This window comes from Prionailurus bengalensis, chromosome A1, assembly GCF_016509475.1.
Source record: "Prionailurus bengalensis isolate Pbe53 chromosome A1, Fcat_Pben_1.1_paternal_pri, whole genome shotgun sequence".
Lineage (NCBI taxonomy): Eukaryota > Metazoa > Chordata > Mammalia > Carnivora > Felidae > Prionailurus > Prionailurus bengalensis.
This window is the reverse complement of record NC_057343.1, coordinates 32,478,163-32,622,341: the sequence shown is the minus strand read 5'-3', so window position 1 is coordinate 32,622,341 and position 144,179 is coordinate 32,478,163. Positions and strand designations below refer to the sequence as shown.

The 144,179-nt window shown below is 33.4% G+C and overlaps 2 pseudogenes; one reads left to right on the top strand and one right to left on the bottom strand.

Annotated features, from left to right (window-relative positions):
• Window positions 1–47,795: 47,795 nt before the first annotated feature.
• Window positions 47,796–107,727, top strand: LOC122477747 (annotated as a pseudogene).
• A 19,329-nt stretch (window positions 107,728–127,056) lies between these two features.
• Window positions 127,057–128,379, bottom strand: LOC122483267 (annotated as a pseudogene).
• Window positions 128,380–144,179: the final 15,800 nt, after the last annotated feature.

Sequence of the window (144,179 nt, the reverse complement as noted above, 5' to 3'; positions counted from 1 at the left end):
ACATATATAATATACAAGCAAAGTAATGCCTAATTATTTAGATTTATACTCTATCATGTCAAATTCTAAAGGAATTTGAATTACTGTTTCATATGTCTTATTACCTTATTAAATTTATTTGTTTTTTAGAAATAATGATCCTATAAAATTAAAACATAATTGAAGAAACTATTTCAGTTGAGACTCAAGGCATAAACTGAGAGAAAGAAGATTTCATAAATTTTGTAATGTTGAAACTTTTATACATGAAATAGAAACTAAAAATTTTATGGTCATTTTATAAAGACAGGGAATAGAGTCATGATAGTCACTAGACTAGAGATAATGAAAATTACAACAAAAGATAAAGAACACTGTGAGAACATTGCCAAACTAAAAATGAAAAAGCAGAAGGAATATGCAAGTAATGGTAAAGAAATACACAGTTTATAGGGTCCGAAAAGCACATAAAAGTGTGCCAATAATAGCTTCATTTTGAGGAATTAACTTTGGTAGATAAAATGAACTTGTACAATTTTTATTGAAATACAGTTTATGTTGTCATGATGTAAAATTCACAATAAACCAATTTGAAGTAGATGCTGACAGCAAAATAGTGAGCGTCAGGAATTAAAAATTATTTCAGAGTTGTCACTACACAAGAATGGTTAAAATACCTTGAACTCTTACAGCCCATATAATACAAGCACTTAAAGTTTTCCTCCTTGACAAGTCTGAAAATGTACACCACATTACCAATAAAAAGTTGCAGTGTAGGAGTGCCTGGGTGGCTCAGTCAGTTGAGCATCAGACTTCAGCTCAGGTCATGATCTCACAGTCTGTGAGTTTGAGCCCTGCATCAGGCTCTGTCCTGACAGCTCAGAGATTGGAGCCTGCTTCAGATTCTTTGTCAATCTCTCTCTGCCCCTCCCCTGCTCTCAATCTCTCTCTCTCTCTCTCTCTCTCTCTCTCTCAAATAAACATTAAGAAAATTTAAAAACAAAGTTGTAAAGTGGAGGTATATTTCTTTAAGCCATCAATGCTGATGAGCAAAATTAGCCAACGATGCTAAAGAAAAGGTTGAATTTTCTTTCTGTTCTCTCTTTAGAATATTATTTTAAAAGTTTATTGTCATCTGAAGAGAATTTAAAAAAAAAATAGGTAACCAAAATGTAAATAAAATGTAGTTATTTTGGAAAGTTAATCAATATCCTTTGTTTTCTTCTAGATTAAATGTTTGTGGTATACATAATAGTTTTATAATTTATAGTTCATTGTAATTTATCATTTCAAATATTCACTTTCATATGTGACATTCATAATTTTGTAGACTATTATATATAATTTTTTAGTCCAACAAAATTGGGATATGACCCAGGGTGGTGATAAATATTTAATAGATTATCACCTTTTATTCATTCATGTAACATGTATCAAGGTATGTGACGTAAACATATAATATGTATCAAAACATTTGACATCAATGTGTAACATGTATTTATAAAGTAATGATAGGGCATTTTCCCTGCATCTGTAAGCAATAGGATATTATAGAGCCCACAGATGAGTCCAAAGTGACTCAATTGTCAAAAGCCCACATCAAAGAGACTTGCATCCTGACTCTTGTTATAAAATTCCCATCAGTCTGCAACAGCCGTATTAAAAAACAAAAAAACAAACAAACAAACAAAACAGAAACAAAACAAAAAACTGAATCATGCTCAATACATCTATGAGATCCTGAAACCTGAGAAGTTTTGGGTATTTTAAATTGCTGGTAGAGGCAAGAAAGTCCACATGATTGCGTCTCAAGGAAGAGTTGGGTTGGTTTTGACAAATATGACTATAAGAAAACATCACTGATGACAAGCTTGCCAAATTAGCCAAGGATATTAATACCACTCTAACCAAGGGGACTTGGGGGTTTTCTTCTTTTGTCACTGAAAGCACGTGATTGTGCCTTTAACAGCATCACCAAATCTCACTGCCAGATCACAAATAGCTGCTACCCTCTCTGCTGGCCAAGGGTATTGTGTCTTCCTCACTGGAGTCAAGTTGGAGGCAACAGGAAGAAGGTATGAGAGAAAAAAAGGCATAGGGAGTGATAAAGAGCTTGTCCCGATTGAATTCCAAATCACTGAAGATTTAACTCCATCTTGTGTGGGATGAGGGGGTGAGCTAAAATCAAATATGAAATCTAATCTTTAAAATACAAAACACATGATTTTAATAACATACAGTTATCATTTTTAATCCAATTATTCTGTGGAAACAAGTAGGTGACTTCTCCAGAGTATAGTGTGTATTAGTTACTGACGAAAAAATATTCCGTGTTGAATTCAAAAAATTAACAGCAACAATAAATACCTAATACAAATGTGAAAATATTTTAAGAATCATATACTTAGTTGTAGATTCAGATCTAGTCTTTAGATATTACCTTATAAAAATAAGAGTAAGTATGCTTTAAAATGTTATTTCAAGAAATGATTCTATATTAAATAATCTGGTAGAAACACTGATAAAATATTATGGTATCTGAGGGGAGGGAGATACTTCTTTCAGTTATTGTTAATAGAAGAATGTTTGTGGATGTTGACCATGAAAGACTAATAGGTTTTTAAATTCTGGAGAGATGTGAAAGAATGTAATTTATGGCACAGAAATTTTAAATGAGAGATATAGTTTGTGTGGGAGATTAATGTCATGAAATATGCCTAAATGTACTCAACACAAACTCACGATAGTATTTTTTTCATTGGAGTGTAAGTGATAGAATTAAACATCTGTATGCTTAACTCAAAAACTGGATGCATTTCACATGCTTATGATTTTTATTGTACCATAGTAAAAGATTAAAGGTAAAGTTTTACATATTTTATTTGTGTGTCTTTTCTGTTGCTATCTAATTCATAAAGTGGCAATATGTTTTCTAGAAACATCTTTTTTTTTAATGAATTACTATAAACCACATAGCTTTGCTATTAAAAAGGAGGCATGGAATCAAATGACAACTATATAGATGATCCAAAGATGAAAATGGTATCAACAAGGTCATATCTGCAAGAAAAACTTGAATCATTCAATTGGTTAATATGTTGCCTTCATTTCTCCCTGTTAAGTAGAAACCAATCTGATTCCTAAGCAACACAAAAGATAAATTGTACCTTTTCTACTTATTTCCTTTATGGGATATTAGAAGTTTACTTAAAAGAATCCCTGGGAAGAAACAGCAAGAATTCTCAATTATTTTCTATACATATGCATAGGGAACTTCTCTAGGGTAGAAATAAACTGAGAAAAACTCATTCTCCTTGAAAACAATCCTTAGCTGAAAACAGGGAAATTTCCTATGACAAAAACACTTTGTAACAAACACAAAAAAGAAAGACAGTTATGATCTTAACATACTCAATTCTGTTGATTTAAAACTGTTTGGTAGGCATCTTGGATATACTAGAATTCAGTTCAGATATAAAATTATTTAAAAATGAAAAATAAATTTTGTCTCTTCACCCTTGAGATTTTAAAGAAACCTTATGAAAAGATAGACCAGTATCAAAATACATTTTATTCTCTCCTTGAGTCAACTGTAAGCTCTGTGTCTTCAAAGGTTGCTTTTTTACTTCAGAATTTATGTTTGAAAAATATTAAAGATCTTGTTTCTCTAATTTGATTTTATTAGTGGATAGTAAAGCAGGAGAAATTTAGATTAAAATGCTAAAATGTTTATGTAGGGTGTTTATGTGACACCAATGCATTTGTTTAGAAAACAGAATAAAATTACCAAACTAACATTTATGCTTATATGATAGATAAATGTGTCAATGGATATCTCCCATTTTGTGGAACTTGGTGTATGTGTATATATATATATATATATATATATATATATATATGTATATATATATATATGTTTTATAAATGTATGTCATGAATTTGTTTAAAGGATATAATTTGTTTTTGTTAAAAACTGTGAATGCATGTACTTATTGTAATTTCCCTGATAGAACTTTGAGTTGATAGACTGAATACAGCATAGGGTGAAATGGGATTACATTTGCAATTACGAGTTAATAGGTAAAGAGTTTGCATCAACCTCAACCAAAGATTATAAATTGCTGAACTGTGCAAGAATTTCATGCTTAACAGAAATCAGAGTACGTTTCAAAGTAAAACTTTTTCAAAAGCCACAATATTTTGAAGGTACACAGTAATGTGATCACTATGGATTCTTCTATATACATGTTTTATAAATACCTGTTTGCTTTTCAGCAATTGTTGCTGAATATTTTAGTGTTGTTTAAATTACATATTTTTTCAAGTTTTCCATGAGAAATTTCTAGAGCTTTAAAAATGTATTCATCACAAATTGCTGAGAGGATTAATCTATGTGTTTGAAATTTTAGGTAAGTGTTTTACTGAAGTTCATGATGTTACATTATACATAAATGTGCATAAATTGTAAACAGATTTTCCCAAAATTAATGGACCATTGTAACCAGCACTGAGATCAACAAAGGAGGAGGTCTTGTTTTTTAATCTATTTTTATATGTCTTTTGATTGGGGCATTTAGTCCATTTACATTCAGAGTGATTATTGAAAGATATGAATTTAGTGCCATTGTGTTACCTGTAGAATTGGTGTTTCTGATGATGTTCTCTGCTCTCTGGTCCTTTCTATTTTTGTTTTTGTTTTTCTCTCAAAGAGTCTTTCCCTAAAACTTCTTGTAGGGCTGGTTTAATGGTCATATTCTCTTTTAGTTTCTGTTTGTCTGGAGCACTTTTTATCTTTTCTATTGTGAATGACAGTCATGTTGTATAGAGTATTCTTGGCTGTGTATTTTTCACATTCAGCATGTTGAATAGACCACTCCTTTCTGGAGGCCAAGTATCTGGGGACAGAGCTATTGTGAACCTGATCTGTCTTCTCTTGTAGGTTAAGGACTGCTTTTCCCTTGATGCTTTCAGGATTATTTCCTTGTCTGCATTTTGTGAATTTGACTCTGATACCTTGGTGATGGTCATTTTTTGTTGAATGCAATGGTAGTTCTCTGTGCTTCTTGGATTTGATGTCTTTGTCCTTTCCCAGATTCGGGAAGTTTTCAGTTATAATTTGCTCACATAATACTTCTGCCCCCTTTTTTCCTCTTTTCATCTTCTGTTACTCCTATGTTACGAATGTTTACATTTTAATAAATTGGTGAGTTCCCTAAGTCTGCCGTGGTGATCCCTGACCTTTGTTTCCCTCTTCTTTTTAGCTTCAGTATTTTGCATAGTTTTATCTTCTGTATCACTAATTTGATCCTCTGCCTCATCTACCTTCCTTTTTATGGCCTCCATTTGGGTTTGCATCTGGGTTATAGCATGTTTAATTTCCACCTGACTTGATCTTAGTCTTTTATTTTTACAGAAAGGGATTCTCTGGTGTCTTCTATGTTTTTTTTCAAGCCCAACTAGTTATCGTTATAATGGCTGTTTAAATTCTAGTTCAGACATCTTACATACATCTACATTGATTAAATCCCTGGCTCTCATTTCTTCCTATTCTTTCTTTTGAGATGAATTCTTCCATCTTATATTTTAGACAAAGAAAAACCAATAATAAGAATGAAATAAAAATTTGAAAATTAAAAAAAATCAAATAAAGGAAGTAGATCCTAGGTGTGTTTTGGTCTGCTTGTTAAGAGAAACTTGATAGAAAAAAGAGAAAAGAGAAGAGAGAAAAAAATAATAAAATAAAATTAAAATTTTTTTTTCTTTCTGTATCCAAGAAACAAAAGAAAAGAAAAACAACAAAAACAAAACAGAAGTCACAGCAGCAACAAATAATGAACAAATAAACAAACTAAAAAAACCCAAATGAAGCTAGATCCAGTTTCCCTTAGAGCTGAAACTTTGCAGCATTCTAAGGTCAGTAGACTAAGCTCATGGAAGAGATTTTTGCTGGTCTTCTGGGTGAGGGGCCTGCTGCTGCTCTGATTATCAGGCCTACTACTTGCCCTACTGGGGATTGGCCTGAGGGCACATAGAAGGGCTTGATGTAACTGCTCTGTTCTCCAGTTGGTGGTGCTGTTTAGCTCATTGGAGTTGAAAAGTGTTGGTGGGCTAATGGTGAAAATGGTTTCACCCCATTCTCTAGTCTCCAGAGCAAAAGTTCATGCCCTCAGAGACAAGTGATCAGTCACCCCTTCCATGTCCCCTACTTCTGTCAGTTCCCTGCCTTCCCCATGTCTGTGTCCAAGCTATCTACCTACCAGGTGGTGCCTCCCTCCAGAGTTTTATCTCAGGTGTGGCTGTGTTTCAGAACCACACTTCAGAGACCCCTAGGGCTCAGACCAACACTGATCCTCTTAGGGAATGTTTCCCCACACTTTGCCTGGTACTGACTTGTCCCAGGAAATGGTCACATGACCACACAGAAGCTTCAGAGTTTGTGATAAATCACAACATAAAGCTGGCACCAGGATTTGCTGCCCTCAGCTGGTGACTTTGTTCCTATATGGGTGAACGTGGTGACTTGATGGCTCCCATTGTGTCTTTTGTCCATGGAGAGGTAGTATCACCTCCACCAAATACACTCCAAGCAGGGAAACTGCTACTCCCCGTGCCACCCAAGGGATCTTTAGACCATGCTGCCCACTCCCAGGCTCTGCCCCGCTTCCTCCCTGGAGCACTTCCAGGTGCTGACCTCTGACTTCAAACTCTGTGTTCCTCTGTTAATAAAAAAAAAAAAAAAAAAAAAAAAAACTGGCGGTTTTGCAATCCTCTACTTTTTCCCCCATCCATGGTTTTGGGGAACAGTTTTTTTTTTGTTTTTTGTTTTTTGTTTTTTTTGGTACAGTACTCTGTGCATGTTTTCTTTCTTTCTAGCTACCTTGTAGGAGAGTGCTTTCTTGTGCAAACGTGATGCACTGCTCTACCCCTCCTTCTGTCTTCTCTTCTACATGAAAATGGCTGCCTGCCCTCTGTGGTACTGTGGCTATTTTCTTCCCCAGTTTGCCTCTCTACACCATGTACCTGCTGCATTCTCTCCCTCAAATTATGCAGACTGTTCTCATAATTCTCAGATTGATTTCCTACGTGTTCAAAATGGTTTGATGTTGATCTAGCTGTGTTGGAAAGATGAGACTAGCACAGGGTTCCCTAACTATGCTGCCAACTTGTCCTTTGGTGATTTTGAACAGCCTTCACCTATTACCTAATTGCAAAACTCAGTTGTTTCCTTGAAGCTGAATTCTTGTAGTATTGGGTGTAGACTAGTCCTTGACTTACAATTAGATTAAAACATATGTTAAATTGAAAACCGATGCGTTGTTTGTTATCGGAATAAATAAGTACATTAATTGTCTTCTTATATCTATGATCGAATCTTTTTTTTTCTTTTTTTTAGTTGCATGTTGATGTGTGTACCATCCGTAAGTCCATCTCTGGCATTCTTACTTTGCACATACTATTTTAATGGTATTAGCTTATTATCTTAGGGCATGGCCCTGACTAATATGCATACATTAGTCCATGTTCCTCAAGTATGTACTTAGCTAGCCACATTTTAGTGTTTATTGGTCTCCCTTGAAATTTTCTAAATCCGCTTGATTCAACAAGTTCAAATTTACACACATTTTTTCCTTCAAAATATAGTATCCATGTCAAGCCAGAAAGCTAGAAATCTTTTAAATTTGCATTATTAATTTTATTTCTTACCACTATATGCAGTGGGTTACCACATCTTAAGAATAGTGAAGTAAATTTAACTTTTCTTTGACTGTGAGTATAATAGAAGTCTCTATTAAAATGTTTTAAAAATAAATTTAAAAGAAAAAAATATGAAATGATCTTATGACCTAGTGTTAAAATTTACAACTTTGAACAATCTCTTCTACCTTATGCACATTTTTCAGTAGGTTCGATATTATAGGCCATGTAATCTTGTTTTTGCTTTATACTATTCAACATCTACTTTTTAAAAACTGTACACTAAAAAATAATTACTGAATTGAAGATTTAGGCAATTTCCATTTATTTTACTATTATAAATAATGCTTTACTGAACTCCTTGTGTAAGACACTTTTATTTACAGTTATTTCCATATGATTGATTCCTAGAAGTAAAAATAACTGTCAATGATCATGAGTAATTTGAAGACTCTTCACACGTATTACCAACATATTTCCCAAAAGAGATATAATAATGTATACAGTCTTCAGGAGTGGCCATTTCCTTTTACCCTGGATAGTATTGACTATTTTCATTTTAAAGGGAGTAAAAGACATCAAAAATAAAATTTATGCTTGATATATATGTTACATTAATTCTACTTCTTAACAGTTTCTTAAATCAATACACTCCTCTTTGTTATTACTGCAACTGCCTTGGATTTGGCTCGTATAACTTGTCTGTTGTGTGGCATTTGCCTCTTAAATGGTATTTCAGCATTGGTTCTAATCTTCCTCCATTCTTTTGTCAACATTTTAAAAAATGATTTTCTAAAATTCTAATTTAGTTCTCCATCTCTCATGTGTATAACATAATCTGTAAATAATTCTGCATGCACAATAAATACACAATAGAATCACAACCCTATGATACAGAATTCAGAAGAGACCTCATTTCAACAGATAAATGTTTCTGGCCTTTGAGTTGCTGCAAAATCCTACCTTACATTTCTTTATCAGGGCTGTATGTCCTCACACCATGTTTTTATGATTATTTTTTAATACCTTTTCTGTACCTCCATTCCCAGTCCTTGCCCCTTTGATTGTAAGGTCTGTGAAGACAGGGATATGTCTATCTCATTTGTTCACATAATCTCTAATACCAAACCCAGTGCATGATACAGACATGACATAATTTTCCAAGTGGATTGTGAATAAATTATCTTTACTGTCTCTTTCTTGACATCTCATTTTCATTCCCACAGATTTCTAAAACAAATATTAATAATATATTATCAGTAATTCACTGATATGCAGATAGCTTCCAGGCTATACTATGCTTTGTTATTCTTCTTTTCTTTGACTATGCTTTTTGCTGTTCTATGTCTCACTAAGAAATCACTTCTTACGATGGAATCTTAACATGAATTAATCTTTCTTTCTCTGTAAATTTCTCACCCTGCCTTATCACTCATCTCAGGAAGATTTAAAGGGTCCCACACTATAGTCTCCATAAACCTATTTGAGAACCTCTATGTTAGCAACTAGCTACAATCCCTCTCTCCCCGTACTTGTCAGTTTCTTGCCCTGACTGTGATTTCCTTGAGGAAGTGTAGCTATGAATCAGTTGCTGCTTTAACATTATTTGTTCCATTAAGCAAAACAACAAGGAAGAATCAACTATTTTTCGTGTTTTGTAAGGAGAGTGACTAATAAGCTTTAAAAAAATAAGTGATGTGCCCTATAGACCAGAAGCTGGAATGAGCGTTTACTAGAAATATAGATAAGAGTATAATTTAGATGAACCGTGAAACCTAGTTCATATTGTTGTTTAACATAAGGCTCTTATGCAGACTGTGTTTGTTGACCTTACAAGGTTCAGGTGAGTGAGGGGAAGACTATGAGACAGACTATTTGTTCATGATAGTAATTTAAAATTGTATGCTGCATCACCAATCACTGGAAATTACTTGAATATTTTGTACAGGTACAAGCATCTGTCATTTAAGTCATGAAGGCTAAAATGAACCATATCACTAACCCTGTAAAATTGGGCCTTCAATTATTACTGAACTCGTGCTAACTTAAAACTGAAATGCTCTTAAGTTCTAATTACACTATGCACCACATCGTTACCTGACTCCACGAATCTAGCTTGTGATCTTGCTACCTAACATCATAGTCAATTAACTCTTCTTATTGTTAACAATTTGAATTATTCCTCTGGAATTGATGCCTAAGGCCATACTAGTTAATCAAGAAGTTCCATTCAATTTAACCAAGTTCAGTTCCATATATTCTTTATTTGGTTCCATGATGGGAGTAGAGAGGTTGAGTAGGGAGAAAAGCTCACTTTATCCAGTATGAGTTCAACTCTTTCTTAACGTCCCAATTCAAAGGCTATGTCTTGGACTTCCAGAAGAGAGAAGTTCTAACATGTTTTATAGGCAATTCAATATCACTTAAGGCTACCTTGAAGTTTCAGAGATGATAATATATACAACCCCAAATAATATCTATTAATACATTTAAAACAGCATTTTAATTTTAATGGTACTGAAACCTATAAATTGTTTTAAATTTTTAAAACATTTCCCTGAGAATATTTAAAAACTATAGAAGATGATAAAAAATAATGTTTCTGAAAATAATGTGGAATAGGCAAAGCTAGGATATGAGAAAATAGAAAATTAATGATGCTGCTTCCCAGCAGGGATATTGATATGCACATTACTGTGTTACTGGAATAAGACCAGAAGCAATGAAAGAATCAATGTGAGTCTGGTCCCATATTTCAAACATCCTTTTCTTTTACCAAGAGAATAATATATAAGCATACATAAAAAACTACCCTGAACTCTATTTTCTCTCAGATTCATTTTTCTAGATCTTTATCTAGAATATACTGGCTTTAACTAGTTTGATCTCAGAGTACTTGTTTTTCATGTTCTTGATTACTCTTGATAATAGAGAACCTTGCATTAAAACATGAAATTTCTGTTTTGTGGAAAAAGCATAGGTTGTAGGGGCACATGAGAATACTAATTCTCATTAAATCCTAAATCACTTTATCTGAAACACTTACAAGAAAATATTGCCTCAGGTTCAATTAGAAAATTCACCTATCAACGGAAAATTTCAGTGATTCTTATAGTGTACCTTATAATAGTATCATTACATGCTGTATAATACATTATTATACATTAGGTACCTTATAATAGCATCATTAATACCCATGTTTCCCTTCACATTTCAGGCATTTTTGGGCCTTTTATATATTAAGACGATTCCGCAAAAGAAGGTGAATTCTAAGTAGATAAAGGAATGTTTTCTAAGGGCCATGCCAACATATTACATGGATGTACCCTAATTAATGAATACATCCAACTTTTAATTTACAGGTATTACTTAATTAAATACCTACAGATGTTAAATATTTTGTTTTAAATATAGCTGTATATATTTATTTTCATATATGTTAATGTATGAAAATATTCTCACGCTAATTCCATAATATATGCCAACATTTTATAGATTTGGACACATAATAATATTACCCATATGAAATATTTGGCTAATTCATTTCATTATTCTACTATCAATGTAAGATGATGGTAATTTTTGACATAATTATGCTTAATATTTCTTTTCTAAATATCCTAAACGTTAAGATCTTTAAATGTTTTGTGTAACCATTTTCATAAATTTTATTTATGCATATACATTTTTAAAGCGATTCCTTAAAATATTTCCTTAAGAAATTTTAATTAGCTTTTTGCTTTAAATAGTCAGTATTTATTTATATATATCAGTGTATTTACCTTTATCATGGTCTTCATTTCATTTCGCATGGAAGTACGGCTTCTTGCTGGGATTGGTTTCCTTCTGTTGGAAATACATTTGCAATCATGTCTGCTGAAATCAACTCTGCTGTAGACAAACAAAACTTAACTTTTGTTTGTCAAAAAAATTTTTACTTTCCTTTCATTTTTTTAAGTCAGGTTTACTAGCGTATAATTTACATGCAGTAAGCTTCACTCTTTAAAAGGTAAAAATTCAATGAGTTTTGGCAAATCTTGACAATTATGTAACCGCCACCAGAATTGGGATTTGGAACATTTTTATCACTCCACAAAATTCTCTCCCTCAGGTGCCTTTGTAGTGAATCTCTTCTCCCCACCCACAACCCATGGCAGTCCTGGATATGATTTTGTCTCTATAAATGTTACTTTACCCAAATGTGACATTTTCATCCTTTACCAGCAATATGTGAAATTTTTACTGATTCTGTTTTTTTTTATTAACACATATATGTCAGATATTTCTTGTTGTTTTCGTCTTTGGTTTTATAAATTTTAGGCATTCTAGAAAATATGAAGTCATGTTTCATTATAGTTTAAAGTTTTATGTACCTAATAGCTAAGAATTTTGACCATCTTTGCATGTGTTTATTTGATATCTATTTTTCTTTCCTTTTAGGTGAATTGTCTGTTTTTGCCCAATATTGCCCAATTTTAATCAACTGGTTTTTTTTCTTATTTAATTGTAAGAGCTTTTTAAATTCTGCTTATCGATCTTTATCAGATGTATGTTTTGGAAAAATGTTCATCTTGTCAGTGATTTATCTTTTACTTTTCTCAACAGTGGTTTTAAAGAGCAGAAGTTTTAAATTTTCGCTCAGCATATTAATTTTTTAAACTTTTATTTTATTGATTTATTTTTTATTTGTTTTTTATATTTGAGAGAGAGAGAGAGAAACAGAACATGAGCAGGGGACAGGCAGAGAGTAGGAGGGAGCCACAGACTCCCAAGCAGGGTCCAGGCTCCAGCTGTCAGCACAGAGCCTAACACAGGGCTTGAACTCATGAACCACGAGATCATGACCTGAGGTGAAGCAGGATGCTTAACCAATTGAGCCACCCAGGTGCCCCAGTCTTGTACTTAATTGTACTATGTTTTGTTCTAAAAAAATCTTTGGATAACCCAGTGTCACAAAGATTTTTCTCTTCTTTTTACTTTAGAATTAAAAAGATAATATTTAAGTATGTAACTTATTTCATCTTATTTTTTTAACTATAATCTGGTGTAAAAGATGAAATATATTTCAATTATTTTTTCTTGTGAGATGTTCAGTTGTTCATGTAACATCTGTTGAAAACACTAGACTTTTTCCCAATTGCTTTTCCTTAATACCTTATTCAAAAAAATCAATTGATTCTATATGTGTGAAAGTATTTCTGAACTATTTCTTTTGTTCTGTTTTCCATATGTCTGTCTTTATGCTAATATTAAACTTCCTTAATCACTGTCTTAATTTATATGTATTAAATCATAATGTGAAGTTTTCAGGGCGCCTGGGTGGCTCACTCAGTTGAGCATCCGGCTTTGGCTCAGGTCATGATCTCGTGGTCCGTGAGTTCAAGCCCCGCGTCGGGCTCTGTGCTGACAGCTCAGAGCCTGGAGCCTGCTTTGGATTCTGTGTCTCCTTCTCTCTCTGCCCCTAACCCACTAGCATTCTGTCTCTGTCTCTCTCAAAAATATATAAACATTAAAAATATTTTTATTGTGTTAACTTTTCCAACTTTGTTTTTCTTTTCACAAAATTAATTTGACTGTGATAGCATTTAAGCTATACATCAATTTGAAAAAATTAACATCTTCAAAATATTGAGTATTAAATACATTGAGTCTTCTGTTCATGAAGATGGTTTATCTCTTAGTTTATTTACATCTTTCATTTCCTTATCAATCTCCTTTAGCTTTCAGAATATATATATTACACATGCCTTGTTGGATTTATTATAAGAACTGATACAAAGCTGGGTTGTCAAATTAATCTGTTGATTGACTCAAGTTATTATCACAAATATATAAAGTATTAATTATAAACTCTTGTGCTCAGAAATTTTATTGAATTAATCTCAGAATTTTTGACTGGTTTAACAATAATAATAACTAATATTTATTTAGTGCTTATTATGCACTGGATCACTTACAAAGTATTTTACACAAATTTTCTCAGTAATGCCAAAAATCCTAAAAAATGAATGCTATAATTTTCTTATTCTATAGACTCATAAATTGAGGTAGATTCTTATGTTGTTTTAAAGTGTATAGGTCAACACAAATAAGAACGTATGCATGCACATAAATACATATGCACATATACACATATATATATGCATATACATATATATAAACAATAAAATTCACTAATTAAAGCAGAAAAATTGATAAATGGACTTCATTAAAGTTAAAACCATTGTTTTTCAAAAACTTCCATTTTAAAAAAAGGAAAGTAAAGCCACACTGGAATACAGTGTTCACAGTAAATATATATGACCAAGATTTTGTATCTTGAACATCTAAAAAAAAAGTGTAAGTATAAGAAAAACACAAAAAACGTATTTAGAAAGTTAAAGGCACCGCACATATGAATGTACACACATAAACATGCATATAACTAATATCCCCAGAAAAATTGTTCAGGTTTTTAGTTATCAGAATAATGCAAATACATATTAAAATTACAATAAGATGCCGCTACACACTCACTAGAAGCCAAAATTTAAAAAGATGGACAACACTAAGTTTTGGAGAGGATGTGAGGTTGTGCAGAAACCAGACTGCTAATATATTATTGGTGGAAATTTAAAATTGTCCAACCAATTTGGAAAGCCATTTGACAATTTCTTATAAATGTAAATCTACACTTACCATATGCCACAGCAATTGCACACCTAGATATTGACCTAAAAGAAATGAAAATATATGTCAACAAAAATGTATAAGATTGTTCATTGTAGCTTTACTGTTAACAGCACCAAATTAAAAATAATTCAAATGTTCAAAACCAGAATAGATAAACATACGTAGACATAAACATAAAATGGAATACTATACAAGAATTAAATTTTTTTAAACTATAGATATCACATCAATATAATCTCTAAAGTATTATACAATTATAAGTAACTATGTGATTCAATTCATATCACTTTTTAAGATAGGCAACACTGTGTGTTGTGACCATTGTGATAGTCAAATCAGTGATTTTCTGGGATAAGAATGGGGAGTTGGCTCCAGGTAGATTTTAGGGTGGATGGGAGTTTTCAATGTATTAATTGTGGTAGGTATTGCACAGCTTTGTCAAAATTCATCAATCTGTACATTGATAATATGTGCATTTTATTGTAGGTGATTTGTATTTCAATGAACTGATCTTTTCAAATTTTCAAAATAAACCAGGAGTGAGATAGAATAAAATTTCATTATGGCAGTCTTTCAGTAAGCTTAGAAATCAATTGGTTTGTTCTAGAAATGACAGTCAGAGGTTTCTAGGAAAATTATCTTCACAAGATAAATGAGGAAAAAAACAACATATGTATATGATTGCATATAATACTGTAGATTATTAATGTGAAAGCATGCCTAGACCTTGTTATATATGAGAATAAGACATGATCTCTTTAGTAATGTAAAAATATATAAAATTTACAACAAAAATATGTTCAAATTTAAACAGATTTTAAACATATTTTGGAAATTTATGGTATTTTTTGAAATTACAAAGCAAGTTATTATCACATTATAGACAATGTCAAATTAATAGTCTAGGGTTTCATTAGATTCTACTTATAATAAATTACTTTCCTATTCATGTAGGTTTTATGTACTTGTATAGCAAAGTTTTTCTATTATATATTTTTATTCTTAAGTAATAATTCTTAAAGAATATGCAAGATTAATATATTATTTATTTTTATATATAAATGAAGAGTACTTAATGTTTATTTTTTAACAATTGAGGTAGTCTTCTGATTTTTGAAAGCAGTTTGACTAGCCCTCTGATATTTAGTCATAACATTTAGTTTTTAAACTAAAAACCCTCATAAATATCCTTGTCCTTTTTAAACATTAAAGAATCTTTTTTGAGAGTACTATATTCTTTTGAAGGAAATTATCTGAACTTCAAAAACTCCTCCCTTCACTGTATCCGTTTCTGTTTAAATATGCATTTTTCTTTCAAATTGTAAAGAAAATCATTTCACTTTAAAGTGTCAAGAAAAATGTTTTACACACACATGAATTTTTTTATTTGGAAGATAATAGAATGCTATTAAAATGTTATGAAGACCTACAGAAATACATGAGATTTTCAAGGAATCACTTATACCAAAGCTCTCAGTATTCAATATGTCATATTTCATATGAGAAAATGTGCAGAAGCGAACATTAGTAACAACAATAATAGAACATTTTTTGTCTATTCAGAGCTGGAAAATGTATGCTGATACTCTTGGTACACAATTTTTGTTTCTATGGAAGAATAGTAATTGAAGATTTGTTTTTGTTTTCAATTTATTTTCAACTAAATTAATTTAATTAATTTTCAGAGTTAAAGTTAAAAAATAAATGGAGATTCTTTTTTCCTAAAATGAAGGGTTTATGACAAAACTATTAGGTACTGTTAAAATGTCAAATGTGTTGGAAAATTTTATTGAATATTTGTGGGCAAGAGGGAATGTTTAAATTAAGGAGAATGTGGTAAGACCCCAAACAGCTTATATTCTATCAAGAAATACAGGGGAAAGGGCATGATAAGGTCCAAATAAAATGTCTTCTGGGGAAAAGAAAAAAAAAACTTCTAAGGAATTTGTGAGCATAAACTATGTTCTTACCCTTCTCCAAAAGGTTCACTTACACTTTGTATGTGGTTTTTTGGTTTGTTTGCTTGTTTATGTGGGGTGTGTGTGTGTGTGTGTGTGTGTGTGTTGTTTGTTTGTTTTACAATTAGAAGGAAGAAGCTCATTGTCAGCAGCACTGAAGGTATGTAGAACTATGGGGGCAGAAAACAAATGATGGACAAGAAAGAATGCAAAAAGTACAAGGGAAAGAAGCATCTCAAACAAGCGGAGATTATAAGAAATAAGTACAATAGCTTCCAATATATCAATGTTAAGGCACAAAGTTATGAGATCTCTGAGAAAGGATTATATAACAAAATGTTTCCAAAATGTCAAGCTGAAGTGTGGTGTAAAAATTAGAAATAACTTAGAATTGGACAGATACTTCTTAAAGCGTTTTATATCAAAATATCTAATTCACTTAACATGCTCCCAGAGAGAATATTCATGCTTAATTGTCAAATGTCTATCCCTAAGAATATAGTAAGTTGTTAGCTTCCAACAATATTCTAATGAGTGAATGAATAAATGAAGGAATGAATAAGAATTTACATCTGCACATATAGGCACCTATACTTCTAATCTTCTGTCTCTCCTCCTTGCTGTATAAATAATGCCAATATTTCCTTATTCAGACTCTTGCCTACTTTCTCTTCAGCTCTCAACTTAGAAATCATGTTCTTTATGTCAGTTTACCACAATCCATCCAAGACTGGGCTAGGTGATTTCCTGTGATCAATCATATATTACTCCCAACACTGTTTTATTGTCTTCTGTGCCCATCCCAGCCCTTGGTAGCAGGGAAAACCAGGCATTGTTATTCTTTGAATATAGTCTGTAAACCTTACCTGCACATAGTGGGTTCTCCAAAAATATTAGTTGAACGAACACATTCAAATCTTCGTCAATCAAATTGTAGATCTTGTTTCTTTGAGATCAGTTGCCAAGTATTAGTTCCCTTTGGTGTTATCATATTTGCCTGATTCTTCAATGTGTGGGTAGACTTGTATTGGTGCCTGTGCATTGAAAAGAACAAACACCTCTTCCAGTCTCCAAAGACTGTTTTCTGCAGATAAAGTCCTCTTTCTCTGTCTGTTCCCTGGACTGATGGGATGACCTCCAGAAACACAGTTGTGCAATGTTGGAGCCAGTTCTGTGGCTGTCACTGAGACACAGACAGGAGTGTCTTCTGCCTGGTCTCTATGCCAGCAAGCCTGAGAGGAGGCTGGTGCTTAGTATAGGTCTCTTTCAGGATTGCTAGGGGTGCAGACTAGTTTCTCCCACTGGGAATCTGGACCCTCAGGATCGCTGGTACAGTGGCAAAGTATGGCTGTCAGGAAGCTGAAGCTATGGATAGGGCTTTTTCAGAATCTCCAATGGTATAGACAGAGGTTTCTCCTTCCTAGTCCCTATGCCAGCAGGCTCCCTTGAAGACCTTGGCTGAGAGGGAGCCTACGCCCAGTGCAGAGTCCCTTCAGGATCTCTGGCAACACAGATGGGGGTGTCTGCTGCCTGGTTCCTATACTAGCAGGACTGTTCATGGACTGCATCTGAGAAGGTCAGGACCCTTTCAGAATCTGCAGTCTGACTGAGGTTAGCAGACTCACCTCCAGGGGCCCTCGACCATGGCTGAGAGGAACTAGAGGCAGTTCATGGGCCAATTCAGGGTCCACAGCCAAGACCAATATCTGTATGCCTAGTACCAGATATGCATGGGGCCACGACTACTCCAGGTCTTTTGATACATGGTGCTGGTGATAAACACAAAGCCAAACAGGGGTATAACTGTTCTCAGGAGTGCAGAGCTGTGTCTGGGTTTGTAACCAGGATCATGATCAGTGAGCCAGTTGTCTGGGTGAGAACCTGTCCTCTCAAAATGGCTTTCCAGGGTCTTGGGGTGTACAGGGGTTTCATAACCTTCTGTTTTGATCCCAAAGCTCCCACAAAGACACTTTTCTCCATGGATGGATGGCATATTATTGTTTAATAAGGGGTTGTGTGCAAAGGAAATCTTATTTGGTCAACTTGCTGATGTCACTCCTAATTTAGTTTTTTAAATGTCTTAATATTTAACTTTATCTTACATTTTCCCCAGCCTCCCATTTATTAAGGGCTCGTCAATAATCTTTAATCTCATAATGCCTCTTAATTTAGAACAAATTGTAGATATTTTTCAGTTTCTACTCCTACATGCCATTGCTCTACATGAGCCTGATACAAATGTCTATAGAACCTTCAAACATTCTCAGCTTCAATAATTCAGACTTTTTTATATCTTTCAGAAACATGTAACTCTATTATTAAAATGCATTAAATTGTTATGAGCCAGTTTGTGAAGTCTATTAATAAAAAGCTGATGCCAGTATAAATAAACCAACCAATTTAGTTTTTGAAAAAAATCCAACTTGACTTCACAAACTCTCTATAGAGTCAATCTATAGAGATAGTTAAAATACAAGAATTTGTGAATTTCATATGCATAAACATGTATATATGAACCCAGTAACCAAAGGATAATGCAAAATGAAGTAATTTCAGCAAAAATGTAAAATTTATATAGTTTGGTTTGATTTATTCTTTACAGGCTTATGCACATAGATTGATGTGGGACAATAAATTATCGATATTTTTTGTCAACATTGTAGTTACCTAGGAGGCTAATGGTATGCCATGGAAATAGGTAAAAGTGGATGAATGAAATAGTTGCACATTTTGAAGTTTCACATGGAAAAAACAGAGAGGAAGAGGGAGGAAGAGCTACTGACTATAAGAAAAATACAGCACTAGAAATTTGGAAAACGGAACACAGAGGAAGGATCAAAACTTTGAGTAACAGGGTTAGCCATAGGTTTCCTGCTGTTCATATGGATCATTAGCTACCTTTTGAAATGATAATTAGGAACAACGATAATTAGGCATAGATCTTCAACATCTTTATGCCTCAAATTTGGTACATTGTACCTTGAAAGAAAGAAAAGTGACATTTTATTTTAAAAAAAAATCTCTCAGAGCATCCGTAACCTGTGCAACATAATTTCTAGGAAGACAAGGATAGAATTATATACCATACCAATTTTTTCCTTCTCAACAGTCCAATAGCCAACTTAATTTTGGTTTTTCATGGTGATTTAAAGAATATGTGAGGAAATTGATGCTAAATTTGAGTCTTTATATATTACCATTTCTATGTATGGTGTGTGTGTGTGTGTGTGTGTGTGTGTGTGTGTGTGTATTGGTATATAAACTACCCAAAGATGAAATTTTTGTTTCTGTCTCATCTACATGAAGGGATACAATTATGCATTGTGTACATGATGCTACATAGCAAGGAAAGAGCACATTTGAAAAAAAAAATGAACTTAAATGAATAGCCACAGTTTTTAGTCAATTGTGTGCCAAACTCAGGCAACACATGGATTTTCTACTAAATTACTAGGAATGTGATGCTTCAGAAACATTGGCTTTCATCAAGCAGATTTGAATTTGAATCATAGTCTCTTTTTCTGTGTGTTTCCTTGAAAGAGTTACATATTTATCCCAGAGTTTCAACTTAGGAACCTGTAGTGCAGGAATTAGTAAACTAGATTTCATATTTTAATGTCCTTAACCAATAAGCATATGTAAAGTTACAGAGTGTGTATATATAAGACAGCCCAAAATGATAGCCATTATTTTTATTGTTGTTAATGTTATCATTATTGTTAATTGAAATTCACACTAAAAAACAATACTTGAGAAGTAAATTATAAATTATTTTATATTAGAAGGATTATTTAGGATTACTCTTAATCAAAACTGACTTTGATATAATTAAAATTAAATGTGAATATAAATGAGTAACTTATTTTACTGCAAAATATTGTCTGTTTTTCTTGGAAAGGACTGTTGTTGTAGTTTTTCTGTAATTTAGTGGCTTGCTGTGGTTTTCCTAATCTGATTAATTGTATTTCCAAGTTCCATGTCCTCATTCATAGTAGATGTCGAAGTCCACTGCACATAAAACTTTAAAAATGGTCTTGATATTTCTTTCCTTAAAAATTTTGCCTGGTCATTTTTCATCCAATAGTACTTTTCCCATACTTACACACATCTTGTCATATACAAATGAGGGGTGACCACTGGCACACAGAATCACAGTATCAAAGTTATTTCATTACAGCAGACACTAAATCATCCAAAGGAAAGGTTATGTACTCTTTCTTCTCCCTTGCTCAGGTGGTAGTGCCCCATATAGTTTTCATAAGAAGAATAGCTTATATATTATCAACATGAAAAATTATCTTTTTTCTTTCATTACTGCAGCAGATCCTATCCTATTGAAGAAAAACTGCTCACATACACCAAAGAGTTTCTCGTGTCTAGGACATCTGAACTGAAATTAGAAATTAACTGCATTACTCTTCACACCACTTAAGTACAGTGCTTGATAATGCTGTTATTTTGTTCCTAGTGTTGACACAGTTTTAGAAACAGTTATTTCAAGTTTATATTGACATATTATCATCAATTATGTTTCACCATCTGTGGATCTAATTAAGTTTACTCTTAAATTTGATTTTACCAGACATCATTCACAAGTCAGACATGTTTACTAAACATCCTTTATGCAAAGAGAAGAAATAGAAAATCAGTTAAAATAGCCCCAAAATAATTTTGATGTTAAAAAATTGAATGTCAAGTAACACTACTTAATTTAGACTATTCTAAGGACTCAGTAGTGGCTGGTCATCCTGGGATAGGGTGGTTGGTATAAGGATATCAATGGATAGCAAGAGCATTCTTGAATTTTATTATGTAGAAAGAACGTTAAGTTCATTTCTTTCTACTTCCCACTTTATTGTTCACTATAAACAGCTATAATAAATGTTATATTTTAGATTTTTCAAAACTGGCCCCTCCTTAGAAACAATGGTACTATTATACTTGATTTTATGTTTTTATATATATTAAACCAGTGCCCTGGACTAAGTAGGCTCTTCATAGCCACTTTAAAAATGAATAGTGCGGGCGCCTGGGTGGCGCAGTCGGTTAAGCGTCCGACTTCAGCCAGGTCACGATCTCGTGGTCCGTGAGTTCGAGCCCCGCATCAGGCTCTGGGCTGATGGCTCAGAGCCTGGAGCCTGTTTCCGATTCTGTGTCTCCCTCTCTCTCTGCCCCTCCCCTGTTCATGCTCTGTCTCTCTCTGTCCCCAAAATAAATAAATGTTGAAAAAAAAATTAAAAAAAAATAAAAAATAAAAATGAATAGTGCAATGAATAATGAAAGGATGAAATGATCTGGTCTTTTCCCCATAGTTTATTTAAGTAACATACTTTTTAAAGTTTATTTTAATTTATTTTCAGAAAGAGATAGAGAATAAGTGAGGGAGGGGCAGAGAGAGAAGGAGACAGAATCCCAAGCAGGCTTCACACTGTCAGTGCAGAACCCAATGTGGGGCTTGCACCCATGAAGTGTGAGATCATGACCTGAGCCAAAGTCAAAAGTTAGACGTTTAACTGACTCAACCACTCATGTGCCCAAAAGAATATACTTTTAAAATAAGTTTTTTTCACTTTCAGTTTCAGGTTTTTGAAGAAATGGCAAAGCACACAAGGAAACAGAATAAAATATGAAATAAGGGAAGTAGGTATATGATTAAGTATCACCTTTCAATTACTTTGGATTGTGAAAGCTATATTTCAGTCACTGTTTACCTATGGTAAAATATATCCCTCTTTTAAGGAGTATATTATGAAATATTTTTGTCCTAGATTAAAAAAAAACCCAAATAATCCAGAAAGGGAAAAATGTGCCAAGTGATGACAAATAGAGGATTTGTACTTATTTAATTGTAGAACTATTTTCCAAAACCTGAACATAAGGCAAAAAAGGAAACAGCAGTATTCTATTTAGTGACTTTGCACTGAACCATATTTATAGTCATCTTTACCAAGATTAATGTAAATAAAATCTCTGGAATTATTTTTCAAGTAAGAGATTTGTTGGAAGACAGTGAACATTCTGCAGAAGGATATTCTATTGCAGTCACTGGGCTGGGTTATAGTAAAAAAAGAATATTTAAACTCAAAATAAAGAAAGGTATTATCTAGCATACTCCCCAAGTATTCCTGTGAAAATTGACAGAAGAATTGCATCTCTAAACCAATGTCAAGAAAATCACTCACGTGTAATTTCATTTTCAACAGATATACTCTCGGCAGTCAGAAGGAAATATACAATTACAAGTAAGAAGATATCTGTGGGCAGATATTTGCAAATAATGTTAGTATTAAAACAAACCAATATATGGAAAATTGGATGTTTAAAAAAAACATCACACCACCAAAATGTCATTTAAAGATAACCAAGGTGTATAAACCTACCCAACAGTTAATAAAGTTAATCTGTTCTCAATTACATCCATGCCATCAGGGTATGGATCTCTAATCCTTTATATCACATCATCATTAGTATAATTAAGAAATGCTAAAAATGGACTTACTATTATGAATGTTTTAAAGGCATTAATTTTTATTATCAGCAAACTGGATCTTTTTTATATCAGTGGATAGAAATCAAGAATTATTTTCATGAAGAACATAGTTCACAGAACTGAAATAAGGCAAATGGTAAGTATATAAAGTGTTTAGTATTTGAATTACACAATAAAAGATTCTTATAAACCCATATTCCCTTTGGCTTCACTAATTGTGTAGTAAGTCAACTCTCATAAAATTGCCAAACAGAAAATCTATATGAAAACGGCAATGGAGTGCCAAAGATGTGAGCATTTAAAATGCCCCTGTCTAGAATCCCAGGCAAATTCATATTTCAACACATGGACAAATAAAGCAGTGTGATCAATATTATATTGAAGCCTCTAAATACAATCCCTAAAACCTATAATCAAGTGCTAATAGCTACACTGTAGTCAATGTACTCTGGAGCAGTATTTCTCAGAATGAAGGCCTGATGGTTTATCAAGGTTTGTAAAAAGAGATTGTATAGGTAAGATGCAGAAGAGATTTATCCTGTCTTTCAGAGATGAGAGATTACAGAATCAAGCCCTTAGAATTATAGTGACTGTGTGTGTGTGTGTGTGTGTGTGTGTGTGTGTGTGATTTTTCATAGAGGAATGTTGGTCTCCTCTATCTCCTGGGATACATATCAATGTAGTCTTATTATGTCATCTTTCACTGTGTTTTAATTGTATGGTGTTATATCATTATTTTAACATCTTCATTGAAATTGGAGTTGGAGAGCTTAGTGATGCTCCATGTACACTAAACTGTGAAAATGCAGTAGTGGTGTAGGTGAGAATCATGAAGTCATAGGGCATTGATGACCTAGGAGAAGTGTCTGAGGATTAGCTTCTTACATGGAAAAAAAAAAAGCAAAATAGCATATATGGTAGTTAATTTTAGACTAACCTCTTTGGTTATGTTTATTCAGATACCAGCTTGGTTTCCTTTTTGTCTTGTTACTCAGTTTCCAAATATCAGATGTTTTTCCCAAGCATTTTAATTGTCATGGTTGTAATTTACACCATAGACTTCTGGGATTGAAAGCAAACTACTCATTCACTGTAGCCATTTACCACAGGGTACAACATGTTTCCTTTCCAAACGTTTCGATTTTTTAAAGCCATGCCAGCATGGCATTTAGCAACTCTGCTTCCTGTATGCCTAGCACTGTTTCAGTTTTCTTTGATTTATTATATCTGAATTCCCCACTAACCTGATGAATCAGAAATAATTCTGTGCTAGAAAATCTGCTAAAACGAGATAAATTATCTTTATTTTATCCCCATATCTATACCCATATTACACATGAAAAAAATGGAAACACAGATATTTTCTTAAATACACACTAGTAAGTGGCAGAGCCAGAATTTAAGGCCCGGCTTCCTGACTCTAAAATGTACGTGTCAGTTAATATGCATGTTCATCCAGGCATTCATAAAGGACAATTAACTATTTGGAGCAGAGAAAGATGGGTGGACAGCAGAGTTAAAGCTTTTTGCTTCCTCCTCAAATAAAGGACATGTTGGATGTTGGTGTTCTTCCTTCTTCATTCTTAATTGGTTGAAGGTAATTTGTAGAAAAGTCAAAGGTTAAGATGCCAGAGGAGGAGAGTGACCAGAAGAACCATTACACCCAGATAATGGGAAAAGGATTTAGCAAAGAGTAAGTTTGGGGGATCTTAGCAGAAGTGGCAGAAATCGGATCTCTGTCAGTGATGGGTAAATGAGATGGCGAGAAAGAGAAAATATGGAATTCAGACTATTTAGGGAGGTTTGGATGAAAACGGGGACAGTCTGAATAGCAGCTGGAGCAGAAAGTGAGTCATGGCAATGAGAACTTAGGCTCGCTTTTTAAGTTTGAAAAGGACACAGGAAGAGTTTCATAATGAAGCATTGGGTAACTTGATGATCTCAGAATGAAGTAAGGATACTGCATGGTGTTTATAGATCTTAAATAGGGGTTGAAAAATTATAATCCTAGTATAAATAAATGCTTTCTTATTCATATGGATGCCTAATCAAAGTATCTATCACTTTGAAAGCTTAGACTCTTGTGGAATCATCAGAGATCCTTTGTATGGTATTGTCATTCTCAAATACTTGGTGTTATAGACATCAAACAAATATATTGTTATCACTGTTATTATTACTGTTAAAATAGCACATGTTATTAAAAATTTGTCCATTGTGATGAGGGAAACAAAGACAAGAGAAATGTAGCTTAAATTAAATCTCTGTACAGCTTGCAGCTCACTGATAGACACTTGGAACACGCAGAGCGTGATCTTCCCAAGGAACTCAAGGCTGCCTTAGTGCCTAAATGTTTTTGTTTTATTAAAGACTAAAAGTAAACTTATCTTAACAGTAGCTAGCCCCTCAGGATTCTGAAAGCCTTGCTTCCAAACTCCTTACAGACCTGTACTATCCCTAAACCTCACTAACTTAAAAATATATGATCAGTCACTCCTCCACAACCCCAATGCAGCTCTTTCTGCCCACAGGTCCTGTCCCCCGTGCTATAATAAAATCACCTCTTTGCACCAAAAACGTCTCAAGAATTCTTTCTTTGCTGTTTGCTCATGAGCCCCACTTCATAATTTCATCAATTGTACCATACAACGTAAATGTATGTAAATAATTTGGTTATTTTGAATGAGGCCTGAATGGCCCTACTTGTTTTGTTGAATGAAGATTATGAATTAAAATGACATTTCTTTGAGTGTCTGGGGGGGTTAAGAGTTGGTTAAGTGTCTGGCTCTTTTTTTTTAAGTGTATTTATTTATTTTGAGGGAGAGATAGAGTGTGAACAGGGGAAGGTCAGAGAGAGAGGGAGAGAGAGACAATCCCAAGCAGGCTCCGCACTGCCAGCACAGAACCCAGAGTGGGGCTCAAACTCACAAACCATGAAATCCTGACCTGGGCTGAAATCAAGAGTCAGATGCTTAACCAGTTGAGCCACCCAGGCACCCCAGGCATCTGACTCTTGATTTTGACTGAGATCATGATCTCACAGTTGTGGGATGGAGCCCCATGTTGGGCTTCCTGCTGAGCCTGGATCCTGCTCAGGATTCTCTCTCTTCCTCTCTCTGCCTCTCCCCTGCTCACATGTATGCTAAGTCTCTCTCTCTTTCTCTCTCTCTCTCTCTCTCTCTCTCAAAATAAATAAATAAAATTAAAGAAAAGAAATTTCCAAGATTCAAACAGCACTAGGGTAATATACAACAACAAACTGAATAGTGATATTGCTAAATAGAAGCTGTACATTCTTGAGCGACTGTCAAAATGAGGACAGTGACAGCAGCAAATATTTTATTATGCATAGGTATGCAGACTATGATATTCTTTTCTTGTTTTTTTTTTCCTCTAGTATTTTGGGTAAAGAGTGTTGGTGGGGCTTAACGTTCTGATTTTTAGCTCATGGCTAATCGCACCTTGAGTGGCTGCCTTTAGACCTGGGGAGAGGGATGAACATCCCGAGCTTTGAGAAGACTACAGTGATTGATGGGACAATGTGTCTCTCCTTATTTTGGGACTGTAAGGGCAAATATAAACTACAAATAAAAGGCTTAATTCTCATTGTTGAAAATGATGTTTTTAGAACATTTACCTTAGAAAACTTACAGTTGTAAATTAATTCTCTTGTTTCTTTGAAATGAATATAAATCTTGTTAAAATTTTAGTAAGGCTCTTGCCAGCTTTCAGACCTAAGGATTTCTTTCTCAAGGAATTGAGAACCATCTCCTTGAAATATAAACATCAGAGAAGATAATGTCCATATCTCCAGTTTCTCTGGGGGAGTAGGAGTCTAACATTGGTGGACCAAATTGCAAATTGCAAATTTCCAGATTGCATAATTACCTTCTGTCATAATGATATGAGAAGTTTACTTTCCTTTAGATAAAATCAATTAGCTAACACAGATGTCCACCCCAATTTTCAAGTGATTTTGGATTAACTACGTGACGAATGATGCTGTTGAGTCCTTTTATTTGAAGACCAGTTCTCAACTGTTTATCTTGAGAACATGCAAGTAACATGTTGTAAATGTTTGGCTATATACAATGATAAGATTTCTTCCTGCCTTTGCAATCGCTTCGTGGATTGCCTATGATGTGCATCATCATCTGGTTCAATGCATATTCAATGTATAATAAAACTTTGTTTTTCTTCTACCTTTGTCGGGAGGTTTTCTGGGTTCAGAGATTTTGTTTTTAATTATATTTTCCCAATAGGAGATAAGGTGAGATGATATCATTTTGTGTAAAAGATAATTACTTCATGTTAGGTGAAAGTGCAAACTTTTGCTTTGTGACACATTGGAAGAAAGGTTAAAACATTTACTGATTAACAAAATGGGTGGAACCTGAAGTGAAGACATTTGGCTTTCTGTTCTTATGTAGCTTCCCCATACCACAGATTTACCAACCACATTTTGTGGGATCCCCTGCCAACTCTTTTCCTATGAGTTTGGCCAATAAAAAGTATTGCCAGGAGATTGGAGAATAGGAGAGAGGAGAAGCTTAGGCTATTTCTTTCCCTGTTTCTGCAGCTGGCAGGTTCTCTTAAGGATGGCTGCCTCTTCACTTGACTCAGCTCCATTGACCTACCCCAGTGCTGGGTGCTGGTACAAAATCCCCTCCCTCGGTTCCTTCAGTTTTTAGGATATGTAGTAGGTTCCAGCTCTTTCTAACTTTGGAATTCCTCAAAAGTTCTTATTTGAATTGGTACTTACTCCATTTTTAAACCTGATTTTCTGAATTAATGTTCTATTGCACTACCTGGTTTGGACTCCCATTAGTTTTTTACATTTAAAATTCTTATGACATAAGAGACTGTTAAAAACTGAGAACAAACTGAGGGTTGATGGGGGGTGGGAGGGAGGAGAGGGTGGGTGATGGGTATTGAGGAGGGCACCTTTTGGGATGAGCACTGGGTGTTGTATGGAAACCAATTTGTCAATAAATTTCAGAAAAAAAAATAAAATAAAAAAAATAATAATAAAATAAAATAAAATAAAATAAAATAAAATTCTTATGAGGATTTTAAGTACACTAGTGTTTATGGTTTTCCACTTTAGGGGAGATATAAACATATTCTTCTCATGTTATGAATAAAGTGCCCACTACTGAGATGCCTGGGTGGCTCAGTTGGTTAAGTGGTCAACTCTTGATTTAGGCTCAGGTCATGATCTCACAGTCATGAGATCAAGCCCTGTGTCCAGCTCCCCTCTGAGTGTGGAGCCTGCTCAGGATTCTTTCTCTCCCTCTGCCTGTGCCCTCCTTGTGCCTGCACCTGTTTGCCCTCTGCCTGTGCCAGGCATGAGCCTGCACCTGTTTGCTCTCTCTCTCTCTCAAAAAGTGAAAATTAAAAAAAATTAAAAAGAGAATAAATCATCCACTATCATATATTCTAATACTAATTAGTCTCAAATATATACAATCATATGTTAAAAGGGAATTATAATATAATGGAAGTGGCATGCCTCTTGCTTTTTAGCAAGCACAATACCTGAACATTTGCAACCATTTTAAAACTCATATGACACATTTTTAATATAATATTTGCTTATAAAAACTAGGTTGTAATCAGTCTCTTGTTTGGGGCCACCATTTTATTTCGGTCATTTATATAGTTCACAAATAAACATCCTCTGACTATAATACTGTCACTTAAATAATTTCTGGACTAATTTTATCCCTCTGAACATAATGCAGTCACTTAAATCATTTTGGGAATAATTTTTAGATGTATTGTGCAAACAGCGTTTACAACATGAATTTCTCTTAATATGTAGTAGGGCTTCAATAGGAAAAACTCTCAGAGGGTATTGAAAAGAATTGATAATAATTGCAAATATACTATGGATTTAAATTATTGCATGTGGTTTAGCACAGAAGGCTTCATCTTAATTATATGTAGCAATTCATAAATGACAGGTAGGTGATAGGATTACTCTTTAAATTTCCAAGTGCTGCTCACTATGAAAATGTAGAAATTCTTATTAAAATAATTTTATATTGTGTGGATGCTTGATTTAGATTTCTCTTTGTGTTGTTTTGTTCGTGTTATGCTGATATATTTCCTATATCCCAAACTGTTTTCATGGTCTGCTACACAGTAGGTTTTTACAATAGGGCTTTAATTCACAATCACAGTTCAAGTAATAGCTCAAAAAGCAGCTGAAGTACCATGTTATCACAGAAAAAAAATGTGCCAAAATTAAAAAGCCTATGATTTGACAGAATCAGTTTGATCAGACAGAATCAGTTTTCAATACAAACTGTACATTTACCAGTAATCTGCGTGTTAATGTGCAAGTTAACTACTTTTTTCCTTTGGTTATCTCTTTTTGAGGAACTATAAATGATTTATTATACAGCAAAATACTGTAATAAATGGTATTACATAATATCTTATGCTCAGTTACTATGTCACATGTATATTCTCAAATTTCCAAGTACAGAAATTAAAGATGTAAAGGTTAATTGACAAGACAGGTAAATAAATATGGTGTTTATTGCCATGTCTATAGAAAGTGGAGAATTAGACCCTAAGTCAGAAAATGAATTCCCTATTATTGCCTGTTTTAGAAAGAAAAAAAGTGGCACAATTGATGTTCCTTGGATTTGCAGCACCCTGAGTTAAAAGGAATATACCATTTTATATTAGAATATCTTTCATGGATATTTATACTTTAAATGCTTTAAAGCTCATCCTCATGGATTGGAATGGTAGACACAATTATCCCAAGGGACAAATGGACCTATTCTGGTACTTTCATCATCCTAGATATCTGAGAAAAGTCGGAGTTTACTGGATACATGATACTGTATGACAAAGTGATATAATGCCTTTAGGCAGATAGGATGGGGAAAAAAATGACCTCACCGAATTCTCCTGGTGGTAGGTTTTTAACAAATAGCAGGGAAGACAACTTAAATTAATGTAATGAACAAACAGGTGAGCAGCACACTCTAAAAAAATCCTTTAATCTAGTTTCAGAAGAGATGACAATTAAGTAAAAACCTGCAGAGCATGATCGCAATTACACAAACCCCCTGCCTTGCAAACCGTCTGAACTTAATCAGGCATGATTTCTTGCATAATAACAGAAACAAGGAACATGTTAAGTAAGGACATGCAAATCCCAGAGAACAAACTGAAAAGGTGAAAGACATATTCTATATATGTAATGTTCCTATACATATTAATTGTGCAGACAATTCTTATGGGGGGGAACCTGAAAGACAGGAAATTATGACCATATGTACCCATACTATGATAGGTTTCTTTTGGAGAATAGCAAATAAATCCTCTATGATATTTTCTAGTAGAGTTTAAAGATAATGAGCTCTGTTCACAAGGACTAATAATCTCTATTCGTTATTTAAGAATTGTGAATAACAGGATTTTACACAATTATTTACAAGGGTACTTATGAAATAAACAGAAGTAATACTATGTTTCCTTTTGCCAACTCTCCTAACAAACGCTGAACACCAGGCCAAGAAATTTCCAATTAAGGAGAAGAACCCTCTTATTAATAAAGGACTGTTATCATCACAGATGCAGGCACATTAAGGATACAAAAAGGCCTCCTAATCTATCCCTCTGCCACATCTGGATGTCCCTTTTACAAAATGGTGCAGTTTATCCCATGTCATTTAAAATCTATAGAACATTTTATCTCCACAATATATTTGGCGTGAATATTAATCCTGTTACTTAAACGGTTTATGCAATGAATTCTACATAGGTAACCTAGGAAATATAAAACTTAAGTAGAAGAGCTATAGAAACATAACATTTAGTATATTATTATCTCATTTTTATAATGTTTATTTTTATTCATTTTAGAATGTAAGAACATAAAAGATGAACAGGAAAAGAATACCAAAAACTTACAACTGTAAAATTAATATTACTGACAATATCAAATATTGACAAGGTTGGAAAGCAATGGGAACTTTCACACTCTACTGGTAGGAAAATATATTGGTAGAACCACATTGGAAAACTGTTTGGGTGTAGGTAGTGAAGTTGAGTATAGACATGAGATGTGACACTGGCATCCTACTACTAAACGTATAGCCAAAAGAAATTCACACATACGTGCACCAAGAGATGTATGTAAATATATTCATAACAGTGTTATTTGTAAGAGCCAAAAATTAGAAAAAAATTTTTGATATACTTTTCCAAATCTTCTATCTTTTCACATTTGTGTTCTTAGGTTTTAAGGTATTAAAAATAGGCAACATGTGTTTTATTATTTTGTATACTGCTTTTTAAATTTTAATATTAACTACTAATCATTTTACGTATAACTGAATGTGTTTCAAAAATAATGTTCTTCTGTAAATATGCAATAATATATTTGAGTTCAACATTCTGTTACCTATAAATTGCTCCTATGTTTTCTTGTTAAATTAAAACAAAGGCAATGGCTCTTCTATTTAAATGTTATTTGCATTGCTGCTTTTTTCTCTCTAAAGATTAACAAATGTGGAAATATTGCTTATCAATACATGAATACTGATAAGAGTACTGATACACATTGCAAAACTTCTCATAAAGCTTATTTAGAAGTCACATTCCAAACAATAATGTACAAGTGTGTCTATATTAATAAAATGTTGCCATTGTTGATTTAATAGACAGTAATACCTTGGATTCTGAGTAACTTGTTCTGTGAGTGTTCCTCAAGTGAGCAAATATTTCTAATAAATTTCAACTTGATAAACTAGCGATGTTTTGCAATACGAGTAATATGTGATGCCCAATATCACATGATCACAACTGAACCAATGGCTCTTGAAACTCGCTTTGATATACAAGTGCTTTGGATTGCAAGTATGTTTCTGGAATAAATTATGCTCACAAACCAAGGTGTTACTATAATTTAATTAATGTTCATTTATTTTTATTCAATAATACAACTTACTAAAAGTGTAAAGCAGTACTAAAATGGAAGTAAAAGCACTAACTCCCATAATCTCTTTTCCTCCTGATAATGATGTAACTATTTAGTGTATCTACAACATATTTTACCTATTTACCAACAAATTGACAGTTTCAGGATTTTTGTGAATACATTGCTGAGTGTTTCATAAATGAATTAACATATTGAAATACATTTTTGAATCTAAAATAGTTATGTATCTATGAAACGTATGTCCTCTAGAATATATATAATACATGCACATATTTAAATTTTATTTATTTATTTTTAGAGAGAATGTGTGTGCACACAACTGTGTGCACACATGAGCAGGAGAGGGGCAGAGTGGGAGGGAGAGAGAATCCCAAGAGGCTCTGCACTGTCAGCACCGAGCCCAGTGTGGAGCCTGATCTCATGAACTGGGAGATCATGACCTAAGACAAGATCAAAAGTCAGATGCTTAACCAACTGAGCCACCCAGGTACCCTTCTTCTAGAATACATTGAATAACTACCAAGATGATTTACACAAGTTGCTTTAACACACCAAACCATTTTTTAAAAATGTTTTTATGTTTATTTATTTTTGAGAGAGAAAGAGAGACAGAGCATGAGTTGGGGAGGGGCAAAGAGAGAGGAAGACACAGAATCTGAATTAGGCTCCAGACTCCAAGCTGTCAGCACAGAGCCCGAAGTGGGGTTTGAATGCACAAACCATGGGATCATGACCTGAGCCAAAGTCAGACACTTAACTAAGCCACCCAGGCACCTGATAATAAATATTTCTAAAATAAATAGATGAACATTTAAACATTAACCACTAAGCAACTGCAAAATGAGAAAAAAAACCTTAAGATATACTAATTAACAAAAAGCAATGTACAGGGTATATAGCATGCATATAATTTGTTTAAAAAATAAAAAGAACTTCCAGCTTTAGCTACAATATATAACTGTTTTGGACATTGTCACTCCTATCCTAAAAACAAGGAAAAAACATTTAACAAATTGAAATTCAGGAACTTTTCTTAGATCCATTAGAGATTTGAAATCACATCCAATGGAAATTTGAGACACAGACAAGTACAGAGAATCAAAGCTGAGATTAACTTACCTGAAATAAACCACAGGAGCTAGTAACTGGTAAGAACATTAACAGGTAATTTGGCAAATTGATGGAGACTGAATATAGACTCTCTTGTGAGTTAAAATCTGCTAGGCCCTAGTTTTTGAAGTCTTTTGAACTTTATAAGATTTTGTCTCTATGAACCATACCAGATTTTCATGATGAAGATCTGAAAAATATCCTTTTATGTTTCATGCAGCAGCAGGGAAAAAATCTTGAAATATGCCCAGAATATTCTCCATTACAAAGATCTCTTGCAAGGAAATTACAAGCAGATACTTATCTGCTATAGAGAAAGAGCACGTATCCAATCCCAGCCCCCTTTAACCTGCTCCTCTGAAGTAGAGAGGAAAAGGCTAAGAAAGACACTCAAAAGTCAGAGCTTAGGAAGTCAGACTCACCAATAACTTAAATTTAATCATACAATTAACAAATACATTCTACTGTCAATCCCTTTCCACCACATTAATAGAAAGAAGTAAAAGGGAATGCTAGAAAAAAATTAAACTGTAACAGAAATAAAGAATGCCTTAATGGTCTCATCAGACAGTTAGGACCAGGCTGAGAAAAGAATCTGTGGGACTGAAGATAATGTCAATAAAAACTTCTCAAACTGAAATGCAAAACAAAACAAAATGAATGGATGAAAACAACTAACAGATCATCATGAACTGTGGGGTAATTACAAAAGGCATAGCATACTTTGCTAGAAAGATCAGAAGGAAAAGAAGGAAAGGAGGAAAAGAAGTATTTAATTAATAAGAGCAGGAAAATTTCAAAAATTAATGACACATCAAACCACAGAACTCAAAGCTCAGAGAATGCAAAGCAGGATAAATACCCTACATCCAGGTTCATCTTAAGAGACTGCAGGCAGCCAAAGACAAAGGGATAATCTTGCAAACAGCCAGAAAGAGAAAACCATCTTTCCTACTGATGAAGGATAAGAATTACACTGGACTCCTCATCAGAAACAATATAAACAAGGACAAAGTAGAATAAAATACATAAATTGTTAAAGAAAACAACCCCAGAAACATGGAAATCTGTATCCAGCAAAGTTAGCCTTCAATAAAATGAAGGGAGATAAACACTTTCTCAGATAAACAAAAACTGAGAGCATCTATTACAAATAGATGTAAGAGATGTTAAGTATTTCAGAGGGAAGGGAAATAAAATAGATCACAAATGCAGATTACAGAAAGAAAGGAAGAAATCAGAGAAGGAATTAATTAAAGTAAAATAAAATCTTTATTTTCTGTACTTTTAATTAATCAAATATATAACCTTAAATTAATAAGAACCACAATGTATAGAGTGGTCATAGAATATTCATAAATGAAATGAATGATAGCAATGATTGAGAGAATTGGCCTAATCTATTAAGTCTATCTGCAGTAACTGAAGAGATATAGTGTTATTTGCAAGTAGAGTTATATTGGGGTGCCTGGGTGGCTCAGTGGGTTAAGCACCCGACTTTGGCCCAGGTCACGATCTCACGATTTGTGAGTTCAAACCCCGTGTCCAGCTCTGTGCTGAAAGCTCAGATCCCAGAGCCTGCTTCGGATTCTGTGTCTCCCTCTCTCTCACTGTCCCTCCCTTGCTCATGTGCACTCTCTCTCTCTCTCAAAAATAAATAAACATTAAAAAAATGAAAGTAGAGTTATATTATTGATAAATGTATAGGGAAATATAGAAAATTAAAATAAGTAGTACAACTGATATACTAAGGTATAAAAGTTCATAACATCTTACAAAATGGTTTAAGTGGTTTATTAATTTAAACTGGATTAGTAAGAAAAAAAGGAAAGTAAAAATGAAACATCAAATGTAAAGAAGATAAACAGCTATAAACATACTAGATACTAATTCAACTGTATCAATAGCTACTGTAAATCTAAAAGGTCTAAATATACCAATTAATGGACAGAGTTTAACTGCATGGATTTTAAAACACCAAACAAAACAGAGACACAACTATGTTGCCTATAAGAAACCCACTTTAATTATAAATACATCGTTTAAAATTAAAGAGGTGGAGAAAGATATATACGATGCTAACACAGCTCAAAGAAAACTGGAGTAGCCATATTTATTTTTGAAAAACCAGTCTTTGGAACTACAATAACATTATCATGACAAAGAAGAACATTACTTAAAGTTAAAGGAGTCTATTCTCCAAGAAGACATAACAATCCTCAACATATGTGCAACTAACAGTAGAACATCAAAATATGAGAGAATAAAACTGATAAAAGTACAAGGAATAATCTGCCAAGCCACTATCATAGTTGGATATTTCAACAGCCCTATGTCAGTAATTGGCAGATTCAATTGGAAGAATGTCAGTAAGGATATAGTGGAACTGAATGGAACTGTCTATGAACTGCATCTAATTAACATTTCTAGAATATTTCATCAATCAATAGCAGAATACAAATTCCTCTCAGGTACAATGGAACATTTGCCAAGATAGACCACATTCTTGTCCAAAAACACAGGCTTAACAAATTTAAAATAATAGAAATCATACATATCATGCTCTTAAACCACAGTGGAATTAACTAGATACCAATAACAGAATGAGCTGAAAAATTTTGAAAATATTTTGAAATTAAACACTACACATCTAAGTACACATGGGTCAAAGTGGAAGCCTCAAGAAAGGTGAAAATGTATTTTAAACTCAATGAAAATAAAAATACAAGTTATCAAAATTTGTGGGAGGTAGTGAAAGTATGCTTAGTGGGAAATTTATAGCATTGAATCCACATGTTAGAAAAAAAAGATGTAAAATCATCAACAAGGTTTTTACATTAGGAAACTAGAGAAAGAACAGTACTATAAGCATAAAACAAGCATAAGAAAACAATAATTAAAAGTTAAAAGTGCAATTAAAAATAGGAAGCCAATAGCTAAAATTGCATGAAAAGCTTGTTCTTTAAAAATATTAATAACATGATAAATATCTAGACAGGCTAATCAAGAAAAAAAGGGAAAAGACACATATTACTGACCCCAAAATAAAAGAGAGGTTGTCACTACTGACTCTGTAGACATTTAAAGGATAATAAATAGATAATATTTACAAATTACAAATATGACCACAAATTTAACAAAGTAGATGAATTTAACCAAATCCTAAAAGACCAAAATAGCAAAACTCACAAAAGAAGTAGGTTTTCTGAACATACCTTTATCCAGTAAGAAATTGAATCAACAATTAAATTTGGAAAAATAAAACACCAGTCTTAGATGGTTTCACTAGTGGCTTCTATCAAAGCTTTCAACAAGAAATATCAATTCTCTCCAATCTGTTCCAGAAAACTGAATCCAGAAATTTCCAGAAAATTGCTACCCTTAATACATTCTATCAGGGTAGCATAACTCCAATACAAAAAAAAAAAAACAGATAAAGCCATTACAGAGAGAAAAACTACAAACCAAAACTAATGGATGCAGATTCAAAATGTATTAAGAATATTTTAGCAAATAAAACCCATCATTACATAAAAAGCATTATTTTGCATCATGGCCATTTGGGATTTATTCCTATGCAAAAGCTTCTCAACATTTAAAAACCAATTGGTGTATTCCATTACATTAACAGGCTAAAGAAGAAAATCAAATGATATTAACAACTGATAGAGAAAACATTTGACAAATCTAATACCCATTCATGACAAAAATTCTCAAAAAACTAAGAAGAGAGGTAAATTTTTCAAATTGCTATAAAACATCTACAAAAGCTCTACAGCTAACATATTTTTTAAAGTTTATTTATTTATTTTGAGGGAGAGAAAGACAGAGAGAGGAATAGAGAGAATCCTGGGCAAGTTCAGCGCTGTCAGCGTGAGATCTAACAAACCATGATCATGACCTGAGCCAAACCAAGAGTTGAAAACTTAACCAAATGAGTCACCCACGCAACCCTATTACTAACATGTTCAATGGTGAAAACCTAAATGTTTCCGTCTTAAGATTAGAAACAAGGCAAGGATTATTCTTTTCATTACTCCTATTCAACAGTGTGAGAAATCCAGCTAATGGAAGCTAATATAGGATGAAAAAAAGAGAGTTCTATAGTTTGGAAAAGCCAAAAATAAACTGCCATTATTAACAAATAATACGATTATCTATGAAGAAAATCTCATATAAAAAATTCCTGGAATGAATAAATTATTAAAGTAAGGTTAGAATAAAAGTCATTTCTTTCCTATATATTAGCAATGAACAATTGGAATTTGAAATTAAAAACACAAAATCACTTACTTTAGCACCAAAGAAAGAAAATAAAGAAAAAAAGAAATGCTTAGATGTAAATCTAACAAAATATGTACACAAATTATTTTCTTTAAGATTTTTTTTTAAGTAATTCTATGTCCACCATGGGGTTTGAATTTACAACTCTGAGATCAAGAGAGTCACATACTTTACTGACTGAGCCATCAGGCACCCCCATTAATTATTTTTGAAAAGTAATGAAACTCTGATGAAAGAACATAGATGTAAATAAATGGAGATAAATGTTGTGTTCATGAATGGGAAGACTTGATTTGTTATGATGTCAGTTGTTTCAAATAGACCTACTGATTTAACACATTCCTAAGCAGCATTCAGAAAAAATTGTTTTGCGGGTATTGACAAATTGTATCTAAAGTTTTTACTGAAGAGTAAAAGATCTAGAATAGGCAAAACAATGACAAAGAACAAAACTGGGGGACTGACATGACTTGATTATAATGCTACTATAATCACGACAGTTTGGTATAAGTAAAACAATAGACAAATATATCAATGGAACAGACTAGAAAGTTCAGTAATAAAAGAGCAGAGGGTGTTCAATGGAGCAATAGCCCTTTCAACAAGTGATACTAGAACAATTGGATCTCCATATACAGAGAAATTAATCTAGACACAGACCGTAAACCTCTCACAAACATTAATTCAAAATGGATCACATACCTGAATGAAAATACAAAACTATGAACATTCTTGAAAGTAACAGAGGGGAAAATAAATGAGCTTGGGTTTAAGGATCAGTTTTTAATACAATCCACCAAAGCATGATTGGTTAAAAAATTGAGGTTGGTCTTTATTAAAATTAAAACCTTCTCTTCTGTGAAAGGCACTGTGAAGGGAATGAAAAGCTAAGCCAAAAACTGATTTGAAATACTTGTAAAGCACATACCTGATAAAGAAATTGTACCCAAAATTTATAAAGAGGTCTTAAAACTCAACAATAACAAAACAGATAATCCAGTTAGAGAAAGGGAAAAGCATCTGAACAGATATTTCACCAAGATAAACATGCAGATGACAAATAAGCCCATGAGAAGATGGTCAACATCGAATGGTAAGACATTGTACAATGAAACAATGAGACACCACTTCACATCTATCAGAACGGCTAAAATCCGTAAATCTGAAAATACCAAATGCTAGTAAGTATGCAGAGCAAAATAAATTCTCATTCATATCTGGTTGCAATTCAAAATTGTATAACCATTTTAGACGACAGCTGGCAGGATTTTTTTAGAAAGCTAAACATAGTCTTACCATATGATCCAGCAACAGCGCTCATAGGTATTTATCCAATTGAGTTGAAAACTTATGTCCACACAAAAACCTGCACACTGATGTTTATTCCAGCTTTATTTGTAATTGCCCATCATTGAAAGCAACCAAAATCTCCTCCAGAGGTGAATGGAAAAACTGTGTTTAATTCATTCAGTGAAATATTTTTCAACGTCAAAAAAGAAATGGATTTATCAAAGCATGAAAAGATGAGGCACAAAACAATTTTAATTACATAGTGCTAGTGAAAGAAGCCAGTCTGAAAAGGCTACAAGCTGTATGATTCTACTATATAGAATTCTGCAAAAAGAAAGACTGCAGAGAGTGAAAATACCTGTGGTTGCTGGAGTATTAAGGGGGAGAATTGAATATGTGAAACACATGATTTTTAGAACAGTGAAACTATTCTGTATAATACTGTAATGGCAGATCCATGACATATATTTTTCAAAACTCATAGAAAGCAAAACACAAAGAATTAAACCAGATGTAAGCTATGGAATTTAATTAATAGCAATGTATAAATACATATATTTTTGTAACGAAGATACCATATTAATGTAAAATGTTAATAATGGGGCAGTTGTGCTGAAGGGTGGGTGTATGGTCTATGGAGACTCTTTACTTCCTGCTCAATTTTCCCTAAATCTAGAACTCTTCTAAAAACATAAAGCCTATTAATTAAAAATAACAAAAAGTATATATCTAAAATATCATAATTTGCATGTAAATGAACAAAATATTCTTGGAATAATTTAGAAGAAAATTATACCAGGTTGCTTTGGGTAATGAGTAGCTGTGGGACACTAATGGAAGGCAACTTTTTACTCATTTCCTTTTGTAGATTTTAAAAAGGTATGAAAGACTTGCAGTTCAAATATAATTAATTAAACTGCATTAAAAATAGGAATAGCAACAATTCCAAAATGACTTCAGCCTTATCCAAACCATTTATTGTGTATAGTTCAAACTTTGAGAAGACTTAAACAAGGAATATGCATTTTCAGAAGTACAGTTTTTTCAGTCCTTTTGAAATTTGTCAGTTTCAAAAATAAAAAAAGTCAAATAACTACACATTAGTACTGTAAAAAAGCAAAGTGCTAATATCAAGAATTTTATTTCTCAGTCTAATTAATTTTGCCCTCTCTTGTGCCCCCAAATCACTTATTTGATCTGAATGTAAAACAGTGTCTATAATTTATCTTTCTGAATAAATACCAAGTGACTTCTGTTAGTGCAAAAGTTAGAAAAAAAAAAAGAAAAAAAGCATTAAAGTTAACATGATTAAGTCTCTTCCTTGGATATTTGTTCCAGGGCATTTTATTGAGGAATCTGTTGGAATAAAATACACTTTCTTTGTATCTCTAAATAAGTAAGGTCTGAAAACCTGGAAATTTTCTTGAGATTGCTTACAATTTCCTACATTCCAAATTTTGTGTATTCTTCTTATTTTATTTTATTTTATTTTATTATTTTATTTTATTTACTTATTTTTAATGTTTCAAATTTTTATTTAACTTCTAGTTAGTTAACATATAGTGTAATATTAGTTTCAGGAGTAAAATTTAGTGATTCATCACTTACATATAACACCTAGTGCTCAACCCTCTTTAATATCCATCACCCATTTGGTCCATCCCTCCACACACCTCCCCTCCAGCAACACTGCTTTTTCTCTACACTTAAGAGTCTGTTGATATGCCTGGGTGGCTCACAGTTGGTGAGATCAAGCCCCGTGTCAGGCTCCTTGCTGACAGCACAGAGCCAGCTTGGAATTCTCTCTTTCCCTCTCTCTCTCTCCCTCTCCTGCTCAAGCATATGTGTGCACACATTCTCTCTCTCTCTCTGTCTTTCTCTCCCTCTCTCAAAATAAGTATATAAACTTTATTTTTTTAAAAAAAGAGTCTCTTTTATGAATTGCCTCCCTCTCTTTTTTCCCCCTATATTCATCTATTTCTTAAAATCCACGTATGAGTGAAATCATATGGTATTTGTCTTTCTCTGACTGACTTATTTTGCTTAGAATAATACACTCTATTTTAAAAATGAACATGATAGATAATTTTCAGAGAAATTCTAGAAAATGAGATCCTCGCCACAAGCAAAATGTCTGGTAGTGGGATTGGATTTTTGTTAAACATATTTACATTATTTTGCTTTCTTCATAGTATCCTGGTGTCCAGTAGCATTTTAGTGAAAATATTTATGTGATTGATTATTCTATTTATTATCTTTTTCTATTTATTACTCTCTCAGATATATTTGTACAAAGAGAGGACAAAAATGTTTTGTTTCATATAGACTTACTATTTTTGCTCTCATTTCTTATAATGTATCAAAATGGCATGAATGGCATAATGTTAAGCGGTAAAAAGCCTATCTGCAATTTCACTAACACATTAACTTTTCCAAGTAGTTTTATTTGTTCAGCTAGTTTACCCCAGATGCAATGAGAGATCCAAATATACAATTTATCTGTTACATTTTTTTGTTACAAAATAATAATTAGATAGTTTCTTTCCTGGTGAACATATTTTAATGATCATGAGTAATTCTATTACATAAATTTTAAATTAAAAATTTATTTTTATTTCAGTGTGGCACTATTTTGAAGTTATTGTAATTTATTGATTTTATACATTTTAGCATATGTAACAGAAATTACAGTTTTGCCAAAAATATTTCCAGTTTCATGCAATAATAATGATAAAATTTGGTGATAAATATATGAGTTTATTAACCTGGTTACTTTTCTATTTCTAAGGAAATTTCTTTAATGTACACATCTTTTTTTTTCCTGGGTTGATTTTATTATTGAGTAACAATTGACATACAATGATTTGTGAATAAAGTACAATTTAACAAACATTTCCAATATTGTTACATCAATATTTACACCCATGAAACCATCAACACTACAAGCAAGATGACGATCATATCTAGACCCTTCAAATGTTTCCCCATGTCCTATTGTACTTTTCTTCCTCCTTACCCTGTGCCCAGGCAACTCTAATATGCTTTCTCATTATAGATTCATTTGCATTTTCTAGAGTTTTATATTAATGGAATCATGCAGTATGTATTCTTTCTTTATTTTTACTCAGCTAGTTATTTTGTGATTCACCTGTGTTGTAGTGTATGTTACTAGTTCACTCCTTTTATGGCTAAATAGTATTCTACCATAGGTATATACAACAATTTGTTATTCATTCACCTGTTAATAGTTATTGGGCTGTTTTCAGTTTTGCCTATCGCAATTAATACGGCTATAAGCATTATCTCTAAAAAGTCTTTGTGTGGGTCTATGCTTTCATTTCTCTTGCAAAAATGCCTATAAATGAATGATTAGATAATATGGTAAATGTGGGTTTAATTTTTTTGACTACCTAACTGACTTCCAGTAGCATTCTTTCATTTTACATTCCTCCTAGCAATTTATGACAGTTTCGGTTTTTTCATATTCTCACTCTTTTAATATAGTCAGTCTTTTGAAATTATAACTATTCTAATAATTATGCAGTACCATTTCATTTTGTCTGTAATTTTCATTTCCTTAATGAACAATGATGGAAAGCATCTTTATAAGTGTTTAATTGCCATCCAAGTATCTTCTCTGGTCAAGTCCTGTTCTAATCTTTTGGCCACTTTCTATTGAGTTATTACTGAATTTGAGGACAACACATGTAATTGCATTTTATGTTGTTTATTGAATAAATGACTTTCAAGTGTTTCTTCCCAGTTTAAGGCTGATCTCTTCATTCTCTTAAAATTGTCTTTCAAATAGAAACTATTTTTAATTTTGATGAAGTCCAATTTATCAATTTCTCTGTTTTTGTATAAACAAAAACATAAACATTTTGTATAAACATAGAAACATATTTGGTATCTTTGACTAACAGCATTTTTTAATGTATTCCTCTAAACATTTTATAGATTAAGTCTTTACACTTTAACCTATGATTTATTTCAAATTATTAATATTTTGTTTGGTGTAATATTCTTGTCGCTGTTCATTTTTTTATATACAGATACTCATCTAATCGAGCACAACTGTTGAAATTTTTTTCTTTCTCCATTTACATGTCTTTCAACTTTTGTCAAAAATAAGTTGTCTATATGCAAATAGATCTACTTCTGAACTCTTTTTTGTTCCATTCATCTATGATTATACCAATACCAAAATGCTTTGGTTGCTTTAACTTTTAAGAGTCTTGAAATTAGGTAGTGTTAGTCCTTCATCTTTGTTTTTCACTTTTCAAAGTTTACTTGGCTGTTCCAAGACATATGCATTTCCATATGAATTTGGGATTTTGTTGGACCTCCAGATCAGTTTACAGAGAACTGCTACCTGAGAAATACTGAATCTTCCAATCAATGAACACGGTGTGTCTCTATTTTTCTCAAAATCTAATATTTAGTTTCTCTCAGCAGCCTTATATTTCTTCAATGTACAGGTTTTTGCATTCTTGTCATATATATCCCTTAGCACTTCACTAAATTAATTGTATTATAAATAGGATTTTCTTTTAATTTCTGATTTTCATATCTGCTGGTATATAGAAACACAATTGCTGTTTTATGTTGATCATGTATTCTACAACCTTGCTAATATAACTTATTAGTTCTGGTAAGATTTACAGATTCCATCAGGATTCTACCTATGTGATCATGTAACCTGTGAATAAATCTAGTTTACTTTTTCCGTTTAAATGTTCATTGTTTTTATTTCTTTTCTTTTTTCTTTTTTTGGATTATTTTGCTAGGTTGAACTTTTAGGACAATTTGAGCTGAAGTTTTGAGGTCAGATACCTTTATCTTGTTCTTTTTTAGGGTTCCTCCTAAAAACCCAGCTTTCAAAATATTCAACTATTTTATTTAAAACAATTCAACTATTCAAACTTTCACAATTAAATATAGTGCTAGCTTTCAGTTTTTCATGGATGCCCTTTATTGGGTTAAAAGGTTTGTTTCTATTTCAAGTTTACTGAAAGTTTTTATTTAGAATGGATCCACTTAAACACATTATTTTTTCTGTATGTGTTGAGATGATCATGTGGTTTTATGCTTTTGTCTATTAATGTTAACATGCTGACTGATTTAAAAATATTACACCACCCTTGAATATGTGGGGTAATTCCATTTTGCCATGTGCTAAAATATGTGTAAAATAGGTAAATGATATCCTATTTTTTACATATTGTTGAGTTTGATTTGATTTTCATAATTTTCATGTCACACACACACACATATATATATGTATATGCATATTTTATTATTATTATTTGTATTTTGGGTAATAGTTCTCTGGATATTTGTTCAAATTCTTCCTTTCAGTTTTGACCATGAGGATGTTTCAGCTGACTCCTGTGCTCACTGATGTGCCCCCCCATCAATGCGCGCGCGTGTGCGTATATATTTTCTTAACACTTTCTTTTTTCTGACGCTGTAGGGTGACCCATGCTTGCCATGTATTTCCTATCCTAGTACTAGAATAAGCTATTTCAGTAAGGAAGACTGATTCCTTTCACTGAAGAAAGGTATTGGAAGCTAAGATATTGATGTGAGAGCAATGCTTGCTGCTCCTAGAGTCTCATTTCTTCTAGGTTTTTCAGCAGACAGGGCACAGAAAAACGTGTGTATACTAAAGCATGCATAAACACATATCTGTAAGTATTCTTATATATAACAATATGTTATAGGTTAATATGTAGATTAAGCTAAACATCAATATTTCCTGATGTCTCAAACTCTAACCTATTACCGCATAGAGCTTTCTAGCCTCCTCTTCTGGCTTATCTGTAAATTCCCATTCTAAGAGTGGGAAACTTAACTTCCACCATCTACCATTTTTTCAAATTCAGTTCCAGTATTCCAGTGTGTATACCAGTATTACTTTGTAAGCTGTACACCATGGGAAACATTTTATCAACTAAAATACAGTTCATTTGTGCTTTTAATTTTACAGATTCTACTCATTTCCAAAGTTAATTTGGCCCCCACCTTATCTCCGGCTCCTCTTCTGATTTTTTCAACATATTGTAATAAAATTGAATTCTCTGATCTTTATTCCTTTTTGGTTCTCCCACCTCCTAAGTGATTTTTTTTTTTTAGCTGCACACATTAAGGTCCACTCTTTATGCTTTTATGTTCTATGGGTTTTTACAAATGCATAACGACATGCATCCAGCATTAGGGTACCAAAAAAAAAATTTGCCAACATAAGGTTTCCATAAGGATAAATAAGTTCTTTATCACCTTACTCCTGTAAGCCACTGACACCAAGCAATGATCCAGTTAGTGCACCTATATTTTTTTCCCTTTTCTGGATGTCATATCATTGGAATTACATGCTATGTAGATTTTTCAGACTCTGTTCTTTCAGTTGGTGGTATTTGATTACGTTTCTTTCAAATCTTTTTGAGGTTTGAGAGCTCATTTTTTTTTCTTATTGCTGATATTCCTTTGTAAGGATATACTACAGTTTGTTTATCCATTCATCGATTAAAGGATTATCTTAGTTGTTTCTAGTTTTTGGTCATTATGAATTAAGCAGCAATAGATACTTGTCTGGAGATATTTATGTGATCATAAGCTTTGAAAACAATTGCATAAATACCTACTGACAACTTTGCTGGATTTCATGATAAGACTGTTTAACTTTGTAACAAACTGCAGAAGTATCTTCCAAAGTGGCTGTAGAATTTTGCATTTCAATGTATAATGAGTGAGACTCTTGCTGTTCTACATCCTTGTTAGCATTTGGCATAGTCAGTTGTTTTTTTTTTTTAATTTTAGCCATTCTAAAAGATATAAAGTGGTATAAAATTGTACTTTTAATTACACAGATGAAAAATAATGTTGAATATGTTTTCATAGACATTTAAAATCAGTATATCTTCTTTGGTGAGGTATCTGTTTAGATCTCTTGCCTTATTCTTATTTTGTTTTCTTTTCTTACTTTGAGTTTTAAGACAGATCTTAACTATTTTGGTTACAAGTACTTTTCAGATATGTGCTTACAAGTATTTTCTCCCAAATTTCTAGTTGTCTTCACTTTTTTTAACTGCTTTTTTTTAAATGTTTATTTATTTTTGAGACAGAGAGAGACAGAGCATGAATGGGGGAGGAGCAGAGAGAGAGAGGGAAACACAGAATCTGAAGCAGGCTCCAGGCTCTGAGCTGTCAGCACAGAGCCCGACACGGGGCTCGAACTCACGGACCATGAGATCGTGACCTGAGCCGAAGTCGGACGCTTAAACGACTGAGCCACCCAGGCGCCCCGTCTTCACTTTTTTTAAAATAGTGTCTTAAATCAGTTTAAATCAGTTTTTAATTTTAATGAAAAGATCAACTTATCAATATTTCATACCATGGATTATGACATTGGTTCTGCATCTAAAAACTTATTGCCAATCTCTAGATAACTAGATACTGTCCTATGTTTTTTTATAAGTTTTATAATACTAAATTTGAAAATTAGTTCTGTTATCCAATGATCCATTTTGAGTTGTTTTTTGTGAAAGCTGTAAGGCATTTGATTAGATCTATTTATCCATCTATTTCTTGCTTACACACTTACAAACTAAAAAATTTTTAGCACTTTTGCTGAAAAGAATATCCATTTTCTACTGAGATCCCTTTGTACCTTTTTGAAAGATCAGTTAGTGTGAGTCTATTGCTGGACTCTCTCTTCTGTTCTATTGATCTATTTGTCAGTTCTTTTGCCAATACTAAACTGTGTTGACTATGGTTGTTTATAGTAAGTCTTGAAGTCGGTAGTGTCACTCCCCCAAATTAGTTCTCCTTCCTCAATATTATGTTGGTTATTCATATAAACTTTCTATGTCCAAAGAAGAGTTTGCTGGGATTTGACTGAGGATGGCTTAGTGTAAATGTTTATTTTAATCTGGCTAGGAGTTAGGCTGTTTAATGTTTCTTGTAGTAGTATATGTGAGAGGTTTAAACTTCTCTTGTGTTCTGATTTTTTCCCCTTTTGTCTTTGGATATCCATAACTCCTCTTCCTCCTTGTCTTGCAGGTTTTTTAGCTATAATCCAGTTATACTGAAGCCCTGTTGATGTGGTAGTAAGTGTTGAGGGGGGAGGTAAAATATTGTATAATCTTACAATTAAATCTGTCTTCTCCCATATCCCAGGCTCCTCACAAATGTTTCTCAACATTTGTTTATTACCTTAGTTAAAACTGGAGGGCTAGTGTGTGCTGGAATAGGGTATTTTTATTTTATCCAGGAATGAGTTTCAGGTTAAGTGTTTACTTCGCTTGATTAGACCTTTGTGATGGAGAGCGCGCCTAGGCTATTTCAGAATGGCTACTTTTTCCCTTCCTTCTGCCAGAAGCAACAGGGTTTTTCTTGGCTCTTCAGGATGAGAACCTGATGATGCGTGAGCAGGTTAGCTCCTTAGCTAAGAACTTAACTCTTAAATTTAAATTCCATGAATACATTAAATAAAGTTTCCGCTAACAGAATGCTAGAGTCTATTGTGATTTGTCCTTTGTCTTATAAATTAAAATCCTGTTATTTTCTCACCTACAACTATTATCAAAATTCGATTAGAAAATCATGTATTTTCATCTGCCTTACCCAGAATTTTCAAAACGCTCATAGTACTTTATGTTTACTTAATAGTTTAATGATTCTCTCAACCTACTTGAAATATTCCTTTGCAATATAATAATTTAGCAAAACGCACTGGAGTGGTATATTGGAACACCAATTAAACTATCTATTAAAATAAAATCTTATAAAGTTATCCAAATGATGATCAGCCTAAAGCACTAAGTTGGTTTTTTATTTTTATTAATGATCATTAATTTTTTCATCATCACAAAATTGAAAAACACAATTTTAATAAATAAAGCATTTTTATTCCTCTTTATAATCTCTAGTATACCAAAGCAGTTCACAGAAGAAAGTAATTCCATAAGTAGAAATAGGCATAAAAGGGGCGCCTGGGTGGCTTGGTTGGTTAAGCGTCCGACTTCAGCCAGGTCACGATCTTGCCGTCCGTGAGTTCGAGCCCCGCGTCGGGCTCTGGGCTGATGGCTCAGAGCCTGGAGCCTGTTTGCGATTCTGTGTCTCCCTCTCTCTCTGCCCCTCCCCCGTTCATGCTCTGTCTCTCTCTGTCCCAAAAATAAATAAACGTTGAAAAAAAAATTAAAAAAAAAAAAAGAAATAGGCATAAAAGTATAAAAGTTATCAAGGATTCAGGTGCCTGCCCAAGGGTTTTGCATGTACTCACATTGTTGCTTGACAACAAATCCATGAATAGATGCAATGTAAAGACAAGAAAATTGTGAAATATGGAACAATGGCTCTCCGACACGATTTTCGCAAACTGGACACTTGGCTGGCTAGGTAAAACACCAATTCTTCTTTGAAGATAGTTACGTACATTTAATTATGTTCTAACCAATGGAATACAACTGTTAGTGATATGCTAAAGTTGGTCAAAAGGAAATTATTCACCCTCACAATTATTCTTTGTAACTCTTTCTGCAGGTTGAAAAAGCAGACTTCATCATGGTCTTATTTTGACCATGAAGAATAGGGCAATATCTAAGTGAATAAATGAACAAAATGATTCTTAGTGCTGTGAAACACATTACTGGGCAGATGTGCCATCATGTGGACTGCTCAGTTCTAGAATATTATGTAACTTAGAAGTAATCATCTCTCTTAGCTAAGTCACCGCAATTTTTTGTATGTTTGTTACCATGTCTTAACTTGTACCCTAACATATTGCCCTAGTTTACCCAGCTAGCAAGTGAGAAAAGTGGAAATGGAAAATCAAAACATGGAAGTCTGACTGAAACACTGAAGTTCTTAATCAATACATCGTATTTTCTAAAGTGATGATAAATGATAATTCTTCCCATCCTTCTACAACATTCTGGCTCTTTCCAGTGACACTTTGCATATACTGCCTTCTAAACAGACCTTAAAATTAGTTTCTAAGCAAAACTTGATGTCTAAATCATAGGAAATTGGGGGAAAAAACCATAATCCTTATAATTTTAGAAATTCCTAAAATACTTCATTTGTGGGTATAAGTCAATTTCACTTGTAATCAACTCTTCTGATTATACAGCATTTCTGATTATTCAGAATACAGAAGAGATTTGTGGTTTTCTTACAATGACAAAAGTATACATCCAAGGCAATTTACATTCTACAGATATGCAGTTAGCAGGTGCAAGAAGTGATTCTCTTTAAACTGGCATTATTGCTAAAGATTGGCAATATGAAAAATGATTTCTTATACATGTGATCAAAGGCAATCCTTCTGGAAGAAATAAAAACTCTACAAATTACATGACAAATGTGTTTGTGAAATATGCCAAAGTCAAACAAAATCTAAGGTAGTATCTTTTACTTTTAAATCAAAGTTCATCTTTTTTAATTTTTATATGTCTGAATATGAACAAAGGTGTAATTTTTATGCAGAATATTATGAAGACTGAGGAATAAAAATATATATTATGATTCAAAATATATATTACGTTCTTCAAATGTTTTGTTTAAAGAATAAACAAGGAGCGCCTGGGTGGCTCAATCAGTCAAGTGTCTGACTCTTGATATGCGCACAGGTAATGACCTCACAGTTCATGAGTTCAACTCCCACACCAGGGTCTGCACTGACAGTAGGGAGTCTGCTTGGGATTCTCTCTCTCTCCTGTCTCTCCTCTCCTCTGCTCATGCATGCTTCCTCCTTCTCTTTCAAAATAAATAAATAAACTTTAAAGAATAAAGAAAAAAAGTGTTTAAAAAGCATTTTGTGTCACCCTTGAAGAAAATATTTACATGTAACTATTATATCAATATATGTTTATGACAGTTAGACTATTGTTTAGACCATGGCCCAGCAATTCAGCAATTTTTTTTAAAGATTCCAATTATCAGTATTTAGACTTTGCTGGCCATATGGTCTATGCTGCAAGTACTTGATTCTGCCAATGTTGTATAAAGGCTTCCACAGACAATAAATAAATGGATGGGCATAGCTGTGTTCAGCAAATTTTATTTACAAAAATAAGTGATGGTCTGTGAATCATAGCTTGCTGACTCTTGATTTAGACCAGTGCTGTCCAATTGAACTTTCTGCAATGATGGAAAAGTTTTATGTGTCTGTTGTGCAGTGTGGGAGTCACTAGCCACATTTGACTACTGAGCACTTGAAATAGATGTAATGTTACTGAGAAACTAAATTTTTAATTTTAATTTAAACCAATTACTTTAAATATGAATGTAAATAATTACATAGGGCTAGTGTCTGTCTGGTGGACCGTACACATTTAGACATGCATATTAAACATTAATGAACACCCACATTATTTTTCTTTAGTATAATTATTTCTATTTTTATGTAGCTAGTTTATAATATTCTATTTGATCTTATGACAATCCCTTTTGAATTCATAGGCCTTTTAATTCTATGAACATTTAACAGACACTGTATATTAACTGTAGATCACATTAGTTTTGTGATTTTGTCTTTTTCTGGAAGCCAAGACATTTTTATGCCATAGAACAAAGCTCTTGTGGACAAAGGATGATTACAATAAAATTATGTTCCACTGTGATATAGGTAATAATGTGCATAGCCTTACTAACAAAAATCTAAATGAAATTAACCAATATCAAAATTATAGAAACCAGAAAGTTCCATTATGATTTATACAGGGCTCAACGTTGTTTTCCAAGTTCCAAGTTCTTTCTGTTTTTTCAAATTGTCCCTCTCAGAATATTCTTTCTAGAATAACTTTTCTCATGGTTTATAAAGGGAACTACTGCAATACTAGGAATCACATGTAAAACTGAAAATATCTACTCAAAAGAGGAGTGTATCTCATAATGAACAAGTAAAACCACTCTCAAGATTATTCTCAATATATTTTCATTAATTATATTGCCCAGATTGTTGCAAATACCATTACGTATTTTTTTCACTGCCATATGCAATTGGACTTCACGATGGGATGAAACAAAATTGTAGTCCCACCCTTTGGTTGAGAACTGTGTTACACGTATCCTGAATCCAACGAAGTTGAGATAACCTGAACAAACTTTGGATTTTGTTAATAAGGCAGAGAGGCAAAAATTTGTTGATGATCAATAAAAGTTATTTTCAACAACTGCATATTTAGGAAACAAAGAATTGGAAAAGTACTATGTAATAAAATTCAGTGTAGGAAAAAAGTTTGGAGAATACGTAATGTCAAAAAAATAGATTGCCTAATTTGAAATAATTAGTGACTATTGTTAATTCATTTGTTGTAAAAATGGTTTTAATAAATCAGTTGACACTGTGTTTCAAAAATCTTACTAAGAAATTAATTGAAATTGGCTTAGATATGAGTACTGTCACATGGACTGAAACTGACTAACAGACCATAAACAAAAACTAATGATAAATGGCAACACATTGACAGGAAAGCATGTAGAAAGTCTTTTCAGTTTAAAAAAATTAACATCTCTATAAATACCATAAAATGTAAAGATTTTTATTAATGGGAATTAAATTAATTTTTTCAAAGAAATTATAAATCCAAGTAAATTAATCCAAAGAGTTTTTACATTGTTTTTTATTGCTCATCGCTTTTTTGGATGCTTGTAATTGGGACAGAAAAGAGTTAATGAAAGATTGCACACAAGAATTTTTTATTCTAGAAAAGGCTTGCAGCTGTGAACATCCGTGTAAGGCTTAGGTTTGTGGTTTATGGCTTAAAAGACATTTCCCTTAAAAGGCTTTTCTGGTGTGAGTCAAACTGTCAGCATTTTTTAATAAAGAGGTTATTTAAAAGTATCAATTTTCCTTTCTTGAGGTTGTTTTGGTATACCTACTTTTTCCTCTTGAATTGCATTTTAGTTGCTAATATTATGTCTGCACAGACTATATGTCTGTCTGACCTTTATTATACATTTAAGTAGCCATGCCAAAATCACTGAGATAGCCTAAATGAAAGATAGTCTCTGAATTCGTGGCAATTATAGATAACTAAAAAACAGTTTTTTGAATAAATTTCTAACTTTATTTAAATAATTTCTTTCATGTTACTATTTTTCTTGCACTGTTCCAAGGCTTTACAGTATCTTCTTTATGGATAAAAGTAATTATATTGATATTCAATAATAAAATGTATTTTCTCATTTAGAACAAATCAAAATGTTCACACTTCCCCCCATTATCTCCCCAAGCCCTATAACCTAGATTCCAATAATTAGTCACAAAACTGCTGGAGCAAAGTACTGAAGCCATGGTGGCAAAAGACACCATGGAACCATCATATTGGCTTGACAACTTCGGGGATTTTACATTAGAGAGGGACACTTCTATTTTCTTCAACCCATTACTATTTTAATTTTTTGGCTATATGTAAGAAAAGTAATACCAAAAAAAAATATATATATATATATATATATTTAGAAAGCAGTATATGTTTCAAAAACATGCATACAAATACACACGCATACATCCCACATGCATCTACCCATACCCACAAAGTCTATTTAATATCAAATTAAAATATTAAAAATAAATCAAAATATGTGATGAGTGGCTTCCATCCTCAAAGTCACTTTATGGTCCAAACCTAGGTAGGTACCGATCTATCACATCTGAGTTACATGTCTGAAGAAGGGGAGAGAGAAGGATAAAGGGGAGACCCCTTCTGACTGAGTTAGCTCCCCTAAGTAGCCCTTTCAATGTCTTAAAATGTTTTGCTTGAAGTTAATAAATTATAACTTTATCACATAGTCATGCAGAAAGGAGGTTGGCAATGCAGTCTTTACTCCAGGAGGTATTTCCTAGCTGAACATCAGAGCTCTCTTTCTAGTAGGAGATGGATGTTTTTTAGGCAACTAATGATCTGTGAAACCATACATAGCATAGGCTGAAATGAGAAGTAGAGCTCACAAGCCTAATAATCATCTTAAGAGTATATTTTCCTAAAATGTAGATCTGATCATGTATATGTTAGAAAATCACAGTTTTTCCCCAGTATTTATTTTTCCCTAAAGGATCGTATTCTAAATAAATTTTGACAAAATTTTTATGATCAATTATATAACAGTCTGGAAGCACAATGATCTTAACTTGAACATTAGTGTCTCTGTGTATCCTTGGAATTCCTCTTGATCTTAGACTTTTAAAAGGCTACATAAATGGTAGCACAAATACCACTTTCATTACACAAAGATGATCACTTTATTATACTCTCAAAACATTTGTGTCTCTACTCATGGCCAATTTAATATTATAACACATCTTATAAAATACCAAGCTTCCTCCTCCTCTGGTCATATCCTTTTTTGAGTATCCTAAGTGATAAATGAGGAAGCAGCCCACTAAATTGAGGGATTTTCTTTACACATGAATTCCTCAAAGCCATGAAATCAGGTGTTGTCAACTCTAAACTTCACTTCCCAGGGAGATTTCTGCACAGATTTTGTAAGCTTAAATTCCTCAATCTTCTTCCCATATCTTAGTCCCTTCTCTGATATTACATTATCATCCCCCTACTTTTGGCAAACAATAAGAAGTATAAGAAATATTATTTTGATATTTGAAGGTGTTTCAACTGTACCATTTTTCCAAGTATATTAATTCATCTTTTGATATTACAAATTTGTCATGACTAAAACTTTTGTCACTCACAGCTCAATCTTAAATTCTGGAGTTTACTTTCTATCTCTAACACACACACACACACACACACACACACACACACTCCACACAGAAACACAAAATTTAATCAATAAAAAAGAAAATATTCTTAATCATAATTTTATTTGCTTCTCCCTTACTAACTTGCTTGCAAATCATACATTGAACACCTGCTATGTACATACCCATGGGGTAAGTACCGAAGAATAATTTTAAAAATCAAAAATACTATGTGGTTGTTTTTGTTTTGATTTTTGTGCTTTATGTTTGCTTTGCTTTGATTTTCTTTGCTTTATTCTAAAATGACTTCCTCTGTATTTGGATAATTAACATGGACATAAAACACCATATGAACAAAGCAAATGCTAATATTAAAATACCACAAAACTAAAGCTAATGGTACTATTAGCTGAATGTAAGAAAATTATTGATAAAAGAATACAAATAAATACATTAAATGGATAATAAAGAATTAGATCTAATTCTGTTGTGCTTATGGTTATTCTTTATGGAAAACTGTGAATTTTATATTTTTTTGATATCTTTTCAGTCTAATTTAACCTTTAATGAAACATGGTATTTGATATGTCCCCTGGAGGTATGTGTATGTTGTTCAAGACATTAATTGATTTGGAGTTTATGTAACATAAGAGAGAACATCATGTAAATCTGTACAAATGTGCCCTGCTTTCTTGTTTATAATTCCAATATTTTCTCTTTTTTTGTAATTACCAATCTTTTCTACAAAATCGAAGGTCCAGGATGCCAAGGCAAATCACTTATAGGTAAGAACGAGCAAATGCCATTTCCATTCTTAAATCACTTTCATCCAAGACCACAATTGAAGGGATTCACATCAAAACAAAAATATATTATTAGAAACAGATTTTCAAGATTTTCCTGAATAAAACTAAACAAGATTATTCAGATAAAGACACTATACTAACTTCATTATTCCTACAATTGCAAAATTGTGTTAGTTCATTACAATGAGATTTAGTTTTGATATTAATTTGCCATATGTAAATACACAGATGGTAAAATTGAAGGAGCCTGAAAGAGTGGTGTTTCATACTATACATATTAGGGCACTGAAAATTTTTAGTTGTTTTACAATTTTTATTAAATAGGGCTTAAGAATGTTAAAATCTTATTCTTTTCCATTTGTATGAATAATGAAAATTGAAGAGAATACTTCTATTAGTAATGGAAAAAATCCACCAGATTCTAGGGTATTATTATTCTAATAAACAGACGTTTATGAATACATTCTCAATGTTTCATTATTTTCTTTGATATAGTATAGAAATAATATATTTTTTAGGCTAAATAATGACCATCTACTTTTAATGCAGAATATTAGAAAGAATTACTAAAGGAACAAAGTGTCATAGCTATAACAGATTTTAGTAATTACAACCTAAGTATGACAGCACCTGATAGGTTAAACGCAAATATAGAAAATGATAACTAGTGATATGAGCTTTGAACTAGAAATTTTCAGTTATTGACTATGTCTATGTATTCTAAAAGCAACTTGTTTCATAAACTAATAAAGGTTTACTTCATATCCTATGGGTGAGTCCTGGTATTGTAGTTTTTGATAATATTTGCATTGAAATTCAATCTTTTATTACATGGAATGAATATATACCAAGGTTGACATATCTTTGGCTGAAATTATAATCTAGATTGCCTGAAATCATTTCCCCAGTCTTCCAAAACATAAATCCATAAAACCACTTACTAATATCTTTAAACTAATGTTGTTTTTCCTTCCTGTGTACCTAGAGTATTTTTTTTTCAGTTTATTTATTTATTTTGAGAGAGAGGGCAGGGAGGGGCAGAGAGACGTGGAAAGAGAGAATCCCAAGCAGGCCCCATGCTGTTAGTGTGGAGCCTGACACAGGGCTCAATCCCAGGGACCATGTGATCATGACCTGAACTGAAACCAAGAGTCAAAAGCTTAACCAACTGAGCCACCCAGGTGCCCCTTTTTAGCCTATTTTTATAGTACATATATTAGTACTTGAAAATTTATTTTTTTTTCGTGTTCATTTTTATTTTTGAGAGAGAGAGAGAGAGAGAGAGTGTGAGCAGGAGAGGGGCAGAGAGGAGACACAGAATCTGAAGTGGGCTCCAGGCTCTGAGCTGTCAGCATGGAGCCCCACGAGGGTCTCAAACTCATGAGCTGTGAAATCATGACCTGAGCCGAAGTTGGTCACTAAAAGTACTTGAGAATTTTAAACATGGCACATTGTACATGCATTTTGGTTTGTAATTATTGAATTAATTATTTTTCAAAAAATTCCATGACAGTTTGACATTTCTTTATCAAAGACTTTTTAGAATTCATTTATAAATAAGCTGATATTTATTCTCTACAGAGCAGTCTCCATATATAATACTTGAATTAAATGTCTTCTTTAACTAAAGGCATATATAAATTATTTAACTTACACTTAGGACAAAACACTAATGAACTACTTACTTTCCAAGTAGAAAAGATAAACATTAAAGAAATTATATAAGAAAACTTGGCAAATTTTACCCAGATGTTCTTATATCTGCTAAATTAATTATTATTCATATTTACTAATCAAGCCCTAATCAATCTATATCAAACACACTTCATGTTTTTGGCTTCAAAAAATAAGTCCTCCCTTAATTAAAGGAATATGTCATATATGTAAGCTAAGTGAAGGAATTTTCAGGAATACTATATCATCCCTAAATTATTTTTATAATCCCTATATAAGCACATCCATTTAAACAGTGTGTAATAGTTATAAAAGTTGTGGATAAGTGTCAACTGTACCAATTATCCCAGCTGAAATTGCAGTAAAGATGTCTGATACTTTAAAAAAAATAAAATAAGATAAAGTAAAATAAAATGAGAATGACTTAGATTAGAGTCAATGGAATATGACAAACTAGGGCACAAATTTTGGAATAAGACCCCAACACTGAAAACACAACATTAATTTAGATTAGGAAATATGAGCAAATTTCTTGAAAAACAAATATTTGAAATCTCACTCAAGAATACGTGTTTAGCTATTACGAATAATTTAATTTGTAATTAAAACTTCTCCACAAAGAAAACTCTAGATTCAGATATCTTCATTGGAAAAATATACCAAATATTTAAAAAGGAATAATACTAACTCTACTCAAACATGCCCAGAAAATTCAGAAGGGGTATATATTAGTAGAGGTTCTCCAGAAAAACAGAACCAATAGGCTCTATATTAAAAATAGACAGATACAAGAGATTTATGATAGGAATAGTCTCATATAGTTATAGAGGCCAAGAACTCTCCCACAATCTGCCATCTGCATGCTGGAGAGTCAGGAAAACCAGGGTTATAATTCAGTGCTAGGCTGAAGGCCTGAGAACCAGGGGAGCCAATGGTTAATTCCCAGAGTCCAAAAGCAGGACAGCCAACAGCTCTAATGTCTGAAGGCAGGACAAGATCAAAGTTCCAGCTCCAGAAGAAAGAAATGATTTACCCTCTTTTCCTTTTTTTTTTTTTGCTCCAGTTGAACCCTCAAGGGATTGAATGATGCCTGCCCATGTTGGTGAGGGTGAACCTCTTTATTCAATCTATTGAATCAAATACTAATCTTTTCCAGAAAACTCCTACAGATACTGCCAGAAAAAATGTTTCACCAGATTATCTGGTCATCCTATAAGCCAATCAAATTGACGCATAAAATTCATCATCACAGGGATATTTAACAGTTCATTGAATGATGTCAACGTTATGCTGATACCAAAACTAAATTAAGACATTATAAGAAGATAAAACTAGGGGCACTTGGGTGGCTCAGTTGGTTGAGTGTCCAACTTCAGCTCAGGTCATGATCTCACAGTTAGTGAGTTCAAGTCCCACATCCGGCCTGCTGCTGTCAGCACAGAGCCTGCTTCAGAAACTCTGTCCTTCTCTCTTTCTGCCCCTCCCCACTGGCTCGCTCTCAAAACAAATTAAAAAAAAAAAAAAGAAAAGAAAACTAAAATTCATATCCCTTTTAAATATATATGCTAAAATTCTTAACAAAACCTTAGCAAGTCGTATTAAAAATACCTCTCTCCCCCCGGAAAAAAATAGAAAATACATCTTGGCATCTTGACTAATTGCAATATATTTCATAAATACAAGTTTGTTGTTACACATATAAATCAATCATTTTAACTTATGTTCATAGACTTTAGAAATCATCTGAAAGCATCAGAAAAAGCATTTGGCAAAATTTAACATCCAGACATGATACTAATGCTCAGCAAGTTAGAAATAGAAGGGAATTTCTTTAACTTAATAAGGGGCAATATAGAAAATTTAGTTAACATCATACTTAATGATGAAAGATTAAGTATGGGTCAGTGTGGTGACATGACAAAAATTGGAAGGAAACAGAAATCAGAAGAACTGACAAAAAGACGTACATATATAAAATAGGAAAATGTGAAAAAGTATATTTTGAACCAATGGTATACAGTAAATATATAATTGCAAACATAAATCTTAATGACTTGACATTGGTTTTGCCATAGTGTTAACATGTCTCTAACAGTGATATGTATCTACTATACATTGGGGCCAAGGTTGCCAGTTTTCCTCCAATATGTTTTCTTTTTTACATAGTAATAATATTTTAGCCTTTTCTGGCAGTCAACCTAAAGATCCCAGTCATCTTAGAAGCAAGATATGCCCTTGTAGTTAATTTCTGGCAAACAAGTACGTTAGGTCTTTAATATCCACATTAATTAATGTCCTGAATTCACATGCAAGGTTTGTAAAATACAGGATATTTTTATTATTTACTTATAAGTAAACAGTATCCCTCCGGTTGCCAATACCCAGTTCTTACCCCTAAGCATACTGATAAGAACTAAATGAAACACTCATATACAGAGGAAGTCTACATTTTAGGCTAGAAACACACACGTAAAAATGAATTTGGTGCATTTGTACTGCGAAAAGGAGCAACCATTACACTTCCCCTTCTGAAAGAACTCCCTTGGAATGGTGATTGTTAGGAAGAATCTTTAACATTTTGGTTTATAAATAAGTATCTTCAGATAGATGATACGGGTACATGCTCAGTAGTGTTGAATGAGTCCGGTCACTGTTCTGATTTTCATTTTTTCTACATAACAAACTACCCCAAAACTTATCAGGTAAAATCAGCAACTATCTTACTACATCTCATGATTTTGTGGGTCAGTGATATGAACAGCTCGCTGGCCAAGTCTTCTGCTCTACATGATTTTGAATGACTTTGGCATGTGATATTCTGTAGGTGGCTTGACTTGAACGGAGAACCCCAAATGCCTTTACTCACATTATAGGCATCGTGGTAGAGAGGCCTGCAAAGCTAGGCCCATCGCCCTTTCCACTGTAGTCTCCGTATTTTTCCATGTGTTCTTTCTACCAGGTGAATGAATGTCTCACACAGGAACTGTAAATTCCAGGAGCAAATCTTTCAAGATTTATAAAATGAAACCTCTCAGCTCTTAAGGCCAGTGAAAGGAAACTGGCACAGTGTCCATTCTGCCATAGTCTATTGGTTAAAGCAATTATAGAGCCCATTCAAATTGAAAGGGAGGAGAAAGCACACACATTACTTGATGGGAAAAATGTCAAATGTTTCCATCTTTAATCTGCTAGAGTCTCTGTCATTGAGAAAATTCCGTACTCACTTGGATGAATATGATTTTATGTTAGAAATATTATTTTACACATTAAGCAGCTACAGTGAAATAGAGTATCTTTTTTATAATGGTTCATTATGCAGAATCTTTTTAAAGTAATTTTAATGTTTACTTATTTTTGAGAGAGAGAGACAGAGTATAAGTGGGGGAGGAACAGAAAGAGAGAGACACACAGAATCCGAAGCAGGCTCCAGGCTCTGAGCTGTAAGCAGCCTGACACGAGGCTCAAACCCAGGGACCGCGAGATCATAACCTGAGCTGAAGTTCGACACTTAACTGAGTGATGCACCCAGACACCCCAGTTATGAAGAATCTTTTTGATGTTATTATTCTTTAAAAAAATTAATGCTTATTTTTGAGAGACAGAGAGAAAGAATCTGAAGCAGGCTCCAGGCTCTGAGCTGTCACCACAGAGCCCAATGTAGAGCTTGAACCCACAAACTGTGAGATCATGACCTGAGCTAAAGTCTGATGCTCAACCGACTGAGCCACCCAGGTGCCCCTTGATGTTATTATTCTTAATATGACCTAACTAGATATCAAACTCACATCTAGAATATCTTGATTAACTGATTATATTTACTTTTCTATTTCCAATCTAGACCACCTTTCTCAGTCATCTTGTACACCATTTTTTCTCAAAAAATTATATCACTACATTTTCCTTAAAATTAAATAAATAATATAAATTTAAAAATTACTCTTCACAAGTTGGGCATTTTACTCTCTTTGAATATAACAGCGATTGCTAAGCCTATTACTTCAATTTCCTCATAATAATAATGATAAAATCTCACTATTGGGTAATTTTCTCAGTGTTATGAACAATATTAACAATATGTTGAAATAAAGTACTAAATAACTTGACAAAAATTTAATATATGTGTCAGTGCCCAAGATGCTTTGTCATATTGAGTTTTAACCATACTTAAAAAAAATCTCAGTGATTAAATATATATATTTAGTGTGGGTTAATGCTCACATCTCTTTTTATGCCATATTAGAGTCGCAAGATTTTATGCACAGAAACTGTTAAGACTTATGGGACTACCTTTAATACCGTGGAGCAAATGTTTTACATTGACAGAAAAGCTAGAGACAAAGTTTACAGGTTTTCTTCAGTTCTATTTCTATTGCAAAAATGAAGAATTGAGGTATTATGGTGATGTGGAAAACGTTTATTTGATGTCATTTGAGGAAAAACTAATAACAGATAAAAGAATAAACTGTAGTTCATGTGAAAGGTACAAAAAGAAAGGGGTTACAGGCTCTTTGCAGCACTTGAGAGAAGTAATCATTTCTTTTGATTGCTTGACATTCCTGAAGAGAATATCTTGCATACAATTTTATGCTAGTATCTGAGCATCTATTTTTATGATAAAGACATTTTCCAAGCAATCAGAACTTCAACACCTAAAAAAGAAAAAAAAAAAAAAAGACTAGCGTGTTTTAATAAAAGGCATTTCCCAACATGAAAGTTTAACTTAGCCTTTACAAACTTCTCTAAAGCTAGTCGCCGAAATTTGGCATACTTTTAGACCTAGCTAAATGTGGGAAATGATATTGATAAGGCAGTAATAACATTGGCCCTTAAAGAACACGTGTAACTTCAGAATATTTCTGTCAGGAACAAATGTATAAATGAAAACTGAGGCACAGAATTGAAGTGAGAAGATAGGCTGGCATTTAGAAGAGATGTTCTAATCAAATAATATTGAGATTCTGTGCCTGATATAGAAGCCGTTATAAAACAAAGCATGATAATGCTAGATATGGAGAATAAGCTTTTAAAATCAGTGAACTAAGACTGGATCTCTGTTTAAAATGTTTTGTCTCTTCCAATGGGCATTGTTTATAATGTGTTTTATTAGTGAGCAAGATTAAGATCAAGGTTATTTATTGTACTTTGTTTTTACTTTTTTTAATGATCATTGTTCATATATGTGATAGAAACATAATATCGAGAATTAAAACAGCAAACATATTGTCAATAATGGAAATTTTTATGTGATAAAATCCAAGACTTTAGCATTCTTTTACTTTCTAAAATTTGATAAAGTTTGTTATTTAAATTTTTTTTTTCTTCAACATTTTTATTTATTTTTGGGACAGAGAAAGACAGAGCATGAACGGGCGAGGGGCAGAGAGAGAGGGAGACACAGAATCGGAAACAGGCTCCAGGCTCCGAGCCATCAGCCCAGAGCCTGACGCGGGGCTCGAACTCACGGACCGCGAGATCATGACCTGGCTGAAGTCGGACGCTTAACCGACTGCGCCACCCAGGCGCCCCAATAAAGTTTGTTATTTAAAAGATACTTTATAATGAATATCTTCAAACATAAAAGAAGAGATAATGGCAAGATAAACCATGATACATATACCATGTAGATTTAAGAATTACTCATATTTTTGAACATTTGTTTCTTATTTTTTTCTTTTCATTGAGGTATTTAAAGCAAATCCAAGATATCATGACATTTCATCTCTAAATATTTCAATATAAAATACTGAAAAATGAGGACATTTTCTTGAATAACTGCAATATCATTATCATAGTGAAATAAATTTACAATAATTGTTCTGCATCAACTAATTAGCAGCTACGTTAAAATTTCTGTAATTGCCCCCCAAATGCTTTTTTTGTAGTTCATTTGTTTTGATGGTGATCTAAACAAGGCCTATATATGGGAATTACTTGTTCTGTTTCAAATAAATATTCTTTGTTTTCATTGTTATTGTTAAAAAGGCTGTTTTTTTTCTAGTTTTAGAATCTATATGATTGAATCTATATGATTATTTTATTTTTTTCATTTTCTTTACCTATTTCTTAAATTGCAGTATAATTCATAGAACATGAAAATGACCCTTTGAAAATCTAGTTCAGTGCTTATTAGTATATTCACAAATATGTGCAACCATCACCATTTTCTAAATCCAGAATATTTTCATCATTCCCTCAAAAAAGCTCATATCCATTGTCAGTCACTTTTCAATTTCTCTCTCCTTCCAATGCCTGGCAACCCCTAATGTGTTCTCTATGTATTTGATTACTCTGCTTTGATCATTCAATGTGTGGTCTTTTGTGCTGCCCTCTGTGTCATAGAATAATGCTAAGAATATCATCCAAATAGTACTGCGTATCAATACTTTACTTCTTTATGGCTAAATAATATTTCATTTTATGGAAAATCCACATTTTTTTATCCATCCATTCATTGTCATACTTTGGGTTATTACTACTTCTTGTCTATAATGAATAATCATGTTCAACTTTGCACGTAACAATAAACTTTCAGTTCTCTTGGGAATAAACCTAAATTGTTAGGTCTGTAACCAAAATCACAGGCAATAAAAGCAAAAACAAACAAGTAGGAACTATCCCAAACAAAAAAATCTTCTGTACAGCAAAGGCAACAATCAACAAAACAAAAACACAACCTACAGGAAAGGAAAATATTTGCAAACCACATATCTGAAATCAGGGGTTAAGACTGAAAATATATAAGAAAATCATTAAACTCAAATAACTCAATTAAAAATGGACAAAGGAATGAACAATTTTCCAAAGAAAACATACAAATGGCCAACTGGTGTATAAAAAGATACTCAACATCACTAATCATCAGTGAAATGCAATTCAAAATCACAATGCGTATTGCCTCACGTCTGTTAAGATGGTTGTTATCAAAAGATAGGAGATAAATGTCAGTGAGAGAGTTTTGAAATTGAGGAGTCCTACGGATTTGTTCTTTTTCAAGATTGTATAGCTATTACATCTAAACAATGCTTGAGGTGACTCTCATACGTCTTGGTATGTTGTTTTCATTTTCATTCATCTCAATGTATGTTCTAATTTCCTTTTATATTTCTTCTGTAACTCTTTGATGCTTTAAAAATATGTTTAAAATTCACATATTGTGAATTTCCTGAATATCTTTCAATTACTGCTTTAAATTTTATTCAGTTGTGAATAAATATATTTTGTATGTTTTCAATTTCTTCTAACCTTATTGAGACTTATTTTATGGCTTAATATATATTATGATTTCTCCTGGAGAATATTTCATGTGCACTTAAGTACACACGAATGTGTATTCTCGTGTTTTGGGGTAGAGTGTTATATAGAAGTCTGTTATGTCTTACAGTTTTGTTCAAGCCTCCCAATTCTTTTTAGTCTTCTATCTAGTTGTTATATGTGTTACTGAAAGTGAGATATTGATGCCTCCAACTCCTCATTACTTTTTTTTTTAATCCCCTTTCATTATAATGGATAGTCACACATGAGGAAAGAAAAAAAAAATTCTGGACAGTGCCATTATACAGCAATGGTTCTTGGGCCCAAGCTGATATGAGAACTGTTTGGTCATAGACTGTAACATAAATACCAAAAATGAGAGTAAGAATTTAGATATTTTGCTAACAATTTAATATGATAATTTTGGTTCTGTTGACAATATTATGAATTTTTATTCAATATGACTTTTACTTCATTTTATTTTTATATATTGCCTTTTATTATATTTTTAAAAAGTAATGGTTTGTGATAGATTGAAAAATATTTTTTTCTACACAGATAATTTGGAAAAGATTGAGCATTAGCATTCTCACCAGCAGTAATTTGTCTTTGGGCCTTATCTTAATTTTTAGAAAAGACACTATTCTCTTTCTACCACCCCTGCCAACCAAGGGAAAAGATCAGATCTCTCTGTCACTGTAAGTATGCAGGTGGATAGATAGATGGATCATAGCTAGCATAGATTTCTTACAGAAACTTTCCATTTTGTGTATGTGTTCATTCCACATCTCAGTTCTAACTTTATAAGAGATTACAATTCCATATAAAATGAATACATATCTAGATTCTAATAGGTCAAGAAATGAATGAGAAGAGAAGAAATAGGGATGGTGTCTACAGACCTTAAAGGGAGGTAAAGTGTCAAAAATTGTTTTGTGTTTGTTTCATTAGGTCATTAGTTTTATAAAGTTTTTGAACCTATCATAATCCTTAGGGGAGTAGAACTAAAGATAGAGCAATTAAACATTGAAAGCAAAAAATAATAAATATAAGATAGGAGTATAAGTTGGGAGCAGGGTGAATGGGTCAATCTTAAGTAGCAGAAAGGAAACATACCATTGTGACTATCATGATGGTACTAGGTATAGATAGCTGTACGTTTGCATGAGTATGTATGTATGCTTCCTCCTATTATTTGTTCAGGTATTATGTGAGATTTATTACTCTTGAATACATTATTCTAATGATATTGAGGTTGAAGGGATACAGGTTGTTCAATGGCATGTCTTTGGAACCCCAGAAGCAAAATTCAGATAGTATAAAAAAAACTCCTCACTAGTTGGGTGAAATGTTTACTCATATGAAACCAGTCAATTACTTCAGGCATTTGTACTTTATTTGCATAAGTTACCATTCATGAAATTCTGCTTTTGTTTACCAAAACAGCTTAAGTGTGCAGGAACAAAAATTTTAATTTAATAATTTTTTAATGTCTCATAACATTTATTCCTAAGATATCATCTGAAACTTTAAATGCTCTGACATATAAGGAGAAAAATGCAAATTACCTGTATAGGTATAGTATGTATATCATATATATTGTAGTGTAGAGTGGAATGTAAGTTTCTATGGTAATTAATCTCCCATGTGGCATCCCAGATAACATACAGAAAGCAATGACCAATTTGGATCACACCATCTTGGAAAATTCTACTGATAATTTGTTATGTACCATCATGATGGGAGAAATCTATATCTCCTGTAATACTGAGTGTGGGGAGGACACTTTTATAATCTTAGTATCATTGAAACTGTATCATTAAAATGTCTTCCCATTTTCATCCCAATTTTCCATCAGCCATCAAGACAACAACATGATATACACATAAAATAGAATCATTAGGAAAAACGAAAACAAAGTTAGGAGGATACTCACCTATAGGTGACTGTCCTTGTAGAATAACCATTTGAGTAGATTTTTCCCAGAAGTCTAGAGCATCTCATCATTCATCACTTATCTGCTCATAAGAATTGTTTCCTCTAGAAAATCCCTAAATCTGTGCATTTAATATGCTATTTTAAGACGCAAGATTTCTTGCTCAATATGTTCGGTATCTGATTATCAAAGATATAACATTGTGCAATTTATATATGCCATAGAGGAAATGTGACCTTTCTCTCATATATATACAAAATGATAGATGATAGACCAGAGAATAAAAATATATGATATAAGGGAATGAGTGCTCTAAAGAATTCATACTCAGTGCATTTATGAAAATGAAGAGAACAAATAAAAGCTGTCAGGAAACAGGTAGATTCTCAGTAATGATACAAATAAAGACGAGCCTTGTCCCAAGTCTTGTATATTTCATCACCAATCATCTATCCTATATTTGAAAGTTTTGGTTAATGTTATACTTCTCCAACACTTAACTCCAGAAATTTCAGGATAAACAAAAAATACTGATTTTTATACTGTTCTTTTCTAAAACTGAGATGAAATTCACATAACATAAAAGCAACCTTTTTAAAGTGACCATTCAATATAATTTACAGATTTACAATTTCATTCAATTCACAACTCACAATGTTATGTTGGATTTTTCATAAACATCACCCCCATGTTTATAGCAGCACTATCAACATAAACATATTTAATCATGTTGAGGATTTCCCTTCTCTTTCTGGTTCTCTGAACTGTTTTGTTGTTTTTTGTTTTGTTTTGTTTCTGGGTTTTTTTGTTTTTTTTGTTTTTTGGTCAGGAAAGTAAGTTAGGTTTGTCAATTTTTTTTTTTTGCATAAACTAAGCTGGTGTGTGTGTGTGTGTGTGTGTGTGTGTGTTGCACTCTTAAGTAATATTATTGAGTCTGTTTCTTAATTTCCACATACGAAGTTTTCAATTTTCCTTCTGTTAATGGATTTCTAGCTTCTAGCTTTTAAGATCTATTGAGCATTGTTTTGTGGCCTTACATATGGTCTATCCTGGAGAATGTTTCTGGGTACTTGGGAAGAATGTGTGCTCTGTTATAATTGGGTGAAGTGCACTATATATGTCTATTAAGTTTAATTAGTTTACAGTTGTATTAGCTTGCCAGGGCTTCTGTAACAAAGTACCTCAAACTAAGTGGTTTAACCAACTAACATGTATTGTCTCATAGTTTGGGAGGTTGGAATTCAAAAGCTCAAGACATGAGGAGGGTTGGATCCTTCTGAGAGCCATGAGGAAGAATCAGTTCAGAGCCTCTCCTTCAGCTTCTGGTGCTTTGCTGGCAGTCTCTGGTATTTCTTGGCTCAATGGAAGCATCTCTCCAATCTTCGTCTTCATCTTCCTGTGGTGTTTTCCCTGTATGTGTGTCTGTGACAAAATCTCTTTTTATTAGGTCACTAGTCATTTTGGAACAGGAGCTCTCCCTACTCTAGTATAACCTCATCTGAGCTTAACTAGTTACATCTGCAACCACCTGATTTCCAAATAAGGTCACATCCTGAGGTACTGGCATTTTGTACTTCAGTATGTGAAAAGGACACAATTCAACCCATAACAATGGGATTGTTCCAGGCCTCAAATTCACTATTGCCTAGTGTTGGGAGAGCTCATTAGCTAGTTGAGTGGTTCCGAAGTTGAGATGCTCTTTGGGATTTTGGTCAGGGCCCTTGGAGTCCATGAACGGTTGGTAGGATTGGTAGCCAATTGTTGAGTTCCACCCCTTTTCCCTGGTCTTATCTGTTTCCAGACTATTCCCCCTGTGCCAATCTACTCAGGGTTCTGCATGGGTGAGACAGGAATGGACCTCTTAGGCCAGGTCCCACAAGGCTGAGGAAGCTGGGATCTCACTGCTTTCACGTAATCCTGTTTGAGAACTTGCAGGCTATGAGGTCTTTCCTGGCAGTGAGCTGTACCACCTTGGAGGAACAGTGACCCATGTAAAGTAAAACTGTTCTTTTTATCCTTTTCAATACATCTATTAGCATATTTGCCTCATTGGAACCTCTCAGCTGGAATTAATGGCTTTTATAAAGGTATTCGCAGGGTGCCTGGGTGGCTTGGTTGGTTAAACACCCGACCTTGTCTAAGATCATGATCCCTCGGTTGGTAAGTTCAAGCCCGGCATCAGGCTCTGTGTTGACAACTCAGAGCCCAGAGCCTGCTTCAGATTCTGTCTCTCTCTCTGTCCCTCCCCTGCTTGCACTCTGTCTCTCAGAAATAAATAAACATTTTTTTTACATTTATTTAAAAATGCATTCTCACCTAGAGATATTTGTTAAAATTGTTTTTCTGTGAGGTTGAAAGCTACAAGCTCTTATTCTGTCATCTTGCTTATGTCACTCCCTTATTCTTAAATTTCTTTCCACAGTGTTTTTTTTATTAAGTTTTCCTTATACCAGTCTTATACCTCCTTTGTTAAATTTAACACTAGTTATTTTGTCCCTTTGAGTCCAATTGTAAATGGAATTGTTTACTTAATATATTTTTCATATTTAGTTATTATGGTCCCATTCAAATAATTGATTTTTATCTTACTTTGCTACTGAGGTTAGTCTTTTTTTATTAACTCGAGTATCTTTCTTGTGGAATCTTCAGATATTGTATGCATGGAATTTTACCATTTGTAAACAGAGATTATATTGATTTTATTCTAATGTTGAACTACCCTTGCATTCCTAAAATAAATTGCACTTTGTCATAATGTATAATTTTTTAAAAATATGCTATCGAATTTGTTTTGCCATATATTGTTGAGAATTTTTTCATCTTATATTCAAAAAGTTTAGCAGTCTATAATTTTCTTTTCTTGTCATTTCTTTTCTTTTTTAATGTTTACTTATTTTTGAGAGGGAGAAGAGCACGAGCAGGGGAGGGCAGAGACGGATGGAGACACAGAATCTGAAGCAGGCTCCAGGCTCCAGGCTCCAAGCTGTCAGCACAGAGCCTGACATGGGGCTCAAACTCGCGAACTATGAGATGACTCGAGCTGAAGTCAGACACTCAACCAGCTGAGCCACCCAGGTGCCCCTCTTGTGATTTCTTTATGTCTTGATATCAGAATAATGTTGACCTCATAGAATGAGTTAGGAAAAACTCCATCCTTTTCATTTTTGAAGAGTTTGAGAAGGATGTTGTTAATTCATCTTTAAATTTGTGGTAGCATTTGTTCCTGGACTTTTATTTGATTTGATATATTTGGTTACCTATTCAACTTGATTATTTGTTATAAGGTGCTGAGATTTTCTATTTATTATTGAGTTTGTGTCTCTAGACATTTATCCAATTAATCTAGGTTATTTAATTTGTCAATATATGACTGTAGAATTTTCTTATATTTTTTTATTTTTAATACTAAGAGTAGTAATGGTTTAATAGTAATAACCCTTCTTTTATTTCTGATTTTAGTTATTTCCATCTTTTTTTCTTTGTCAGATTAGCTAAAGGTTTGTCAATTCTTTCGATCTTCTTGAAGAACCAATTTTTGGTTTTATTGATTTTCTCAATTTTATTTCTATTTTGTGTTCCATTTCTCTACAATTTTTATTACTCTTTTATCATCTGGTTTTTGATTTTACGAGTTTTTCGTTTTCTAGTTCCACAAAACATAAAATTAGATTACTGATTTGATAGTTTTCTTTTTTTAATGTAGATATTGACAGCTCTAAATTCCCCAGCGTATATTGTCTTTACCATATCCCTTAAGTTTTGGTATGCTGTGTTTTCATTTTCATTAATTTCTGACATCTTTTGTCGTTTCTTCTTTGTCTTATTCATTGTTTAATAATATGTTGTTTAATTTCTACATATTTGTTTATTGATTTCTAGATTTCCTCTTTAATGGTCTTTGAAAACACTTTGTATAATTTAAATATTTTTAAATTTATTCAGATTTGTATTTTGGCTTAACATGGTCTCTCCTGGAGAACATTTTGTATATTTAAAAATATGAGTACTTTGCTACTGTTGGCTGGAGGGTTTTATATATGTTTGTTAGGTCTGGTCATCTTTAATATCGTCCAAGCCCTTAATTTCCTTATCAATCTTCTGTCTAGATGTTATATCCATTACTAAAAATTATGTATGGAGTTTTCCAACTATTATTGTAGAACTATATAGTTCTCCCTTCAATTCTATCTATGTGTGCTTCATACGTTTTGGGCTCTGTTGTTTTTTGCATATATGTCATACTGCTTTTTTACTGAAACTTAATAACCTCCTAGTTTATTAAGACTTTGGGCCTTTATGTTGAAGTTTCTCCTCTTTCTCCTACATTGTATTAAACATATTTCCATCAGATCCCTTGCCTCATTGTTAGTATGACTTCTGATTGCCTTCAGGGAACAAGAGGGAAAGGTGGATAGAATAATTGATTTAGTAGTTCATAAATCTAATGTAGGTGATCAATAAATTTGTTTGAATGAGTGAATGGAAGTAATGAAATATGCCTTAGCATTTATTTTACTTCTAGCAGAAATGATTATTGCTATTAAGCAGTTTATTTACAATAATATTCAAAAGGCCCAATTTTCCACATTCGTATTTTAAAATTATAATCTTTCTATGGTGTTTTAATATACTTTGCAATTCTTCACCATAGGAATAGTGTTGTGTCCTGTTTGGTACCTAGTATTGTGCTCTATAGTAGCGGTTTAAAATTTTTCTTAAGGCTAGAGCTGGTTTAAAAGTCATTCTAATCATTGTGTCCAGCTGGTTTGTAAAAGCAAACAAGACTGATGATAACATTAAACCCAAGGGGCTTAAACATAATGGGAGTCAGGATAAAATTCTGCTTTTTCATTCGTTGTAGAAAACTGAGAAGGATCAACACGTTTATATCACTGTACCTCTCCATTCTTAGTGGATTCCTGGTACCAGGGTACTCCAACATCAAAGGGAATAAATTCAGAAAACTTTACCATATGAAGGCACGAGAAATAAGTTTTATGTTTAGGTGTAAGCTAGAATCTACTTGTGTATGATGATGATGATGATGATGATGATGATGATGAATATAGTGTATTAGAAACAATACTACCTTATGTTTCCATTAATTCTCAACTTGCGAAACATTTTAGCATGCATTAATTATTTTATCTTTTTTGGTATCCCTATGAACTAGTGGAAACAGCTTGCATAATCCTCCCTTTATGAAGCAGAAAACAAATCTTCTGATACAGTAAATGTAATCTACAAGAAAACACTCAGACTAAATGGAAAGTCAAACCTAAACTTCCTCTTCCAACTCCTGCTTCTTTTGTCTTTACATATACTACTCTGGCAAAATTTGTCACAATCTGTTAAAATAAGTGTAACCAAAAGTTTTCCTTATGTAATGTGAGACAGAGCAGGTTAAATGTATCATATTCTCACATTGATTCTACTTATAATGAATCAAATCCTTTAATGTTTGACAATGTTTATAAAAAAACTTTTATATGTGATTCCTTTAAAGTTATCTATATATGTGCATTAAAAAGGAAATCAGACATTTCCTGCAATATTTCCAAAACTCTTCCTTTTCTGCAGAAAGCAATTTTAAAATTGCAGAAAGCAATTTGTGTGTGTGTGTGTTTTTTTGCAGAAAGCAATTTTAAAGAAAGCATTTTATTTTATATTTTATTTTATTTCAAATTTTTATTTAAATTCCAGTTAGTCAACACTTAGTGTAATATTAGTTTCAGGAGTAGAATTTAGTGATTCATCACTTACATGTAACACGCAGTGACCATCACCAATTTGGCCCATTCCCCTGCCCACCTCCTTCCTCTCCAGCAACCTTTAGTGAAGAGTCTGTTTTATGGTTTGCCTCTCTCTCTTTCTCCCCTGCATACATGTGTTTCATAAGAAAACATTTTGACTAAAATAATTCTTATTCATTTTCTCAAAAAATATAAGAATTAGAACTTCTTTTTTTTAAATGTTTATTTATTTTTGTGAGAGAGAGGGGGGCAGGGAAAAGGGAGATACAGAATCTGAAGCAGACTCCAGAACCAGCCATGAGATCATGACTTGAGCAGAAGAGGCTTAACTGTCGGAGACACCCACGTACCACAAGAATTAAAACATCAGCACATTTTAAGAAGCCATCATAATCTTCCTATTTCAAAAAGTCAAATGAAAATGACAAATTAGATAAGAAAACCTCATTTCTCTCATTTTCAATAGTAAACAGAATTAAAGTTTAGAGGATTTGAGATGATAACTGTGTTTGAAATAACTTCCCTGTATCACAAAATGCTTTTTTTTTTGTTTTTGTTTTTGTTTTTGTTTTTGTTTTTGTTTTTGTTTTGAACCTACTTAAAAAAAGACAATGGTGCCTGAGTGGCTCAGTCAGTTAAGCCTCTGACTCTTGATTTCTGCTCAGGTCATGATCTCATGTTCTGTGGGTTTGGGCCCTGTATCAGGCTCTGTGCTGATAGTGTGGAGCTTACTTGGGATTCTCTCTTTCTCCCTCTCTCTCTGCCTTGCACGTTCTCTCTCTCTCTTCACCCCCCCCCAAATAAATAAATAAACTTAAAAAAAAACAAATGGATTAGTTGAAACTATTTATATGGATGCAAGAACTATCAGTGGAAATATAAATTATCATTTTTACACATCTGAGAATTTGCTATTGAATGTTTTTTTCTTCTACTTAAATTATATCCCTTGCTGGTTTAGGTAATGTCAATTACAAATGAAAATAAAAGTGGTGTGAAAGGATATAATGTGTATTGAACTCTTTAATCAACTGAAGGAAATGCACATTTTATATGAATACACCTTATTGGACCAAGTCTCTATATAAATGAATCTGTGGAAAATATTAGTTTTAAATAATTTTATACCATAATATCAAAAATAGGATAGTAAGCATAGTTTACTTTAATCACAACTCAGAGGCAAATCTTAAGGGAACATGAAAAACTTATGAAATAAATTACCAGGGGTCTTCAGAATTGTAATAATGCAATAGCTTGATATAACTTGGTAGTGTTTAATATTAGATATTCCAGGGGATTTTGTCATGGAATAAAGCACTTTAGCTTTACTGTACCACTTTTTAAGTGTAAATATAGATGTTAAATGTCATAACTTTATCCTATGATGTTTTAATCCCATTTTATGAAGAAAAAAACTAACTCATAAAATATAATGAACAAATAGAATTCCAATATTGCAAGTGCCACATAATTGTCTCTTATACTGACTGGGTTTCCATGACTTATGATATGTATTACCCATAATATATTTGTGTGTTAATCTGTGCTTAACTAAATAGAAATACAATGTTAAAGAAAAATTATTTAAGTGTATTCACAATATTAAACAACAATTTCAAGGATTGCATGTCTAAAAAAAATAGTAATGGTAAAGGAAATTAACATTTATTTATCTACTACTAGTAACCAGGAACTTGCCTAAAGTTTATATATTTTTCACCTGATTTTTTGATCAAATATATGAAATAAATATTGTTATTTCTATTTTACATACTCAAAAGCACAGTCCCTGAGATAAGTAACAAGTGGCCCAAAGATATAAGGAAGTAGAGAAGTAAAAATGCAAACATGTATGTGACTAATTCCTCATGTTGTCCCTTGCCAACTATTTTAGACACATTTAAAACATCTACTTATTTAGGTTCTCTGAGAAGTGAAGCAGTTAGCCATTTGATGAACAAAAGATACATAGTTAAAAACAAAATTTTTTAGTTTATATAAATGTCATGCCTTTTATGACTTAAATTGCCTACTAATTTCAATGGACTTTTACACAAATATGACAAAATTAGCAAAATTTTATTTCATTCTAATTTATTTAGGTCTCCTTAATTTAAAACAATATATTCTAGAATAGTTTTGTTTAATTTAATTCTTAGAAAAAATGTTTTGGCTTAGCAAGGCAGTTTGCTTCAGTTTTCATTACAATATTATTTTCTAGATTGGAATCTTTTAAATTCATGCCATGTCAAATATCAGATGCCATCTATCAGCATGATATGTGAAATTACAGGATGACATTAAAGTTGTAGTATGAGGACAGTTTTTTTCTGATTAAATATGCAGCATTTTATTTTCAGAGGGAATTTATTTTCTATTTCTTTTAGCATTCTCTTTTGGAAGGCAATTTATCATGTTTGATCTACATTGTTCATTATTTAAGATTTTTGCTGGTATTGTTTTGACACCTAATGCAAGAATCTTACAAAACTGAAAACATTTTTTTCTGTATCCCATATTCTAATTTAATCTCATGTTGTCATATTTCATTTTGCATAGAGGAGTTTCCACTAGTGGCTTTAAATATAACAGAGTTGAAAATGAAAACATTTTAAAATAGGTTTATCTTTCATTATTATACCAATTTCATCTTTTTGAGTATTGAAATCATACACATCCAGACTCTAATTAAATGTATTTCTAATATATCACACCCAGGGTATATGCATTTTAAGGCACAAAATAAAAGAGTTGCGCTGTTACATTAAAAGAAGTTTGGTTTAATAGAAAATGCATTTCCATCATCAGGGACCTAATTATCTATTTATGAATGAAGATGAAAGTTACAGAACCAAGACAGGTACTTTGTTGTTAAATAAAGCCTTAATTTTTAAAATCCAGTACAAAGTAGGAGAATTGGGATTCACTCTATATAGGAAATCTATCCCTCCGTCCTTCATAATTTAGATTTTTGGGACTTTCTAATCACTGAATTTGATGCATGCTCTATTGACTTGAGAAGTCTGAGAAGCAGCAAATTTCCAACATATCCTCCGTGTCATTTTTTTTGTCTGTTAAGAGTTATGACATAAATGCCTGCAGTGAAATGCACAGATTTAAGTATTATATTTTAGTAGCTTTGGCAAATGTGTATACTCTTATATCCCACAACCCTATAAAAATACAGAATATTCATCAGAGAGCCAATTCTGTCCCAAATCCTGATAAACCATAATAAAATAGCCTTAATTAGACCTTCATATAGTGGAAATACAAAGGCTGCTGGAAGATATAACAAACTCCTATAACATTAACTCTGTAAAACATTATTTTTCTTCTTTTATGCATTGTCTATGGTTTAAGGAAAGATGTAACACCTTGAAATGCAACTCTGTAAAATTTGTTTTAGTTTAATTATGTTCTGATTAATGGGAGGTAGATGCCCACATTTTTTTGAATATATGATTGATTATTTATGCAGATGTATCATTCAAATTTCAGAGTCATTTTCTGTGGTATAGCCTAGGTTATTTTTCAAGCTGGTGTTGGAGAATAGTATGGATTTTTTGCTTATCTTACAAATGACTATCTTATTAAGCATCCTGAGTAGGTCTGATCAGTGGATTTTTTTTCTTCTTTTGTTTTTCTTGCTTGATGGTCCTGGTTTAAGCAAATAATACTTAAAACACATAAACACTAAATTTTATATTTAAAAAACCCAAATGGAACAATTATCCAATCATACAAAGTTAAAGTCAGTCTCATTTTTGTCATTTACTAAGTTACCTCCTCTCTCTCTCCGAAAAACCATTTATTCGTCATGAATTTTGATGAGTTCCGTGGGGTTTAAGACAATGGTGGTATTTTTAATTCAATGTTAGTCCTTTTGAGAAACAATAAAGTGTATTAACATTTGACCTTTAACATTTATGCCACTAACTAATGTAGACCACACTTGTATCCTCAGGATTCTTCCTGGGTCAACATTGGACCTTTCTTTAATAAGCAATACAAATAGTTATAAATAAAATAATTTACACATCACTATAGAAATAAAACTTCTGTCTGGGTAGTGAGACCACCTTATCAAATAACAGTATAAGACTCAGAGCAATAATACATTCTTTCATCCTTGGAAAACTTATAGCTAGTAATCTTTAAATGCATACAAAATATTATGAAAATACTACCACTTGCCAATTGTATTTTAATCAAGCTTCAATGTTATATTTAATAATGATTTATTATGAAACCTAATGGTTGAACTTATTATTAATACATCATTTTTTTCTTTAACCAAACACATATTTATTAAATGTTTCTTTGATTTCTTTCTAGAAAACTGCATTCCTTAGTTGGCAACCAAAACATAAATATCCTAATTTTCACATCTCCCTACTTCCCCTACTCTGTGTTAGATTTTAGATGACAGTCTCTGAGCGACAGAGAGCAAAAGACAAAACTACAAATCAAACTAAGATATGGTAGGGCAGTGTTTTTCTGAGAAGGTCAGAGTATCAAGTATGCTGTCATAGAATAAAAGAGCTATTTGTTGGGAGTAGTAGGGATTTGTTGGTAATGCCTTCTCTCTTTGGGGCATTACCTGCTGATACTTCAATTTACTATCCATCAACATTCTTTACTGATTTAAAGGCTGTGAATGGAGGATTGTGCTAGATTTATTCATTTTTCTTCATTCTTTCATCTCTCAAGTTTTCAATTATCTGCTATGCACCGGTTGTATTCTAATGTCTGAGCTTATCTCTGTTATCTGTCTTTGAGAAGCTTGCAACCTGAAATTGTGGGAACATTGTCAGCAAATGCAGTATGTGCTACGTTAGAGACATAGACAGAGATGTGCATCAGAGCAGAGCATGGAGAACTCAGTCAGACTGTACCAGGCAATCTGTAGAAAGAGAAATACTGCTTACATATTAAAGAGTGACTAAGAACTCATCAGAGGAAGAAAAGGAAGAAGGACAATAATATCTCTGCTTCTGTGCTTTTGAAAGATGTTAGAGAACTCCAGTTCTTTAAATTCTTTATCTTAGAAACCTTATTTAATTAAATAAACGATATGGTAAAATAAGATAAATCATCTCTCTTAACCAAATTTTGCTGAATATCCGTGTCAGATTCTTTTGGGAATAAAATAATCACATGATCATCCTGGTTTTTATGAACCCTTGTCAAATAAATCTTTATTCTGATGAAGTGTTAGAGAATATCCTTACATTTTTCTCTTCCCCTGGATCCCTGAATGTAAAGCACATTAAGGGCTCAACTGATAAAATCGAAATACAGATGAACATTATCAAGTTATCACCTGCAAATGTTTTCTTTGAAACCTCAGTGGAATTTAGCAATTTTGATTATATTCATGTACTGCAAAAATCTCTTACAGTCTTCTGTTTTGGTAAATATTCTCATTTGTGGCATTTACATTTTCCTTCTCTTGTTTTCCAACTTTTCTCATAAACGTGGACATTCCGTACATTCAGTTGTTTTTTGCACTTTCATACCTACATTTCATCATGTATAATTCATTCATTCACAGTTTCAATTATTTTATTGCCTTTTACTATTTTTTCTCATTTGTATGTAGTTTCAAATGTATAGAACAGTTGCAAGAATGATACAAAGAACATCCATGACCCATTTATCCCAGATACTATCATTGTAAGCATCTTGTCTTCCCTCTCTTTTTTCCCATCTTTTCCTCTGTCTCTTCTCTGTTTCTCCTTTTTCCCTTCACCATACAGGCATGGAAAGAGTTGTACAAGTGGAATATAGATTTTAATTATGTTTCATTATGCTTGTGTACTGAATGCAGCACATACTCTAAAAACCAGGGAACTGTCTAATTTTATTAAGGTGCAAAACTCTCCATCAGGAAGCCAACATCCCAAATCTCATTTAAATTACACCACCTGTCCCAACAAAGACTGTTTTCAACTCTGTGCTAAGGTCCAATTCAGAAGGAACATTATATTTAGTTGCCATATCTCAAAAATCTACTTATTTCTGGACTATTTCTCTCTTGTCTTTCCCTGTCTTGTATGTCTTTGACAGTCTTACAAGACATAGGCTGACCACCCTGTAGAAAAATCCTCTATGAATTCCTGGCCAGTATTTTCTCACGACCAGACTTTGGCAATGTGCTTTTGGCAGGAACACTGCAAAATGATTTCTTAGCTCTTCTCACAGCATCATATCACATGTGCACTCTGCAGACCATCCTCACCCCTGGTGATGTTAACCTTAATTAGGTTTTTCTGTCAGACTTCTCCATGTAAAGTCATCTTCCCTCCCTTTACGTGTCATATATTTTGAGGAAGATATTCTGATGGTACTACTACTGTATGCTAAGCATCTTCTATGCTCTTGAAAAATATCAATAGAAAAGAAGAGTGCTGTCAAAAACTGACCTCTGTGCTTCTGGTCCAAAATATATCATGAAACAGAGTTCGGGATACAGAGGAGCAATAGCTTTATTGCTTTGTGGGGCAAAGGAAGCTACAGCAGGCTATTGCCTTCAAAAACTGCAAGCCCTCCAGTAGCAGGGGGCTGGAGGGTTTTATAGGGAAATACAAGATCTAGCTGGTTTCAACAGAAATTGTGTGTTTGATTCCAGGCTCCTTTGTCCTATCTTTAGGGTGGTACCAGGCTCCTGAAACAAAAGGCTAAGAAGGGAAGAGGGGAGATTTGAGGAAGACAGGAAAAAGGTTATATGTTTAAATTGAGCTTTGAAGCATTAGTGTAGCCATTTTGATTTTTGTTCAACTTTAATGCTTCTTTCTTCCTCTTCTTCTTCTTCTTCTTCTTCTTCTTCTTCTTCTTCTTCTTCTTCTTCTTTCTTCTTCTTCTTCTTCTTCTTTTGCTTTAAGGCCAAACTTTAGCTGTCATTTGTGCCTAGGTCTGACCCCACCCCACTTTCTTTTAACGTTTTATTATTTTTTTGACAGAAACAGAGAGTGGGCAGGAGAAGATCAGAGAGAGAGGGAGACACAGAATCTGAAACAGGCTCCAGGCTCCAAGCTGTCTGCACAGAGCCTGACACTGTCTTGAACCCAGGAACCATGAGATCAAGACCTGAGCCTGAAGTCGGATGTTTAACTGGCTGAGCCACCCAGGTGCCCCAACTTTAATGCTTTTAAGGGGTTTCATTAAGCTAAAAAAAATTCCTGTTTACATAAAGGTTATATTACAGCTAAGGAAGAGAAAGCCTTCAGTTAAATAAGTAAATTGTGCAATAGGTTAGGTCTTTGTAAGTTAAAAAACAAAAACAAAAACAAAAACAAAAAGGCCAAGATAAGCAGAATTTGTAGGCTTATGGAAGGGTTCCAAGGTTGAGTTGATTTTGTTTGCTTGTTTATTAAAGTAGCTTTATTTAGATATAATTCATATATCATGCAGTTAATTTCTTTAGAGTATGAAATTTATTGGTTTTTAGTGTAATCACAGAGTTGTACAAACGTTATCACACTCCATTTTAGAACATTCTCATCAGCCCCAAAGAAACTCCATGCACATTAGCAGTCGCTTCTCATTTTCCTCTAACTACCCCCTGGCCCTGTGCAATCAGTAATCTATTTTCTCTCTTAATTTTCTATTTGAAACTTCCTTATAAATTTTATAATTTGTGCTCTTTTGTGACTGGCATTGTGTTTTCAAGTTCATTTATGTTTTAGTATCTATCAGGAATGCATTCATATTTGTTGCCATAGTAATCTATTAAGTGGATACATTGCTTTGGATTTATTAATTCACCAGATTATGGACCTTTGTTTCTAGCTTTGGGCTCTTATGTGTAATTCCTTTTAAACACTGTTGCACAAGTTTTAGTGTGGGTATATGTTTTTATCTCTCTTGGGTATATGCATAGGAGTGAAATTTCTGGGTCATATGGTAAGCTCTGTGTTGAATTTTTTGAGGGACTATCAAAATTTTTTCAAAACAGCTGTACCATTTACATTACCACCTACAATCTATAATGGTCTCAGTTTGTGCACATCCTCACCAATCCTCATTACCACCTATTGTTTTTTTTAATTTTACATCCAATTTGTCTGAAGTGGTAGCTCTTTGTGATTTTGAGTTGCATCTTCCTAATGGTTGACGATGTTGCACATCATTTTAGGCGCTTATTTTCAATTTGCATATTTCCCGTGGGGAATCTCTCTTCAGATACTTTACATTTTTTGAAAAATAAGATATCCTTTTATCATAGTTATAATTGATCTTTTCATGTTCCAGGTACAACTTCTTTAAATATGATTTGCAAATATTTTTTTCCACTCTGTGAGTTGCCTTTTCACTTTTTTGAAGTTATCTTTTAAAACAAAACAGTGTTAAATTTTCATGAAGTCCAATTTATCTACTTTTATCTTTTGCTTTTTGTGTCCTATCTAGAAGTCTCTTTGCCTAAAATACAGTTAACTAGATTTATTCTTCTTTTTAATCTAATAGCTTGATATGGTTAGCTCTTATATTTAAGTTCATGATTTATCTTATTTTTTTGTGTATGGTGAGGAAGGAATCCAACTTTATTCTTTGCATATGGGTATCAGTTGCCCCAGACTGTTTGTTGAGAGGACCATTCATTTAGGATTGAATTATCTTGGCTTGTGTAAAATATTGACCATAATATGAAGGCTTATTTCTGGACTCTTAAAAAAAAAAAAAGACTGCTGCAAAAGCCAGCTGAGCTGTTATGAATTTGTGGATGAACTTATGGATTATTGTCTCCTAATAGTATTAAGTATTCTAATCTATGAGCATATGATTATTTTTATCATGAAAGGTTGTTGCATTTTGTTCAAATGATCCTGTGGTCTTTGTTAAATATAAATATGTATTTCTACTTATTAAATTATTGATTTTTGGATGGTAAAACAACATAGAATTCTGGAATAAATCCCAGTTAGTCATGGTCTGTACTCCTTTTTATGCACTGTTGATATTACAACTCTGCTTTTACATTGGATGATTTAATCCATTTATAATTAATATAACTATTGATATATTATCAATCACATCTACTATTTTGATTTCTAAATTTCTCATGATTTTTTTGTTCCTCCAAACACCCCCATTTTTTTGCATTAAATAAATACTTTCTTATTTAACATTATAATTCCTTTATAATTCCTTTAATTTCATCTTCACTATAGTTTTTTTAATTATGTTCATAGTAGTAATATTCTGAGATTTATAAGATAAATCCATTCTTTCCAGAATTTCCATTAGACTTATACTGATCTAATTTCAGTGAGATACAGAAATTTACTCTTATATACCACTATTCTCTCATCTCCCTTATTATGCTACTATTTTATACAATATTACATCTATATATGTGAAAAAAACAATAATATTATTACTTTACATAATTATATTGGTTTTAAAGGAGATGAGAGGAAAAAAGAAAGTAAAAATATGCTTTTGAGAATTTCCTTACCATTTCTGTGTGTCTTCTTTTGTTTCTCTGAATTTGAGTAATCATCTGGTGTCATTTTCTTGCTCCAATAAGAATGTACTCCCCCCAACTTCTCTTGGACTTCTTTTATTCCAAACAATACATGTTGTTTTATGCTATTGTTTTATTTGTGATTCAGAGTAGTAAAAATATGCTATAATATTGTTTGATATTTACCTTCATGATTACCTTTAATGGTACTCTGTTTTTCATTATTGTTGCTGTTTTTAATATACATTTTAATTACTCTCTGGTGTTTCTTTGGTTCAGCCTGAAAAGCTTCTATTATTATTTATCATAGTAAAAGTTTGTTAGCAATGGATTTTCTCAATTTTTGTTTATTTGTAAATGTCTTTTTTTGCCTCTATCATTGAAACATAGATTTACTGTATATAAAATTCTTGGTTGACAGGCTTCCTCTCCCCCCTTTCTTTCAGTACTTTGAATATGATGTCTCAATGCCTTCTGGTCTTCATTTCTTTTTATGATGAGAAGTAAGCTGTTATTTTTCTTGGCATTTGTTTGTAAGTGAGGAGTTATTTTTCTCTTGCTATTTTCAATAATTTTGTCTTTCAACATTTTTTGTATGACTAGTCCAGATATGAATCTCTTTGACTTATCCTATTTGGAGTTACAGATTCTTTGATGTGTGGATTAATGTTTTTCATATAATTTAGGGAGTTTTTGTTATCATTTTTTCCAATATTTTGTGTGCTCTACTCTCTTTGCTCTGATTTGGGTATGTTGATGTCCCGGTTGGCTTCCTCATATCTCTCTGAAGCGTTTTTCATTTGTATTTATTCTTTTGCTCTCTGTTATGCAGATTGAAAAGTCTTAATTGATCTATCTTCAAATTTCTGGATTGCTTCTTCTTTCTGGTGAATTTGTCATTGTGGCTATTGTGCTTTCCAATTTCAGAATTTCCATTTGCTTCTTATTTTTGAATTTTCTGTCTTTTCATCAATATTATTTTCTTGATAATGCATTGTCATACTGTCCTATATTTGTATAAGTATGTGTTTTTTAGTTCTTTGAATTTATTTAAAATAAATAACGTCCTGTCTGCTAAATCCAACAAGTGGCCCCTCTTGAAGACAATTTTTGTTGCATACTTTTCTTCTTTTTATGGATTACACTCTTCTGTTTCTATGAATTTCTTTTTTTGTTGAAAATGGACATTTTAAATAATGCATAATTCTGTACACTGACCCACGAACACTAGGACTTTTTGTTGTTGTTTGCTTATTTGTTTACTGATTTGGCTGAACTGTTTTAATGATTCCTATTACCTCCATAGTGTGCAATCTCCAATATTGCTTCTCAAATGCACAGCTACTCTAAGATGACAGTGGCTTTTCTAGGGTTCTCTTTGACTGTCTCTTTCCCTCACCTTTCTGTTAAGCTTTATGCTTTTGTTGCTATTAGACCCTGAATAGAAAAGACTCCTTCATAGATTGAGAGGAATGACTAATAAATACCTAGTTTTCTATGACGATGGTAAAATGAATGCTATCATTTTAATATCTTCAACCACCAGCTCCCTACCAGTGTTTTCCAAACATCTATTTCTGTTTACATAGCTCTTACTAAAATTAACTTTATTGCCTCTAACTCATATCTAAAACTAGCATCTTTTTAAAAATAACTATGTCGTGAGGATAGCATAGAGAAGAATAAGAGTCCGTGTTGTTATCATTGATCCTATTCTAGTAACTTCTATTCTAATTTTTCTCAATTTCTCAACTTACAGTACATTTTTAGCCATTACAATGACCATCATCTATTTTTCTTTTTTCTCTTTTGGCTGAATTCACAAAGGGACAATTTCATTGGGTTAATTTAGTTGCCTAAAAAGTCAATATCAGTGTTCATATTTATGAGATGGATTGAAGAACAAGATTACTCTTACCAAAAGTTTAGATGCTTGCAAAAAATTTTTTTTCTGTTAACTGGCATTATTTGTCTTTATAGGAATGTAAGGATGGGACTATTTAGTTTATTACAGCTTTATTTGGTTATCTGTGTATCTCCCTCCTCTTAAATCTTATGTAGTCTCTAAGACTATAGTAGACTGTGAAAAGGGCTTATTCTGGTGCTACAGACAGAGAGAGACACTTCTCCATTCCCCAAGAAGACATAATATAATTGCTTCACTGCAGCCAAAGAAATGAATTGTGAGATAATAACAGCATGTAATTCAACCTTATAGTTTTACAAATGAGATGAAACTGAATTGTAGCATTTGATATCATCAACAATTTAAAACCGTTATTTCTCTACACTCTCTAAAATGAAAGGTCACTGGGGTATAAAATCCGTACTACTATGATGTAGAAATCATAATTACATTAACATATATTTGAAATGTTTAAATTAAACCACTGAAAGTACTAGCTTGGACACTTTAACACCTCTGTCTTGCTGAGTTTTAACTTTTCAAAGAGTAATGTGTAGCTTAGAGCTTATTTACTTTCAAATCTAAGTAGATAAGATATCAAAATCTATGTGTACCACTCTAGTTTGTGTCTAGATCAGTATACACTTTTGGCCCAGAGCATGCCTTTTTCCAACATACATACCATATACACTATTACTAAAAACAACAACAACAAAAACTAATGTCTTTCACTGCAGCCACTGCTTTCTTTGCTGCATACTTATTTCTCTGCATTTGACCAATTTTCCCTAGGCCTCATTTCAAAATCCTCTTTCCTACTTCCAGTAATCTGATGTGCCATTGCTGATCTTCACTCCCATGTTTAGGGCCTCATGGCCAAAAGTTTCATCTGTGGATCATTTTAATAGGTACATTAACCTAAATAGGAAGGAATCATGGTTGACAGTAGACACCCAACTGAATGCATCTGGCATCACACAATGCCGGCCCAGAATAAGCTGACCCATAAGTTATTACAGCAAAAAGGAAAACAAATGTGAATATCTTCTCCTGTGTTACTCGAATAGCCCAAATAATAGCTGTAATCACAGGTATTTCAAGACTCTTCAGAATGACTGAGAAGCTACTTGAAGGAAAATTGGTTATTTAATTTTATTTCCTTTCTTAATATCCAAAGGGTCCACCGTGATAACACACTTAATGCAGTGACTTTATGGTAAGTATTTCAAAACCATTTAGTCAGGAAATATATTTTAAAATATGGCTTATTTAATTTAAAAAAGTCAAAATTGTGAACATTGATAACACCTTTCTTCTAATATTCTATTTATTTTAATTTTATAACATCATGAAATTGCTCTTATTCTGCTAAATACCAAGTGAGCTCCATGAAGTTAAACATGTGATAAGGCGTGAAGATATATCTCAATATTATTTCTTGTCAACTTGAAATAAATGGTTTTACATAATAGTTTTCAAGAAAAAAGACTTAATATTATATGAAAACAATGTAAATTAATTGAAATTAGTCTACTCTTTGTGAAAAATTGAATAAAATGTAAAAGTCAATTAAGAACATATTTTTTTTCTGTATGTCTATCTGTCTGTCTACCTATTTATCTAATTTATTTATGACCCCATATTTCTGACCTGAAGGGTAAAATTATAGTACAGTGATAGTGACGGTTAGTTGACTTATTTATGTACTTATATTTACCTTTATACTATGAGACATGGAAATCCTATTAACTTAACAGACGTTAAATACTTTCTATCAGTAAAATGATTTACTAAAGAAATGTAGGTCTGAATCTAAGGATAGGTATGTTATTGATGTGATTTTTCTCATCATTAACCATATCTTATTTATGTTTAACTGCTATCATCTTTTTATAATGGATATATTCAGCAGAACAAACTACTGTTCAACATGAGTTAATGCAAAGTTTTTGCTGGTCAGAGGTCTTGAATATATTTTTTAAATAGAGCTAATCTGATTTTTAACTTTAAATTGTCTTAGCTGATGTATAACTTATTTTGCATGTAAATCATTAAGTTTTAAAATTTCTTATTATTTAATTTGCATTACCTTGAAATAACAATAGACTCATTAGATTTCTAAATTTCATTTTCTTCTAACATGCTGCAAATTTGATTGATCTTTATGCAAAAGTGCATAGTAAAATATATCCTCTGATATTGGTATCTCACAGTGAGAGAAGAAAATAGAAAAAGAAGTATAGAGTCTTCTTATCTTTCTACCTACTGTTTCTATTATGTATGAGGGAGCCATAACACCATCTAAAACAATGTGAGATCTAAAAGGTGTATGCACCTAATAAGAGAGCTTCAGGATACTTAAAATAAATAGAATGGAATGAACAGAAAGGACAAACACACACTATAATTGGATACTACCAAGTTTTGTCCTAATAAGTGATATAATAAGTCGAGAGAGAATAAATGTGATGCAGATGGTTTGAACAACACTGTCAACTGACTTGGGCACTCCATCCAGTAGGGCTCCCAGCAGAATATGAATTCTTCTCATGGGCATGTATGAGACTGACAGACCACATGTAAAATACTCCACTACACGTAAAACAATTATTATCACATAAAAACATATTCTGACCACAAAATTTAAACTAGAAATCAATAATCAAAAGATATCTTGAAATCTCCAGTAAATTTCTAAATTCCCCATGAATTGAGGAAGAAATAATAAGAAAATAGAAAGTATTTGAAATGAATAAATATAAAAACAAATCATAAATATTTGTGAGATGCAGCTATAGTCATTCTTAGATGGAAATTCATAGAATTATGAGAGAAGAAAAAATACTCTTAAATCAATGATCTAAGCTTAAGTCTTGGGAGATAGAAAAATAAGAACAAAATAATTTAAGCAGATGGAAGAAAATAATAAATATAGACATAGAAATCAATGAAATTAGAATCATAAAAATATCAGATAAAACCATAAAACCAAAAACATTTTCCTAGAGATTCATATAGCCAAACTGATAATAAAACAAGAGAGAAACCATAAATTATTAAGAATGAAATTGATATTTATGCATATATTTTACATATTAAAGTAATTTTAAGAAAATATTATGGAAATAATGGGAATATTATGAACAATATTATGCCAACCAATTTGATAAGTAAATGAAATGGATTAATTTTTTGAGAGACTGAAATTAAAATACTCAAAAATAAATAGTTTTCATAGCTGTATATCTATTAAAATATTAGATTTCACAATAAAATAATTCCCATATAAACTCCAGGCCCAGATAACATTACTGTTGAATTCTCCCAATATTGCAAGAAGAAATGAATCTATTCTATACAGTTTCTTCCAACAGTTGAAGGGGAGAGAGAGAGCCTTACCAGCTCATCTTTTGAGGCCAGAATTACCTTACAGCATACCCAGGCAAAGATACAGCAAGAAGAAAAAGCTATAGAATAATATTATTTATGAATATGGATACAAAAATACTTAAAATATTAGCAAATCACATTCAATAATTAACAGGAGGAAACTCTTCATGACCAGTTTTTATATTCCAATAATGTAAGGGTAGTACATTTGAACACCAAACAATGTATTTCATCATATCAACAGTCTAAAAAAAGGAATTCGTCCAATCTTACTAACAGATGCACAAAAAGAATTTGACAAAATATTGCATCTCCTCATGAAAAAACTCTTAGCATATTAAGGCAAGTAAGGAACTTATTTGGTACAGCAAATACTTGGTGCCCAGGAAGAGAGGAGCAATATGCACTTGGGGAATCAAGAAAGACAATTTATTTCACACCAGTGCTGGCAGAGCGGAGTCACCTCCAAAGGCTGAGCCTTGAGCCTTGGCACTGGCATCTTTTTATGGGTGGGATTGCAGGGGCTTGAAAGGAAAAAAAAGAAAAAGGGGAGGGGGCACTTATCAGTTGTGCTACATGAGCAGGTGGCAGATGCAGGAGGCAAGCAAGATTACAGAAGCCAAAAGCAAGCAAGGGGAGTATCCAGCCTCCAACATCTGGCTCGTCCCTTTTATCTTGTTTTTACCAGCTTTCCTTCTCAATTTAACTTAATAAAGGAAATGTAAAGAAAACTCTATAGCTAACATTATAACTAATAGAAAGAAAGAAAAAGAAAAAGAAACTGACAAAGCTTTTCACCTAAGATCAGAAAGCAGGCAAAGACGTGTCTACTCTCACTCCTTATTCGACTTATACTGGAGGACATAAGTAATATAGTAAAGCAAGAAAATATAATAAAATCATAGAGACTGAAAAGGAAGAAGAAACCTTTCTTTATTTTCAGACAAAATGACAATGTGATTATCTATGTAGAAGATACCAGGGGTGCCTGTAGCTCAGTTGGTTAAATGTCCAACCTCAGCTCAGGTCATGATCTCACAGTCCATGAGTTCTAGTCCCACACTGGGCTCTGTGCTGACAGCTCAGAGCCTGGAGCCTGCTTTGGATTCTGTGTCTTCCTCTCTCTCTGCCTCTCCCCAGCTTGCTGTCTCTCTCTCGCTCTTTCTCTCAAGAATAAATACTTTAAAATTAAAAAAAATACCTAAGATTATACATAAAATATCCTGTAGCTAATAAGTTAATTTAGTAATATTATAGGATAAAGGCAATGTGCAAAATAATTTGCATTTCCACATAATGATTTATTGAAAATAATCATTGGGCATTATTTTTGTAAATCCATTTATATATATATATGTATATGTATATGTATATATATATATATATGTATATATATATATATATACACACACACACATATATATGTATATATAGCATCAAATAAAAATTAATTTTTAGGATAAATTTAAGTTAGCAAGTTAATATATTTAATATAAAAGATGCAAGACTTATGTGATAAAAGCAACAAAACATTTGTGAGAATATTTAAACCAGAACAAAATAAATGAAGATGTGTAATAAGTATATTGATTAAAATAATTAATATTGACTTAACAATTCTAAAAGGCATCCTACAAAATGGGAGAAGATACTTGCAAATGACACATCTGATAAAAGGTTAGTATCCAAAATATATAAAGAACTGATATAACTCAATACCTAAAAAGCAAACAATCCAATTAAAAAATGGGCAGAAGACATGAATTTACATTTATCCAAAGAAGACATCCAGATGGCCAATAGATACATGAAAAGATGCTCAATATCTTTATCATCAGGGAAATGCAAATCAAACCACAATGCATTATCACATCACACCTGTCACAATGGCTAAAATCAACAGCATAAGAAACACAGCTGTTAGTGAGGATGTGGAAAAAGGGGAAATCTCTTGTACTTTGGTGGGGATGCAAACTGGTGTAGCCACTTGGAGGAAAACAAAATGGAGTTTCCTCAAAAAATTAAAAATAGAGCTACGCTATCATCCAGGAATTGCACTACTGGGTATTTACCCAAAGAATACGAAAACACTAATTCAAAGAGATACATATACCTCTATGTTTATAGCAGCATTATTTACAATAGCCAAGTTGTGGAACCAGCCAAGTGTCCATGAATTGATGAATGAATCAAGAAGAAAGAAGATGTGATATATTCAGCTGTAAAAAAGAATGAAATCTTGCCACTTTCAACAACATGGTTGGATCTTATAATGCTAAGTGAAATAAATCAGCCACAGAAAGACAAATACCAAATAATTTCACTCATGTAGAATTTAAGAAACAAAAGAAATAAGCAAAGGGAGAAAAAGAGAGACAGAAAGAGGAAAACAAAGAAACAGATTCTTAACTATAGAGAAGAAACTGATGGTTACCAGAAGAAAAGTAGGTGGGTGGTTGGGGGGGGGATGGGTAAAATAGGTGATGGGGATTATGTAGAGCACTTGTCATGATGAGCACCAGGTGATGGATGGAACTGTTGAATCACTATATTGTATACCTGAAACTAATATAATACTGTATATTAACTACTGGAATTAAAATTTAAAAAGAATAGAAGAATTTATATTAGACAATGGCAATTTTCCTCAAATTGATTTATAGATCTAATGCAATCTCCATCAATATCCTTGAAGTATTTTTTACAGAACTGTCAATCTGATTCTAAAAGTATACATGAAAAACCAAAAGACCTAGAATAGTTAAATAGTTTAAAAAGAAAAAAGTAAAAGAGAACTCATCTGAATTTGAGACATGGTATAAATTTACCATAAATAAAGCAGTGCAGAATTGGATGATAGATGGATAGATAGATAGATAGATAGATAGATGCAACAATATAAAGAGACTAAGAAAAAAAACAGGTAAACATGTATGGTCAATTGATTTTTAATAAATTCCCAAGTAAATGCAATAAAAGTCTTCTCAGCAAATAGTGCTAGAGAAGTCAGATATCCACTTAAAAAATAACTCAAAGTGGGGAGCACCTGGGTGGTTCAATTGCTTAAGCATCTGACTCTTGATTTTGGCTCAGGGCATGATGTCACAGTTGGTGGGATCAAGCCTCATGTCAGCTCTATGCTGACAGCGCAGAGCCTGCTTGGGATTCTCTCTCTCTCTCTCTCTCTCTCTCTCTCTCTCTCTCTCTTCCTCTCTCTCAAAATTAATAATAAAAAAAACATTAAAAAATAACTCAAAGTGGGCCATGGCTCAAAATCAAGGGTGAAACCATAACTTTTATAAGAAACTTAGAATATATTTGTTTTACTGGGTTAGGGAAAGGCACAATACCATAAACTATAAACATGATGTATTGGATTTCATTCTTAAATGTAATGTAAAATGTAAAGACATGCTACAGACTGGAAGAAAGCATATGCAAAACATGCATGTGTTAAAGAATTCTTACAACTGAATGATAAGGAGACAAAAAAACTCAATTAAAAAAGAACTAGGCAAAAGATTTGAGCGGACATGTGACTAACAGAAAGATAAGGATTATAAATAAGCACATGAAAATATGCTCAATGTCTTCATTTTTGGAGAAAGGCAAATTGAAATCATAGTGAGATATCACTACAAACATTCTAGTATAAATAAAATGAAGATGAAAGATAGATGACAGATAGGCAGATAGATAGACACAAGTAGACAGATGGATAGATAAACAGTAACAACCCTGACAATACCAATGGCTGATAGGATGCAAAACAATTGTATTTCTTTTAAATTGCCAATGGGAATTCAAGTTGGCACAGCCACTTTGCCAAACAGTTTGACAGTTGCTTATAAAATTATGTGTATACTTCTAATGTGACCCTGTAATCCTATGCATAGATATTTATACAACAGAAATTAAAATATCCCCACAGACATCTGTACATGAATGTGTATAACGTTTTCCGTGATTGCCAAGTTCTAGAAACATCACCGATGTCCATCAACTGGCATATTGATGAACATATTGTGGTACATCTATAAAAGGAAATACTATTCAACATGAGCTATTGATGCAAACCCCTCAAAATGGATGGAGTGCAAAAGTTTTGTGTGATCAAAGAAAGAGAAATGAGAAAGGCATACTATCTGTTTCTATTTATATAAAATCTTGAAAAGGCAAAATAATAAGGATGGAAATCAAGTTACTAGGTGCCAGTATCTGAGGGAGGGAGTGGATATTGATTGCAAATGACTCCAAGCAATTTTTTTTTTGAGTTTGTGGTAACATTCTATATCCTGGTGTTGGTATTGGTTACCTTACTGCATACATTTGCCAAAATTCCCCAAACCATATACCTAAGAAGTGTGACTAAAAAAAAATGTAAGTGATATATCAATAAACGTAAAAAAATAAAAGTAAAAGTTGTAAGCAATAAAGATTTTAAAAACAGTTGTGGAGGTTACAGTGACATATCTCTATTTCCCTTTTTCAAGGCATCACACTGTTAATGTGTGTTCAAAGCCGCCATTCAAGAACCCAATCTTCAAACCCATGGCTTAAGCATAACTGGGATACACTTCCAGAAATTTTGGCCATTGTGGAAGAAATAAACCCATTTTATGATAATCTTTTACGGTAGCTAAAATCCCCACAAAATCGGAGGCTACTGAAACTTAGCAAGCTAGGTTCCTTTGATGCCATTTAAGGTGAGGAGAAGACAGAGGACATAAGAAGGATTTATAGGGAATAAATTACAAACACTAGCTCCATCTCAGAACACAAAAAGGAAAAAAATATCAGGTGGTTTATGTTTGCAATTTGTCATGCATGCTATTCCACGGACTTTGACAGTGATGATTATGTGAATCAAACAGTAAATTCACCCTGGTCTATTATGTACATAACTCCCCAAAACTATTTTGGTGAAAGCTTTTCTTATGCTTTAAGGATTTTCATCTGTATACTCTTCAACATAAGGCAGATTGTAAAACTCTAAAATTCATTTTGAACGGAGAGTTATTTGTTCTATTGTGAAATATAGATGGAAATCAGATTTTACCTATGAGTAAAAGGAGCCCCTATTGCTAACATATTTTACATTTTCCCGAATATGAATATGTACTTATTTATCCCCTTAGATTTAGATATTCATATCTGTATAGTGCAATTGATTCATGTTCTGTTTCCTTCCTTTGTCCCCTTTCCTATAATAAATGTTAGTGATTTGTTTGAAATAACTGAAGCCTCACCAAGTACAATACCTATTCCTAAACAATGTACCTTCGTGTTCCATCTGTATGAAAATAAATAAATTATATAATGAATACATGACATTAAGAGACAAAATACCGATAATTATCATCATGTACTGAAGTAATAAATGCACATTTTAAGTAAGTAATTTTTTCTTAGATGTTTTAATGCTAAGATTAAGCTCTAGCACTTTCTTCAGGTTTTGTATATATCTACTCTCTAAAGGCAGACTATAATTTATAGCCTGGCTGTGTTTCAAGAACTTGTTTATCATTACTTATGAGAAACCTGAAACATATTTTCCCCATATGAACAATAGTATTGTAAAACATTTAATTTTCTAAGCCACCCTTCCATGTTCTGTTACTATGATTAGGTAAAATACTTTATTTTAAGTTAAAAAGAACCAAAACCCCCTAAAATAACATTGTTCCTGGGCAAAATGGTGTGAAAGTCAACCATTTTCAAAGAGTTCTGATTAAATTCGCTGGAAGCACACTTCCCTATGTATGGAGTCATGTGGGTTTGATGTTTGATTCTTACTAGGTCACCATTGGTTGGACGTGCTTGGACATCTGAATCACAAGTTGCTCTTTAGGACTGCCAGTATCAGATATGAAATGTAAACATATTGGAAGTCATCATTGTCTTTATGACAAGAAAAAGTGATACAAGCTGAAAACCTGTGGCTTTTCTGAGACCCATCAGATTATTGACGTAGTTGCACAAACGCCTACACTGAGATCTTGAAAAATCAGCACATCCAAAGAGATTAAAATCCCGAAATTTTATTACCTGCAGCAGAAGCTGCTAGAATCAATAGGGTGGTAGGAACACTAAAATGTCTATTTTATAAGGTTGCTGTAAGCTGAGTGAAGCATATAGTGAGAGTGAGAAACTCCTGGGGCTCACTGTCATAAGTCATCCCTCATAGGTATGCAGAGTTTTATGTAAGGATTCCCTGCAGTTCCTCAAGGATTGGATCTGAGAAAAATTCTTTCCTGGCATGATCAGAGTGAGGGGACAGTAATGACCTGGAAAACTGCTGAAACTCTTCTTCTTTTAAAAGTTCTAATTTGGGGGGCACCTGGGTGGCTCAGTCGGTTAAGTGTCTGACTTCGGCTCAGGTCATGATCTCACAGTTTGTGAGTTTGAGCCCCACATTGAGCTCTGTGCTGACAGCTTAGAGCCTGGAGCCTGCTTCAAATTCTATGTCTCCCTCTCTCTCTGCTCCTCCCCTGCTCATACTCTGTCTCTCTCTCCTTCAAAAATAAATTAAAACATTAAAAAAAAATTTTAAATAAAGTTCTAATTTTGGGGCGCCTGGATGACTCAGTTGGTTGAACCTCTGGCTTTGGCTCAGGTCATGATCTTAGTTCACAGTTCAAGCCTCACACCAGGCTCGCTGCTGTCAGTGCAGAACCTGCTTTGGATCCTCTGTCGCCCTCTCTCTGTCCCTGCCCCACTTGCACTCTCTCTCTTTCACTCAAAAAATAAACATTAAATTTTTTTTTTAAAGTTCTAATCTTGAGGGGGAAAAATTACCTAAAGGGATATTCTGAAATGTTACCTTAACTGGAAAAAGAGAATTATGTCCCAGTTACAGTTTTGTGTTTGTTTGTTTTATCAAAGGGGAAAAATCAGCAGAATATAAGGTTTCAAAAAATAGATGTGAATGCTGCTCATAGGAAATGAAACAGATGTCTGGGGCAAAAGTCTATTTCATTGGAGGGGGAACAGAAACACTTGTGAAAGCCATACCCCCAAAAGTAGTCCATGAAAAGACAGACAAAATCATGAAATTATAGAATACTCCCTCCCCCATGTCCCACCACCAAACCATGAACCTCCAGGATAATAGCTATGAACTACAGCTAAAAGAAATGTCAGACACAGAATCTCTCTCAGAATCTGCACAAAAGGAAACCTTAAAGCATAAGAAGACAAAAATAAGGACACTAAAGGAATTTGATGTCTATGGTACCTATATCCAAAATATATAGTAACATAGCCCAACTCTCAGCCAGATTAACATAAATCCTCACAATGAAGGCCCATTTATCTCAGTCCTTATCACTCTATATAGCATGTTGACATCACTTAACAAAAAAACCAAAACACATTTAAAGGCATGCTAAACGGCAAGAAAAACAAATTCTGAAGAATTAAAGCACAACCATCAGAATGAGACTCTGAAGTCATGAATTACTGAATTCTACACCTGAAACCAATTTTACCATATATGTTAACTAATTAGAATTTAAATAAAAACTTGAAGAAAAAAAAAAACAGACTGAGATATGACCCATGTCGGAATTATCAGACAGGAGATATAATTATTTTGGTGAGGAACCAAAAGGAAAAAATAAACAGTGCAAAAGAATATGTAGATAATATATTAACAGAGACATGAAAATACTGAGAATGAATTAAAGGAAATTCTAGAAGTTAAAGATACAGGAACAAAACTGAAAAATGGCTTGAACAGGTTCCTTAATAGATTCTACACAGCTGAGGAAAGAATCAATGAACTTGAAGATAGGTCAATAGAAACTTCCCAAACTAAAACCCAAAGCGAAAATGAATTAAAAAAAAAAGGAAAAGTGCACAACATCCAAGAACTGTACGATAATAATGATAATAACCAGGAATAACTTACACATAATTGGAAAACCAGTAGTAAGAAAAAAATGGTAGAAGAAATATTTATTTATTCATTTATTCAATGTTTACTCATATTTGAGAGAGAGTGTGCATGCGGGTGTGAATGGCTAGGCACAAACTTGGAAGGGGCAGAGAGAGGGGAAGACAGGACAGGAAGCAGTTTCTAATGCTGGGCTCAAACTCACAAACCCCAAGACCTAGACCTGAGCCAAAGTCGGATGTTTAACCGGCTGAGCCACCCAGGTGCCCCGGAAGAAATATTTAAAGTAATATGGCCAATTATTACTAAATTAATAATAGGTACTAATCCATAAATTCAAGAATCTCAGAGAACCACAAGCAATATTAGAAAAACAAAAACAAACTTCCCCCCCCCAAAATAAAACTGGGCATATCATATTTAAACTCTGGGGGGAAATAGAAGAGAATATTAAAGGAAGAAAAAGGAAAAAAAATAAACTCTTACATATAGAGAAATAAAGATAAGTATTTCAGCAGACTTCTCATTAAAAAAACATGCAAAAAAGCAGTATGGATTAAAATAACCATTCAGAGATGGGAAAAAAAATCTAGAAATCTATTCCAATCTATATCCAGGGAAATTATCCTTCAAAAGTGAAGGAGAAGTAAAGACTGAAAAAAAAATGAGGGAAATCATTTTTTAGCAGACTTGTTATAAAAGAAATGTAAAAAAAAATTCTTCAGGCAGGAACAAAAAAGACATAGGTCAGAAACTTAGAACTACTTAAAGAAGAGGGTTGCAAAAACCATAAATGAAAACAAAATAAAATCATTTATATTCTTTATTCTTTGTTGATGTAAAAGACAACCACTGTTCAAAGCACTGTACCAACAATGTGTTGCATGTGTACAACATATGAATAATTGATATAAATGGCAGCAACGTCATAAAGCATACCAGAGAGGAATGGAGGATAAATTCATAAAGGTAACTGCGAAGTTTGGTTCCTAGTTAAAAACCTATGTGTGGCTTATTTCACTTAGCATAACACTCTCCAGTTCCATCCACGTTGCTACAAAGGGCCATATTTCATTCTTTCTCATTGCCAGGTAGTACTCCATTGTGTATATAAACCACAATTTCTTTATCCATTCATCAGTTGATGGACATTTAGGCTCTTTCCATAATTTGGCTATTGTTGAGAGTGCTCCTATAATCATTGGGGTACAAGTGAAATAAGCCATACAGAGAAAGACAGATACCATATGTTTTCACTCTTATGTGGATCCTGAGAAACTTAACAGAAACCCATGGGGGAGGAGAAGAAAAAAAAAAAAGGTTAGAGTGGGAGACAGCCAAAGCATAAGAGACTCTTAAAAACTGAGAACAAAATGAGGGTTGATGGCGGGTGGGAGGGAGGGGAGGGTGGGTGATGGGTATTGAAGAGGGCATCTTTTGGGATGAGCACTGGGTGTTGTATGGAAACCAATTTGACAATAAATTTCATATATTGAAAAAATAAATAAAATTAAATTAAAAACTTCAAAAAAAACAAAAACAAAAAACCTATGTGTGATTTTTCAGGTCTGAGTACAGGCAATTACAAAGGCTTTACTTGTCACATCTTACAGAGGAAAGCTGCTCTCTCCACACAGACATGGTATACTACAGTCTCTGAAGGAAGTTGAGTCAAGGTCTGAGGCCCCCTGGACAGTCATGCTCTTCACACACATGCATTTTTCTACTGCCATCACCTCCATTTCTAGGTCTCTTTATCTGAGGCCTTGGACAGAGGTCTTTTTTAGGCTCCTCCGCTGATGTCTCATATGGGGGAGGAAGGGGAACTAGAAACCATGAAGACACTTTTCCCCAACCTGACTCAGTTCCTAGTACTTTTCCACTCCTATCCTTTCCCTCTAGCTCTCCCTGACTTCAGGGTCCATGATAGTGCCAGAGACTTTGGGCCAACAGTGAGCCAACCCCCACATCTGCATTGCCCCTTGATTGGTGGGGGCAAATGGAGCAGGAGTGGTTCTGTGGGGGAAAATGGACTAGGAGTGGGGGATGGGCTTCCTTGGTTTTAGCCTTTTGCTTATTACCCATTGCAGCAAATGATTAGACACTTAACTCTTCCACTTTTTTGGCTTGTTCCTTTAATTGGCCAATTGACTTCAGTCAGCTCAGTCTCTCTTTCCCAATTCTGCTGAAATCCGTTCAGCAACTGCACCACACATGAAGCGTTACAGTGAAATTTCATTGTGTATATACATTACTTACATATACATGTTGTGAATACTAGAAGAACCACTAAAATAGTTTTAACAGTGGATAAATAATACACAAAGAAAAAAATATAAATTACAATCAAAAAGTTGGAGAATTTGAAACTTCTTTGTTATAAAAATCAGTTAGGGTGGAGTTGACCGGAACAGTACTATCAGTTAACTTGGTCATTTTAGCATTTATAGAACACTCCGTCCAAACCCAACAGAAAACACATTCTTCTCACCCACACATGAAACAGTTGCAGTTAGACCATATTCAGGCCATCAAACAGAAGTTGGCAAACGGATCAGAAAGCCTGAGTGCGCCCTCCTTTGGCGCTCAGGGGAAGTTCAGAGCACACCCAGCCCTCACATAGGAAACCTTCACCACAGTCTCACACTGCAACCCCAGTCAATATGCTTGTCCTGCTTTTTCAAGTTATTTTCAGACCTCCTTGGGAGTCAGCCCTGTTTCATGCCTTCTTGGTGCGCATGTGATGTCATCATTCTACACACTCAAACCATTAAATATGTGTGTTTGTGTGATTTACACACATTTGAGCTAAAGGTAGAATATAACATAATAGGTACTCATAATAGGTACTCACAAATATTATCGTAAGGAATTTAACATTTAGTTTGTCCTAAAATAAAATTCAATGAAATATTCTTGCTAGTCCTAAACCTTTTCTAAAGAGAAAGAATTGTGATTTCTCTTTAGATGCATTTAATTTAGCGAAGCTTATAGATGATTTAAGAATAGATGATTCTTTCCAATTCATTGAATCTTTTCAGGTACTATTGACTTGCTCATCCCATCTTAAGCCCATATATTTTTCTATACCCTCACTGTTTCCCAAATATATCTGTGGATCTGAGTAAAAATCTTTCTCATCCAACACAAATTCCTTTAAAAACCTAATAAGAAAGCAATTGGAAAAAGAGACAGAGGTTCTTCTTTACTTTCTCTCATCCTTCCTGTTTGATTTCTTTCCCTCATGACTTGGATTTATTTTGGTCTTGGTTTGTGATCACATGCTAATTTGCACAGTTCAGTTCACCCAGATGGAGCATATAGCTACCTACAGGGGTAACAGTACATTTCTTTAGATACTTTCTCAAGGTCTAATGGTTTATATATCCCCAGGATCAACTTTCTTAAGCAGCAGGCAGTAAGTATCTTCACAATTGTTAAGTTATAAAAGTGGTTCCTGAACTCTGTGTCTTAACTTCATGAGGTTCCTATTTAATAGCTGTATGTCCTAATAATTCTATAATATCAGAAGAGAGCAAAAACTCACAAAGAAACACTTTCTGGAGGGGAATATACTTATGCAGAAGTTTTTAGAATGTATCACATTTATATATTAGGTACATCTTAGGTTCTGTGTGTATTCCACAATTTATCTTATCACAAGCTTAGCTACTTTGGGTACTAGGTTTTGATTAATACCTTCAGGAAAGATAAAAGTTTTCTTTCACACAAACTGAATGTTTTTATGAACATATCTAACACCCGATCCGTTTCCTCTTCTTTTTGCTTGAGGGTAAATGTAAGGCAAAAATCAGTTTGCCAGTAACTTTTAAAATTTAATTTAAAAGGAAGGGATATTCATTTAAGGGGAAATAGATTTTATTATCTGAGGCAATTTTTGCAATTAAGATACTGAAGAGTTCTGCCAGTAGAACAGGTCTATACCCTTCCAATGAAAGGGAATTGCTTTAACATGAGGAAAGCTTTAAAGTTTCACTCTGTAATTTCACTTGCTTTAATGGAAATACTTTAACACCTCTGCTCCTATCAGCCCCTGCCTCGTGTTATAACATCCCCATCTAGATCAAAAGCAGAAACAGAAACATTGACATTATCCAGGGTGGTCTGATTTGTATTGTGAAATCACACTTCAAAATGTCTTCTTATATTATTCTAGCTGACACTCAATATTCTATTAGTTTCGGGTGTACAACTTAGTTATTTGACATTTGCGTACATTACAAAATGCTCACATGATAAGTCTAGTTACTGTCACCATACAGTTATTACAATATCATTGACTCTACTCCCTATGATGTGCTTAACATCCTTAGGATTTATTTATAACTGTAAATGTCTTTTATACTTCATTTTTATCAATAGTTGCTACCTTAACAAAAACTAGTCTAAATGCAATGAAAAAAAAAAAAGGAAATGTTATCTTCCTCACGTAGGTAGCTGAATTCATGTGCTGTCTTCCATTTTTTTAATCCTATTTCATACAATTACACTTTCTCCCCCTCTGGGACCTTAGAAAATTGTATTGTGATTTGCTTGCTGAATGCATTAACTAGCAGGGGGTAGAGCACCATGATATGATTCCTTGATGCTATGCTCTCTTTATGTGCTACCTCTAAGGCTTCAGTTTTCACTCAATAAGATCATCATATTCATGGGAGTAGCCAGAGTAGGTTTTTACATAAAGTGAAACTTCCCAAGAAATATCAGCTATTTTAACTCTTGGTCAGTAATTTAATGATTAAAGGAACTTGATCAAACGTGAAACTGTTTGCTCAAGCTTTCACATTAAGGCAATGGAAAAGCCTGGACTAGATTCTATTTCTACTGATATGTAATGTCCATGTCTCTTTTCTGATACCTGCTACTTTGATCACTTTGTATCTGTCTGCCACTGATAATCTGCATTTATATAGTACAGGTATTTTATATACTGCAATACATGATGATTTCATTATAATGTCTTCCCCAATAGATTGCACTCTACTAAAGGAACAAGGAAAGAGAGAGAGAAAGATCATGACATTCTCTTAAAAATCTCTAGTGCTTAGCACATGATTGCAAATTTCTAACATCACTCAATATTTGGTGATCTGAATGAAAGTGCTATATTAATGACATTTTTGTAATGCAGGTATTGAAACGAAATAAATGAAATTAATTAAATGCCACATGTAATCAGAGTATATTAATCTAGAGTCTCACAAAAATATTATAATTTAAATCATACCATTTCTCTTCCTCCTAGTACTTAGCATTTGATTATTTTTACTATAATAGTATCACTATAAAAAACAATAACAAATCCTCAAAGCATCCATGCTAAAGGTCATCTTGTAGGCAACATCTCATCATAATTATTTTTTGATACTTGTATCAGAAATGAAAAAATACTCATTGTTTATTAAATTAGGCCTTAGGGAGATCTTTGGTATATTGACGTAGTGGTTATACTATTTACACTGCAGAGGTATAAGAACAACAGGGAATGATATCTTTGGCAAAACACTGTTTATTTTTAATTTTTTTAAGTTTATTTATTTATTTTAAGAGAAATAGAGAGAGACAGGGGGTCACAAGCAGGCTCTAAGCCGTCAACACAGAGCCTGATGCGGGGCTGGAACCCACAAAGCCGGGAAATCATGACCTGAGGCGAAACCAAAAAAGTTGGACACTTAGCTGACTGAGCCACCCAGGTGCCCCAAAACACTTTAAAAACAAAATGCCTAGATTAAAGTTGTCCTATACCTCAATTTCCAGAATCGTATCTAGTTAAAATCTAAACTTAGAGGTAAAGAAGTCCACTTCAGTAGAGAAGTCATTGTTTACCCTGGAGGTGAAGCCAAGAAAACTGGTTCGATTTTGGGGTGAACATATGAATTCAAGTAACTTCACTGGATTCAGTGCAAAACACGGTGGGGAGGGACAGAGTTTCATATGGAGAGTAGAAAGAAGGATTTCGGACACATAGCCAGTGCTGTAATCTAAGCCCTGTCATGTTACATGTATTTTTCACCTCAGCATAAGAACACTTCAATTTCTCCAGATGTTCTTAAATAGAGATAATTATACATGTATTAACTCAGCTATAATTTTGGAAAAGTAAATTTTAAATGAATATCTCAGTATTACCAAAGTAAATTTATTTACAACTGGTTTTCCATTGCTTCACTATGATAGCATAATAAATTTACATTTATCCTCTTAACTTTTATAGCATTATATATATGTATTATATATATATATATAATTCTTAAATTTGTGAGCATGATATTACCTATTTGAGTTGGCACTAGCATATAGAAAGAAATGTATATGCTTCATAATAATAATAATATTTGTAATATAAAATGATAATAAGTAGTAACATTTATAATAATAATAAAACTAGTATATCATTATTATTTTTTTAAAGGGCTTTATTTTTTTAATTAATTTATTTATTTTGAGAGAGAGAGAGAGAGAGAGAGAGAGAGAGAAAGAATGCATGTGCAATTCGGGTAGGGGTAGAGAGAGAGAATCCCAAGCAGGTTCTGCACTGTCAGTGCGGAGCCCAATGTGAGGCTCGAACTCATGAACCATGAGATCATGACCTGGGCTGAAAACAAGAGTCAGATTCTTTTTTTTTTATTTTTATTTTTTTAATTTTTATTTTTGGGACAGAGAGAGACAGAGCATGAACGGGGGAGGGGCAGAGAGAGAGGGAGACACAGATTCGGAAACAGGCTCCAGGCTCTGAGCCATCAGCCCAGAGCCCGACGCGGGGCTCGAACTCACAGACCGCGAGATCGTGACCTGGCTGAAGTCGGACGCTTAACCGACTGCGCCACCCAGGCGCCCCAAGAGTCAGATTCTTAACTGACTGAGCCACCCAGGCTTCCCTTAAAGGACTTTTATAGATAGTTTTAAGTTCACAGAAAAACTGAGAGGAAGATGCAGAGATTTCCCATAAATCTGTTCCTACACATGTAGAGCCTTCCCCCCATTATCAACTTCCTTCACCAAGAATGGCACATTTATTACAGTTGATAAACTGATGTTGACACATTGTAGTCACACAAAGTTCATCTATAGTTTACATTAGGGCTTGTTCTTGATGTGCATTGTATGGTTCTGGACCAACGTATAAAAATATATGTCTACCATTATAATATCATACAGGATATTTTTAGTGCCATAAAATTTCTCTGTGCTTATTCTATTCATCCCTCCTCACTCCCAAGCCCAGTTCCTGGAAAGCAGTGATCTATTTATTGCCTCCATAGTTTAGCTTTTATAGAATGTCATATAGTATTTAGGCTTTTAGATTAACTTCTTTCACTTGGTAATTATGCATTTACGTTTCCTCCATGACTTCTCATGGCTCGATAGCTCATTTCTTTTTAGCACTGAATGACAGAATAAAATTCCATTGTCTGTATGTACCACAGTTTATTTATCCACTCACCTATTGAAGAACATCTTGATTGGTTCTAAGTTTTGGCAATTACGAATAAAGCTGCTGTAAACATCCCTATTTTATGTGGATATAAATTCTCACCTCACATCTTTTGGATAAATGTATTTTGAAAATAGTATTTTTACATGTAGTTTTTTTGTTGTTGTTGTTATTGTTGTTGTTGCATTTATCTTGTTTGATGTTTTCATAGCTTCCTAGATCTGTGGTTTGGTGTCTGACATTAATTTGGGGAAATTCTTGGTCATTATTGTCTTAAATATTTCTTCTGATCCTTTCTTTTTTTCTTCTCCTTCTAGTATTTCTATTATCCTATGTTATACCTTCTATTGTTACCCCACAGTACTTGGATATTCTATCTTATTCTTTTTCAGTCTTTGTTCCCTTTGCTTTACAGTTTGGGAAGTTCCTATCGAGATATCTTTAAGACCAGAAACTCTTTCCAGTCTACTAATAAACCTATCAAAGTCAGTTTTCATTTCTGTTACAGTGATTTTTTTATCTACAAAAAATTTTTGGTTCTTTCTTAGGATTTCCATCTCTGTTTATTTTGCCCATCTGTTCTTGGATGCTGCTATTTTATCCATGAGATCCCTTAGCATATTAGTCAGAATTGTTTTAAATTCTCCTTCTGATAATTCCAACATCCTTGTCATGTCTGCTTCTGTCTCTTCAAATTGTGTGGGTTTTTTGGTTTGTTTGGTTTCTTTTTTTTTTTTTTTTGCCTTTCGGTATGTCTTATAATTTTTCTTTTTAGTCAGACAGGAGAGACTGGTAAGAACTGCTGTAAATAGGCCTTTAGTAATGTGGTAGTGAGATGTGTGGGGGGTGGGGGAGCATTCTACAGTCCTGTGATCAGGTCTCAGGTTTTTAATGAGCCTATGCCTCAGGACTGTCAACATTACAAGTGTTTTCATTTTTTTCTTACCCTCCCCCCACTTCCTTGGATGGGACACGTGGGCTAAAGTAGTATGAAGTTGGGTTTTTCCTTCTCCCAGGTAAATTAGGTCTGATAATATCTCATCAGGTTAAACAGTTTCTCCTAAGGGCAGGCCATGTCTGGTATATTTCAAAATAGCTCCTTTTTCCTTACCCCTGCCGGAAGCTGCAAGGGATTAGTGAGAACCTGGTTGAGCCTCTAGAGGTAAACCTCATATTGTGGGTGTCCCCCGAGGACTGGGTTCCCCATGGAATTTTTTTTGTTTTGTTTTGTTTTGTTTTGTTTTGTTTTGTTTTTGCTTAAGAGAGAGAGAGCCTGCAAGTGAGCAAGTTGCAAAGAGAGTGAGAGAGGGAGAAAGAGAGAGAGAGAGAGAAGCCCCAAGTGAAGCGAGGCTGTAGCTCACAGGACATGGGCTGAAACTCACAAACCATAAGACCATGACCTGAGCCAATGTCAGATGCTTAACAGCCTGAGCCACCCAAGCACCCCTCCCTGTGGAGTTTTTAACACTGAGTTGCACACACTGAGCCTCCAGCAATTTGGCAATTACAGCTCAGGTCTCTTGTAATTGCCTCCAGCAATTTGGCAATTACAGCTCAGGTCTCTTACCCTGACACTGGTTCCTACAGCAGTTTCTGCTGGAGTCTGTACTCTGCTAAATTTGTTATTCTGTGTATTTGTTTGCTGGTCAGATTCTCTTAGGGACAGTGGTTTGCCTTGTGTCTTCACCTTTCTAAGGGATTGTAGAAGAGTGACAATTTTGTCAGTCTCTTCAGCTTTTTTACTTGTTGTTAGGATGGAGTGGTACCTTCCAAGCTCCTGACATGCAGAACTGGAAACCCCAGAATTATTTATTTGCTATATGTTCATTGAAATTTTACTAAGTGCCAGGAATCTACTACAAGGGGAGTCAACACAAATAAGACAGACAAAATGTCTGTCTTATAACAGAATTTACCAATGGACAACTGAAAAGACATTTAATATTAACTGCTTTAATTTTAGAGTTAAAAAAGGAAGTATAAGTCATTAAAAAGAGGCAAAACCTAATTTTGCCATCAATGCATACCGAAGTATCACTGGAATTTGGTATTTATATAATCTAATTGATCTCATAACAACATTGCCAGAAAAAAAAATATTGTAGAATACTAAAGATACTATGAAACAAAGAAGTAATTTTCTTATAAGCAACCTATAAGGCAAATGAGAATTCAAATCTCATAGCAGATGCTATGCTCTGAATGTTTTTATCCCCCAAAGTTCGCATGTTGAAATCCTAACCTCTGGAGGTGATGGTATTAGTAGGTGGGGCCTTTCAGAAATGCTTAAGTCATAGAGATGGAACCCTGCTGAATGGGGTTTAATGCCTTATAAAAGAGGTTTCAAAGAGATTCCTGGCCCCTTTTGCCATGTGAGGACACACGAACACTCATTTGACCATGATGGCGCCCTGGTCTCAGACTTCCAACTCCAGCAGAACTGGGAGAAATGATTATCTAGTGTGTATACAGTGCCCAGTCTGTGGCATTTTGTTATTGCAGCCTGAATGGACTAAAACAGTAGATAGTAGACTTGTAGAAACTTCAGTGAATTGTTTTCATAGTATATGGAAATGAAGAGAAAAGGTAAAACCCTATATTACTTTATCTTTTTTTCACAATTAAGTTTAATGAAACTGACTGAATATGATAACTCAGAGATAGAGCTGGTTGATGGATATGGCTAGGTAAGAAATTCTCCGGAATTACTTTGTTGCAGAGTTTTTCTTCGGCATTGTATATTAATAATAAAAATCTAAATGATTCTCAATAGCCATTATTTAGGAAATCAGATAGTTTCCTTACTTTTATTTTTGAGTGGGAGGAAATGAGTAAAAAGATTAATAAATCATAATTTAAAAAAATATGTACCTAGTGACATGGCTTTCAGTCCTGGGGCTGTGAAGGAGATAATCTTAATAGTTTGGCAATACGTGGATCTCTAGAGATTTCCTCATTGACCACCTCCTGCTCAGTGGTAATAAGGGGACCAGTTGCCTTATTATTCATTGGATTAGAAATGCAGGTATTTGAAGAGTATGTAGACTTTTATTGTCTCTGTTTTTTCCCCCCTTTTTTCTTTTTTACAGCTAGTATGCTTGTTTGGGGATTATTTATAACTTGAGGAAGAAAAGCCTGAGGACCTAGTTTTTCATATTTCTAACTTTCAGGGAACAAACTACTAAGTTCAAGGGACCAAACGACCACTAATCTCCCCTAATTAAATCCCACACTACACAGTTTTGGGAATGTTTGCTCTCCATTTAAATAACCATAAGGAAAAATGTTTTGATATTTCATTTGAGAGCTGAGGGTTCAGAATGTAAAGTTAAGCTAAAGTATATATTGAATGTTATGTCATTCGAACTTCTCTTCTAAAATTATATACATATAGTTTGTTAATCTTCCAATTTTAGTAGTTACGAATTAAGGTATGTAAATATTCTGATTATTTATTTTTAGTCATGCTGTACTGAACATATATAAATTTAGAAAACATTGATTTTCTAGTATGTACCACCATGTTCACTTTGCATTAATATTTTAAAGCAAGAAAAAAAAGAAAAGGAAGAGAAACAAATCAGGAGGGAGGGGGAGGGAAGGAAGGAAGGATTTTCCTGAACTAAAGTTTGATCTTCTCTATTTTCTTTCCTCAGAAATCATATATAAGGTGAAAAAGCATACATCTTTCACATACTTAAACATTCTTCACCAAGAATGCTTAAATTATCACCAAATGCAAACTTCTAAACATATGGCTTGCCCTCTCCTTAAGCCTTTTGCTGCAATTATTTCTGGGACATTTCTGAATATCTGAGAAAGGGAAGAAATTAATTTTCTGATATGCAATGGGTTTTTGTAGAGGTAGAAAATTTCACATAAGGTAGAGTTTGGAACAACTGTGTACTCAGAACAAAAAGAAGAAATCTGATGGTTATTTTCCTAGGTAATCCAGAAAGCATAATCATTGTGAAACAGAAAGGCTGAATTCAAGGAATAATAGTATCAATGTGAAACATTCCTTTATTATGCATTTGTGTTAGCTGAAAGGAAGGGTTGTATCTTGTAGAGAAAATACGTTGACCTAGGAATCAGGTATGTTGATATTCTCTCAAATCTGTCGTAGATAGCAAGCTTGACATAGGCAAGTCTGTTAACGTCTTTACCTCCATTTCTTCATCTATAAAATTATGGGCCAGGTATATATTTTCATAGGTCTTTTACAGCTTGAAAATCATGTCATTCTGAAGGCTTGTATTTCATTATCCCTTATCAATAGCAAAGAAACAAAAAGTACAAAGAGCATTGATTTACTTTATCTGTGCATAATCCAGAAAACATCACTAATAAAATAATTTATTTTGTATTGGGAATTGGATTATTTGCATTGTATCTCGGGACCTGAAAAATTCTATACATAGAACAGGATTATGGAAATCTATTAACCTGTGGCATTTACTCATGTTGCATTTTACATGTAATATTTAAAAGGAGGAGGGTGAAGAGTTTGCACAGCACCTGTCAACATTTAACCTTGAATATGTCAAGAAATATTAGCTGTTATGTTTGTTTGAACAACATGTTCCCATATCCATATAGTCATAGTGATTCTATCTATACATAATATTTGATACAAACCCATTTATGATCAGAATTGGAATTCAAAACAATTCCTAAAATTATAGCTTTGATTTTGTAGTATTACATCGTGCTACTTGCAAACCATTAAGTGAATTCATAATTCTTTGTTTAGTGGCCAAAAACTTAATTAGGTAAACTCCTTATTAAAGAGAAAAGTATAGACCATAAATCACACTGTAACTCAGAATAGAATAAACAAGTTAAAAAGTTCAAAATCACAGTCCTTTTGACTGAAATGTATATAGTAATGTTTAATCTAAAATGACAGCATGATTAGGGATTTATCAATTAAACAAATATGAAGAGATGATTTTTAAATAATTTAAAATTCATCCAGAAACTGTGTAAAATGTCGAAACATACCTGTATCAAATAGTTTGCTCAGTCATGCTTTATAATTATTGAAGAATAATGTCTTAAAACTTTTTTTGAGTCATAATTTGTTCAAAAATACTTTTTTTCAAACATGGTTATATATCTGGAGACCTCACTTTTTGAAACAACATTCTGCACATTTTAGAGAACCATGGAAGAAGATTCTGAGTTCTCTGTACTCTTCAGATATGGATCCTGTGGTGGTATAAAATGAGCTCAGACTGAATCAGCAGCTTGCTAACACATATCTGAATTTTTCTGATAATTCAGCATAGAGGAGTTACAGATGATAGCCAAGGGTGCTATATTCCTCCGCATTTAAGGAACAGAGAAGTTACTAAAACAGTCTATGATAAAGACAGTTCATAGTTTGAATAAAGGATGTGCACAACAGTTTTGAGGTCCATGGTGACTCAAGAGGAAAGTCTAGTTTCTCAGTGATTGTGGAAGTGGATAAAGGGGAAGGTTTGGTGATCACGGTCAAGGAGACTGATAGCACTGGCAGCCATGATTACGGAAGTGGCTCTGACAAACTTGAATATGGTGGAAACAGTTGATGGTATGACAAATCAGGTGAAGATGATTGATCAAAACCCCTCCCATTAAGTGAATGCTTGGAACAGAAACCATTCTCTGGAGATAAGACCTGAATTAACTTTGAGAAATATGACATTCCAATTGAGGCAACAGGCAACAATTGTCTCCCACATAATGAAAGTTTCAGTGATGTTGAGAGGGGAGAAATCATCCTGAGAAACAGTTTATTTGTTATACTCCCCTGACTTCAGTGCAGAGGGATGTTATTCTTACTATCAAAGAGAAAAGATATTTGATGGCTTGTACCCAAACAGGGTCTGTAGAAACTGCAGTATTTCTCTTGCCCATCTTGAGTCTGATATATTCCAATGGTCCAGGGGGGACTTTGAGGACCAGAAAAGAAAAGAGAAGGTTTGGGAACTGCAAAAAAATATCCAGTTTTCTTTGTATTAGCACTAATGAGAGAACTGGCAGTACTGACCTATGAGAAAGCTATATCTAGGGTTTTTCATACCAATCTAGGGTTTTTCTTTGGATTATTTCTGGTGGTGCCAATATTGGTCAGCAGATTTAAGACTTAGAACATGGATACTACTTGTTAGTACCATTTAAGAGGCCTTGTAGATATGATGGAAAGAGGAAATATTGGATTAGACTTCTGCCAATACTTGGTATTGGATAAAGCTGATAGTATGTTCGCTATGGAGTTTGAAGCTCAAATATGTAAAATACTTGAAAAAATAGCATGGTATCAAAGGGAGATCACCATTCCATGATGTTTAGTGCTACTTTCCCTAGGGAAATAATGATGCTTGCTCATGATTTCTTTGATGAATATATCTTTCTGGCTGTGGGAAGATTGGTTCTACTTCTGAGAATATCCCACAGAAGGAGCCAGACAAATGGTAGTTTCGGCTTGACTTTCAAAAGGCAAGGATTCACTGACCCTTAGCGTTTGCAGAGACCAAAAAGGGTGCAGATTCTCTGGAGGATTTTTTTTATACAAAAAAGGATACACTTACACCAGTATCCATGAAGAACAGCCTTATAGAGACAGAGAAGAGGCCTTGACCTGTTTCTTTCTGGAAAAAGTCCAATTCTAGTGGCTATATCAATAGCATCAAGAAGATTGGGTGTTTCAAATATGAAACAACTTGTCAATTTTGATTCGCCAATGATATTGAAGAAACGTACATCACATTGGCTTTGCAGAATGTATACGAAAACTGCTACCTTGTTCTCTTAAGAGAAGCATAAATATTACCAAGGGTTTGTTGGATCTTCTTGCAGGGACTAAACAAGTACTGCCATCTTGGTTAGAAATACGGTATATGAACACCACTGCAAGGGTAGCAGTTGTGTGCATTCCAGGAGTCATAGATTCAGTAGACAATTTGGTGCCGGAGACTATCAACATAGTACTGGCACTAGCAATTCCAGCTTCTGTAGCAACTATGTGTGGGAGCACTTGCCACAGTGGTAGCAACTCTAGGGCAGCAGAGACTTTGCTAGAGATGGTTATGGAGGCTTTTACAGTAGTAAGGATTTAGAGGAAATTACAACTCCCAAGGGGTATACTCAGGAGTTGCCATGAGACAACTGAATCTGCTTGGCAGTGGGTCACTCCATCCAACAAACTAATAGGGAAACCACATGTAATGTAGCCTGACAATACCTGTATAGCCTCAAGAACTCACAACAAGTTACCAACTGTGATATTCCACTGATTTGTTTAAAAGAACTTAAGGTCATAAGAAGAGATGAAAGGAATAATCAGCTCTCTTCAGAGATACTTTCAAGACGTCAGTTCCTATACTTTAGAGTAACTGCCCTCCTGCCCACCCCATCCCAAACTACATTTATAATTTTATAACAGGATCATTTATTTGTTAATGTACTGTGCCTTTAACTTTACACAAATTTTTGTTTTGATGTCCTGTTGACTTGATAATACTCAAGATATTACTTGTTTTGACAAAACAAACTGATGGAACATAAGCTAAAATTAAAAAAAAAATCTGTGCATTTTAAAACAAGTACACATTTACAAACAAAACTCGATTCCCTATTTAAGTATTTAAGGAGTAGACGGACTTTATTACAGTAAACCTCTCTCTAAAGGCTATTTGACTTCCCAAATATGTCATTACAGAGAACAGCAGATATATGTTTTCCAGATTAAAATATTGTAATGGCAATGCCATCCTTTCTCCTTAATATAAGAATGTGTTTTGCCTTATGATTGCAAGGAGACCTGATTCTAATGAAGCAAATGTCAGACATAAGGGGATGTGGAAAATTACTAGAGAGACTCAGTGAGTCTTGATGAATCTATCTAGTACAGGAAAATTAAACAGAACCTGATTACTGTTTGCTAAGACCGGGCTCATCTGTGCACACATTTAATTTATGGTTTTAATTTACCTTTAATGTAAAATATAACTTCCAAGGTTTTAATATATCACTTGTCCTTAATAAATCTGTCATGAATGTGAGTTTGTCTTATATAATTTTTACAGGCAATCTTGGAGTCTAAGAAAAATTTAACTAAATCACAGATTTTAATGTTTGCTATATATAAAAAATATGCCTGCAATAATACTTCAGTATTTAGTGGTGATATTTGCAGTGAATGGAAAAAAAATCCAAAGATTAAAAAAAAACAAAACTCCATCCTTTAGAATTTTCTATATTAGCATATTTTAGTAAGGTAGGACATACGACTCTTGAAATGGCTAATCTTCTGGATATTCATTTTCAAGTGATTGGTGTTTACAGAAAAGAGCTCAAGGAGCATAATCTAGGAGGATGAAAAGAAATGAGATGCTATTGTGAGACTCAAGGACAGAAGTTAAAAACTCTTAATCATGAGCTAAAGGTTCACCAATGTCTGCTTATTCTGATCACATATGCCATATTAACCACATTTGAGCTATTAATGATTTTCAAAAATCCTTCCTTAAGGATGGCACTTCAAAAATATTTTAGTGGAAGTTAAGGGAAAAAAAGTAAATAGAGAGAGAGAAAAACAAAAAGAAAGCCTTGTGCACAGTGATTAGTATGCTTTTCTGGCTTATCATGCTTCTGTGTCATGGATAAGGTTAGATATGTAATTTTTTTTACTCAGTTTTTATTTTTATTTATCGGTCAAGCATGTCAGGAATATATACCACATCATTTTTCTCCTGAAATTTGTCCTTTTCTTCATTCATATTAGAAAGCAAACACATAATTTCAATTATATAATGCTGGGGAGTGGGGAATATAAAATTTAAAACACTTTCTATACTTGTTTTTTTAGTTGGAATAGAAAATATGTCTACAGAGCCTTGACTTAATTAGAGTACTAAAAGAAAAAACTGGAGTTAGTGCTGAAGGCCTAGGAGAAGGTCATACAGAAATTCCACCACCTGACTGAGAGCAGAGAGCTGGCCAGCACTTGCACTCAGCACAGGTTCAAGCTAAACTGACCAAGTGCTTTACATGCTACACGGTAGTAATTAATTTGGTAAACTTTGTTACATGAAGTTGGGACATAAATGTTTCCCTAATAATTATAGTGCAATGTTAGGTAAACCCAAAAAGTAGTAACATACATAAAAAACAATTCTTCCCAATTGTATGTGTTTAATATATATTTTGCCAAAGTCATAAGTTTTTCCACGAATCTGAAATATCAATAGACTTTACTTGTTGAATTGTGACTGAATTAATTATATAACTATGAGCTTGAGAACACATTTTTCACTTACCAAGAAATAATTTAAAAATTAATAGAAACACATAATGAGTTAAAACTACTTAGACATCTTACGAAGGGACAATATAGAGCTATATAGATAAGGATACAAGCTATTTGAGTGTGAATCTTAGCTCTTTTTTCCTTCTAACTGAACTTGGACAAGTTATATAATATTCCTGTGTTTTATTTCCTTATTTGTAAAAGGAAGATAATAATATCTACATCACTATATTATTGTGAAGATTAACAATTTCAGGTGTGTGAAAACAGAACCAGGTATTTTATAAATGTGTGGTAACAATATATGGCAAATCCCTTATTGCAGCAAATATAATATTTCCCTACATAATGGTCATTAAGTGATTGATTATATCCTTTTTTTAAGTTACTGGTCTTAGTTCCTATCTTATTTATCTATAATTTTAGTTTCCTTTATTACGTGAGGATTTTTAAGCAAATAATAGACCCAGTATTATTTAAGTATATTATATATTAAAAGTACTACAATGCAATAAGATAAAGGTATTCTTTTCAAAGAGATTTCAAGTGAAAGCAAAGAATTTCCTTAAGAAAATGTGAATTTTACAATGCAAAATAACTGAATAGAGTGTATTAAAATTATTACTCCAAAAGAACAATACATTAAAAATATGCTCTTAAAAATATCTAACCTGATCCTATGAACTTTATAATGCAATGATAAAATTGACAGAGCTATATTTACCAAATTAAAAAGGTAGCAGTACTAAAAGTGATGATACTCAGATCATACTCAGAGTGATACTATAGTATAAAATCAGTACTTCTGATTACAAAGGAAGTTAGCTTGTAAACAGGTAAATAAATAAATGATTGATTTTGAAGACTTTTTCATATATCAAAAAAATGAACAATAAGATTTAAGAACTATATCCTAAAAACACATTAACACATGATCATATGAACATGCCAGCTCACTGTAGGAGTACATGATCTACTCAGGTATTTGAGTCTACAGTTGCATTGGGCATAGTTCATTAAAATCCACGTTCAAAGAATGAAGGCTTTATGTTGAAAATATGTCATTTTCCCCAATTGATGTATACATACAGTAAAATTACTACCAAAATCATCAAAAAAATACATGGGCAGCCTACATCAGATTCTTATACTAGAAAAACGTAACACCCTGTCATGAGTAATGCCAAAGGGGAAAAAATATCTATCTATATCTATATCTATATCTATATCTATATCTATATCTATATCACCTATATCTATATCATCTATATATCATCTATATAGATGATATAGATATCACCTATATCTATATCATCTATATATCATCTATATAGATGATATAGATATAGGTATCTATATATAGATATAGATATAGATGATATAGATATAGATAATTCATTAATTTAATCTGATTGAAATGTTCTATTTTATGACAAAATTTGAATTTTGGGAAAACAAAGATCAGAAGAGATTTTTAAACATCATCTGTATTAGCGTTTCCACGTATAGAGAGAATCATTATTTCATTCCAGTAATACTGGTAGACCGAAAAGCTATCGATGGAGCTAAATTGCTGAATTCACAAGATTCACATGAATTTTGGCTCAAGTATCACTGAGTGATGGTTTCAATTTATATCTCAAGGTAAGGAAGCCTCAAGTAAAAATATATCTAGGCATTATTTAAAAATTAGTGTTAATGTTTATTTTTGAGAGAGGGTGATAGAGAGAGAAAAAGCATGAGCGGTGGAGGGGCAGAGAGAGAGACACAGAATTTGAAGCAGGCTCCAGGCTCTGAGCTGTCAGCACAGAGCCTGATGCCTGGCTCCAGCCCAGGAACTGTGATATCATGACCTGAGTCGAATCAGATGATTAACCGACTGAGCCACCCCTAGGCTTTACATCTTCATATAAGCATTATGTCCTTAAAATTTTAATGTTACTTATCAGAAATAAATCAATTTATTGAAATTAAAATGTGTGTTTTTTCTTCTACATTATTAAAATTCAATTAAGTTTTTCTCAATGAAAGCAAAATCCTTCAAAGGAGGGATGGATAACAACAACAAACTGAAAATATGATTCTCTATGTTGTTAATTGAAAAATAAACTAAAAGTTAAAATTAATTGCATAAAAGAAAATTTTATCTATCCAGAAAGCAGTTTTATATATTTTTTTCTGGAAATGAAATACCATATAATATTTAATTATCAAAATAACAGATTACTCCTTACATAATACAGAGAAATATATCAAAGTTTCTAAAAAAAATCTATGTCTATGTCAAATATAGTTTAAGAGCAGAGAAACTAAATACTTTATATACTATAATAATTGTCATAACAAAAAAGAAGAAAATGTTTTAGCATATTAAATTGTGTATTATAAATTTAATCTGATAATCTAGAATTCAGTGATAATGGCAATAATACATTCATAGATTATACATTATTTATTTATGGTTACATGAAACACAAACTTCCTAAAAATGTATATAAATACTCAACAAATTGCATTTCATTGGGCTATAGAAACTTATAAAGTTTGAATATCAATTCAAATTAGAATAGTCCAAAGTAAAAGCCAGAATACATATTGATCTCCATAAGAAAATAGGGTGTTTACTAGTGCTTTCTCCATTGAAACAGAATTAAGGCCAAAGAAATGCCAAAAGTAACCCATTTTTATAAAGACAAGGTCAGTTGGAGTCAAGAGATTTTATTAGAACGAAGAGGTGATCACGGTATACTTCCTAAATTCCCTGGCTCTATAAAACTACCAGGAAGGAGAAAAAGATAGAAGGCACTATGGAAAAGCAGGAGACACATATGCATCATCATTGTAGTCAGATCGTGAGCACGTAATGTCCACACTTTGGGGAGGAATATGTTTTTCCCTCCCATTAACCGAGCATATGTATGTGTGTGAGGATGTGTGTTCCCTAAAACAAGGAGAAAGTTCGTTTGTCAGCTGGAATTCTGCTTAAGCAAAAGGTTTGCTGACCTCTCCTGTGCATCTCTGCCCAGTGGAGAAGAGAATTGGAGATGTATCTCAAAGCACTGTGTTTCTAACACAGAAAGGAGTGAGTTTTTCACAGGGCAAGTGGATCCCCAGAAATTAATAGAGGTTGAGTTTCCGTTATCCCAAGAGGATTGTCTGCCAGATTGTGAACACCAACAGCATGAGCTTGTGGATGCATGAGGTACAGGATGTAAAGGGATTCATGGAGGAGGACTAAATAAATAGAACAGGGTGTCCATGGTAGGGAACCCCAGAGCCTTCCAAAAAACTCACACATCAACTCTTTGAATCAGCAACCCCTCAACCCCTTGGACTTGTGCCACACAGAGGACATTAATGACCAATTAATGTCAGCCATAGAATAAAAAAACAGCAAAGTAGAATAAAGCAAGTGTCAGTTGGGTAAAAAGAACTTCCGTTATAACTTTCTTCTTTCTCCTCAATAGTATGGAAGAGGGAAAAGAGAAGGAGTGACTCAAAGTTAACCAAAATTCCTTTTTCATTTGGACCATTTAGAGTCATAGACAAAACATGAACTGGGGTATGGACTTGAAGAATGGGAAAAATTAAACCAGTTCATCCTTAACTGGATTGATCTTTAAAATATTCAAATTGCTAGATAATTGTGGAATCTGCTCAAGGCACAGTTAAGAGACAAACATGGAGATTTGACAGGTGGTGATTAAATTTAGTTAATGGAAAATATAATATTTCATTCATAACCCTATGATTTGAGACTTCTTAATATACTAGCTGCCATATTTAGAACATTCTGTAATATCTGTGTTCCTTCTAATAGAGCTCTTTTTCTTTTTATGTACTGCAAAGACTTTAGGTATCTATCTTACTTTAAAAAATGTGTACACATATGAAAACAAAAAGCCTCTCTGCATTAAAGGAACTAAAGCATCTGCAATAGATGCTTATAGGAATGAGACTCAATTAATGGTTGTTTTTCTTCCACAGATATTGCAGAGGTGACAATGTCATGCTCAATATCATTTCCCTACATTGCTTTAAAAATGGATAGAAGAAGGCAATACATGAATTTCATTCTGTATTTATGTTGAATAGAAAACATAGGAGGGGAAGCACCAAAAAAAGTCTCCAAAAATATCTCTTCCTCCTTACTTAATCAAGAATATTTATTGGCAAAAGAAAATAAATTTTACGAGTTTTTAAAAAGTGATTCTTTTAACTAACATTTATATTATCAATAAAAGTTTTTCTCTTCAAACAAGCACCCTCAATAAAAATACAAAAAAAAATTATGTCTAACATATATAGCTTGTGTTCTTAAATGAGTCACCTAGAACATAATAGTATGCTACTAGGAAACATCATTTGCTTTGATATGTTAATTCTGTTTCAGAATATCCACTGAATGCATAGCTAATTACTCAAAGGTAAGATTATATTTTCTATTTTTGTGAAGTGTACTATTCAATAGGTAGGTAGGTACACAGACATAGTTTTTAGTGACATGTATTGCATTTGAAATCAAAAATATTTTTCTCAGTTAAATACTAAGCATCAGAGTTTCTGAATACCAATCCTAAAATAAATTTCATTCTAATATAAGTCTTCATGAATAATGTCCAATTTTATGCAGTATTTTTAAGAACTATTTGTTAGAAATGATGTTAAAGAAATGATAAAAGGGGAAACTAGTGGAATATGATAAAAATGTTGTTCAGGTTTCTAATGGGACAGTTTAATACTTGGAAATCATATATTTTTTAAATTATTAGTCCTTTATTTCATGTCATCAATTCAATCAGTTTGTTAGCCTAGTGCTTCTTCCCAGAGGGAAGGTGTTTAGGAGGTAGCCTGGATTGTTTCTAAAAGCCTATTCCATTTGAATAGTCTACAAAAGTGGGTTTCTAAGGATACTACAAAGAGTTGAAAGACATGTTGGTGAGGAGAGATAAAGGAAAATTCTAGAAAGAGAAAGAAAACATTTGAGTCCTATTTCTCCTATTTCCATGTAAGAGTCTAAAGGTGATTTCAAATTCAAGTATTCTGTGGGATATGATGGTCTCAGTGTATGTGGTTTTATTCATTCAGTTTGACAGGACATTTATTGGGCTCTTCCTAAATGAAGAGATGCATCTCAAATTTATTGATTCTAATCAATGCAGATTATACAGAGTCACTTAATTCTAGGAAAGTAAACATGTAGAATGTTAAGTATGTTAATATGTAGGTATTTAGAAAAAATATTAACTGACTGAAATAGTATTTGCTTAGGTCAACACCGGTTATTAATTATTTTGACAAGTAGCATTTAATTATTGCAGTCTATACCTGTGTCTCAGTATTTAAAAACTATACTACCTAACCCTTATTTTAAACTGTGTCACAACATCTCACTCGACACAGAGTCCCATATTTGGTAATATCAGCTATCAAGAGAATTGCCAGTAATTGCCAGAAACACAAAGTAATTTTAACAGTTCTTAAATAAAGTCTTTACTTACAGGCTATTCACTCATAGCCAATTTTCACACAATTTTAATTTGCTTGGTTAGCTGGTTTCCAGTATTACAAGAAATTAGAAGCTATAATTCACAAGTGGGCAGGCTGATAAATACAGGCACAATAAGAACACTTTTTAATTATGAAAGACTGACAGTGACAACATAAAGTACCTGAAAGTATAAATAGAGATGACATTAATATATAACTTGATAGGAATAAATAAGAGCCTAACAAGGAACATAAAGGAGACAAAATAAATCAAAATAAATCCAAATGGAAATTTTATTTTAGTTGTTTTTATGCTGTTCTTGTTAGTGTGATAAGTCTAATTTCCAACTCTCGATTACTTCACAAGCATGTGTGCACACACACACACACACACACACACACACATCTAACAGCACACTCTAATGATTGTTGCCACAGACATACATCAAAACTCCTCTTGTATATGTTGATTAAAGAAGAAAAGTTTCTATCACAGAAGTCTTAGCAAAAAAGAGGAAGTATGTAATTGTGAAAATATCTCATAGTGAATGTCGCTCCAGTTATTATGATAAAGGCAAGTGTACATATTGGGGAGATATTCTGATACTCTGCATAAAAACAAAACTGCTTCAGGCCCCAAGGGAGTCGGCCATTTTGCACATGTCAAGCAGCCTAAATCTGTGTGCTCTGGGAATATCAGGATATAGTGACCATAATCATGGACACTTGGCAAGCTTATGTGGGAGAGTGGAAATACTCTAAGTGTGTCTAAGTATCTTGCTGGCGTAAAACAGAAAGAAGGATAGAAATGCCAAAAGATGACTGCAGACTCCCTTGTAGAACATACTATGTGTAGGATTCTCAGAAATAACTAGCAACTGCTTTGGGAAGTGCTGAGGTCCTGTTTTAACTAACTTAGGGATTATCACTGCAGTAGGTATTTATGACTTATTTTGGTTCTTGAAGATGAAAGCTCTTCAGGAGATTCATATCTGTACAACTATTTATCCCCAGGTAAAGTTGGTGGTACCTTGTTGTCCTGAGTTTTGATTGCTGTACACAGGGTTTTATAAATTTCAACCAGAAATTTTTAGGCAAAAGGCCACGTCTTATATTTTAAGAGAAATTATCCTCTGAAATCCTAACTCTACCTCTACTTGGTGATCCCAGCTGGACCTCTTTTCACTTGAAATTCTAGCCTACAGCTCTAAGCAGTTTGGTCCTTGCTGATTCTCCCTGGGTCCCATGGTGACCCCTTTAGTCTTCTTAGAATCGATAGTTCTTCTTAAGCAGGGAAAATAAAGCTCCAGGCCAAAATAAGATAGAAAGAGAAAAGAAAAAATAATAAATAACTGGCACAGCTTTCTCTCATGTGATTCCTTTAACTTCATTCACTAAAGGCCACATACTCAGTTTTTTTTTAAGTCAGAGAATCATGATGGGAAGGAGAAAATCAATATAATCTTCTTTTCATTGTAAGTTAGGTATTATGCCACATCCTTCCAATGACTCTTGGTCTAGTTCATAAATACATTTTCGTGGTGTTTTTATTATGCCATAGTCTTTTCTCAGTACCGTTTTTGTATGTCCATCATACTAATTGGTTCCCACTACCACTCTAAAGACACAGGGGTACATTGGGTGGATGTGGGGCCAATTTGTATTTTGCCTTATATCATCTCATTTCTAAGATAGTTTTTATATTATAGTGGTATTGAGTACTGCTGTAAATAAGTAAGATATAGCCCAAAGCACATCTTAGGAATGACAAAATATGTGAAATATATTTTAGAATTATTATGCATTGATATTAGTGTATAATTGTGAAATGATAGGCATGTGAGAATGGGTGTCTTAGTTAAAGATAAAGGCGATATAGTTTGAAGAAAGGTAAGGTTTTATATTGTTAGTAGAACAAATAGTATTTGGTAATAGATTAAGAATGGGCTATAAACAGAAATGAATGTTTAGTTCTGATTTAAGAAACTTGATAGGAAGGGTGGTGAAATCAGGTTGTATGTGCTAGAATTGACTTAATTACTCAATTACATGAGAAAAATAGGCAATCAGTTATGCATATTTAAAGCTTAGAAAGGTCTTGAGAGAAATACGTGTTTGCCAAATGTTCCTATAAAAGTGGCATTTCAAGCCGCAGAAATAGTTGAGCTTGCCTAAGAAGAGAGAATGTGAAGAAATGAGTAGATGTCCAGACTTTGGGCTGTACCAATTAGTGATCAGGGAAATGCTGTCTTTCAAATATGATTTAACTTTGCAGGGTCTCTGGTCATATCATCTTAAAGAATCAAAGGTCTGAGTTCTTACCATTTTAGGGAATTTGAATATTGCCATTTTTTTCAAAATGATGATCAGGTTGATTTCATATTATAGCAATCAACATTTATTTCATCTTGCTTAATTTTAGGTTTATCAGCTACCATGAAAAAATTTGTAGTATTTAACACTTTTTATACTTTTAGAGCATGTAATTATGAATAGAGAAACTACTTTATATTTGTTTATAGTGTTAGATTTTTAGATACTTTAAGATGTACTTAATTTAATATACATACATTTATTATTTAATATAAAATATATTTAATGATAAAATTACATAGACTTTGTTATCAGCAGAAATTAGATAACTGGATACTGTTTTATTTGGATGATGAAGAAATTTATTTAAAAATCCACATAATAGGGGCACCAGGGTGGCTCAGTCATTTAACTTTGGCTCAGATCATGATCTCATGGCTTGTGAGTTCAAGCCCTGCATTGGGCTCTGTGCTGACAGCTCAGAGCCTAGAGCCTGCCTCAGATTCTGTCTCCCTCTCTCTCTCTGCCCCTCCCCTGCTTGCTCTCTCTCTCTCTCTCTCTCTCTCAAAAATAAACACTATTATTGCTAGAAATTAAATATCTTATAATTTTCACTTATCAAAAAACAGATAACTCCTGTTGGCTAGATATATATATATAGATAGATAGATAGATACAGAGACAGACACAGAGAGAGAGAAATCATGTCAATTTTTAAAATTCCTTAAGTTTATTCTACTCTTTAAGCATAACTATTTTTGTTTCATTCCATGAATTAAATTGGCACTTATCCAATATTCTTTTGCTGTTAAAATCTCAGATCATTAGGCTTCATTTAATTCATTTATTACCTGTGCTCTGTTTGGTATACTGGTTCATTGTATTGAGATTTTGATCTTGACACATTTTAGAGAAGAACACAAGTCTTATTTTCAAAAAATATTTCTGTTGGAATTATCTGTAAGTGCCATCATTTCTGGCATAGAATTTTCAATCATATCTTTTCCACTCAATAATTTAAGGTTGGTCTTCCATTGTATTTTTGACAATCTGCATTTTGAGGTCCAGATAACTATTTCTTTGTTGTTGCCCTATTTCTCCATTTAAATGAGGACTTATTTTACCTCTGAAATTCTCTACATTCGTGAGGATATTTCTTTTTTTTTTTTTAGTTACTTTTTATAAGTCTTGATTGGTAAATAGTGAACACTCTCTTTGCATATTAAGAATTTCCTGTAGGGGCGCTTGGGTGGCTCAGTCGGTTGAGTGTCCGACTTAAGCTCAGGTCATGATCTCACAGGCTTGTGGGTTTGAGCTCTGCGTTGGGCTCTGTGCTGACAGCTCAGAGCCTGGAGACTGCTTTGGATTCTGTGTCTCCCTCTCTCTCTGCCCTTCCCCCGCTCACACTCTGTCTCTCTCCCAAAAATAAACATTAAATAATTTCCTGCAGTTCAGAAAAAAAGGTGTCTTGTGGCATATCTTCAAACACTTTTTGAAAATGTCGTGTTAGCTCCTTATTTTTATAATGCCTTGTATGTATGTCATTCATATGAAAGATATTTTCAACTTATTTTTGTTGTTTATAGTTTGGAATTTGGTTTATTTTCTCAATACACATTTCTATAGTGCCAAATTTGCACTTCACTTAGCCTAATGCTAATTTCTTGTTTGACTGCAACATTTATGCTATTGTCTCTTTTTGCTTGCATTTTAGCCATCTCTTTCTTTATCATCTTGCTTTTCATTTGATATTTTATAAAGTTTACAGAAATATTTAAATGACTAAACCAATGCCCTTTAAATAATGCCTTTTTAATGATATCAATGAACACATTAGATCTATAAAGTGGCTCTAAGCTTTGCTATTTCTTTCCAGAATGTTTTGTTAGAAATATTACCAAAGTTTCTCTTTTTCCAGCTTCTTTGTTGAATAGAGCCTCGTTCCCTCCTACTATAACAAATTATCCCAACCATTTCCCTTTACAGGAGATGACAAATGGTTCAATTTTTCTGTAGTCAGTGGTTATTATTACTGATTTAGCAATATTTTACAATTCTTGTTCAGAACTAAGAAAAAATTTCTGTTACTGCTTTATTAAAGCAAAAACAAAAGCAAATTAGAGGTGTAAACCTAATAGTGCAGAAAAACTGGTGTCCATTTATTTAGATGTAATAAAGCAGCTGCTTCCTCCTTGAGGTAAGGAACTAGTCAGCACATGTGGAAGGATCGACCTTCATTTAATAAAATTCAGTGTATCTCTCAAACCCTATTGGAACTCATGAATCAGAACAATAGGCATATGTAAAATGTAAATATGAAAAATTGCAATTAGGCCTTTGGTAAGTTTAGAACTCTTTATATAATTTCATGCAATGCTTCTCAAATTATCCCATTGAAGTTATTGAACATAATTATTTTAGGTATATTCAAAAGAAAGTCAGCAGAAGTATCTCTTTTTAGATACTATAATGTATTTCACTTGAGATGTGTCAATGTAAATGTAGCCATAATATTTTGATGTTGGCTTTTTCACAGAGGAGATTTTTTCATGCAAAGATAGCAGTAATCAGAAGATATATTTGAAAATAAGAGGGAAGTAAGTTTTTATTTATTCTAGATAAGCTAAAGGAAAGTAAATATTTTATGTTCCGTTTTAATGTGGAAAGAGGAAAATTATATAAGTAAAAAGAACAATGATATCTTCCCACAGGAGTGACTCTAGAATACAAGCAACCAGTATTTGGGTCAAAATATTACTCAGGGAATAGGAGAAGCAAGCAAATGAAAAGAATTCCCTGAAAGTAACTATAAACAAATATTTACAGTTTCAGGTTACATGAAACAAAACAGAAAGATTAAAACAATTACCGGTGATGTTTAGTAAATAAAGTCTTTGAGAAGACATTGGAATGTGTTACTGCATAATTTGGAAAGCTCATATCCAATAGAAAGCACCATTTTTATTTAAAGACAAATTTATTTTTAAAGACTTAAAGTCTTTTTAAGTTGTGTACTAGAAATAAAAAATATATATATAATATTGCTGGGAATTTGCCTAAGATATATCAATAAAACATGATATGAATTTTAAAAAATACTTGTGTATAGTCAATTATTCCTAGATGTTAAAAATTCATAACAATGTATTTCCTCATGACTTTTTTTGAAGAAAACAATCTAATAGTTAAGAATACATAAGAAGCAAAAACATTTATATTTACCTTGAGAATTATCAGAATATCTGATCTTTTATATCAGTGTTTATTTCAGGATCTTAGAGGAACTTAACTTAAATAAAAATTGTTGGCCTGCAGCTACTACATAGGGATGTATAATTGATATAATTCATGAGATCCTACATTTTATACTCACATAAGACCTTAGTAAAGCAAAAGATACAGAACGGCAAGATAAATAAAGCACAAGCACCCATCAGAGACGTCCAAGAATTCCAAATACAGCTGCCAAGATTCTTTTTGTTACACAGGACATGCTTTATCTTTGGATCATGAACCACCAGGACATGTATGAAATATCTTGGACTCAGGGAACCCACAGGCTCATCTGAGGAGCGGTCTTTTATACATTTCTGGTCACATAGCTTATATACCAGACTGCTACCAGGATCAAAAACAGAAACCACGAGAATATAACAGAAACCAGGGGTACAAATTATCGGTCTGGACATTTTCCATAAACAACTCTGATATGTTGGTACAGGTCATCCCCTTGTCTGTTTTGGACCCTGGGATATATTAATCAGTAGTTAGTGATTCAACTTTGCCAATGACCAGTCAGCACCGTGGCTCTAAGCATCCCTGAATATAAACACAGGGCTTTAACAGACTAGCTGAGATTAATCTTTTACTTACAAAGAGAAGAATCATACAAAGATTTTGGCAACGTGACATCCCTCAAGTTGAAAGACAGAGGCCATATCCTCAAGGTTCATAAGTAGAATGTTCTGATACTGCCTAGAGTTTTTACTCTTTGTTTTTACAAAAAAAAAAAGGCCAAAACTTCAACATTCTTATAATTATATCAAATATAAATTTTCCAGATTATTACCATAATGAATGAAAAACATGCTCTTCTTCCCCAATCTTTGCTTGTTTATAGAATTGTACTATAATTGAATTTAAGCCATCATGCTACAATATTTAACAAAGGTCTCATAAGGAAATATTTGGTAAATAAAATAGTAGAATGCTGGATATCTACAACTATTCTAAATAAAAAAAGAATCTGTATAAAGGGAAAGAGAGCATACTTGAAAACTTCTGTATGTTTACTGATATTCTAAACTTAAATTATTGTCATGATTTGAGAATAATATCAATGAACATATAGAAGACTAGTCCTAATTACATATTACATAGAGACACAATGATTTTTTTTTAATTTTATTTACCAAAGTAGTTAACATACGGTGTAGTAATTGTTTCAGGAGTAGAATTTAGAGATTCATTGCTTACATATAACACCCAGTGCTCATCCCAGCAAGTGTCCTCCTTAATACCCATCACCCATTTAGCCCATTCTCCCACCCAATACACCTCAGGCAACCCTCAGTTTGTCCTCTGTATTTAAGAGTCTTGTGGTGTGCCTCCTTCTCTGTTTTTATCTTATTTTTCCTTCCCTTCTCCTCTGTTCACCTTAACTTCTATATATGAGTGAAATCATATGATATTTATCTTTCTCTGGCTGACTTACTTCACTTAGCATAATACATTCTAGTTCCATCCACATTATTGCAAATGGCAAGATTTCATTCTTTTTAATCTCTGAGTAATAGTCCATGGTGTATATATACCACATCTTTATCCATCCACAGAGACACAATGATTAATCCAAGAATCTTCTCCACTCCTACCCCCCACCCCCAAATCCTTGATAGGAAAGCAGAATGGGTTGCAGGATTGATCATTGGTTTTTGTTTTTTTCCCCTATTTTACAGGATTCAAGGGTCGTATGAGATAACGTAGGTACTTAATACAAGTATTGCCTACCACATAGTACACTTAAATAAGTGATAACTATTATCTTAATACTGGAGGCAAAATTTCAAACTTCAGAAGACATTTTTGCAATGGGAATATAGAAATCAAATCTCTTTGCAGAGATGTATTATAATGTATTAAGTCATAAAGTATGGATAAAAATAAAAGAACTAAAACTAAAGATTTAAGCCTTGAAAAGCCCTAAATATGGTGAAAAAAGGAAAACAACTAATCAAAGGAGTCATTGTAAAATTTAGAGAGCTAAAAAATTATCAAGAGTATTAAACAGAAGTTAAAGGAAGATATTATTTCCTAAAAATTGTTTTAACTGTACTATAGTGAATTTATAATACTAAATTTGTTTCAGGTGTATAACATAGTGATTTAATTATATATTACAAAATATCATGATAAGTGTGGCACAATATTATTGACTATGCTTTAAGTTATAAAATAAATATGTAAAGAAGGTATTTTCAAGAATGAAGTAACTTGCAAGTTCAAATCTGGCCAAGAGTCACAAAAAATTAGGATGTTCTATTACTTAAAGCTTATTTTAATTTAAGTGATTTTCCTTTCCAATCCAAGAAATCACACTGAACCTTATTGTGACATAGAGTGCTTTCAGTGAAGATAGGTGAAAATAATTATTTGGTTCAAGATTATAGTTCTGTATGCTTAAATATAGAAAATAATTATCTATATGATATTTTTATCTGTTAAGTTTCTGCTTAATAACTGTCAGGCTTGAAATTTTCATATCATATGCTTATGCTATACTGCTTTTCATTTACTAAAATCAAAGGGCTATGGCATGCTTATTAAGAACAAAATGGTCTACTTATACATCTTTGGTTTTGGTACTCCAGAAACTCTTACCCAATTATAATTACTGGGGAATTTTTCCTCTCCAATGGGGACTAAGTTCTAATAATTTTTCCTATATAACATTCTCAAATGTCACTGGAATAAAAAAAATAGAATCATATAGAATACAGAATATTCTATTAAATGTGTTGCCAGATGTAAGTACTCAAATTTAATTTTACCTAATGTATCATGAATGCTATCTTTTTAGAACAGTGGTTCTCAAACTCTAGAATGCAGTAAAATGACACAGAGGACTTGTTAAAACACAGATTGCTGGGTCTTATTTCAGACTTTACCATCTCAGTACATATGAGGTGGGCCCAAGAAATTACATTTCTAGGAATTCCCTAAGTGATATAGGTGTTACAGCTGATGCTGGTGAGGGACTCATTGCTTTAGAATAATGATTTATACCTGTTTCTTTCTCAAGGTTCTAGAGTATGAGAGAACAATAAAATTAACATTTGCCTTTAGCAAAACATGTTGGAAGGTCCATCTTGAACAAAATATTGAGGCATTTCCTTGTCACATAATGGAAAACTTTAGCTGCAACCAGCCTTGCCAGCTGTTTAAAATAAATTCATTCAGCTGCCCATATTCATAGAAAGAAATCTTTCCTGGAACTATCATCACTAACAACACATGTAGAGAAAAATCACATTTGCCTAATTATATCAATTTTCTGGAATGAAGTAAAAGTCTCAAGGAAGTAACAAATACCAGTTGTTCCAACTTAAGAACAAAATATAAATTGCTTGTTTTTTAAAAACAAAAAGTATAATGGACTAAGTTTAGAGAATTCTATGGCATGTTAGTTTATTAAATATTTTTAAATTGCATTGTATTGCAATCATTAATGTGATCAGACTTTTAAAAACTAACGTGTTTCCAGCAATTTTGAAAACATAGTTTTATAAATATACTTAGTACACATTGACATTAACAATGAATGTATCTATATTTTTCTATCATGGCTATAAAACATGAAGGAAATATCTTGTCTTTAAATCCTTAAGTTCTTTTTTTTAATTTTTTTAATGTTTATTTATTTTAGAGACAGTGAGACAGCACATCCAGGGAAGGGGCAGAGAGAGCCTGAGACAGAACCTGAAGCAGGCTACAGGCTCTGAGCTTTCAGCAGAGACTGACGCAGGGCTCGAACCCACAAACCCTAACATCATGACCTGAGCTGAAGTCGGACACTCAACCGACTGAGCCACCCAGGCACCTCCTTAAGTTCTTTAAGCATTAGATGATACATAAAATATTATGACCTTTGTAAGACATCAATATTTAGTAACAGTATACAGAATTTCAAGTATGTCTACATGTATATGCACAGTTCCAGAAAACACATGTAATGATTACAAAGTGATGAATATATATTATTCATCCATAGGGATGAATTAATTGCTATGAAATTTTAATGCACAATTCTACAATATGCTTTGAAAGACAAAATGACTGAAGAAAATAAGAACTGAGGAATTACTATGTGAGAACAGAGACCCTAATCATATGTGACAAAGTTCTTTGTAATTTTGTTTTATTATTTAATGTAATATTCTGTCAGAAATAGGATTACATATGTTCATATCAGCACATAAAATGGACTTTGGGCAATATCATTGATTTGAAATTCATCAGAAATGTGAATCATGAACTCCCAATTACTTTCCTCATAGCATAGCATAGCAACATTGTATATGATTTATAATCTTTATTACTATCTGTAGGAGGAGACACAATAGCCTGTGATGGCATACTCTGTTCTCAGTATTGCTAGTGTCAGTGGTAGAGGTGCATTTTCAAATATAAATTTGTATCTGAATTAATTTGAAAAATTGTATCTGAATTAATATCTTTACATTATCTTAACTAATATTTCTCTTGATAATGGGAGGAAACATTTAAACAAATCTCTTCCTTAAGATAGTTGCACATTTATGTCTTCTCTTTATCAAAATTAATTAAGAAAGGATAAACTATAATTTTATTGTCCTCTAAGATTATGGCTTACTAAGTAAAACAAAATTAAGTGTATATAGATAAGTGTTACTAAACTTGATACTACCTATTCCATTTAAATAAAAAAATACAGAGAGAATTAATTATCTGCCCCTAGTATTATCACTTACTCTGTGTTTTGACCTGAGAAATGTTAAGCTTGTGTATTTTTTGCATGATAACCATCTTGGCAAGTATCTGGACTTACTCTGTGAAGGAAAATGCAGCATTTAGGGTAGGTGATTTTTTGTCTTGTTTTCTAGATGGACAACAGAGAAGAAAAATAATACAAATTGTATAGTTGTTATGTGGCAGGAATTCTACAATCTTTTCATTATGTGGCAGGAATTCTACAGTATTTTAATTTTTTTTCAACGTTTTTTATTTATTTTTGGGACAGAGAGAGACAGAGCATGAACGGGGGAGGGGCAGAGAGAGAGGGAGACACAGAATCCGAAACAGGCTCCAGGCTCTGAGCCATCAGCCCAGAGCCCGACGCAGGGCTCAAACTCACGGACCGCGAGATGGTGACCTGGCTGAAGTCGGACGCTTAACCGACTGCGCCACCCAGGCGCCCCTGCAGTCTTTTAAAGAAGCCAAACATCCTTAATCTTACTATGTGTTGGCAAATACAATTCAGAGTTAGCATCTGGGGAGCTGTGATTGACCATTGAGGAAATGAGATAGATTCACCTGCTTTATGAGTTTTCTTAGTCCTACAGCCAGCATCCCTTTTCTAAATAATGAAAGAGCCCTTTTTGACCAAATGTTTTCTAAAATATATTTATTTGTCATACAATATTTTGATAAAAATTTTAAAAGAAATAAACAAAAGACTTTTTGTCTATTCAAGATCCATTTGGGATAGATCCCAAATTTAAGGTTAATGATACAGAGTACTTTGCTTGACACACCAGGACCCTTCATTTTTAAGTTCATGCCTTAGGATCTCTGATCATCTATTTTTGTTTTTCAAAAAGGAAAAAACAAAAAAAAAAAAGACCTCACCCCCCACATTGCTACTGTTAACTACATGTGTTTCTATGTAAAATTACCTTCAAGTGATATTTTTATTCTATTTTCTCGTTAAACTTTTATTTTAACGGGTCTAAAAATTCTGTGACAGATTTTTGGTAAAGTTGTTTCCATTAAAAAGTACTGATTTTAAAAACTAATAACTTAAAACTGCACACACACACACACACACACACACACACATGCACAAATGGTCCATAAAACATTCTCCTTTCTTCTGGAGGCTTTACAATGAATTGTTATCATCAACGGGTCTTTCACTATTAAACTTAAAGGTCCAATTGACACAAACAGTTGTGAGACCTTTCCTCTACCACTGATTAAGACTGGGGTGGCAGGTCCTGGGAGTGATGTTCATTTAGCCTTCTGAGCTTTCTGGAAGGACTTGGTGTCCCTACCAGCTCCGCTACCTTCTTGTCCACTGCTTTGATGACACCCACACCAATCTTCTGTCTCATGCCATGAACAGCAAAACAGCCTGGAGGAGGATAGTCAGAGAAGCTCTCAACACACATAGGCTTGTCAGGAACCATAATGATGGCAGAATCACCAGATTTCAAGAATTTGGGGCCATCTTCCAGCATTTTGCCAGAATGACAGTCTTCTCCTTTCTCTCAGTGAATCTGCAGGCAATGTGAGCTGTGTGACCAACCAGCACAGGTGCATATCCAGCACTGATTTGGCCTGGATGGTTCAGTATAATCGCCTGAGTCATGAAGCCAGCTGCATCCATTGGCGGGTCATTTTTGCTGTCACCAGCCACATCACCTTGGCAAACATCTTTGACAGATACGTTCTTGACATTGAAGCCAACATTGTCCCCCCAGGAAAAGGCTCACTCAAAGCTTCATGGTACATTTCAACAGACTTTACTTCAGTTGTAACACTGACTGGTGGAAAGGTGACCACCATGCCAGGTTTAAGAACACCAGTCTCCAAAAGGCCCACAGGGAGAGTACCAATACCACCAATTTTGTAGGCATCCTGGAGGAGCAGACACAAGGGCTTGTCAGATGGATGAGTTGGTGGCAGAATGCAATCCAGGTTCAAGCAGTGTGGTTCCCTTGGCATTTCAGTCTTCACAGTTAACTTTCCATCCCTTGAACCAAGGTGTGTTTGCACTTGGCTCCAGCATGTTGTCACCATTGCAACCAGAGAATGGCACAAATGCTACTGTGTCAGGGTTGTAGCCGATTTTCTTGTTGTAGGTGCTACTTCCTTAACAATTTCCTCATATCTCTTCCAGCTGTAGGGCGGCTCAGTGGAATCCGTTTTGTTAACACCAACAATAAGTTGTTTTACACCCAGCGTGTAAGCCAGAAGGGCATGCCCACGGGTCTGCCCTTTATTGGAGAGCCTGCTTCAAATTCAGCAACACCAGCAGCAATAATCAGGATGGCACAGTCAGCCTGAGATGTGCCTGTAATCATATTTTTGATAAAGTCTCTGTGTCCTGGGGCATCAGTGATGGTCACATAATACTTACTGGTCTTGAATGTCCACAGGGAGATATAAATGGTGACATCATGTTCACAATGTAACCTCCTTCTCAATTTTTTTGATAGTGTTTTTGTCAGTCCCACCACATTTGTAGATTAGATAACCAGTAGTGGAAGAGTTGCCTGAATCTATATGTCCAATGATGACGATATTCATATAAGTCTTTTCCTTTCCCATTATGGTTTAGGTTTAGCAGAGGTTTTCATAACACCTGTGTTGTGGCAGCAAGCCTGTTGCAAAAAAGCTCAAATAATATTTTTAAATTCTTTGATATCAATAGATTTTTTAATTAATTTTTTAATGTTTATTTTTGAGAGAGAGAGAAACATGAGCACGAGTGGGGAAGGGGAAGAGAGAAAGGGAGACACAAAGTCAGAAGCAGGCTCCAGGCTCTGAGCAGTCATCGCAGAGTCTGACGTGAAGCTTGAACGCACGAACCTTGAGATCCTGATCTGAGCTGAAGTTGGACGCTTAACCACCTGAGCCACCCAGGCGACCCATCAATAGATTTTTTTAAGAAGATAATTTACTATTTAGAAGTATCCTCAATTAGCAAAGTTCAGTGAATGATATAATGTTTCCAGTAGGTTTTCTTAGACATACACTCAAGAAGTGAGGGTATAATCCTAAAAAAAAAAAAAATATTAACAAACTGAAACCAAAAATAAACAAAAAAGAATTATACATCATGACCAAGTGGGATTTCTCCAAGGTATGTAAGACTGGTTCAACATATGAAAATTATTAAAATAATCCTCACATCAGCAGACTGAAATAGAAAAATCACATGATCATATCAGTAGATACAGAGAAAGCATTTGACAAAATACAACACCACTTCAGTATCAAAATTTTTGATAAACTAGGAAGAAAGGGGTAGTTCCTCAACTTGATAAAGAATATCTCCAAAAAATTTACAAATAACATCATACTTAATGATAAGAAATATGAAGCTTTCCCACTGAGATCAGTTACAAAGCAAAGATGTCACCTCTCACCACTTCTTTTCAACAAGTAGTAGAAGTTCTAGCTAATGCAGTAAAGCAAGAAAAGGAAAGAAAAAGTATATGTATTGGGAAGGAAGATATAAAACTGTCTTCATTTACAGATGATATGATTGCCTATGTAAAACACTGAAAAAATTTCAGAAAAAAAATTTTTACTGGAACAAATAAACAATTATAACAAGGTGCAGAATACAAGGTTAATGTGCAAAGGCAATCTTTTTCATATATATCAGTAATGAACAAATGGAATTTGAATTTAAAAACACAATCCTATTTACATTATCATCCCCCAAATGAAATACTTTGTTATAAATCTAACAAAATATGTAGAAGATCTACATGAAGAAAACTAGAAAACTCCAATGAATGAAATCAAAGAAGAGCTAAAAAAAAATAGGGAGATATTCCATGTTCATTAAAAGGAAGACTCAATATTATCAAGATGTCAGTTCTTCACAATCTAATCTACAGATTCAATGAAATGCCAATCAAAATACCAAAAAGTTACAGTGTGGATATTGAGAGACCAAAGACCCAGAATAACCCAACATGGAATCAAAGTACATCAACGTTGAAGAACTGATGCTACCCAACTTCAAGATTTAATATAAAACTATAGTAATCAAGATAGTGCAGATTGGTAAAAGAAGAGATAACTAGATCAATGAAACAGAACAAAGAACCCAGAAGCAAAACCACATGAATACAGCCAACTGATATTTGAAAAGGAGTAAAGGCAATGGAGTAGAGCAAAGATAGTCTTGCCAACAAATGGTGTTAGAACAACTAGAAACCCATATGTAAAAAAAGAACATAGACATGCCTACACACTTCACAAAAATTAACTCAGAATAGATCATATACTTAAATACGAAACACAAAATTATAAATCTCTTAGAGGACATATAGGAGAATATCTAGATAATTGAGTATGGTAATGACTTTTAGATATGACACAGAAGGCATGTTACATGTAAGAAATAATTGATAAGATAAACTTAATTAAAATTAAACACTTCTTTGTGAAAGATCATCATGTCAGGAGAATTAGAAGAAAAGCCTCAGATTAGCAGAGAATATTTGTAACAGACACACCTGATAAAAGACTATTATCCAAAATATATAAGAACTCTAAAAATTCACAGTAAGAAAACAACCTGATTAAAAAATGGGCAAGGGACCTTAAAAGGCACCTCACCAGAGAAGATATGCAGCTAGCAAATAAGCATATGAAAAGACACTCCACACAATGTGTCATCCTGGAAAGGCAAATTAAGACAACAATGTGATATTATTAGATATCTATTAGAATGCCCCAAATTTGAAACATTGACTACACCAAATTCTGGCAAAGATGTGAGGAAACAGGAAATCTCATTCATTGCTGGAGAGAATGCAAAATGGTACAGCCATTTTGGAAAATAGTTGGTGGTTTCTTACAAACCTAAACATACTCTTACCATATGATTCAGCAAACGTGCTCTTTGGCATTTAACCAAAGATTGTAAAAATTTATGTCCATACAAAAACTTGCACATGGATATTTAGAGCAGATTTATTAAAAATTGCCTGAACTTGGAAGTAACGAAGATGTTCTTAAATAGGTGAACAGATAAACTGTGGTACGTCCACAATGCAATATTATTCAGCACTAAAAAGAAATGAGCTATCAAGCCATGAAAAGGCATGGAGGAAACTTAAATTCGTGTTTACTACCATGTGAGAGTTTACTGGAATTAGGAAATACTGATAGGATCCAATTTTTAAACTCTGATAAGGATTTTTCCCCTTTCTCTATAAAGTTTGTAATTCTTAAGGAATTATCCACACTGGTGTGGGAAGATACACATACTTTTAAAATAACTTTCTATTATATACGTCAATAAATGCAGGTAGTACATATTCTACTTAAGGTCTCTTACATCAGGGTTTTATAGGTTTCTAGATTTATTTCTTCTGACTCTGAACATGATGGAAGGATGAAAGGGTGCATAAAAAGTTATAAAAAGCCATAAAATGAATTTCTTTAACTCTGCAAAATGTAGGGGTTAAAAGGTGTATAGGCAAAATACCTATAAATGAAAGCTATATTGAAAATCTTTGTTATAATTTCTTTTAATGTTTATTTATTTGCTTTTGAGAGAGTGAAAGCACAAGTGGGGGAGAGAGAGAGAGACAGAATCCAAAGCAGGCTCCAGGCACTGAGCTGTCAGCACAGAGCCTGATGTGGGTCTCGAACTCACAAATGGTGAGATCATGACCTGAGCTGAAGTCAGACGCTTAATCAACTGAGCGACCTAACTGCCCTGAAAAATCTTTCTTCTTAAATAGACTTATCCTTACATGAGATTGCAATGTGTACCTCTGGTATCATCCCATAGCTTGTACTACAAAGAATAACATATAAATTGTCATTTCCAGTTTTATAGTGATGGATGTTATATTTCAATAATACAAAACAAACTGAGAATGGTGTCTCATTCCTTTTATTAGTATGTTTTTAATGGCACCTAATTTCCCAATCCTTATGATGTATATTTATCTAAAAGATGTATTTGCATTTAAGAGAAAATAACACTTATGTAATTAAACTCACAGAAAGATAAAACTGCTCCAGCCTTAGATCACCGTATGAGTGATGCTATGTAGTTTTTTTTTAATTTATAAAACGTATGTATTTGAACTACTAAGCAAAGTGAAATTTAAATGGTAAGTTATGTGTTTTTCCTTATAGATACTCATAGATCACCTATATCCATGTCATTTCATAGCATAGTGCATAATAAAGGGTAACTGTGCCGCCTAGTTTATGTGTTGTTTGAAAAAAGAAGAACTCAGAGGCAGTGTCTCTCCAGCTTAAGTCTGAAGTATGCATTTTGGTAACTGGCAAGCTGACAGGCAGAATCTCCTGCCTCAGAGCTCACTGATAAGAGTTCTAGCTGGACGGAAAACACGTGCAAGAGCAAACTCAAAGGAAACTTCAATAGTGCCTTGATTATGGGAGAAGTAACTTCATGTATTTGAAGTCAAAGAATGCAACCGTAACATGCACATCATGATCTACTTCACTGGGCAGAAATGCTTTGTGGAACAAAGATCAAAGAATGCCAAATCACATTATGAAATTATTTTGTGCAAGGCTGCAAATAGAAACTAAGTAAATTAAAAATAAGAACAGCCTAATGATCACAGCAATATTTTGAATGTGGATATGTGAATCTACGTACGACATGAAGCAGTGAAAGGGAATATTCTATTTGCTTAACAAGAGTTTGTGTTTTCCTTAAGTTTATTTATTTTGAGAGAGATGGTGAGTGAACATGCAAGTAGGGGAGGGGCAGAGAGAAAGGGTGAGAGAGAATCCCAAGCAGGCTCCAAACTGTCAGGGCAGAGCCCGATGCAGGGCTGGATCTCACGACCTGTGAGATCATGACCTTAACCAGAGTCCAGAATTAGATATTTAACCAACTGAGCTACTGAGTGGCCCCAAGATTTCATATTTTTAAATGTAGTAAAATTACATTATCATTTCAGACCTATTACTCATTTGTCAACACTATCTGTTGATCTATAAATGCATTTATTTCCCAAGTGATTGCTTTCTTATCATATTCACTTTTTAAAACATATGTTTTTCTAATAATGAGCATGTCATTAAATACTGTGTATTTGCCTCTGATGAGGTGAGAAAACTGATGAATAGGGCACTGAGATATTTGCAGAAGCCATTCTGAACACCTACTTAGAGAACTAGCAGATTCTCAGCGAAAAAGTTTACTAAAGCCATAACAAAACAGTGGAATACGAAAGTAAGTCAATGCACAGTTGAATGGGGGAGAAGTAATTGAGAAACTAATAATGATGTAGGCTGGTACTGTAAAATTCACTGGGTAGTCTCATTCATAGTACCATAGGGGATTTGTTGCATAAGTTGACACACTCAGGTAATAGAATTGGTTAAATCTGATAAGCAGCAGCCTTCTAATGGTACTACACAATCTGTTTACTCACAAATAGACCCAGCTTTCATTTGGAAAAACTGTATCAAATCCTGCTTTTGAGAGAGTACCGTAACAAGAGATGAAGGCAGATTATAGGATTATAAAGAAACAATCAGACTATCTGCTTGGCAGTCAGTGGACACAAGAGTTATGGTGGCTTGGCATTGACAATGAAAAAGAACTGTGGTTCTTCAGATGTGTTAAAATGCAGGTTTATATGGAATATTAAAGTACAGTAGTGACATGGTTTTCACTGTAGAGCATCTGTGCCAAATACACAATTCTGGTACCAATTTAAATGTAATGTATTTGTCCCTCACTAGCTGATATGCCCTGAAGACTTCTTCTTACACATTTACTTCAGAAAAATTGTTTGTACTTATGTATCTTAAAGTGAATAAATTGTCTTCTACCAATACTGTGGATGAACTGGATGATGCTGACACAGTACATATACATAGAAAATGACTATAATTGTTTGACAATAGAGATCAACTAGAGTTATACCAAGAGTTCAGGAAACAGAAATCTCTGCCCCAGCACTGTATGATGCAAATATATGAATAGATGGAATTGTTCTATATCTGTACTATGCGTTACAAAATACTTACAAGCCACACATTGCTACTGAGAACTTGAAATGGTGGTTACTTTGTTACACAGAATTTTTAATGGATTTTAAGCTGATTTTTTTTAATTTTTTAATATTTATTTATTTTTGAGAGAGAGAGACAGAGACAGAAAGAGTACAAGGAGGGGAAGGCAGAGAGAGAGAGAGAGACAGAATCCAAAGCAGGCTACAGACTCTGAGTTGTCTGCACAGAGTCCAGTGTGGGGCTCAAACCTACAAACCATGAGATCATGACCTGAGCCAAAGTCAGACACTTAACTGACTGAGCCACCCAGGTGCCCCATTTCATTTTCATTTTATAGAGCCATATGTAGCTAATGACTACATTTTTGGACAGAGCATCTCTAGAACATAAAATTAAAATAACTAGAAATAAGCAATTTATTAAATGATGGAGTTAAAAGGCCACACTTTAGCAGGGACTTTGGTCTTATAAACAAACACATAAATTTAAAAATTATATAAAGATAAATATATTTCTGTCTATCTATCTATCTATCTATCTATCTATCTATCTCTATTTCCCATCCTGTCCAGATATTCAAAGTTCAGTATTCAGGTGTTCTTTCAGAAGTTCATAAATTTAATCAGAAACCTAAGTACTTCCCATCTTTGGCTCTTCTATCCTTAGGGTATCCAAGTGTAGCTCTTCATGGACACATGTTGTTTTTAGAAACTCTAAGAATAAGGTCCTTATTTAAAACACCTAAAGAAAAAAAGGAAAGAGTAAGGTTCTCTCAGATCTCAGTCTTTATATTAGTAAAGAAAACCTCTCCTAGAAGATACCCCACAAACTTTATTTATATTTTATTTATTGTATCAATCCACATGGGCAGAACTGGCTGCAGAGATTAAAGGGGATTGACTAACACTTGAAGACTGAATCACAGAAGAGAGGCTTAGGCAGAAAGGAAAAAGAGGAAGAACTCGAGTAGGGCACTAATGGTGTCTCCTAAGCATACTATTAATCCTGAAGAAAATCTCAGCTGAGTAGGGGAAATGAAAAAAAAAGAAAAAAAGAAAAAATGTAAAAATGCTTCAGTAGAAATATAAAAATGTACCAAGGGCCTCCAGCAGTAGACACGAGTGAAAGATGGTTTTTCAGTACTTGAGAAAAGGATTTATGAAGGCACAAAGTTTGTCTTCTTTAGACTGAGACATATGGTATGTAGTGAAGAGTAGAAAGATACAGATCTGGAGGGCTTGCTAAGAGTTAGATCACCTAAACCAAGTATGTCAAGATAAATATACGTGCCTCAAATCAGAAATGGTAGGTAATTGTTGAGTAGTTTTCAATGGAGAATGATACCATCAGACTAATTATTGTTACTAAAATATTTCATGTGTACCAAAGGGTAGGTAGAGTGTGGCAAAAACTTCTCCTGCTTACAAATAACTCTAACCCCAACCTGGTACTCCATGTTCCTTTCCAGCTTTATTTTACTTAGTAGAAATTATCACCTTGTAATATATATTGAGCCACACACCATATGCTATGCCCTCCCTGTCAAAATCTTCCCAGTTACTTGACTATTCTCTCTCTCCCTCACCTACTCCACTCAAGCCACAGTGCTCTTCTTTCTGTTTGACACACATACTAGCCATCTTTCTCCTTGGAACATTTGCAATTGTCCTTTCCATTTGAAATACTCTTTAGATATTACAAGACTTCATCCTTCGCAGGTATTTATCAGGTTCAGTCTCAGAGGAACCATCCTGAAACCGCATATTTAATATTACAACTACCACCCTCCCCTAACCTAGCAAATTCTATATATGTTTCTAGGTTTGATAATTTTTCTCATTGAACGTATATATTTTGGTCAACATTCTAGATATCATACCAAATGAAAATTCTATATAGAATACTGTCTGCTTTTCTCACTGCTGTCTATCCATGTTAAGCACATAGCAGGTTCCTTATAAATATTACTAGAAAGAATATATTCACTCTTTATAACAATGATATGCCCATGACTGTATCTTGCTTACTAATAAGGTCTTTTGGACAGAAATTTTATGTTATTTGTTTATTTCAGGCTTAGCATTTTCTGTTTTATAAGACTAAGGCAAACAATTGTTAATATGCAAGTTGTGTTGGCAGACTATAAACTAGTGATACAGCATATCATATGTGGTCCAGCTATAAGCTTTATTTGGCTTATTTCAGTTAATGAAACCTGAAAAAGGAAGTTATCAACCAATATTTATAAATAAATACATTTTAATATAAAATTCATAACTAACTAATAAAAGTGAGCTTACTTTCCTTCATAGTAATAATCAGTTAATGCCAACTATTGGTAGACAGGGTATATGTTAAAAATAGCCCCCATCCCCAACTCATTTCATTCATTTATATTCTTTGACTTGCTTTCTTGATATTTTAGTTTGTAACCTCTGATATAATTAATGGAAAACTTCAGAAGAATGTGAAAATATTCTTTTCACCAAGTATTAGAATCTTTTCAGAGAAATTAGTTTTAATTTGCTTCTATTTTAAAATGAAATATAACTATTTGTTGATAGAATTTCACTCTTACTATATTAATGTGCATATTTTGATAATATTTATAATTATTTTGTCAATTCCACATATTAGCCAACTCAATAAATTAATTAACTTCAGCTCTCTAAATTAATTAAATCTACAACATCACAGAGTCCTGTTGTCTTTAATTAGTAAATGGCCCTAAGAAAACCTGGGCAGGAAACACAGGAACATAGCAACAGGATCGGGAGGCTGGAAAGCACAAAGAGCGGTTGATAAACTTGAAATATTCTTCCATATCGGTATTTCCAATACATTTTAAAGGGCATATAAGGCTGTGACAGCTTTTCAGCTGAAAATACATTTGAAGGAACTTGAAAATGTAACGTGTGCCACAGTGAGAAGGTACATATCGTGTTTATTCACCCAAGAAACACAAAGGCAGGCCAACCTTTCACCTGGCTTCAACACAGATTCAGTCTCTCTTTATTAGACACTTTATAAGGCCATGACTATACTTCCTGGAAGTTAGAAACATTCAAAGAAGTGACTTAAACTTTACTGTGCATCTGCATGTTTAAAAGTATGTACAATGTTGGGGCACCTGTGTGGCTCAGTGGGTTAAGTGACTGACTTTGGCTCAGGTCATGATCTCGCAGTTTGTGAGTTCGAGCCCTGGGTTAGGCTCTGTGCTGACAGCTCAGAGCCTGGAGCCTATTTTTGATTCTGTGTCTGCCCCTCCCACTCACACTCTGTCTCTCTCTCTAAAATAAATAAACATTAAAAGATTTAAGAAAAGTATGTACAATGTTTGAAATTTATTGATGACATCAACCTACTAAAGAAGAAAGAAGAGTAATTCAGAAAAGGGGACTATATTTGTAGGATCAAATGTCCCTGACAAGGTAAAAGTCAATGATTCTAAAGATCATGAATGAGGATAGACTCTGACATCAGTTCAGGGACATGGGAAGGAAGGGAGAGGATATGGATAAGATGCAGTTGGTTTGATACGTTTGGGGCAGGGAAGATGAGGTCATTACTGTGCAACTAAGTTATATCTGTCACTAGTACCCATGTAGATACCTATTTTAATATCCATATTTGAGATAAATATAAGGCAATATCATCCACTTAGATTGAAAAGTGAGGGAAAGTTTGAGGGGAAAAGAAATTGTGTAAAATGAGATGTTATTGAATGTGGGAGAGCACACATCATAGTGAAGGACGAAAGATTTATGGGCAGTGTAGATTTAGTATTTGAAGTATTTGATGACGATTTAGAGATCCCTCAACAGGAATGTGTTTTCTCTCCATCTACAGTCAGTTGTTCAGGTGCTGAGACACTAGATTAACTTTAATATTAAAAATCACTCATGATTATTGTATCAATTGTTGTACTAAGTATCATAAATATATAAACTCATTACAACAATAACATGCTCAGATAGGTAGGACAACCAATCCAATATTACACTTATAAGATGCAGAGATTGAACTCTTAGAGAATTTGGGTTTAGCAAGGGTGAGAGATGGAGGGAGAGAGGAGCAAGATACTAAGAGTGTAAGGAATGGAGTGATTCCCAGAGCAGATAAATGATAGAACTTAAGCAGAAAATGGGATTTTTTCACATTTATATAGCATATGTAGCATATTTTTCATATTTATTTCATATTTCAGTCAGATTTTTCATATTTATATAGCACTTGTTAATATTTATTTCTTCAAGTAAGTGCCTAATGTGAAATACTAACAGGTATTTGGAGGTCAGCCAGTCAAGGAACAGTAAGACCTGGAATAGCAGGGAAAGAAAGGAAAAAGTGAGAAAAGGAACATAATCTTTACACCACAGTATATATAAAAGGGAAATGGTGCGAAATGAGGGATGATCTTTAATGAATGTGGAGGAATAACTGGGGAAATCATCACTGAGTGTTGCAAATCAGTTTTCTAATTTATTTAAATATAGAATCACTCATCAAGTAAGCTATATTTAAAATGAAATACTTTAAAACCTCTCAGTAGTTTCAAAGATTCCCTCAAGATTGGTTAAGTTAATTAAATATGGTAGCATTATATATATGTGAATACCATGAGGCATCTTGATCATAACAGTATATTTGAATGCAGTTGAATCATTTATCAGCAATATTAGTTTCTGTTAGAGTAGTGGTTCTCTGTTCATGATAACATAAAACAACATACAATGAACTGAAAAACTCTTTGGAACTTTCTTGAATCAAAAAGAAGGTTGAGGGGCACCTGGATGGCCTAATCCGTTAAGCGTCCCACTCTTGGTTTCAGCTCAGGTCATGATCTTACCATTGTGAGATTGAGTCCCATGTAGAGCTCTGTGCTGGGCATGGACCCTTCTTAGGATTCTCTCTCCCTCTTTTTCTGCCCCTCCCCAGCTCACTCTTGCTTGCTCTCTCTCTCTCAAAATAAAATAAACTTTAAAAATATATATTAAAAAAAAAACAAAGAGAAGGTTGAAAATTCTTCACAGAAAAACTAGAACCCAGACATATCCACATGGTCTTAGAAGAAGAAATAATTCATCAGTTTTGCCTACATGTAACCACTGAAGACATCTTCTATCATTAAATTGTTTAAAATTCACTGGCCTAAGATATAATGGTAAGAGGAAATCACTAGGTGAAATGAGTCACCAGGACACTCAGTATAGGCTATATAATGCTGCAGTAATATAACTTTAACGTTTCAGTGGTTTAATACAACAAAAGCATTTGCCTCACTTATATGACATGGCCAAAGATCGTTGGCAATACAGTTCTGCTCACACATGTTCCATCTACTTATATCCCACCTACTAAATCAAGTCACATGGCCTTGTTTAACAACAAGGAGAATTCTTTCCTGGTAAGAAAAGAGATCTTGCTTAGTTCCAGTAATGTCTACCACAGACCCCTATGGCTTCTAAGGGTGACCAATGTAGTAAATTCCTATGCTTTGAAAAAAGGAGAACGGATGCTGGAAAACAACTTTTTACTATTGCAAATATTTTTTTTTGAGATTTTGATTTAATATGTGATTGATACATAGGGCACATATATTATATCCATTTTATGCAGGAGGACATAAAAAGAGAAATAAATACATTTGCCCAAGGTCTTAAATGGCGTAGTCCATGTTTCTTGGAATGCTTTCACTGTTCCTTGGTTAAATATTAAAAAAAAAAAAAAAAGTTTATTTACGAGAGAGAGAGAGAGAGCCAGCAGGGGAGGAACAGAGTGTGAAGGAGACACAGAATCCAAAGCAGTTTCCAGGCTCCGAGCTTTCAGCACAGATCCCAACTGCGGGGCTTGAACTCACATCACAGATCGCGAGATCATAATCTGAGCCAAAGCAGTCGCTTAACTGATAGAGCCACCCAAGTGCCCCAATAAAGTATTTTTTAAATCCATGACATTCAAGCTAAACGGTACAAATTCTATCATTTTACAAACTTCTTAGCTATAATCTATTCTCTGCTGTTGTGTCCCTTTCATATATCTTAAATTTAGCATTTGCCACTTACATCATGATTGGCTATAGTTCTATTGTCTTTTAAGAAATAATGAAAAGTGCTTTTAAAAGTTCAGAATATTAAGAGCAGAAGAATGTGTATTTAATAAAAAAAAACAGTAAGTACATCATTAGTCTTTCAAGTTTAAGACTTGACTCCATGTTATTTGTAGAATGCCTCTATAATGTTATTTTTCTGCACTATCTTTAGAACTAATCCAGCTTTGGGGTGCCCAGGTGACTTAGTTGGTTAAGTGTCTGACTCTTGATTTCAGCTCAGGTCATGATCTCATGGTTTATGAGTTTGAGCCCCACATCAGACTCTGTTTTGATGGTGCAGAAACTGAGATTCTCTCTCCCCCCACCCTCCCTCTCTTTCAAAAAATAAAGTAAAATAAAATAAAATAAAATAAAATAAAATAAAATAATAAAATAAAATAAAAACATTAAAAAAAGAACTACCCAACAATCAAGAAGAATGGAATCTTGCCATTTGTAATTATGTGGATGAAACTAGAGGGTATTATGCTAAGCAAAATTAGTCAGAGAAAGACAAATATATGACTTCACTCATATGAGGACTTTAAGACACAGAACAGATGAACATAAGGGAAGGTAAGCAAAAATAATATAAAGACAGGGAGGGGAACAAAACATAAGAGAGTCTTAAATGTGGAGAACAAACAGAAGGTTACTAGAGGAATTGTCGGAGGGGGGGATGGGCTAAATGGGTAAGGGGCATTAAGGAATCTACCCCTGAAATCATTGTTGCACTATATGCTAACCAATTTGGATGTGAATTTAAAAAATAAAATTAAAAAAAAATAACTAATCCAGTTTTGCTCATTTACATAGCTACAAGGAGACAAACTTCTCAGATGATATCTATGTCATTGCCTATAAATGTGCAATACGCTCATTTGCTAGTGTTTTAAGGATAAGTGATTCAGAGATTTAAAGATCTTACTTTATATTTTTAACAAAAACTAATAAAGCTTGAGTATACTTTTTACAGTGTAAATAATGTTATTCTTGTATTTATTTTCAAGTTTTTCTTTCCAAGTTTCCCTTTTATAAGTGAATATAAGACTCATTAATCAATAAGTAATTTATAGAAACCTGTACATCTGCAAGTCCCATATAACAGAGAAACAAAACATTTGATGTCCTGGCAATAGATTGCTACTAAAAGAATAATATATTTAAAATTCAAAATAGCTTCTTATATAATAGCTAAAGAATTCAATAGTGTTCAAAAAATAATTACTTTCTGTAAACCCTTGTACAAGCTGTCTGATCAACATGACAGAAAAAAATCTTCAAAGAATATATATGTGTCTCATACAATGCACATTTTATCCACTGTCATAGAAGCCCCTTCCTTTTATTTCCTTCAGATGTTTTGAAGAGAAAATCTTTTTTTAAGCCTTTATATAATTGCAAATAATAATTTTCTACATAGGTTTGTCTTCTATAGAATACAGTTTTGTCAGTCTTTTGTGATCCTTGTCCTCTTTACAAATGTGGTTTAAATTGAGCTCTACTGAATATTTTCCATTTCTAACAGTTTAAAAAGGTGCTTTCTTAACAAAATATAACATAGTTCATAACTTGTACATGTACAGCACAGTTTTCTCTTTTATTTTGTTCTCAGGATCTCTTTTGTCATCTTCTCACTCACATCACTTCATCTATAGTTTTATCAGGCCCCAATATTCTTATTTTATCATTGACATATAAGGTTAAATCCATTTTATACTTCTTAGACTGATATGTGCTTCCTTTTTCATTTATTCACCTTTAAGCTTGCTGTCGACCTCTGGACATATTAACTCAACTAAAAACATATTGACCAACTGCCAACTAAAAAGCACTCTCTCAGTTCTCCAAACAACTCTAAGCCAACATTCCCAATTGCTTCTTTAAAAAATTCTAAGGACTTTTTGCGTTGCCTGTCAAGTTTACACGAATAACATTTCATTTCTTTTTCCCAAACACTATTTCATTGTGTTCATAATGCACTAACATTGACCTAAACAAAAATATATTTACACATCATTTATATACATTTTTGGTTTATTTGTATCATTGATACATAAGCTATCATAACCTTATTTAATGTAAAGATCTGTAAAGAAATCTCTAACAATAACTGTTACCTAATTAGGAAAAAATGATCATAGAGAAATCTAAATTTCTAGAATGGGTTAGTTAATAGCTAATGAATTTACCTTGAATATGTAAAAACTTGTTTGCAAAATACATTAGTCTTCTCAGGCTGCTATAACAAAAGCACCTTTGGGGCGCCTGGGTGGCGCAGTCGGTTAAGCGTCCGACTTCAGCCAGGTCACGATCTCGCGGTCCGTGAGTTTGAGCCCTGCGTCGGGCTCTGGGCTGATGGCTCAGAGCCTGGAGCCTGTTTCCGACTCTGTGTCTCCCTCTCTCTCTGCCCCTCCCCCATTCATGCTCTGTCTCTCTCTGTCCCAAAAATAAATAAACATTGAAAAAAAAATTTAAAAAAAAAAGCACCTTTATTTAAGCCACTTTAAACAATACAAATTTATCTTCTCACAGTCCTGCAGACTGAAAGTCCATGATCAAGGTGCCAGCATGATGGTGTCTGATGAGAACTCTCCCTTAGGTTGCAGATAGCCACCTTCTTGCTTTACATTCATATGACCTCTTCTTTGTGTATGCAGAGAAAGAGGGAGAGAGAGACTGCAAGAGTGAGCCAGCTCTGGTATCTCTTCTCATGAGACACTAATTCCATCAGATCAGGGTCCCACTGCAATGACCTCATTTGACTGCAATTTCTTCCTCAGTCCAAATACAGCCACCCTGCTAGTCAGGACTTCAACATATGAATTTGAGAGGGACATACACATTCAGTCTATAACACAAGAATTTAAAATTTGTGATGAGGCTGATAAAAAATAAACTTATTTGAAAAAATGATGTATTTTGAAAAGTATTAACATCACATATGAAATTTTACTCCAGTTAAGAAATACTGTTTAATTAAAACATTTTGATTCAGATACAACATTATAAGAGTATAGATATATAGCTGAAAACTTCTATTTTGTTATAGTCACCAGATTAAACATAACCACCTTATCCTCAGTCTAAAATTCTAGATGCATTTTGAAAAGCATTTTGAAATCTATGAAAAACATAGATGAAGATGAACCAACCTATGCTTATGATATGAAACTTAAATATAAATGTGAGTGTGTATGATATTTTAAAGAATATATCTAAGGGTTTAAAAGTCATCACAAAGTCATTAAGCGGAATACAATAGACTTTAAATGTTTCTTTCAAAATAAGTAATCCTATATTCATTAACAGTAGTTCTGGAGAGATTATCTCAGAATTAAGAAAGGAGAATATCAAACTATTTAAAATATGAATGAAATTGACTCATCTGTTAATGTGGAAGGACAAGCTGGAATATAGTACTTATTGAATACATATTTAATTAACAAAAGAATTATGGAGCTTATATTTGTTTCAAAGTGTATGTATTAGGAAACAGTGTCAGTGGAAGAAGGTTTGATTTACATAATAAATATATTGATAATAAAAATAAGCCTCCAACTTCATTTCACACCAAAATTAGCTAATGGGATTAAAGGGCGAGTGAGGACAAGAAAAACAGAATTGGAGAGACAATGAATCCTTTTAGAAGAAAGGAGACTAGCACTACTTTCTGAAATAAAAAGAAACAGTAGAAGAGAGGAGACAAAGTAAAATATGAGAGAGGTAAGTGAAGAGAGAAGCAATTCATGTGGAAAGTTGGAAGAGATGAGACATCTGGAGAGTTGCTACGAGCCATTGTGATTTTTTACAGGTAGATGGGTAAAAGGATTTTAATTGAGTTTCATTATGTTTTCTGTGATATAATCCCTTTTTCACCCTCCAGAATACTATTATAAAGATATGTGTTTCAAATGTAATCTTATTTGTGTTGGACATGTATGCATGTGCACCTGTATATTTTATAGATCTCATACTGACATGAGCCCTTAAATGGTATCAAAGCATCCCAGGTTTATTTAGGTTACATGACAACAAAGCCAAAAATTTCCAGGTGGCAGGAAATTGTTGAGTAGCATAAATAGGTAGGAAGTATAAAGCCTGGATAGAAAGAGGTTTTATAATTAGTTCCAAAATAGACAAAGAAAAACATTATAAAGATGAAAATCCATTGACAGAGCTGCCTGCTCTATGACACTCCCCACCACTCCCCCCATCCTCTTCCTCTTGTCCTTTGTTTTCCTGATCTTGTAACACAAATGTAATTCAAGTAGAATTGGGG